At 44.6% G+C, this 144,179-nt stretch overlaps 5 protein-coding genes across 8 annotated transcripts; 2 read left to right on the forward strand and 3 right to left on the reverse strand.

Moving 5' to 3' along the window:
* Positions 1–388: 388 nt before the first annotated feature.
* LOC102791340 (fibroblast growth factor 12-like) lies at positions 389–54,215 on the reverse strand. 3 transcript variants are annotated; one of them, XM_006801226.2, is made up of 5 exons: positions 53,735–54,215; positions 13,084–13,194; positions 10,584–10,687; positions 7,630–7,828; positions 389–3,994 (listed from the first exon to the last, which is right to left on the reverse strand). In XM_006801226.2, exons 1-5 carry the CDS (start codon positions 53,763–53,765, stop codon positions 3,843–3,845), a joined length of 597 nt encoding a protein of 198 aa, XP_006801289.1. In that variant the 5' UTR covers positions 53,766–54,215; the 3' UTR covers positions 389–3,842. The 3 variants fall into 3 exon arrangements, with proteins under 3 accessions (XP_006801289.1, XP_006801288.1, XP_006801290.1); XM_006801225.3 differs by lacking the exon at positions 53,735–54,215 and adding an exon at positions 37,552–37,914; XM_006801227.3 differs by lacking the exon at positions 53,735–54,215 and adding an exon at positions 18,252–19,452.
* A 4,467-nt stretch (positions 54,216–58,682) lies between these two features.
* Positions 58,683–70,431, reverse strand: unm_sa32065 (un-named sa32065). Its single transcript, XM_006801228.3, has 2 exons — positions 70,085–70,431; positions 58,683–65,811 (listed from the first exon to the last, which is right to left on the reverse strand). Exons 1-2 carry the CDS (start codon positions 70,323–70,325, stop codon positions 64,547–64,549), a joined length of 1,506 nt encoding a protein of 501 aa, XP_006801291.1. The 5' UTR covers positions 70,326–70,431; the 3' UTR covers positions 58,683–64,546.
* An 887-nt stretch (positions 70,432–71,318) lies between these two features.
* parlb (presenilin associated, rhomboid-like b) lies at positions 71,319–76,037 on the forward strand. The gene is made up of 10 exons (XM_006801229.2): positions 71,319–71,495; positions 73,323–73,539; positions 73,610–73,750; positions 73,831–73,879; positions 73,961–74,056; positions 74,135–74,284; positions 74,364–74,434; positions 74,528–74,629; positions 74,817–74,914; positions 75,306–76,037. Exons 1-10 carry the CDS (start codon positions 71,419–71,421, stop codon positions 75,439–75,441), a joined length of 1,137 nt encoding a protein of 378 aa, XP_006801292.2. The 5' UTR covers positions 71,319–71,418; the 3' UTR covers positions 75,442–76,037.
* A 771-nt stretch (positions 76,038–76,808) lies between these two features.
* cldn15lb (claudin 15-like b) lies at positions 76,809–82,737 on the forward strand. 2 transcript variants are annotated; one of them, XM_087851290.1, is made up of 6 exons: positions 76,809–77,108; positions 79,311–79,686; positions 80,079–80,243; positions 80,683–80,764; positions 80,842–80,955; positions 81,825–82,737. In XM_087851290.1, the coding sequence occupies exons 2-6, from the start codon at positions 79,470–79,472 to the stop codon at positions 81,916–81,918; spliced, it is 672 nt and encodes a 223-aa protein (XP_087707416.1). In that variant the 5' UTR covers positions 76,809–77,108; positions 79,311–79,469; the 3' UTR covers positions 81,919–82,737. The 2 variants fall into 2 exon arrangements, with proteins under 2 accessions (XP_087707416.1, XP_087707418.1); XM_087851292.1 differs by having other exon boundaries at positions 79,320–79,686.
* chp2 (calcineurin-like EF-hand protein 2) lies at positions 82,433–89,704 on the reverse strand. Its single transcript, XM_087851293.1, has 7 exons — positions 89,547–89,704; positions 87,408–87,480; positions 85,258–85,338; positions 84,973–85,097; positions 84,834–84,895; positions 82,929–83,051; positions 82,433–82,683 (listed from the first exon to the last, which is right to left on the reverse strand). The coding sequence occupies exons 1-7, from the start codon at positions 89,611–89,613 to the stop codon at positions 82,630–82,632; spliced, it is 585 nt and encodes a 194-aa protein (XP_087707419.1). The 5' UTR covers positions 89,614–89,704; the 3' UTR covers positions 82,433–82,629.
* Positions 89,705–144,179: the final 54,475 nt, after the last annotated feature.

The following is a 144,179-nucleotide window of genomic DNA, read 5'->3' on the forward strand; positions in this document are numbered from 1 at the left end:
GCCTGACCCCGCCTCCTTTTACCCTCCACTTCCACCGATCTGAATTTAGCCTCAGAGTGTTTTTAAGCGTAGCGGCTTGGTGTCGGCCGACGGGAGGTGACGAGTTTCCCAAAAACAAACACATCAAAGTTCAAACTGTCGTTCATCTGCAGGCCGAGCTCCTCGTTTGGTGTCCAACTGCAGCCCTCCAGAGCTACCTGCAGCTTTTAGACGCATCCTTGTTCCGACACACCTGAATCAAATGAATGGTTCGTTATCAGGCCTGAAGAGGGAATCCAACCTTTTGTTTCAGCTGTGTTGGAGTAGGGATGCATGTAAAAGCTGCAGATAGCAGCTCTGGAGGACTACGGTTGGACACCCCTGGGTTAAAGGGACTTTTTTGTAACAAACGTGCAGAACTTCATCAGCAGTTGTTGTTTTAACTGTTTTAAAACGTTAAACTTTTGCTCTGTTTTTATCCCTACGCTCTTCGCCAACAGACGTTACTCTCTTACTTGGCATATAAGGTGTTTTAGTAACTTACTTAAATACGGCCACACTGACTTGCTGCTCCTTCTTATGGTACAAACTGGTGTAAAAATGAGCAGCTGCTTCTTCAGGTTCTGAGAGCTTCTTGTTAATCAGGATCAGAAGAACAGCCGGGACTGTTTTGGGGACTTGGTCCAATCATTTCAGCCTGAGCAGAGGTTTTCCATCTTTGATCTTTATGACTCAAAAATATCTTTACAAATGATTTTATGATGACAGAAGTTTCTCAGGATTGTTCTGAGCCAGCGTGACGACAGAGGCTGAACTTGTGGAACCACAGTATGAGCTGCAGAGACAGGATCGCAGCACTAATGGCACTAACGACTTTCCATACATGCTGCAGTCCTGGTGATTTTCTCCCGCTGAGAACGGTGAAGGCAGTGATAGAAGGACGCGTTTGATGGAGACTCGTTTCTTTTTCCCGGTTTTCTTTTTGGGAAACTCGTCTGGTAACATCGGAGAGAAGTAAAGGGTCTGAGTGAGAGAAGAAGGAAAGTCTGAGAGGTTGGAGAGGGCAGTGCAGCGACTCAGGCTGAACGTCTAAACTTTACTCTCTGGAAAGGAAAAGATGTCGCCGTTACAGAGCAATGCAAGGAAGAAACGTAGTCGGGGTGGACACGATAAAGGGAACTTTCAATCCTGAGCATCCACCCAGAGCTGTACGTCTGCTCTTCCTTAAACTCTTGACTTTTATTTTGAAAGATGACAGGAAATCTTTTCCTTTCAGCTGCGTGAAGTTCAGACGAGGTTGGAGTAAAACAGTTTTCAGGGCAGTGCTCTTTGTCTAAACAAAGCGGGGCAGTGTCAGAAACGCTCCAAAGCCCCCCATTGGCCAACACCTGAATGCATCACGGTGGAGGGAGTGAAAGCGGGAGCGTCGGGCTTTTTATCCAAACACGTTCACATCCATGACCGAGCTCATAAAAACCTGTTCTGGGATCTTTTGATTCACTAATCAATAACTGACCACTTCATATTTTCCTTGAAGTTAAATTTAAAATTCAAATTTTCTTGAACCGCTGCACACATCGTGCCAAGTCAACATAAACAAATGGACCAATCAGAGCTCAGTGTGCCCGTCCTCCTCAAAACCAAACATACAGTCGTGTTAATAACAGACAAAGTGAGCGCATGCTGTGGCGTTTTAACCCGTTAAATCCTGATCACGCAGAGCTCCAACACGCCTGCACGGGGCAGGTCGCGGTCGGCTCGTCGTTCAGCTTCAGTCCTGTTCAGACCGGATCAGAGTTACACAACTCGGCTGTTAGTGTCTCAATAAATCATTTAAATCTCCCCGTGTCTGCGGGGGCGTCGCACAGAAAGTACATCATGCAATATTTCTTGTAACGCCGCAAAACCCCAAATCTTGTGATCAGACCCTGAACGCAGCACAGAGAGACTGAGCTGCGATCAGTTTTTTATGAAGTTATTGGTGGACTTCACAGTCCTGCTGATCGCTTTTTAAAACCAGCAGCTTTCAGACCAACCTCATGTCTGAAACTCCCCACAGTCAGAGTTACACCCCCACCTGTGCTCACGGCTCTCTTTGACCTTTCCTGCCCCGGGTTGTGTCTCACAGGCTGCAGGCCTGGAGAGCAGACTGTATATAAAGGATAGCTGTAGCTACCAGGACGTCACTCGCTGTAAAATTCAAATAAAATTCCAGAGTTTCAGTCGCTCAGACTTCTTAGGCGGGGAAATGATCTCTAACAGGGTTTTTTACCAGGCTGTTTATTTCTACTGTACAGCTGTTCATGTTAACATACGAGTCTATGGGGACTGGCTCACAGCTCAAAGTTGCTGCTTGATTTTGGGCTCCTGCCGTCTGTCATTTATTACTTTCTGTGCAATGGAAAAGAATTAGCACTATGCTAAGCTGCACATTTCTGGCATGTTTACACAGTTCATGGTTACTACAGACCGATTACTACTACAGTCGATGTGCTCGCTATAATCTGACAGCACACTGACTGTACAGTTTATACAGAGAAGCATCCAGGGTTGTTTTTGCCCAACGTTTTCCCTGAAATGATTAATTGATTATGTTTTAGGATATTCAAAATCCCCCCATCGTCAACTATTTGTTCATGGAAAATATTTGGGAGTACACCATCTATACTACAGTCTGTTCCAACCGTAAACTGGGCTTGTATTTGACCTATAAACAGCTGCAGGTGCTTTTACAAGCCTCTTGGCAACCCACCTCCACCCCAGCTCTTCTGGGGTGGATCGTATCTGATGTCTCAGATGCATAGTGACAAATATAAACTCCTCTGCGGATGTAACAGCCGTTAACACAGCCTGAGACGAAGCCTGCAGACAACACTCGGGGCTGAAAGGTCAAAGCTTTTCTCTGAGCCTCGCACAAACTTTCTAGAACTCGATCCTTCACGTTTGGATGCGTTTAAAGAAGTTTAGTCGGTTTTCGTCAACGTGAAGCAAAAGCAGGAACTCGATCTACAAACTGCTGAGTGATTTTAAAAAGCAGGAATGTGGAGTTCACGTGGACACCACCTGCAGCGACCACACAAGCCGGCACGCTGTTCTGATCCTCTCAGGCGTACAGTCACCCGCTCGCCCGACTGACCTCCGTCACAGGAAGCGGTCCGATCGGCACAGAGCACAGAGACCCGGCCGTCTTCCTTCCTTCAGTCGCCAGTGTCTGCAACAAAAACCCACAAAGGCTCCCACCCCGAAAACACAACATAACGCACGCAAAGATGTGGCAGCTGAAGAAGACGAAACAGAAAAGGTCTTCCATCCAACCGGACAGGACATCACGCAGAAGAAGAAGAAGAAGCGCGGCGTGTCAAAAGTGCGAAAGTCTTTGCATTCATCAAGAAATGAAAGGAAGTGAAGTTTCTACATGGCTTAAAGCTTCGGAGTTCTCAGCGCTCGCTCGACTCGCAAAAACATTTTGTCATCGTCGTGACAGAAATGATGATGATGATTACAATGTGGCGATGAAGAGTAGGTGGGCTAGCCTCTCGGCGCCATTTCAGCAGGGCTCTTTGCATAAAATGTAAATCATCATCATCAACGTCTTGATTTTTTTTCCATTTCCAAACAGGCCCCTCCCCCTCGCCCTCCCCCATTTGATTTGAAATATTTCATAACGAGCACGAAGACCCCACCGCCCCCCCCTCCCCTTTTTTTAAGCTTCTTTTTTTCTTTGTTTTCGCCGTCGTTGTTATGGCGGTTGTCGTCGTCGGTGTGGTTGTAGTTGTTGTTGTTGCTGAACAGAGGGAGTGTTAAAATGGGAGTTCTCCTCCTCCACCTTCGCCTCGTCTTCCTCCTGCGGGTGGCGCTGCAGGCTACGACGCCTCTCGTTCTGTGGAGGACTCCGCTGCCCGCTGCTCCCTCTCCAGGCTCCTCGCCCGCTCCTCGCTGTTCATCGTCGGGCTCCTCGAGGACTTCAGCAGCTTCTCCTCGAGCTCGTGCAGCGACGGCTCCTTATACATGCAGACTACAGGGGGGAGGGCAGGGGAGGACGGGGGAGGATGGGGGAGAAAGACAGTGAGTCATTAAAGCATCACGCCACCACCAACTCTCGAATTTACACGTAAAATAAACTGAAAAGACGTAAATTCAGATGTCAGAGTTCAACCTGTGATGCTGCATTAATGACACAATCATAACTAACAGGTGTGCAGTGAACCTGAACCTTTATGCAAATTATAAAAACAAACCTATTAAAACTAGTAGCTACTTCATGTGCTGACGTTAAATAACAGAAAAGAAGAAGAACGAATCAGAAATGATAAAAGAAGACATCAGTGAGTTAACGAGGGGGGAGAAGGAAGAAGGGGAGGAAGGAGGCTGAAGGACATCGAGGAAGAGGAGAAGATTGACAGAAGGACGAGAGGAAGGTGATAGTTGACAGATGTATAGTTGATGGATATTTTTAAATGAAGATGAGGGATGAGAGGGGAGGGGCAGAGCAGCTGAAAGCAGAGACGGAGCTTCGTGTTTCCAGTTAAACCTCCATCTGTGATATTAGAGCTTCACCTTGTCCTCACACTCTCAGTTCTGGCTGGACGACCTCCTGGCTCACCTCTGAGCTCTCACCTTCCTCAAACTCTCTCGTTTGCTTCCAGGATCTAAGAGTGCAGCAGCTGAGCTACAACGGCTCCTACAAACCAACAGCATAACCTCCCAGTCTCACAGTCAGTTTTACTGGTTTTATCTTCAAACAGGACTAAAAATATCACATTAAAAGACTTCGCTATTCTTTCAATTTATGCCAGTAAATCTGGTTCAAGTTCACCAGGAAATACGAGTCTCGGCTGCTTTACTGTTAAGAGGGTCAGTGTTTACGTAGGCTTTACTGGCCAACGGTTCACCTGAAGTAGGTCAGAATGTGAGGCCGAGGGTTTTCAGATATGACGTCCAGAAACACTTTTTCCTGCCTCTGTGTTTTAATATCTACGGAGCCCCGCAGGGGACATGGGAGAAAAAAATTAAGACGGACTTTTGCGAGATCTCGCAAAACAAACTCGGGATCTCGCAAAACAAACTCGGGATCTCGCAAAACTAACTCGAGATCTTGCAAAACAAACTCGGGATCTCGCAAAACTAACTCGGGATCTCGCAAAACTAACTCGAGATCTTGCAAAACAAACTCGGGATCTCGCAAAACTAACTCGAGATCTTGCAAAACAAACTCGGGATCTCGCAAAACTAACTCGGGATCTCGCAAAACAAACTCGGGATCTCGCAACACTTTTGCGAGATCTCGCAAAACAAACTCGGGATCTCGCAAAACAAACTCGGGATCTCGCAAAACAAACTCGGGATCTCGCAAAACAAACTCGGGATCTCGCAAAACAAACTCGGGATCTCGCAAAACTAACTCGGGATCTTGCAAAACAAACTCGGGATCTCGCAAAACAAACTCGGGATCTTGCAAAACAAACTCGGGATCTCGCAAAACTAACTCGGGATCTCGCAAAACAAACTCGGGATCTCGCAACACTTTTGCGAGATCTCGCAAAACAAACTCGGGATCTCGCAAAACAAACTCGGGATCTCGCAAAACAAACTCGGGATCTCGCAAAACAAACTCGGGATCTCGCAAAACTAACTCGGGATCTCGCAAAACAAACTCGGGATCTCGCAACACTTTTGCGAGATCTCGCAAAACAAACTCGGGATCTCGCAAAACAAACTCGGGATCTCGCAAAACAAACTCGGGATCTCGCAAAACAAACTCGGGATCTCGCAAAACTAACTCGGGATCTCGCAAAACAAACTCAGGATCTCGCAAAACAAACTCGGGATCTTGCAAAACTTTTGCGAGATCTCGCAAAACAAACTCGGGATCTCGCAAAACAAACTCGAGATCTCGCAAAACAAACTCGGGATCTCGCAACACTTTTGCGAGATCTCGCAAAACAAACTCGGGATCTCGCAAAACAAACTCGGGATCTCGCAAAACAAACTCGGGATCTCGCAAAACTTTTGCGAGATCTCGCAAAACAAACTCGGGATCTCGCAAAACAAACTCGAGATCTCGCAAAACTAACTCGGCATCTCGCAAAACAAACTCGGGATCTCGCAACACTTTTGCGAGATCTCGCAAAACAAACTCGGGATCTCGCAAAACAAACTCGGGATCTCGCAAAACTTTTGCGAGATCTCGCAAAACAAACTCGGGATCTCGCAAAACAAACTCGGGATCTCGCAAAACAAACTCGAGATCTCGCAAAACAAACTCGGGATTTCGCAAAACAAACTTGGGATCTCGCAAAACAAACTCGGGATCTCGCAAAACTTTTGCGAGATCTCGCAAAACAAACTCGGGATCTCGCAAAACAAACTTGGGATCTCGCAAAACAAACTCGGGATCTCGCAAAACTTTTGGAAGATCTCGCAAAAGTTGAATTCCAACAATGGCGGCAGCTACTTAGTTGTAATATTACTCTTTCTGGGTCACAAAATAAACTTTTAAGATATTTTGAGGCGTGAATGTAGTTGTGTAAACGTCAGATACCTGCTCGGTTTACAAGACATCACATATTTGCAAAAGTGCTCCGATGTTTTCGGAGATCTGACACCCACTAGCTCGAAGCTAACGGGAGGTCGAGACCTACTACAGCCGGGAGGAACACCGCTTTCCCGGCACATCGTGCCTCGACCTCCCGGTTGCTTCGAGCTGGCGGCCTCCGAAGAATGTGGCTAAAACTTTTGCGAGATCCTGAGTTTGTTTTGCGAGATCTCGCAAAAGTCCGTCTTAATTTTTTTTTCTCCCATGTCCCCTGCGGGGCTCCGTAAATATCAGGACATTTCCAGCACAGTTTTGCTTAGGAAGGCAGGATGTAGATGTCAGTGTTTCAGTGTTAAGCGCCTACATTTACAAAATCACCTCTAAATGCAAAATCTCAAAGCCCATTTCGCTTATTGAACTCATCTTCTACGACGATAAACTACAGACATGTGGAGAACGGTCGATTTCAAAGTACAAAAATCCCAAACTGGGAGAAAAAGCTTCTCCTTCTCTCATGTTTGCATTTAAAAAACATTTTTTGTAAAAACACAGTGTGGAGTTTAGCTCAGAGTGGGAGGTGAGGTAACACTTTCCTCTAAACACAACTTGTGTGTCTTTCACTGACGTGGAGCAGAGAGCTGAAGATTTGTGTAGTTCCTGATTTATGAAACAGCAGCATGTGCACACAGAAGAACAATGTGAAATAGTTTCAACATTAGCTTTGAAATATGACGACGTGTTGGTTAAATGAAATTGAACTGAAACATTTGCTTTTTTCCTCAAATGTTTAAATATTTCTGAAAATTTGAAACATCTGAAGGAACGATGATCTTTGACTTTTCTCTTTATGATACATTCTGTATCCAAACTGAATCGTGAGCTCCTGTCGTGTAAACATGAACCAGAAATTTAACTGTTGGACTAACGTCCTCACAGACCTGCAAAATCAGTCATGAACTGTGAGGATAAATATTCACTCTGGGACAACAGAAAACAAGCGTTCCTTGAACTGCAGGATGGTTCCCCGAGGACCTCAACAACACTGCAGACCCACAAACCTTCTTTACATATAAAGAAAATCGACGGTGGCAACATCTGTCCACAGCTGGTCTCACCTTCGATGGGTCTGGGGACAAAGTGTGAGCACGGTTTGGTTTTCTTCACTCGGTTTCCCTTCATGATGACTCCTTCCTTATTGAGGCCCAGGAACCAAGCCCGGCCCGACTCGTGCTGCCGATACATGGTGGACGAGTAGATGACGTAGTAGTTTTCAAAGACCGACTCCTTGAACTTGCACTCTGGTGTGAACACATCCTGATACACAAACATACAGAAAACATGTGAAGTATAATCAGCAGAGAGATCATTTTGTAGTTTTTCTCACACGACCGCCTGCTCCACATCTCTGTGCGTCTACGTGTTTGATTGCACAACTCAGCTGAGTTTTATTTTGAAGTTTAAACTCGGGGCTTTTATTTTAAAATGAAGCAGCAGCCTTTTAGCGTCACGGTTCAGTTTGTGCTCAAAGCTTTCGTCATCATTTTACTTCCATATAAATCTGCCTGCCTCGTGTGACAGGACAGGAAACGGTCACTACATGCTGATACTTCCTGTTACAGAAACACGGCAAGATGTGATAGGACACAACACACGAAGCAGCCAATGAGCCGTGACCAATACGAAACACCTTGAAGGTGATCGATCACATTACACGCACACAATAGCGTCAGCAGCACTGCAGCGCAGCGTCACATGTAACAGGACAAGAGTCTTACAAAAGCTGGGTCTTAATTCTCAGCCTGAGGTTCACACTGAGCACAGGTTCACTGCTGCAGTCTTTACAACATGTTAATTCAACAAAAGGAATCTTAACTGTAAGAACTTCAATAATCCATGAAACATAAATGGGAAAGGAAGCTCAGTACAAAGCAGCTGAAGAAATAAAACTCTACATTATTTTAAAAGCTTTAAAAGGCTTTTAAGTTGAAATATTAATGTCTTGTTCGTGCACTTTATCCTTCACGGAGCAGGAAGCTGTGGTGGACATTTAGACACCAAACGTGACTGCTGGGCCGTTTAAAGTCCCAGTTTAGCACCTCCCTCCAGGTATAACAGGTGTGTGTGTGTGTGTGTGTGTGTGTGCACCCTCTGGATATAACAGGTGGTCAGGCGAGCCAATCAGAGCAGAACAACTCCCCTAGCAGACAAAAACCTGTCCCAACATTTGAAACTTGGAGTTTCTAAACACAGTTGTTGAAATGTGTCTCTCAGAAATCCAGAGTTCAGTTTCCTCAATTCTGTGATCACTTAATAAAGAAAAAGCAGTTTTTGTTCTCGTCTGGTCTGGACTGCAGACTCCTGGAAAAACTTAGAGGCTGTTTTTATTTGTAATCTGTTGCCGATTATGTTTATGTGTCGCTGTGCTTCCTCTTCAGCCTTTTGCTGCCCTGCTCCAACCTTTGAGACGCGTTCCTGTCAGAAAATTTGTCTTTGATGTAAAAACTTCACCGTGAGATGTCACAGATGCTCATTACAAATCTGTCTGAGTGTTTAACATGATTCACGAGTAACTGAGAATCTGATAAGAATCAAGCTGCAGTCACTACTACACTTAATAAAACCAACACAAACACAGCAGCAGATAAAAAGGAAAAAGACGGGACTTCAAATGGAGCGTGACGATGATGTAGAGGAGGAAGAGGAAACAGAATAAATGATGAAAAGCGTATTTTTTCCTCCCAGCACGCGGCCTGCCTCTCGTATCAAGACGTGATGGTTTCAGTAAACAGCGTTGAGACGCTCGGGCCTCCCAGCACAACTTTACTTGCAGCTGCCTCGCCGCTCGTGCTGTAATGCTCTTACGTAACTGCAGAGCAAGAGGAGAAGCTGCTCTTCATCTGAAGCTACACCTGAGAGAACAGGAGTTTATATTTTATGGAGCCGAACCAAATCCTCACCTTACCTCCTAAAAAAACAGGGCTGCCTCTTCCATCCTGGATTCATCTGGAAGGGCTGAGAGACGGGATGAAGTCATGTGATCTCCCCGTTCTCGATGGGAAGCATTTACATTTCAAAGCATCGAGCAGTCAGGACTGACTGGTGAGATGGGATCAGGCCAATTTGTGATTAATTAATAATTAATTAATGATTCATGAAGAGGAGCATCGAGCTAACAAGTGCAGAAACATTTACTAACAGCTGCGCGTCCATGTTTGCCATCAAACCACAAAGCAGAACTAAAGCACAGCTGCAAAGTGGCAGCAAGGTTGCATCACGTACTCGCCACGAAGGCACGCTCGTGTAGACTGACTCAAACTACCACACAGTCAGCGTCCGCGGCTTCAAATCGCAGTGGCCAATAGGAGCGCTGCAGAATTACATCTTCCCCACAGCGCTCACCAACAATCGCAGCTAACAGCTAGCTTCTTCGAGCGCGCTGCGAGCTCATATTTAGTTTTTGCGTCCAACACGCCTGAGAAAGCTTCCTCACATCGTCGCTGTTATCCTCCTCTTCCTCCACCACTCTGCCTCCATCCTGACGCTGCGCACAGAGAGGCTCAGGCATTGCATTTTAAAGTTTTATGCACGTGTTGTGAATTATGGATGTGAGATGGACTCACTGAGGCAGAGCAGCAGTCCTCGGTCTGATCAGGGCTGTCCTCCTAACTACTTCCATTGTTCATCATCAATTAATTATTACACACGCTGTCTAAAAGTGGAACTTTTGTACTGTAATGTCACCGAGTTTGCATCTGAACACGAGCTGGAACAGAAAAATAAACCCAGCATCTCTTTGCAGGGGAAGAACTGGATCGGTCAGATAATGAAATCAGATCTTGTGAGAAACTTTATCTCAGTGTCACCCTTTAAATCCTGCCCGAGTCCTTGAGCAAAGCAGTAGCACCTTATTACCTCACAAACAGTCGTTTTTCAGATGTGTTAATAGTTAAAATGATTGTCGGGGACTCGTCAGGAGCTCCTGCAGCTGTTTGTGTCACCTCGGGAGGAAGTGACGCTCCAAACCTTTAACGCAACAAGCTCAAGAAGGACATGAGGCAGATGTTCTTACAGATGTGTAGAGGAATCCCTCGGCGTTCATGGCCACGTACAGCGCGGCCTTCACTCCCTGGATGGCCACGACCCTCAAACCTACTGGGATCAGGTTAAACAGAGCTGGAGGGCGAGAGACATAGAAACAGACAGAGAGAGAGAGAGTTAGGTAGTGAGAGGCAGAAAGTAGATTAATACAAAACGTCACAGAGAGCACAGGAGACGGACGGAGCTACCAGGAAGTCTGCCGCAGTTACCGAGCTCTTATTGTGAAACCTCGAGTTGAGTCATTTGGCGTTTTGAAAGCAGACGTGACGACCGAGCGGCGGAGACGAACGAGGAACTCCTGGATAAAACTCCCTTCTTAACGACCATGATTTCAAACGTTGATGATCTGGCTCTCTTCCTCTCCCTGCAGGTTTCTTCCTGTTAAAAGGGAGTTTTTCCTTCCCACTGTTGCCAAAGTGCTGCTCACAGGGGGTCACATGATTGTTGGGTTTTTCTCTGTATGTATTATTGTAGGGTCGACCTTACAGTATGAAGCATCTTGAGGAGACTGTTGTGTAAATAAAACTGAATTCGAGAGCTCCCAGAATATTTTTGTTCTATGAATATATGCACGTATGTATCAGACGGAGCAGAAACTTTTAACACTGCAGGATGATGTGAAAATGGTGGGTTAGCCACGAGGTCCCAGCGTCTCAGCCAGGCGGAGGTTGAGACCCAGACTCTGGACCGTTGCAGCAGCTGTTACATGCTAGCATGCTAACAGAGGCCTGTAGAGTCTCCTGGGGGGGATTTGCTGGGATATCCACTCCTGAGATGATGTCTTGAGTGTTTTCCACGTGTGGATACCGTCCTCCGCTGTGGAATAATGGACTTCTTTGGCGATGGCCTTATCCCTGCATGATGATGGACATCAGCTGATGCTTCTTAAAGCTCGTTGCTGATGCCTTTCCTCCTCTGCATCGTGTTAACACACAAACCTGAAACTACAGAAACGTCTGCTTCTGTCTGTTCACACATTTGCAGTAAAAAGTCACACAGAGCAGGTTTAAATTAATAAACCAGCAGTGATTCTTCCATCTCTGCTTTAAATCTTCTGCACCTGTGTAAATCAGACCCACTCAGCATTAAAAAATCCCATTACACCTCTTCAAACTGTGAATTTTTGTGCTTTTAGTCGATCTGTAACGGTGGTTAAAACCCGGCTCAGCCTGCTGATGTGCTTCCAGCTGATAAAGCGAGAGAAAAAGACTGAATAAAAGCAGAGAGAGAGCGAGAGGGGGGGTGATAGCGGGACGCAGTGATGAGAGGTGATTTAATCCTCGGGGACAGAGAGCTGCAGTGTGGGTGAGGATGAGGAGTAGGAGGAGATGGAGGAGGAAGAGGCCTGTGGCAATGGCTGCGGTTAATCCTCCTTTATTTAACTCAGAGATGATCAGAGAGAACGCGAGAGGGGGAGAGAGGGGAATCCAAAACATCTCCTCCTCCTCCTCCTCTTCTTGTCCTGTTTTTGCTTCTTCTTTTCCAAACCAAAAGGATTTACAGGAAGCAGCAGAGGCTGTAATCCTGAGCTCATCCAGCCGCGAACAAAGACCTGCAGCGGGAACGTGACCGAGTATCGGCGATCAGTCTTCAGACCTCGGATCGCTCTGTTACAGACGGCAGATGCAGCTTCAGTTTTCTGATGCAACCCCAAACAGGATTTGTGGAATCGAACCAACGACCTTTAACGTGTTAAACATGACAGCGTTGTAGGGGAGGTGTCTTTAGTGAGGGGAGGGTGGAGCGTGAGAGCGACAGATGGCTTGGGGCGGAGTCTGCAGCGGTGCAGACATCCCTACCCTCACCTGTGGGGAGTGACTGAAAGAGCTGCAGGTGTAAGCTGTGGAAACATTTCCTTTGAAGCGCACTTAGTGACGGGGCTTTCAGACTTCAGATCTGCTGGTCCTCCACATCGAATAGTTCAGGCAAGTCCGACCGGGAGGAGGCCCCGGCAGACCCAGGACTCACTGGAGAGATTATATCTCAGCTGGCTGGGATCAAATCCCCCCGGATGAGCTGGAGGAGCTGGCTGGGGCGAAGGAAGTCCGGACTTCTCTGGTTAGACTTCATGAGCCAAACCCGGGAAGCAGCAGAAGATTGTTGGATTATGTTTCTGATTTAATGAGCTGTTGTATTTGAGATCCTTCTTCTGTGTAATGTTTCACCTTTCTGAGCTCTTCTCTTGTTTGACATCGGATGATTTGATCCACAGTGTTTTTACACTTTGGCTGTGGCTCTTTCCATAAAAGTTGGAGGTAGCGACCACGACATCACACAGTAGTGAGTGAAACAACATGCTCACTGAACCCTTCATAAGACCGACTCCTGACACCAAACTTTACAAAATGACCTCATCTTTTTATTTAGCTTGACCCAAAACGAGCCCATGAACCCTCAGGATCGCCCCCTGGAGGCCATTAAAAAGAGTACAGGTGTGAGGGAGACAAATACAGTGTTAATGTGGGACTCACTGTAGTCGCTGTTCTCGTCCTTGGTGCCGCTGATGGCGCCATCGGGCTGCATCTGCAGGAAGAAGCCCTGCTCGCTGAAGAGGCGCGTCACGATGCCCTTCAGCTGCGGCTCTGAAACACAAAGACCGATGTGAGGTTCAGCCCGCACACACACACACACACACAAACACACACACGCACACAGTCTGTACCTGACAGCAGGTCGTCAGGTAGCATTGTAGCAAGGTAGCAAGAAGAAGAAGTGTTTCTCCTTCTCTACTTTCACATTTGAGAAGAAGAAGAAGAAACAAGCGTACATCCCAACATTTCCCGTCCAGCTATGCTCACACAGACACAACTGTCACACCTGTGTAGTCAGCTTGCAAATCACGCTAGCTAGCATTAGCTGATAAATCAGCAGTTCACCCTTTGCTTGCATAAGACATATAACACTAACAGTGTGTTAGCCACTAGTTTAAGGACATGTTCAAACATGAAGGCCCGGCAGACCATCGGAAACCCTCCAATCTGTGTGGAGAGAGTCAGGAAGTTCCCGAAGCCCGAAATCAGTGACCTTTGCCCTCAGAGTTAGCAGATGGCTGCTGATGGGTTTCCAGCCTGGGCCACGTGAAGCTTAAGGGCACACAAACACACATGGTTCAAACCCCAGGATGTCACATGTGCCCCAGAGACAAACCCCGAGGCCACGGCTCAGCGTGAGTCCCTCCTGCTTGACTTTAACACCGAGCTGAAGGTCTGAGGACGTAAACACGGTAGAAGCTGAGCAGACGAAGTGATGCTCCAGATGACAATGTGGGCCAGAAGGACTCATCTCTGGCAGAAATAGACCAAAAAGACAGCGAGGCTAATGTGGAGCAGGCCGCTGTGCTACTTAACATCTGAAAGGACCGAAGACACACATACGTGTCCGGAAACGACAACAAGGTAAATCTTCACCTTTTAACAGAGCAGACATGTGAGTGTGGAGGAGCTGACACACAGAAGGACCAACCGTCCCTACAAAACACAAAGACCTTTATTGGCTGCTGCTCATTAAAGTCGTTTGGTTTTACTCTGATTACCCGTCAAACAGCTCACATGTATAAATCAACAACAGAGTGATGTTTGATATCATCAACAAATCCTCTACACTTCCTACATTTCATGCAGTCACAGTATTACAGGCCATGTTTCACAGAGAGGAAGTGGATTCAAACAGCTTCCTGCTTTAACCCTTTAAGACCTACCATAGAACCAAGTCTGCCAGAGCTTATATTATATGTTTACAGGCTGTGGAGCCATTTTTGGGAGCATTTCAAGTTGCTATACATCAATACAACCATTATAGCCCAAATTTTAATAATATGTCTGCATTAAGTGCATAGTAATTACATAAATTGCAAAAAAGTGCAATAAACTACAAAAGAATTGAAAATCGTTTTTGTTTTTTAACATATATTTCTAGTTAGAGAAATTTAAGAGGCTTATCCCTCAAAACTGTAAATACAAAAAAGTTGCACAAAATAGTTTCCCACCACAGGAAATTTATTTTGAGTGTCTTCATAGTTTTATTTTTGAAATACACCAATTTTTATATACTGCAGGAAAAACGAAAGTAAATATTATAATGCAAATTTGCAAAAAAAAGCAGCATATGCATCAAAATAAACTATTTCCAGCAGTGCAATATGAGTCCTAAGCATCCCAGAAACGACACAGAAAGTCATAAAGTCAAACATAACTTTTAAAAACACCAGTATAGGCTCATGAGGCCTTGATGGTAAAAAACTACATTTCCGCAAAATGACGTCACTTCCGGTTTCGGGCAGGTAATGGCGGAAATGCAATAGTTCGAGCTGACGTCTATTCCAACGTAGGAAGTGTTACAAACAGCTGATCGGATCGGCAAAGCGTGTTTCTGGAATATTATGTTTTTGTTGCTGCAAGTGCTTTTTATGCAGTTTTTGCAAAACTATATGTGGAAGGAAACTGTGACCGAGGACAAGCTGATGGCAGAAGATGTAAGTACAACTCCTCCGGTTTCATATGCAAAAAAAAAATATTGCGCTAGCTCACGTGGTTGCAGAGCTACCGGGATTTAAAAATAGTTACGCAAAACGGAGCGTGCCCTCACTCCCAGCCAGTCGCAGCAGATGGCCCCGCCCCTCCTTGAGCCTGGCTCTGCTGGAGGTTTCTTCCTGTTAAAAGTGGGTTTTTCTTTCCCACTATCGCCTTGCTCAAGTGCTTGCTCACAGGTTTACTTTCTGATAAAAGCAATCTTGGTTATGAATTCAGAGAATAATAATAGCCTCCAACATGAAATTAATATTAACTAAATACCGATAAGGACCTAAAGTTTATATTCAAGCTAACTTATTTATTTTTGGTCATTTTTACGTCCATAAATACATTCAGTTGTTTTCCCACATATTTATGTCATCAGTGCATTTTAAAGACCATAGAAGTCAGCTGGTTTATTTTAGAGGGCAGTGGCGTACCTCACGCTGTGTTTTGATGTTCAGAAGTTGAATCCAAAGTCAGCGTGCTGACGATTCAAACACCGACAGTCACGAAACATCAGGTGTAATCTCTAATTATAAGCACGGATCCAGGAGCTGTATCTGTGAGTGTGCGTCACGCTGTGTGAAGACAAGCTGTGAGTTTTAACATCTGTGAGGCTGCGGGCGACAAAACACCTCGTCACATGCTGCTCCCCGAGCTCAGGCGTGATCGGACTGACAGCGCCTTTAAAACCCAACCTCGTCTTCCCGAGTCGCAGCGAAACGATAAGCGCTGAAGTAAGAACGCCGTCTGCTGCTGTGGGAGCACGAAGAAACCGTGATATCGATGAAAGAAAACCACCTGCTCATCTCTTACATTATCGATGACCCGAGATGGTACAAAAGCCAACGTTTTCTAAATGTGCATTCCTTTTAAAGGCCACCAGGGGGCGACACCTGAAAGAAAGACTTCCTGTCCTTTAGAGGTCTACGAGGAAATAGCTCATGGACCTCATTACTGGTTTCCACACACCAACACAGTGATGGTGTAAATCAGGAGTGTCAAACATGAGGCCCGTGGGCCAGAATCTGCCCGATGATGACTCCAATCCGGCCCACTTTAAGTTTTCTAGTCTTCCCTCCACGCCACACCAAACTACAGGATATGCTCTGTGAATTAATGAAAACTTTACATTGTAAATGTGTAATTACAGGACAGTCTGAGCGATGAGCTACCAGAACCTTCTCTGCAACTTTCCTACATGTTGAAGCCCACTACACATCACATTTTTCCTTTTAGGACACTGCAGACTCTTGATTCTGGCCCTCAGGCCGCATTTTGCTCCTGTGTGTGGTCAATTCTGCACAAAAAGGTGGCGAAAAAGCCGAAGGAAAACCTGGAAGTGCTGCTGAAGGATACTGGAGGCACGCGGTCGTGTTTTGATTTGAACTTGAGCAAAGTTGGGGGTGAAATCTTTACGGCTTCAAAAAGGCTTCATGCAGTAACAGATCTCATTAGCAGAGGACTCACTGAGGGCGAAACATCAAAGCAGGGCAAAGTGCTGACGTCGAGCTGAACGCCGACTTCACCAGCTGCAGAACAACTCATGAATAACTCGGCCTCTTCCTACCAGCTCCTTACTGGAGAACTTGAAGTCCGCAGACTCTGAAGGAGCTGATCAAGCACAAGTGCTGCGTAATAGTTTCTTTAAGAAGCTGTTTGTTGTATTGCCAAGAAAGCAGGAGGCGGAGGCGACGGCGGGGAGTCGGCTAATGAGAGACGAGAGCTGCAGCTAGCTCATAAATGTGTAAACGCAGACAGCCGTCCAGTTCTCCGACGCTCTGCTGCTGCTCTCCGAGAAGCTTTCTCTGGAGGGAACGCCGCTCGAGTTCAGGTCGACTTTTATCTCGTTATTCTGCAGGAGGACTAAAAAAAATAAAGGTTTGCAGTTACTTCAAGAAAAGAAAAATGCCGTCTGGAATCACACCGTGGGGATCTGATGATGCAACGCTCATTACAAATAAAACAGAGAACACGGAAGAACCCACAGCAAACAGGGAGGTGAGTTTTCTTTATGCAATCCAGTATAAACCCACAGAACATAAAACACCACGGGAACCTCAAATTAAAGCTGAGCTTCAACTTTATGAGCTTTAAAAAGCTGAAACCGTCCTCGCCAACCAATGAACTTCTTCAGTGTTGACGGACCCTCAACAGACACAGGTAAGGAAAGCCCTGAATCTGAATCTGAATCTATCAAAGTGAACATAAGGATAAGCTTTATTTGTCAGTTGCAGACAATATACAAACTTACACTGGGGAGACGCTAGAAAAAGGGATAGAGAGTGAAATATGTAACATATGGGGGCAAAGTCAGGAGAAAAAAAGGGTTTCTGGCCATGATGACTTCCAACAAGTGAGTCATCATGAGGAGGAAACACAAGAAACTCCATAGCACACAAAGAAGCACAGATATCATCACACTATACGCCATGACAGACAAGCAGCATAAAGGCGGGGGTACGCCGATGTACGCAGTGGTCGCGGACGCTGCAATTCCTCGCGCCTCCAGCTGAGCCGCTGTCTCCATCAGGGGAGGGTGGGGGGTAATCACAGTTACTGTAACAGCAACTGTGCAGCAACCAAGGTGTCTGTTTAGTGTTCGAGTGGGAGGAGCCAGACGTCTGAAAGTGACGTTAATAACTATAACCTGTTACGTTCAGTTTTTTAATGTCGTGATGAGTTCAGACCTCTTTAGAGGGGGAGGGGCTTCAAAGTAACTGCCCGGATTTGTTAAAGTTGCCAAGTTGGGAGATTTCCTTCCTCAAAGATTCCTGCGTCATAGACAGGAAATGTTCTTATATGGCGATGTCAGGTGCACAGAAGGCCTGCTGTTAAAACCTTCTGTTTGCAAGAGACAGACAATCAGAGGAAAGCTGAGTTAAAGCTGCACATTAAATTGGACCTGTGTTATTTCCTGTCATATATCTGCTACTTTACGAGCGACAGCCAATCAGAAGGACAAAGGATGCCCTGTGTAAGATAAAGAAGGATTATTTTGAATGGTGATTCGTGCTAAGCTGCTCTGTCAGTGTGATCATGAACCTGTCTGAGAGCTCGCCGCAGCAGCAGTGTTCCCGTCCCGCCGTAATACGGCAAACCTTTGCTCTCCGAATCGTTCCACCCACCTGGTTTCCGGCGTACTGGTCTTTTCTTTCCGCTGCAGAAGCGAACTTTGCTAAAGACGCTGAAGATGTGTCGCTCACACAGAGACCGCGGGTCTTTACTGGGACTTGAGCGTCGCTTGTTAGTGGCGACTTTGTCGCTGTTGGACTCACGGGCCTGGCGCTTCTGTCTAATCAGGGAGCTGGCGATAGCCGCCGCCATATCTCTGAGAGGAGGACGAAGCCACAGAGGAACAAAATATCTGCTCCTGCTGTCCGAGTCTGAGGCTGACGACCCCTCAGTCCAAAACAGGTGACATGTCGCCTGACGGGCCTCGGAGGGACCGAGTCTGGATGAAAAATCTGCTCCCTTATGGCAGATCGTTGATTAGGAACCAAAACGTTAGAGATCCGCTGTGAGGAACAGCTGATGCACAATGGTCACACGTACAGGCTTCAAAAGAAAAACACCAGCAGGATCCTGAAAATCCACAAAAGTGAAGAACCCGGAAGTCGTTTCACGTTCGTGCGATTCACCGCACAAAACCTGTGTGAACTCCGAGTATATGTTTACATGTTGAGGCTTCCTTTCTGATGACTAATCCAAAGAACGGTGATGAAGTCCCTCTCAAACGCACTCTTCAGCTGAGGGTTTGGAAATAGATCACCAATCCTGATGGAGCTCTGAAAGACGGAAACTTTAAATATCCAGAGAAGAACGGATACCTGTTCCCTGAATAACCCTACAGGTTCCTACACAAGTTAAGATGCAGCACTGGCCTGGAGACGATTAATAAAGGAATAAAGAAAAACTCTGAATTAACATCTGTTGAGTGATTACGCCTCGATCGAAGAGCTCATCGTGTCTGCTGGGTAATTTATCACTTTAGGTCGCCTCCATCTTCCAGACGCTCCGATGGAAGCGCACATGGCAGCAGGGATTTTCTCGATTTACGCGCCACAAACAGAAGAATCAAAGAGCTTCACCGTGACGTTTCCTCACATCTCTGTGGAGCGAGAGGAAAGCATCTTCATCCTCCCGCCTACATCAGCTCGTCAACAACTTCCCGACATGCAGAAAAAGAGGAACAAACCCGAGAAGTTCAGAATTATCCCAGAGAAGAGCCGATAAAGCCGCCGATTCCACATGCACTCCGCTCTGCTCTATTTTACTCTACTCTGTTCTCCTGCCTCATCCTCTCCTCCTCCTCCTCCTCTTCCTCGCAGGCTGAGAGCTGCTGAATGTGAAGAGAGAGGAGCGAGGAGAAAAGAGAGCAGCCGTCAGCGAGAGATCGAGGAGAGAGAGAGATGGAGAGAGGAGAGGTGGAGGTGTGGAAGAAGCTCCTAAAAATATTCCGCCTGATGTTTCATGTTGCTCCCACATCAGACCACTCCATCTTCACTGCAGCATCCCGACGCACACGAGCGCGTTACAGGACTGGTTACTACAGAACAACATCAGCATCGAGGCGCCCCGCTGTCGGAGTCGTGCATGTTAGAGAAAAAAACCTTTCGTTTCACTTTAATCTTCAAACCAGATCATCACAAATTACAGCCAACCGCTGGCTTCTGCACTGAGCGCAAACATTTTGTTTGTTTGGACCCAAAAGTGACCAGATCTGGACACGAGCGTGGTTAGAAGACCTCATTTAGGCTCTGATCCATTTTAAAATGAGGATTTTCTGCTTTTGTTTTGAAAATATATCTACAGGAAAGGCAAAAGCAGCTGGCGATAAAAAATCTCTTGCAAACAACACGGCGCTGTCTGATATCATCTTTTCTGCACATTTGAGATTGCAGCACAAAATCAGCGTTTGCCTCGTCTGCGCACAAACATGTTCTGGAGAGCATCAGCATGAAAACAACTTCAAAAGCTACGTTTTCACTGACCTGATTGAAAAATAAAACGACTGAATTTTAGGATTTTGGGGTTGTTTTTGTAGCAGGACACAGTTTGAGAAAATTCAAAAACAGTAATTATTACAGAATTATTAGCAACAAGCACACTTCTCTAGAAAATTACCACATAGTTCAGACATAGTCCTCATCATTTTGAACATTAATAAAAAATAAACTTTTATTGATCCCTGTGGGGAAATTCCTCTCTGCATTTGACCCATTCACTCAGCAAAGCAGTGGGCAGCCACCAATCTAGCACCCAGGGAGCAGTGTGTGCTCAGGGGTACCTCAGGGTAGCCGTTCAATGGATTCGAACCCCCAACCTTCCGATTATAGGGCCACCAATCTACCTACTGAGCTCTCCCTGCCCCTACGAAGCAGCTTAGTGTCACTTTGAGAAGGAAAGTCTGTTGTAAGAGGCGGATCTCCCACAGGGCTGCTCCGTTATGGCAAAAATCCAGATCACTTAAGGAAACTGAGGCATACTGAGTGTCTTGATGCTCAATCATCCAGGTAAGGAGATCCCAAAAGGTTGAGTCTGTTCATCTGGAGGTTTCAGTGGGAGAAACGTTTCATCATCATCATCAGGTGACGTCTTCAGTCTCAGCTGACTGCAGGTTTCCAAACGGGACATTTGGACAATGACTGAAACCAGCCAATGGGCTGTGAGTAGGGATGCACCGATACCGATACTGGTATCGGGTATTGGGGTCGATACTGTAAAATGTGTGTGTACTCATACTCGTAAAAGTTAACCGATACCATGAACCAATACTAACTTATTTCATTAATCAGAGGGTGGCTTGTCATTTCTGTTGTAGTTTTTTAGATTGGCCACTAGGGGGACATCCCGCGCTAAACAGGCACAGGGTTAGGCGAGTGAGACTGGCGGCTCCAGATAAAAAAGAGAAACTGGAGGCTGCTGTAGCTAGGCTAAACAAAATGTCAGCAGTGTGGAACAGCCAACTTTAACTCAGGTTTTGGAAAAGCGAAGAAAAATGTCAAGAGAAAATCCACGGACAGTGTGTGTGTGTGTGTGTGTGGTAGAAGTATAGTTTTTGTACTCTGTATCGGCAAGTACTCAGATCCAAGTATCGGTATCGTATCGGTTTGAAAAAATTGGTATCGTTGCATCCCTAGCTGTGAGGTCACTTTCTTTATCATTAATATGCAAATTCACATCAATGGCCATGAGTCCCATTGACAGAGAGTTGGGGAATGGCTGCAATCACAGCATGTAAGATGGTGACAGATGGACCCTTAGGCCCCTCCTCCATTCAGAGATGGTCTCTCCCTTTTCACGTAAATCTCCTCCTTGACTCCGCCCTCAAACCAGCGTTCCTCCCTGTCCAGGATGTTACATCTTCATCACTGAGTGTCCACTGGCTGGTAGGTGTGACTACACTGCAGAGTAGCTCTTGTGTTGGTCCATCCACTTTGAGGTTGTTTGGTTTTGTATGGAGGAGGTTGGGGTGGATGGATGGGTGCAGGAAACTGAAATGTTCAGATCTTTTCCTCATCTAATCATATTCCTGATGAAACCAGATATTTACATTTATATTACTACATAGCAGACGGCTTATTTAACAGTGATTTGTGGCCCATCTCTTGCTGCTGTGGGTTTTATTGTGGCGCAGAAGCCCTGAGGAGATTCTGATTTATTCACGGAGGGAGCAGATAAACGTGGTGCAGTAAAAGTCTTCACTTTTTCCATGAAGCATGTAGTCAGTTTAAAACAACGGAAACAAGGCGCATGTTAAATTGTCGAGCTCTGCAACCTCTCAGTTTCTGCTCTGAAGCCTCTCTGCTGTGCCGCGCTCACATTTCCTGTCAGGGCTGTGAAGTCAACTGCAGGGTTACATAAAGGCATCTTTATTCCCGCTGCATCTCTACAGCGGCAGCACACACGGCTCACGAACACGTCGCCGGGGCTGAATAACCGTGAGATCTGCTCCAAGTCAGGAAAAGCTCTCTGAGCCCGCAGGCAGCGGCGTGATCTGACACTCAGCCCGCCGTCCTGTCGTTCTGCGCTCAGAGCAGAAATGATTCACTCATCGCTTCACATCTGATCACGCTGCGAATGCTGGAAAGCTGCAGCCTCAGGTGGGGAGACAAACCCAGAGAAAACTGATCCCAGCTCTGTGCACACGGCTGAGTCTGAGCTTCATTATGAAAGAGATAAACCTACAACAAGTGTTTCAAATATGGATTAAAATACAGCTTTTTTCTATATTCGTTAAATGATTCTTTGGCATAAGATTTCCACTGAAGCCTCTTTATTTCTGACCTCTTACTACTACTGCTTCTACAACTGTTTGTTAATACAGTTAACCTCTCAGGAGTCGTGCTATTGGTCAGATAATGTCATTAAAACGGCTCCAACAGCACAAACACAGTCCAGAGGTGCAGTTCAGGTGAAGCTAGCAGCTACAGCCGCCTGTGTCACCAGTGGATCTATTAATGCAAACTTTAAACCTTAATACAATTTAAACAGGTGAGTTATTAATAAATTGTCCTACGAAGGACGAAATGATTTATAGAGACCAAAATAGTTTTTCTGTCAGGCTGTAAACGCGCTTATTTCTGCTGTTGGACATTTTATCGTGGGAGTCTTTTTGGACTGACTCTGGAGCCCCCTGTGGACATTAGAGGGACTGCACCTGTGTGTTGGCTTCATTTTTCTTTTTTAGAGGTTGCTGTCGTATTTCTGGCATCCAGTAGCTGTTAATATCTGCATGTTTGTGTTTTAATTACCGTGTTTATATTCTTTCCTTGTTATTTCTGCATTGATGTGTAAATGGAAAATAATACGGATCCATATTTGAAAAACTAGTTCATGCATTTATTACTTCCAGGCTGGACGACTGTAATTCATTATTATCAGGATGTCCAAAAAACTCCCTGAAAAGCCTTCAGCTAATCCAAAATGCTGCAGCAAGAGTCCTGACAGGGACTAGAAAGAGAGCAGATTTCTCCTGTTTTGGCTTCCTGTTAAATCCAGAATTCAAAATCCTGCTCCTCACATACAAGGTCTTAAATAATCAGGCCCCATCTTATCTTAATGACCTTGTAGTACCATATCACCCTATTAGAGCACTTCGCTCTCGCTCTGCAGGCCTACTTGTTGTTCCTAGAGTATTTAAAAGTAGAATGGGAGGCAGAGCCTTCAGTTTTCAGGCCCCTCTTCTGTGGAACCAGCTTCCAGTTTGTCAAGTCAAGTCAAGTCAATTTTATTTATATAGCGCCAAATCACAACAAATGTCGCCTCAAGGCGCTTCATAGATACAGAGAAAAGCCCAACAATCATATGACCCCCTATGAGCAAGCACTTTGGCGACAGTGGGAAGGAAAAACTCCCTTTTAACAGGAAGAAACCTCCGGCAGAACCAGGCTCAGGGAGGGGCGGGGCCATCTGCTGCGACTGGTTGGGGTGAGAGAAGGAAGACAGGATAAAGACATGCTGTGGAAGAGAGACAGAGATTAATAACAGACATGATTCAATACAGAGGTCTGTTAACACATAGTGAGTGAGAAAGGTGACTGGAAAGGAAAAACTCAATGCATCATGGGAATCCCCCGGCAGCCTACATCTATTGCAGCATAACTAAGGGAGGATTCAGGGTCACCTGGTCCAGCCCTAACTATATGCTTTAGCAAAAAGGAAAGTTTTAAGCCTAATCTTGAAAGTAGAGATAGTGTCTGTCTCCCGAATCCAAACTGGAATCTGGTTCCACAGAAGAGGGGCCTGAAAACTGAAGGCTCTCCCTCCCATTCTACTTTTAAATACTCTAGGAACAACAAGTAGGCCTGCAGAGCGAGAGTGAAGTGCAGTTTGGATTCAGGAGACAGACACTATCTCTACTTTCAAGATTAGGCTTCAAACTTTCCTTTTTGCTAAAGCATATAGTTAGGGCTGGACCAGGTGACCCTGAATCCTCCCTTAGTTATGCTGCAATAGATGTAGGCTGCCGGGGATTCCCATGATGCATTGAGTTTTTCCTTTCCAGTCACCTTTCTCACTCACTATGTATTAACAGACCTCTCTGTATTGAATCATATCTGTTATTAACCTCTGTCTCTCTTCCACAGCATGTCTTTATCCTGTCTTCCTTCTCTCACCCCAACCAATCACAGCAGATGGCCCCGCCCCTCCCTGAGCCTGGTTCTGCTGGAGGTTTCTTCCTGTTAAAAGGGAGTTTTTCCTTTCCACTGTCGCCAAAGTGCAGCTCATAGGGGGTCATATGATTGTTGGGTTTTTCTCTGTATCTATGAAGCGCCTTGAGGCGACTTCTGTTGTGATTTGGCGCTTTATATATAAATAAAAATGAATTGAATTGAATTGAATCATATTTTTATTCTGGTACTCCAAGGCATAGCTTTACATTACATTACAGTTTCTTTAAGCCCTCCTGATAAGTGAGCTTTCATCTTTTTGACCAGCTCTGTAAGCCTACCGAGGGGCATGTATAGGCCCAGTGTTACCAGTAATCAGTACAAACCGAACCCAACTCAAACAACTCACCTAACAGGTGGTGAGGTACCTGAAACCCCACAAATGGCTTCTTAGTCAGACGTCCACACCTACTGTGCTGAAGACAGGTGACCACAAGATCTTATTATTATGGGGGTGGGCACTTATGCTAAAACGCTGGTAAACTTTGCTTCCTATGCGGCGTACTGAGCTGCTGCAGCTATTCTCCTGTTAAATCTGCTGATTAAAGCAAATTTTGGGGGTTTTAGGATCTGGTTCTGATCCAGATCATCTCATTTTTCTTTCTGAAGAGTGAAATCCTGCAGTTTGACCCGGTGACAAGTGTGAAACACTTTCAGCAAACAGGTCATTTCAGCGCCATTAAAGACGAACTCCACCTCTCTTTGGTTTGTCTCTGGACCTGAGGCCGAGGCGTCCAGCAGGATCCATACCTCACACACCGAAGTGAAACTGAATGGGATTAACTTCGTCACTAACCGGGTGCGCACGTGTCAGTGAACGCACCATCATGCTGAATGTAGGCCTACACTCTCGCAGAAAAAAAAACAGGTCAGCGTCTTTAATTACTGTCGTGTATTTGCGTCCTCGTACCTGCTCAGTGGGACTGAGGGAGGACAAACGTCTCCGTCGCTCACTCTGATTATCAGATCCTGACGCTGCCAGTTATCCTTCCAGATCAGGTCAACAATGTCTGACTCACTTGACGTTAAAAAGATCGTGTCATTATTAACTTACTGCTTTCTGATATCTGTAGAAACAAATGAAAATGCTTATTTGAGAGATGTGCAAGGCTCATGTCTGCCTCTAAATCTCTTAACCCAGTTCTCTGAGGTCTGTGGGCTAAATCCAGCTCTTCACAAGTTTTAGTCTAGCACATCGCACATCTCCTTGTAGCTCCTCCATTCCTTAAAAGCCCACTTTCTATTGATTGGTGAACACGTGGACGCCTGCCAAGAGTACGGAAAAATCATAGTAAAGAAAACGCTGGAGGCCAACTCCAAGGCAACCACGCAAGCGTGGAAGATAAAGATACGAAGCACCGTCCCCGCCAGTGTTCTCCACAGACCTGAAGCTCGTCGTCAAAAGCAGAGACGCACATAGATTCAGGAGTGGAGTGACCATCAGTCACATCCTGTACGTGCACGACTTAAGGCCGTACGCCACAATAGAGCGAGGCATCGACTCGGCGATCCACATAATCAGGATCTGCAGCGAGGACATCAGGATGTCATCCGGACTGTAAGAGCGACACGTGGTGAGAAGCTGAACGGCAGGAAGAAGATCCAAGCTGTCCCCCAGACACCCAGCTGGGAGAAGAAGGTGTCACAGGAGGAAGTTACCGATTTCTATGTATGTGGCCATTGGAGCAACTGCAGCTTTAAGCTTAAACGAACCCTTTTCTTCTTCTTTTTATACACTTTTAGCACTTTGTGTCATTTCTATAATTGATGTCTGGACAGATGAGTTTAATTCAGGTTTTGTTTGGTCTACATCGACTCTGCAGCCTGCATCAGGGACAAGACGACTGTCAAACTATTAGCTTGCTAATGTTGATATTTATCCTCCAACTGTTCACTGTAGACAAACACCTGTACGACATCACTGACCTGTCCTGATGGTCGCAGGTTCGATATCTGCTGAATAATGTAAGTTTGATAGGTTCATACCTGGGAGAGTCCAGGACCGAAGGACAGGAAATCCACTGTGGCAGCAACACAATCGATCCCACGGCTCATTAACACCCAGCAGGTGTGTGTGTGTGTGTGTGTGTGTGTGCGGGTACAGTTCAGGTATGTTTCCTGATCAATAGACAGACTGCCTCATCAGAGGGCAGCAGAATGTCAGCAGGGCAACAACAGCAACACCATTAAACTGCCAGAGAACACAGTACACACAGTACTCCCAGTACACACTGCAAACTCAGTACACAGGTTGCTCATGGTATGAGAGAACCTCTCAAACTGAATATATGTGTTTAATACTGCATTTGTCTTCTGCCCAACACAGTGAGTTAACCACAGTCTGGCTGAGCGGTGACTCACAGCAAAGGTGGTTTAAACCCACTAAGCTGCAAAGCTCTGCTCTCACTGCTATCCTGTAATAAAGACCAAACATAAATAACTGAAATAGGGACCAATAACAAACCAACAACGATTAAACACTGTGGTATGAATGTGTTGTTCTAAACAGAAAGGTGAGAATGTGGAGCAGGTGAACTCAATAAGGAAAACAACCACAGCAGGAAAAGAAGAAGGAGAGCGATATAAGCTGTGTCCCAAAACGTTGGCTGCATCCTCTCGAGGCTGCATTTGAAGGCCGATTGTCACAGCCAGGCGACGAAGGCTGTCCCAATTCGTCGACTCCTTAAAATGCGTCCTTCATTTCCCCGAATTTGAAGGATGGGTCGGGTGTGTCCGTCGCGGCCCACCATATCCCAGAATTCATAGCGCGGCCCAGCCAATTCCAGTTTCCAACAATGGCGGCCGCTACTAAGTTTTAAAATTACTCTTATTAATCTTTCTGTGTCACAAAATAAACTTTTAACATATTTTAAGGCGAGTAGCTGTGTAAACATCAAATATCTGCTCGGTTTATCAAGACATCGCATATTTGCAAAAGTGTGCCGACGTTTTCAGAGACGTCTGTTACCCACCAGCTCGATAGCAAGCCGGGGGGTTCAATGGTCACTGGAGCCGGCGAGAACAGCGGATTCGCTTCATCGTTTTCAGATCCCCGCTCTTTCACTACTCAGGTTAAACATGATATATTAGTCACTCGGATAACTTAAAAATGTAATTGTTTGTCTTTTTTCTGTGTTTTATTTGTTCTGGAGTAAATCGGTTTGGCTGAGATCAAAGTTATTAGATTAAATACAACTTTATTAATCCATCGGGTGGGTTCCTCCGGGATTTTCACACAGCTGAATAAACATCAAACAGAAAACTGATTAAACAGAAGTGTGAGACGGTCGAGAGTTTACGCCAGTGTCCTGTTATATTTTAGATAGCAAGGAGCAGACGGCCGAGTTAATTAAACTCCACCGAGACAGCGGTGACGCAAATCTGAAGGCTAGACCATCCCATTTCACAGCCTCGCACTTCCCGCCTTCTCGGTCTTTGAAGGACCCGGCCCATGTAGACCGCGAAGGCCGGGTCCTCCGAGTGAGGCACAGGTGAACTTAATCAAGGATCGAACCTGTAAACTGAGGAAGGAAGGGACCAAGAAAGTCCATGAGGTAAATTATTAGGTTCTAAAAGAAACAAAAGATGAGGGAAAGTGAGGCACAGGTGAACATAATCAAAACAATAAGCACTGTGAGAGCTACAGAGAGAGTGAACACAGGAAACACGAGAAAACAGGAACAAGGAAGATGTGCAAAACGAGATCAAAAGACCGCGACGATGAACCAGGACAGCTCGGGGATTTACTTGCAGGAAGACAGTAAGTATGAGACGGGAGGTGTTTTCAAAAATAACCTGGAAAAAATCTATTCCAGGTCCATCAGAGACACATTCAGCCCAAAACTGAGGAAAGACTCCAACAAACAGCGGCGTGGGCGGCACAGAGGACGGCCGCTGGATGTTCAAAATGTTAACAGCAGCACGTATTGTTCCTCCGTCTATTGTTTCACGCCGAGCGTGCACACAGCGATATATTTTTAAAAATCTGCCGTTTCTCCTGCCGATGACTCACCGCTCATAACAAACACAAGCTCAGAAAGCCGGCCCGCCATCACAGAGATGATCCGAGAAGCGGGATTCAGACGACTTTATAGGACGGCGTGAACGACACGTCCAGAACGGTGCAGTCAGACTGGACTCTGCTGCATCTACAACATGAATCTGATTTATTAAAAACAGCAGCACTTCATATGTGATGTGCTTTACATAACAGTGAGGGCATCAGGTGGAGAGCTTTTATGTAACACGTGTAATTTATTGATTTTGACTTGATTTAATGGATAATAGAAATGATGTGTGAAGAACTGTAAAAGTCTTTATTTGGTCATTCCCAGGAACGCAGAAAGAAAGGAATTTTTTCCTCTGTGAAAAGCAAGGAAAGGTTTTTTTTTATATGGACACTCAGATTCGTTTTAAGTGTTATGTAATATAAATTTGATAACGTTTGAATATTTCTGTCTCAGTAAACGGGCTCTGTTCACTGGAGAGATGCTGCCATCTGCTGGATGTCAGGTGAACTACAGGTTTGAGTCTGTGGGGAGGAATCAGTTCATAAAGTTTTTTAATCTGTTTTCTTCTTGTTTTGGATTTTAATGTTTGGATATAAAGTTGATGTTTGTATTTTTTCCACTTTTACCTTAAACCTACAAAGAAACATTAAAGTAACTTTTTCCTGATCTGGAAAAAGGCTGTAAACACTTGGATTGTGTAAGAGATTATGTGTTTTACATATACATATATAAATATAAAATATTTTAATGAGGTGGAGTTAGTGTGACGCCGTATCGAGGCTTAAATGATCACGTGCATGGCTAAATGCCCGGTGGGCCGATGATACATATTGTCCAGGTGCTGGTCGATGTGTAACAATAACTCAGTTTGGTGGTGGCTCTGGTGGAGCTTCCACAGAGGCCAGCAGGTGGATGAGAGAAGGGGAGGCAGGAGACCCGAGGCGGCCCCTGGTCCGAGTGTCAGGTGAACTGAACTTCAGGTAAGAAGTTATGACCTGCAGTCTATCTGGGTCAGATATAAACCAAGTTTAGGTGGAGTTTATTTCCGTTACCGTCAGTTACAATACTGCGTACTAGCTAGCATGACAGAGTTCCTATACAGCTGTGTGGATGCTATGATGTTACTGATAGTGAACTTTATTTTACTCATAAGGTTAGTTAGTAGAATCGTCTCATATTCAGAGAAAATGTTACGCGTTTCATGTTGAGCTGAGAAGGAACACAGTTTGTCCCGGACTTCAGCTACAATGGAAAAGACACAAAGCTGGAGTTATTCTGTGTCTTTGCTGCACAGCTGCCTCTTCTCCTCTCATTCTCTCCCCTCTCTCTCCTGTTGCTACTTCAGTCATGAAACTGATCAATGATCAGCTGATTGGCTTTTCTCTCTTGTTTATTCATCGCCCGCTTTGCCCCAGAAAGAAGAAACCAGCGGATGTCGCGCTAAACAACAGCAGCACGTTTAAGCTTGATCAGCTGTTAGAATTTATTTGATATTAATTTCTAGTATCAGCTGATGTTTGCTGGAGCCACAGCTGTAAAGCTGCTGGTCATGATGTGGGTTTGGATATGTGGTGAGAGGGAAACATGAAGATGAAACCAGGAGATGTCCTTACTGAGTCATCAGAGCTGTGATGGAGAAACAGGTTTACCTTTTAGGTGACATGAATGAGTTGAAGTTATGAACTGTTTCTGAGAGACAAATAACACCAGGATCCTTTTTTAGCTGACAGCTGGTAACTGTGCAGGGGCGGGTCTAGGAAAGTGTTGCCAGGGGGCCAGGTAGGGCATTAACAGGGAGAGGTGGGCACAAAGAAATACTTTTCTTTCTTATTCTCATTTAAAATGTCTCGCTTTTAATAAATAATTATCTGAATCTTACAACCAAAGTTTTTATCTGACGTAAAATGTATAGAAATCATACATATACCAACAAGACTGTACATCACTGTCACAACAGCGTTTGTTTTGATTCAAAGGCTTTATGGCTTTAATACCTGGGGGGCCGGTCTCTAGTCAAAATGCCCGGGCTGTTTTTTTGTCCCAGTCCAGCCCTGATCACATGACCACAGTCTGAACACAAAGCTGCACAGTTAAATGTTTCATGCTGAATCACTAACTCAGGAGATTCAGCTGAACTATTTATCGTCTTGAACATGGACACAAAGCAGCTTCTCTACATCCTGCGGCCTGGTGGATCTGAAGAGGTTCACATCCACCCGTGACATTCCTCCTGAATAAACACCACAGAAGAAGAACTGAACAGCCAAAGCTCAAGCTGACACGGCTGCTTCTTATTCGCTGTCAGCGAGGTGTCGTCACATGCTGCCAAACTGAATTCTGGACACGTTGCTTGCAGCCAACGTTGAGATTTAACTTTTGAAGCACTGGCCAATCAAATCACATTATGTAAATACTGAGAGAGAGCACGGTGGCTGCCTGCACAGGTGGGAAAGATTCACCCTGTTATACGTCAACAGTACCTGTAGTTCCAGCTAGCTTGTCTGATGCTAACTGCTGACTCATCTAGCTGACTACTCATCTAATTGTTGCTATGACAACCATACTTGTAATAGATAGATAGATACCCACCTAAAAGGAGCACCCGCTATCAAGCTCGAGTGATCCTTCCTGCCTGAAACTTTAAAGGTAATTTCTAGAATCTGAGACTGTGTATTTAGCATGTGGCTAGCAGCAGCGTTTAAGCTAACGTGATCGCAGTGAAGCAGGAAGGGTTAACCTCGCCTCAGCTTTGAGGCGATTGGAATATAAAACCCCTTTCTAGTTTTTTTCAGCCAATCAAAGTGCTTTACACGGCGTTCACTGTCTACTAGAAAGAACTCCTAATCCTAAACAGGTCAACTGGTGGATTTAGCATCAGACGGGTCTCTGCTGAACCTGCTAACGTTAGAGTGAAAAAAAACAAATCTTCAAAAACAAGATGTTGCTTTTCAGGTGACATTTCTTAAATTCATTTTGCGGTTCCAAATTATTCCAAGTGGGTGAAAATTCAGTAGAAAGGGGGTTATGCAGACCTAACTCCACCCTCAGTCACTCACTCTTAAAGCCGAACCCCAACTAGCCTGGAGCGTTTCTGTTCGTCTTGAAGTTTTCCTGTTTCCTCTTTCTCCACATACTGAGTCCTGAAGTGGGGTGTGGCGTTCACTGTCTACTAGAAAGAACTCCTAACCCTAAACAGGTCAACTGGTGGATGTTACAGAGCTTCCCCTCTCCAAGGGTCAGGTGCAGACCTCGCAGTTAAAAAGACAAAAAAACTCAACAGATCAAACACAATCACAAAGACAAAGAAACCAAAAAGATTCAGATTCACATAAATCTGAAGCATTCGTCACAATAAACACTACACCTACAAAAATCACTGAAATCAGGATTAAAACCTTTTTTCTGACCTGGAACATGAACTTTTACCACCACGTCTGCTGAATCATCCGGAGGGATGTCTCTGCAGACGCCCACCTCCACCTGAGCTCCTTTCTCAGACCTCTGCTGGTCACATCTCACCTCATTTCTGTGGTTCATATCCACAGTTATTTTCATAGTGACAAATGTAGTTTGCAGCTGTCCTCTGTATTTGTTGCTGTGCGTTTCCTCTCAGTCTCATGGAGGAGGAGGAGATGCCGGCTGTGCCCAGCAGAGGGAGACAGAGACCCTTCTACAGCTCCTCTTCTGTCTGTTTTCAGACGATGTTTCGGTCGTTGTGAATCATTCATGTCGTCATGTCAGCCACTTTGAAGGATTAAAAAGAGACGCTGAAAACACTCCATGTTCTCATTTTAAACCACACGTTCACACAGCAGCAGCTCGAGGTCAGCTTTCTCTTCCTCCATCAGCTAAAGAGTCATTTTCAGTAACGTCCAACGTCAGTCGAGTAATTTAGTTATAGAGATGCCAGCACTGCACACACACACACACACACACACACACACACACACACACGTTTGTTTGGTATCAGCACCGAGCGTCTGCACAATTAAAAATCATCTGAACTGAATTTATAACCTAGTTTCAGATGTTGGAGTTTATGATGCAGGACACCTGCTGAAGTTTAACCTGCAGGCGTTCTGCGACTGTCACACTGATGGTTTCTATAACTGTGAATCTTGGACTTGTGATTGACGAGCCTTAAGCCAATCAGCATGCAGGGGACGACTCAACTGTGACTGAAAGTGGATGAGTCCACAAGAAGTGTTCAAGTCAGAAAAGCTGCTTTCCCGCCGACCGCAACCACAGCTATCACCATCTGGTGGCCTCAAGATAGAATGCAGGTTTATGGCACTGATGGAGGATTCTCGCTGCTCAGCAGTCCTGGCTCTGCTTTGTCCTGAAACGTTATTATTTACTGCAGATGATCAGATATCCAAAGTCCTACGACGTGTTCCTGCCATCAAATTCAAAATGAGCTCACAGTGTTTCCTCTACTGTAGTAAAATGTGGGTTTATGAGATTAAACTGAGGATGTAAAAACGGTAAAACAATAAAAACAGCTGAAAAAAAGAAACCAACTCTGGAAACTTTCAGAAACCAAACTGAATTAGAAACAGGAAGTCAACATGAAAGATAAATCTGTGACGAGCTGCCGACCAAGCAGTGACGTGTTCCCTCCACATGATGCTGAAGGTGCATAGATTTATGTTGAAAGAGCCTTTCTGCTTCTCCGTCAGTTTGACCCACGTGAGTCTGAAAAACGAAAGATCTACAGCAGACCTGGAGGACCTGACACAGGAGCTGAGAGACGGTGATCGACTGTTTCACTGAAGCTTCATCAGAGATGCTCTCAGTGGAAGGACGGCTGTCAGGAAGTCGCTTCACTGAGCAGAGGAACAGGTCTGATGAAGGAGGTCCATCAAAGAGGCTCAGACATCAGAGAAACACGGTGGAGACTCTGTCATGGTTCGGGCTGCGTGTCGGTCAGCGGTGTTGGACATCTTTGATAAAACTGATGAAGTCAGAGTTTGAGCCATCATGCAGTAACATCTGGAAACATCTGCGTGGCAGCAGCTTCATTTTTCAGCATCACAATGATCCCAATCACACTGTTAATGCAGTGAAAGCACACCTGGATAGAAACGCACACGTCGGTCACGGGTCGGCCTCCCAGAGCCCGAACCTCACATCACTGAAGCAGTGTGAGATCATCCTGAGAGCAAAGGGCAGAAACATCCACAGAAGCCTGGAGAACTGAGACGGCTTAACGGCACAACAGAGAGCTGAAGAATAAAGGTGCTCATACTGAATATTGTGCGTCTGCATTTATTTTAATAACTGACATTTTCCTACAAAATATAAAGAAGTGTGTGCGCGTGATTTCTACTCGAGTCCGTCCGGAGTCACTTGATATGGACGGGTCTCCGGGTCGGAGCAGCAGAAATGCAAAGTGCTGACTGAGCCGAGCAGACGAACAGCTGCTCAGACAGAAATACACCGAGCTGTAAATATAACGGAGACAACACACACACACACACACACACACACACACACACACACACACACACACACACACAGTGTGTGGGCTAATTTTAGTTAGCATGTTCTGTTTCTGTCACAGGCCTTTAAATGTTGCTCTCGCTGCTTTTTGTTTGACACAGAAACTAAAACGAGAAACTCGAAGAAAACTGACCCAGAATCTCCCCCCGCACTGCCAGTTTATTAGGCACACTTATCCAAAGTAATTCAGCAGTTTTTCAGTTTAGAGACGAGCTTATTGTCACTGTGGATCATCATGCCTTCAGCTCTGGGCTGTTGGAATAAACTGTGTTTTATCAGCCTGTCGCTTCAGCTCGACTCCCAGCTGTCAGAGGATGAGCTTGGAAAACTTTCAAATAAAGTCACAGAAGCTTCTGCAAACTGCTGGAAACCTCGAGTCAAACAGGCCACGCCCCTAAAAATGGTAAATGATCTCTAGAGATGAAACCAGTTTGTTTTATCAGGTTGTAAACATGTTTAGTTCTGCTGGAACCGTTTAATACAGGAGTCTGGGGAGACTGACACCCCCAGTGGACGTTAGAGGAACTGCAGCTTATTCCTGGGAACCAAAAACATCAGGACTGGTTATTGGAGGGGGGGGACACCTGGAGTCCAGATGTGAGGTTTAACTGAGACTTCCTGCTGTCTCTAAACGAAGGACGACAGGTTTCTGTCCTGCTGCCGAGCAGCTGATGGGTTTGTGTGTTTATATATAAGCAGATATTTTGGTGATGTGAGAATCTGTCAGTCATCAGCTGATGAAGGTGTGAGACACCGAGACCTTGACGCTGATATTTATAATCTTCCACGAACACGGGACATGTTAGGACACGGTGAGGACACGGCGAGGACGCACAGTAACATTTGCAGAAGCTGTTTTTGATACTTCACAGGCACTCCTCTACACGCTAAACATCATTATAAAAACACACCTGCTCATGAAGCGCAGAAAAATAGTTTTCTGTGAGCTTTCTGTCATTTATACAAATCGCAGGTGTTTTACTGAAGTGTGTGTGCACAGGTTGTGTCCCTGCAGTCACACACTCAGGTGTTTGCATCTCATTTGCCTTTCTTTTGCAGCACAGAGACCTCGACCTGCAACAACTCCAACACAACGTGGGATCCAAGCAAGCGCAAAAACACAACAACACACCAATCAGACACACAATAAATCCATGCAGCAGGTGTGCCGTGTTCTTCACATGTGTAGTCCTCACCTACAGATCAGCTGATGACGTGTCGACGTATTCGACATGTATCGATTTTCAGTTTTCAGATCAGGTCACAGCTTTTGTTTCACTTTGACCAAACTTAAGAACACTCTTATCTTTTATCCAGACTTATCGTCTTCTTGGTTTGCAACAGATCAGCTGTCTCTGCTTCGCTGTCCTCTGCAGGCTGTTACAGTCTGTGCTGACCTGTCATGATACATGTGGGATCGGTGCTGTGTGCTGGTGGCTCTGCAGACAGGGACTGTGGGAATTGAACCAAAGCGATGACTACAGAGATGCACGTCAGCGCAGTCCTCCAACGAGGCAACAAGCTCCAAGAAGTGATCCCTCTCTGTGAGAGGATCGCTGCCAGCTGAGCCAGTGTGTTTTTACAGAAGCTGCTGTTTGATTGTTATTTATCCTTCATTTGGTTTTTTTATTACTGTATTCTTATTTTTCACAGATTTTGTTTCAGCCTGTGGATTTTGATAAATACCTTACAAAATGGCAACAAACCTTCTAGAATCTTGAAGTATTTACATAAATGCAAAATACAAAATGTGAGACGAAACAGAATATTGCAGATGGTTTTAGAAACAACGATGATGCAGGACAAGAAGCAGGCAGGAAGTGAGACACAGGTGAAGATAATGTGACAGACAGGAAGTAAAAACTGAAATATGACGAGAAAACCAACAAAAGACAAACACTTAACAGGGGGGAGCCAAGTGCAATATAACAAATGGACACGCCCACTGCGACGCTACCTGGTTAGCAAAGTTGTGCTATGACACCTCAAGCACAGCATTTCCCCCATGATGGTGACTGTGAAACTGCGTGCTCATTGGCTAACTAGTTTAGGGCAGAGGGCCGTTTCCCCTTCTTCACACATTGGCTGTATCCCAATTCAGGGTCTGCAGCCTCAAAGGCCGCATTTTAAGGCCGATTACGTCACAGCGACGCGACGAAGGCTGTCCCAATTCAAAGGCTGCTCGAAATGCAGCCCTCAAATGCGTCCTTCATTTCCCTGAATTTTAAGGACGTGGCGGTGTAGACTTCGTGGCCCAACATATCCCAGAATGCATAGCGCGGCGGTGGGTGTGGATAATTTTGCCGAAAAAAACGGCGGATGAGGGGCACCTGAAGAGTAAACTTTAAGTAAGTACTGAATATTATGTCACTTATTTATGTGCAAATGTTTAATAACGAAGAACATTAAAACATTACTGTTGGCCACATGTCGGCAAAGTCATGTGACATTAGTGACGTTTGTACTAACTTGGTTTTAAAGCCTTTACTTCAAAATATACGCCGTTCAATAGCTGAGCTTAATCAGAGAATGATCAAAGCTCATGTAGAAACAAACAAACAAATGAACAAAAGATGTTCTCCTTCATTTCTGTCAAACAAAGCTGTATGAAACGTTTCCAGCTGTTAGTATCATGGTTGCTAGGCAACCTGGGCAGCGTGACGGAGGCTAGACCGTCCCATTTCACAAGCCTCGCACTTCCGGCCTTAGCGGTCTTTAAGTACGCGGCCCTTGAGGATCGTTGAGGCTGCAGACCCTGAATTGGGATACAGCCATACAGTACCAGAAGTCTTTCTGCAACCACAGATATCGCCGCCCTGGTGGCCATTTGAATGAATGTCGACAGTAAAACTTCACATTTACATCCAGCTTTACTACTGTGTTTGGGAAGAACAGACATGGAAACACTGGGCAGACAAACAAATACAAAATGACTAAAACTCAATAACAACACAAAAACCATGTAAGGTAGACTCTTGATTGGTTAACTTGAACAAGAAATCAGTTTCTATGTAAAAGAAGAAGTTACAGAGAAACATCATCTCTCTTCTCTGGTTCGCTGCGTGCTTTACGATGGTCACAGTCAGAATGTAGGTTCATGATTATTGTGACGTCTCTGGTTTTGGACAGATTTTACACTTAAATGATGGTGGTACCACAAAGCTCGGGACCTCTGCTTATCTCATGTATTTGAGATATTCATGCTAACAACATCCTCCATGAACTAAACGTCAGTTTATCTGCAGATGACACTCTGATGCCCGTCCTGTTAGCAAACCTCCATCAAGCACTTCCCTCAGCTGCTCCACCCTGCTGCTGCAAACACACCAGGAATTTTCCAGGAACACAGAAGACGATCTCAAACTCTTCTGGAAAGTTTCAGGGGACGAACAAGGGGCCAAAACTTCCCAAAGCTAATGTGGCCTCTAAAACTCTTTAGTCTATTCTGAATCAGAAACACCTTCACACATAAACTCCCTCCAAAAAAGACGTTTCTGCAGCTTCATGCAACAACAGACAGAAGCAGTCAGCGCGACCGGACTCAGGGACAGATGTTTGTGCATATTTCTGTTATTTAAAGTAAACGATAAGATTATAGAGGCGGACATGGTAACTGTGAGCTTAAATCACATCATGATTCTGAGTTGTGAGTCTTCCTCTGCTTTCACCAGCTCTGATCACTACAAAACAAAGTGAGTATTAAAGGACTCAGGTGGGCGCCGTGTCTCCTGAGGACTCACCCTGCTGGCTGCTGTTTTTGTGAACGCTGCCCTCCTCCTCATCGGCCTCCTCTCCTTTACTCTCTCTGGACAGCAGACGCCGAAACAGGCTGTAATAACGGGTCATGGCAGCAGAAAGCTGACTGAGGCTGAAGCTCCAGTCAGTTAATTAGTCAGTCAATCAGTACGCTAATCGATGAGGCAGCTACTGGATCTGTCGCCGAGAGCCAGTCGCTGTTAAACACAGTCGGAGGCTCAGTGCTGCACACGCCTCCACGTGACCACGCGCAGCTGCTGGTACATTAATACCGAGAGAAACGCTGACAGCAGCCAACAGTCGTAGTAAACACCGAGCGCTCGCGTGTCGCCTCCTCAAAGGTTTTCAGACGTCAGAAGGTTCGTGTTCCCGCCCAGCTGCGCGTTCGACTCACTCGGTCCGTGAGTGAGTTTCAAGTATGATTTCCTGTCCTGAGCACGAGTTGTGTCACTGTTTGCTGCAGGCCTGATAAATCACAGAGGGGGGGTCAGGTTACACAGCTGGTTTCTGCAGCAGCTCCTGGTTATGCAAAGCAGCGTAAACCAAACCTCAGCAAGTTTATGAAGCGGCTCGTTTATCAGGTCTAAAAACATCATCTGTTACTTATTTTAGCTGCTAAACCCAACTTTTAAAAATAGGTGCGAGTCCCCAGATAACGAGGAGTGAGAGAAGATCTCAGGTGAACCAAATACAGCAATAACACAGGTTACATTATTAGGGGCGTGGCCTCTTTGACTGACAGGTGGATGGTGACACAGGTGGGTGTCAGGCTTCACCTGAACTGGACCTTTGGACTGATTTTGTGCTGTTGGAGCCTTTTTAATGACATCATACTACCAATGATGTGGCTGCTGTGAGGTCACCGTGGTAACAGACCACCTATGAAGTCTGAGCTGCAGTTTTTTTGAGTAAAATTCCAGGATTTTAATTGGATGTAACAGATTAGCAGGTACCTGTGTCCGTGTGAAGCACCTGTACAGTCTGTGGAGGCAGACTTAATCATTTCTGGCTCAAAGAAGTCACAGGTGTCAGTGCCAGGAGCCTCTCAGTACGTTTGTGTGTGGATCTGTCACGGCTCCAGTCAAAGGCTCGTGTGGGTTGTCTCCAAACACCAACTAGGACCGGGTTTATTTACTATTTATTTTGAAATCTACATTATTTGCTATATTTGATGATCTTTGTCATTCTCTCGATACTATCCTGTTAATTGGTTCTTTGATATCTAAGCTGGCCTGTAATCAGGAAGGCTACGCCCTCCTATCTACCTGCGTGATCACCTGTGATTTGTCAAGAGAACTCAAACATGAACTTCAGAGAGAAACTGGAAATCCTCTGGTATCCAGTCTGTGTTTGAGGTCATCTGGCTCCCAGTAAGCCAAAAACAAAGACTACCATCTGGAACCTGTAACTCCTCACAGTCCTGTTTCTAAATCTAAGTCCATGTGATGTCACAGTATTGATTTAGGAAAGCAGAGATATTGGATGCAGATCCCAGCGGGTTTTTCTGGAGCAGCTCTGACGAAGGAGACCGGCTGCTTGTTAAAGGAGAAAACGTTCGGCTGAAGTCTGAATTCTGGAGCTGATCGGAGAGCGTGTTAGTGATGAGGGAGGGCGAGGACGCAGCTCTAATGACAGCAAAGTGATGATAAATATTTTAAACATCCAAATCAATACCAGAGATTTTCCTGAAAGTACTTTACATAAAATCTTTATGTGAACTTTATGTATATAAATAAATAATATTAAGGTGCCGGTAGATGTTCCAGCTCTGCACCTTTACCTAACAGCAGCTGTTTCCCATCTTTCCCTCATTTTGATCATTTCCAGCTCCGTCTTTCCGTTCTGGCCTCCACCACAGCAGCTTTGCATGATTTAAAGTTCGAAATAATCTTTATTTATCTCACACCGAGCCTCGGTGCAGCCTCGGTCTGAAACAAGCTGTTTTAGTCACAAACTCAAAGACTAAACAGAAGGTGGGAGGGGCTTCTGCGTGGAGCACGCCTGAAGATGATGACCATGTAAGGATGTCCCATCTCTGTGACATCACTTCTTATTACTGATTAGAGTTTTAAACTGTGTTTAAAGTGAACTCATGTCACAGTTTAAAGTGGGAAGACGAGGTTAACAGCAGTAATAAACACTCAGTGAGCTTCCACATCTCTACATTTGCTTCTGATGATGAAGGTTCCTATAAAAACAATCTCCACTGGAGCTGAGAGCCTCTGTGAGCTCAGTCTGTTCACACGTACATCGTCATGTTTGAAGCTTCACATCCTCTGATTATTGGAGAGCGTTGGCTGAGAGCAAACAGCTGACCAGCAGCGGGGCTCGCCCCGTCGAGCCTCCTTTTGTCTCCGATGGTGAGGATGTGTGTTTGTTTTTCAGCTGCAGCCTCGAGCTGCTGCAGTCTGTTCCCCGTGTGACCAGCAGGGGGCGCAGAGCAGGCGTCAGGGCGTGACGATGGGGGGGTGCTGCACTGAAGGACAGATGGTCCATCCCACTGCATCCACGTTTCCCTCTGTGATCAATGAACCAATCAGCTGTCAGCAGGCTCGGCTCTCTCTGGAGATCTTCTTTTTGTGTTTATATTAAAGATAAGAACCTTTAAGTGCACGGCAGAGAAGAAGAAGAATGAAACACAGCACAACACAGCGAGAAACATGGAGGAAGGAAAACAGAGCTCAGAGCTGCAGCTGAACCCAGAGGAGAAGAAGCTGAGGCTGAATCTGTGCCTGCAGTCAGCTGATCACTTATCTCCTCATCATAAATGTAAAGCATCTTATAATCAGCTCAGTGTTTGTACGGTAATCTGTCTAAACATAGTTTCACAGTTTTTTTCTATCCCTGGATCTCTATGATGTCACAAAGAGAGGGCATCTTTAACATGGCCATATGCGAGGAGCAGCCAATCAGAGAAAAGCTGGCTCAGTGGGCGGGGAGCTGGTTTCAGACAGAGGATCAAACTCTGGGTTTATTCTGAACTGTGAATCATGCAAAGCCAGCCAATGACAGTGTCAGGTGCTGAACAATCATAACAATAAAGTCATCAGACGTTCATTTATCAGATGCTGTGATTGGCTCCTCTGTACGGTTCTCCGTTACAGAGCGCGCTCAGCTCACGTCCAGACCTGGTCATGCCCCAGCACCTTAAATTAATGAGGTATTAACCCTTTAAGACCTACCATAGAACCAAGTCCGCCAGAGCTTATATTATCTGCGTACATGCTGTGGAGCCATTTTTGGGAGCATTTCAAGTTGCTATACATCAATACAACCATTACAGCCTAAATTTTAATAATATGTCTGCATTAAGTGCATAGTGATTACATAAATTGCAAGAAAGTGCAATAAACTACAAAAAAAATTAAAATCGTTTTTGTTTTTTAACATATATTTCTAGTTAGAGAAATTTAAGAGGCTTATCCCTCAAAACTGTAAATACAAAAAAGTTGCACAAAATAGTTTCCCACCACAGGAAATTTATTTTGAGTGTCTTCATAGTTTTATTTGTGAAATACACCAATTTTTATACACTGCAGGAAAAACAAAAATAAATATTATGATGCAAATTTGCAAAAAAAGCAGCATATGCATCAAAATAAACTATTTCCAGCAGTGCAATATGAGTCCTAAGCATCCCAGAAACGACACAGAAAGTCATAAAGTCAAAGATAACTTTTAAAAACACCAGTATAGGCTCATGAGGCCCTGATGGTAAAAAACTACATTTCCGCAAAAATGACGTCACTTCCGGTTTCGGGCAGGTCATGGCGGACATGCGATAGTTCACGCTGATGGACGTAGGAAGTGTTATGAACAGCTGATCGGATCGGCAAAGTGTGTTTCTGGAATATTATGTTTTTGTTGCTGCAAGTGCTTTTTATGCAGTTTTTGCAAAGCTATATGTGGAAGGAAACTGTGACCCAGGACAAACTGATGGCATAAGATGTAAGTACAACTCCTCCGGTTTCATATGCAAAAAAAATTATTGCGCTAGCTCACGTGGTTGCAGAGCTACCGGGATTTAAAAATAGTTACGCAAAACAGAGTGTGCCCGCTCCGACCGGCTTTAAAGGGTTAAAAGCTTTTTAAGTTCACTTTATGTGCTGATGCTCTTCCCAGTCACAAGTTCATGCAGACAGACGTCAGTAAAGATGAGAGAGGGTAAACTGAGACCGATTTGGGCAGAAAACAGCATCAAACCTGCAAACTGTCTCCGTCTGCCTCTGAGCGAAAAGCAGAAATAAACGATGAATCTGTCAGAATGAATAAAGGAGCTCCACAGGGTTCTGTGCTCGGGCCTTTTTCATCTTACCAAATATCTCCTGCAGTCATCTCTCCTACAGCGTGTACATTAAACAAATATCTGCTTTTTTTTTCATGTGATCAATATCGCTAAAATTAGAAACGCCCTGTCTCACACTACTGCTGAAAAAAGAAACTATGTGTGTGCTACTTATACAGATTAGTTACATTTCATGCAAAGCCGGTGTAACTCACTATCCTCACACTCAGAGGTCATTTCTGTGTGGCTGTGACTCCCTCGTAGGTCACAGACTCTTTACAAAGTTGTGATTTATTAAAGTCAGCTCTGGATTTACTTTCTCGACTGAAAACATCACGACACCATACTTTATCAACACACCTGCACAGGCGAAGCAGGGACGGACTGGTCCTTTACAAACAGGTGGGGACTCTTATTTTGACGGGGTAAGCGTCGTGGATGCAGGAAGCTGCTGGAGCTGCAGAGGGTTAATGCAGCAGAGACATCCATCCTGCTCGGCTGCTGCAGCCACACCACCGCATTACATTAGACTGTTCATCAACCCAGTGTGTGTGTGTGTGTGTGTGTGTGTGTGTGTGTGTGTGTGTGTGTGTGTGTGTGTTGCAGAGACCATTTCCAGAGGAGCCTCATAAATAATTGAAAGGTCTGCTGACTCTCTCTCTCTCTCTCTGTCTACATGACGATACACTTTTAGGTTAAGCTCGCTCGCTCCTCTCTCTCTATGACACATGCCGTCTCTCGCCCCTTCACACCGTCTCCATGGCGATACTCTTAAAGGACCATGCCACGTTTTCTTTGCACGCTGTCCCGTTTGCCGACGCAGAGGTGACATCAGGCTCCGTGGTAATAAAACAGCAGGTCTGCTGATTACTTTCAGTCGTCAGCGAGCGTTTCTGTCTTTTTTCTGAAAAAAAGGGTTTTTCCAGCTCAAGGTCACAGCTGCAGACAAACAGAAGCATCAAGTCCTCTCCTTAAAGGCTGCAAACAATCAGTGTTTGTATGTATGCTTAACAAAAATCAGTTACTGATCAAAAAACAAGCAATCATGCCAACATCACAGCACTGTAGCTAAACTAACCATTTATCTTCATCACTGCTGCTGAATAAAATATTATGAATCCAGCTCAGAACGTGCTGCATGTCCAACGCACTGCTGGTCCTATATCTGCTCCAGTGAAGCTGGATGTTCATATTAAACATGGGCAAAGTTTTTAACAACGAGGTCAGAGTATAATCTCCGCAAAACAGCTCTGAACACTCAGTTTCACGCAGGTTTTTCTATCTTTGATGTGTATGATGTCATAGAGAGTCAATATCCCTAATATGGTTGTCTCAGGTACAGAAGCTCCACCCACTTTCCTTTCTCGGCAGCCGATCAAAAGTGAGTTGGTTAAAGGGCCAGGGGGACTAAACCAGCTTGTTTCAGGCAGTGGGTGAAGTGAGAGGCCCAGAATCAGACAAAGAAGGATCATTTTGAAATGTGACCCAAGTGCAGCCAAAGAATGAAAACAAGGAGCTGCAAACGAGCAGCAGATGAACTTTAACTAAGATCCTGAATGAATAGTGAGTGTTAGCAGACTGTGGTCCTAAGGTGCTCATCTCCAGTCTGGTGTGATCACCATCATCCAGTCCTCCGCCTAAAAAAGCAGCTTCTTGCATATTTATGAGTTTGGAGGTTCTTTGATTATTTCTCTGAGCTATATATATATATATATATATATATATATATATATATATATATATATATATATATATATGTATATATATGTGTGTGTGTGTGTGTGTGTGTGTGTGTGTGTGTGTGTTTTTAAGAATATTTTTAGATAAAAATATAGTTTTTATGTTCTATTTGGGTAAAAGAAAGGACAAGTGATATAAAAATGGCTGGACATTAATCAAACCAACCCTAATCACAGACAGGTTGTCATGGGTGGATATTAGGAGGTTAAATTCAGCCTGCTGGCGGTGAAACGACAGGTTTAAAGTGAGTCACACATGAGCTCGTCTGTCTTTGGGAGCAACTGGCCAAAAAGGCCGTGACACCAGGAGGATGCTGAACCATCAATCTGCTCTGAAATCTAAACCAACATCCTCCTCCCGACGCCTTTACTACAGAAATGTGAGAGAGAACATCTGTGACACAGCCGAGAATCACAGCTGTCACACACGAAGAGCTGATGAAAACGGACTGGAAAATGATTCAGATCTCTGCGAGCCTGTCAGGACAGAGTGAGACGCACTAATGTGGGTTTGACATGTTCCCATATTTCATGGGACACTCTTCTCCTCAGATGACGGACCTCCTGTTTCCTGTCGTCCAAACTGGATATTACAGATCATTTTATAGTGACAGGCTTTCTGCTTCTAATAACCTCCTAACATGCACCAAGTCTCCGGCTGTTTAGAGTCCAGGTTGGGTTTGGTCACTCAGAGGAGTGCAGGCCAGTCTCAGGTGAAGGTCACTTGGTCCATCGTCAGGAACGTTCTGGTCTCAGCCTCGTGTTTTTATCCAGCAAACAGGACACAGAAGATCTGACCTGCTTCTGGAAGGACATGCTTTGTGGTGACAATGAACTCCAGGCCTCGAGGGCCGGTGTCCTGCAGGTTTTAGATCTCACCCTGGGTCAACACACCTGAATCACATGATTAGTTCATTGCCAGGAATCTGGAGAACTTCAAGACATGTTGAGGAGGTCATTTAGCCATTTAGATAAACCGTGTTGGATCAAGGACACATCTAAAACCTGCAGGACACCGGCCCTCGACACCTGGAGTTCGACACCTGTGCCTTACACCAAGACTGGAAGTTACCAGATGGCCTCCATTCGAAGGTCTGAGTCTTCGTGCATGATGACAGATCAGCTTAAGCCAAAGGCTAAAGATTCAGATTGACAAACATCCAATAATACATCGTTTTCCCTTAAGTGCTTTTACTTTTCACCTAAACATAAAGCCCAAGGTTTGGCCCGTCACGGAGAGCGTAACCGAAGCCCTGGATGTTTCTGTAAATGACTTTAAGCTGTTCATATCCACCACGTCACTACGGTCCTAATCAAGACTAGGGTTAGGTTTCACTTTATTGACAAGCTGGAAGGTATTAAAAATCCTCATGGTTTCCTGTTATAGATGTCCAAGAAGTGAAAACTCTGTCCAGAGTGGTAAGGAGCTGGAGGTCACTGCTTCATCAGTCATGGCCCGGATGGGACTGAGTGTCAGGCCTGAGCGTACCCCTCTCCTACCTCGATTGAGGGTTTTGTTGCCTCTGCTAAACTGCTTAAATAAAATATCCTGCACTCAAAAAGGGAATTTTGCAACTTCTAAGTGTAACAGTGAAGGTTAGAGCTTGTGTAAGTATGATGTCTTCCATCTTCTTCCTGGCCTATTCTTTTCCTGGCACTAAAGTAATAACCAAGCCAAACCATACTTGGTTTTTAGGCAGTTTCGGCTTTACCTATTGGAAACACCCATTTCACTCAGAAACCTGGAGCCTTTAAACAGAGAGCCACTCCAGACTTCCTGAACAGGAGAAACTGGGATAAAAACACCTTAAATAATAATAACACAAACTGCCCAAAGACTCTAACTAACTCAATACCAAGAGCTGACAGATTCATCCAATCACCCAACCTTAGGAGGCGTAAAGGGTTTCCAACTGTTTCTGAGCCGAGTCTGAACATGGTGTAGGAAAAGAGGCCTTTAGTGTGATGTGCAGAAGTTCCTGCACCAGTCTGATGTCATCATTTAACAGTGTGTGAAGTCATAACAACACACCAGCAGCAAGTCTGTCGAACTGAACAATGTGGTCCCAACTCTTCCCATTTAGAATACAAAATTTTCAAAATAAAATATCAATAAAGAATCACAGACAGCCAAGGTGAATATGTTTGCTTTGTCAGACAGAAAATCCTCACAGAGGTAAAGACCTCTAAACACAAATGTTTTTACATTTCAGCTGCAGCTGTTTCAAAATGAGGTTTAAGTGACTTCCTGTTTGTGATTTTGCTTTTCCTCCCGATGCCCTCGGACTTCTGCCTCCATGTCCTGGCCTCTGCTCCTCGGGAGCTGCTTAAAGAGCGTGCATGATGCAGCGAGCGTGCAGTAACTTTCCACGCTGAATGTGAAGCTTTGGAAAAAGCTTTTGTAAAACGATCATAAACTCAGATGCTGTTGCTGTTCCACTTCCAGCTTCCTGTTTAAAACGGAGAGCCGAGCACTGCTGGGAATGATGGAGACGCACTGGCCATAAAACATCAGACAGGGAGGGGCTGGCGCACGCTGAGCTCAGCATCTCCTGCCTTTTATGTTCATCTCCCACACAGTGGAGGAGGGTGGCTTGTTTGTGAGAGGACTCAGCTGTACTTCAGGCCATCCAGGGCCGATCGTTCATCAATTTATTCAAAAAGATCCTTCTGCTTTCGTTTGTGTACGCGCTTTCTAAGTTTCCTGGAACAGTTTAATCAACAGTCCATCAAAATCAAACCACATTTCAGAGAAATAAAAAGACCTGCAGCCAAAGCTCGAATATATTTCTGGTTATTTCATGGAGACTTAAACCCGCAGTTCCTCTATCATCCACTAGAGGCCTGACTCCAACTGAGTCAGTCTCCATAGACTTCCATGTTAAAATGTAAAATGTCAGATTTCGTAGACGTTGTCCTGGACACGATGTTTCACGTGTCATTTCCTGCAGCAGCTGACCCATCGACAGCCTGCAAACTGACCAGCGAATGAATGATTGCTGAGTGGGCTAGCATCTCCTGAACATTCACATTAGCTAATTTAAAAAGAACTCGTTTCCATCTCCCTGTTTCTACTCTCTGACTCTGCTAGAGTAGCTTTGCATGACTCATAGTCCAAAATAATCCTTCTTTATCTTATAATAGGGCTTGGTGGCAAATTTCTCCTGACTGGGTGCCCCTCGTAAACACGACATCTGACGTCAGTGTTTGAAACTCTGTCAATGTTTCAGCAGCAGGGAAACGACAGGAAGTAAGGAACAGGTCCACATCCTGCTGCTGCAACCTGAGAAGGAGCCGAGCACTCGATTACGGACTGAAACTGAGTGAAACAGCAGCTGGAAGCCACTGACTTTTGCAGCTTGATCCAGATAATGAGCTTAATGTCCTGCAGGAATCGACCCGCTGCAGGAAAGTGTCAGTGGGACTCGCTGGAGCTACAGAAGCAGCGAGATGATGCAGCGTGATGCCTCTTCACTCACACACGATCTTACCCAGCAGACTAATTACCATGAAAACGCTGCAGCTGACAGATTCTGTCATCGCTGTTGACGCTGCTCGTTTTAACCGTGAACTGTCGGCGCCGGCCGGCTGTAGAGGAGCAGCTGCCGACACTACCTGCAGGTATTTTTTCATCATAACAACCAGCAGACACGAAAGCTACGCCTGTTAGCACAGGAGCTCGATGGATGTGAGAAACTGGATCCAAAATGGAGGCAGCTGTGAAGCTGTGACAGGTGACGCTCACACTGAGCTCAAACTAGCCTGGAGGCAGGCATTCGGCTCCGCCCCGCTTTTAAACACGCCCCCGCCCACAGGTGTCACTGTGAGACAGGTGCAAGGGGACAGCTGATGTGATGACTTCTGACTGCATTCACAGCGACTCGTGAACTTTTACGTATCATTTAAAGGACAGAAAGAAATGACAAAGACTGTTTTTGACTGTAAGCACCGTCTGTGGGAGGCGGGAGGTGCAGGGGGGGTGAAAAGGGGCAACATCCACATCAAAGGGCTGCTGGAAAGGTTAACGCCCCTCCCACAGGGTCACCTGCAGAAACCTTAATGACTTTTACCTCCTATACACAGCTGTGTTCCTCTCAACCCTCGATCCAGGAGTCGAAGCTTTCGTGCATATTTTAGGATGTCGGCAGTTTGAGCTCTGCAGCGTGCGGTCTGATTAATACGCGTTGAGATATTTTAACACATGAAACATCTGCACGGATCTTATGTGTCCGGTGTGTAAATGCTCTGTGACATGAACACGACGAAGGTTCCTCGTGGATCGTTCCGCTCTGCAGTGACGTGCCGGCTTGCCGTGGCTCTCCTCGGCTGAAGGAGGACTTGGAGTCTGAGCGACCAGGAAGACCGAGAGGACGCGCAGCTGAACGATACTGAAGACCGTCGCAGCGGCGAGCTGAGCAGCCTGCCCGAAGGGAAACGAGCGAAGCGGCGGTCACAAAGTATACCTGGAAACACAAGTCTGTGTGTGAGAAACACCTGTCTGGAAGCACAGCAGTGATACCTGCAGGTGTGTAAAGGTGGGAACAGCGGACTACCAAACGCCATCACACCTGCTTAGTATGACGCTGAGGGGAAATCACTGCAAAGGCTGTTACACCAACATATGAGAGCTGGGTCAATATTCAAGAATCTAATAAGTGAACAAAGTCATCAGTGATGTGCTCATCACTGAAAACTGCACTCAGAGCTGCTCTGAGTGTTTTAAAGGTGAGGCTGTGCATCTGCGTCCCCGGTGGTTTGACTGCAGCTCTCACCGGCTGGTAAATCATCACTTCCTGACACTCTAATTTCATTTTTCAGTAACGGGAGGGGAAGCTCGCGCCGAGCAGCCGCAACCTTTTCGATCGCTCTGACATGCCGAGTGTTTTTCCACAGGACTGCACATGAAGGTAAAGGGCAGAGTAATTCTACCCCCGCAGAGCGAGGACAGGAAGATGCACCTCATCTCACTCGTGAAGCAGGAACTCTAAAATCAAGCCTGTTAGTGCAGAGACAGCAACTAGGACACTGATTATTGTTTTATATGAACACATCTTAACGTCTTTGTGAGGCATTCGTTTTTAGAAAACATAAAATTCTGTTCTGACACAGGAAGTGAGAATCGTCTGCTTCAAACATGGCGAGCCTGCAACAGCACTCCAGCCAGCAACAACACAAAGATGTACAGGTACACAGAGACACTGATACCAGCAGTGTTTGTGTGAAAACACGACCTGAAATCGACAAGAAACACTCCCCTGTGTGTGTGTGTGTGTGTGTGTGTGTGTGTGTGTGTGTGTGCGTGTGTCCACAGAGTCTCTCAGGTTTCTGTTCTGGGCAGCAGGTCTGAATCATCCTGAATCGTGTGGATCTGATCCCAGAATCAATACAACACACTGATCTATGTGTTCTGTAAACAAACACGCCCTTTAGGCCACGCCCCTTTAGGCCACGCCACCTGACAGTCCTAAAACAGCAGGCCCAAAGCAAATCATCGCACCCTGAAGCTTCTCTACAGAAACTAACCTCGCCAAAATAAAAGTCTCTGGTCTACATGTTTGCATTTTCTACAGAGCACTGGGTGAAAACGTGCTCTTTCTTTGATGTGGGCTTGCAGTAGGCCACGCCCCCACACTGGACGGCTTTATATTTGACACATTTACAGAATCAGTATGAGGTTTCTGTGGACGTTTATTTTTAGAGCACTTCCACTGCTTCATGACGAGGAAGTGACACGACACCAGACTCCTCCATTAGGCTTACAACCCTGAAGCCTCAGTCCTGCTACCTGTTCAATTCAATTCAATTCAGTTTTATTTATATAGCGCCAAATCACAACAAAAGTCGCCTCAAGGCGCTTCATAGATACAGAGAAAAACCCAACAATCATATGACCCCCTATGAGCAGCACTTTGGCGACAGTGGGAAGGAAAAACTCCCTTTTAACAGGAAGAAACCTCCAGCAGAACCAGGCTCAGGGAGGGGCGGGGCCATCTGCTGTGATTGGTTGGGGTGAGAGAAGGAAGACAGGATAAAAGACATGCTGTGGAAGAGAGCTGTTTCCCTCACAAACACTCCCAGCAGACGGCTGTCGGGTGTCTTCCTGTTAAAAGGGAGTTCTTCCTTCCCACTGTCGCCAACTGCTGCTCATAGCGGACTTTCTGCTTGCTGCAGTTACATCTATAGCATCACAGGCTCTCTATGATATAAACCAGCTGTTTTGTGTTTGACGTCAGCTTTGTGTCATGTGACCGTGACTGTTGCTTGTTGGAGCAGCTCTGACTGCTTCGGCATGCAGAGCTTTGAGAGTGAGATTTTTAAAAAGCACACTAAGGAGAATAAATGCATTTCTGCTTTTTAAAGGATAATCATGGTTCATTCTACCAGCACGGCCTCGCTGGCACAAAGAGGATTTCTCAGGATAATTCCCCGTCGTTCAGGTGGGCTGAGAGCTGCACTGGCCTGCAGTTCTGCTGATAACACAGCGCGCTGATGCTGTGAGCTCTCCTGAACAGCAGAGAGCTGACTCACGGCAGCTTTTAACTCTTTTCGGCTGACGGACGTTTCACTGACTTCAGCACAGCTTTCACGTGTCTCTGAACCAGCTCGGACCACATCTGGAGGAGCTTTGACACTCGCTCCGGCCAGATGTTACAGAGGCTGCACTGCAGCAATACACTGCAGATTAGAGCTCTCTGTTCCCCATCAAAGAGAAAGACTGCCGGGCTCCAAATGTTAACATAAAGGAGTCTGACTCATAAAGCAGTTAGCTCAAAGTTCAGCCTCGTTTATCTTTGGCGAGTACGACGACGGAGCGCCTTCTGTTTTATGGCAGCAGGAAGCCGCCTGCGGTAAACCGAAGGCAGGATTGCTTTACACTTGTTTTATTGTGAATCTATTTTTATGAGCCGACATCTGTCACAGACACGCTTTAATAAAAACATCAACTCTGAATTGGCTGCTCCTGCTGCCTGGTGTCCTCATAGCACCGACCACAGGACTGAGCTTTCTCTCGTCCATGCTGGGAGACCCGGATGCTTCTGACTGCCGTGGCTTTCTCGTCCATTTTTAGGTGGTAGCTAGGCAACATGACGGCATAATAATATCTGATATGGATAAGAACCTTCAGGAGACGAAGATTGCAGATGCTAAATGTTGCTGACGGTGTTGGAGGCGTTCTCAAAAAGACTGATTTGGTGCATCAGTGTGAGAGATCAGCCTGGATGCTAAGACTCTTCCTGAGCTGCTTTAGCGCTTCGGCGTAACACGAGGCTCCTCTGTTAGACAGAGATGCTCGTCTGGTTTCCTCCTCAGATGTTGATCTTTCTGTTTTTTCCCTCTTGTTGGCTTTAGGGTTTGTGGCGGAGTTGTGGTCCCTGGCTCAGCTGCAGGAGAAGTGGAGATGATTGTACGGATGTAGTGAGGTCGGAGGTCAGAGGAGAGAGAAGTGTGTGCAGTCGGCTGGAAAGTTGGCCGCGAGAACATGTGAAATAGTGAAATCAATAAAAAATCCAAACTAAATGCAAAGACGGTGCGTTGGATCGCAGTCCTTTGCAGAGCTGCTTCTCTCTGCAGCATCATCGTTGCTTTCTGCTCTTCAAACCTGCTGCTGTGCCGTCTGCGTAGCTAGCATGAGCCCGCCGGTTTAAAACATGCTAACATGCTAACATTAGCCGCCGTGCACTCGTTTTGTCGGGCAGTGTAAGAACAACACTGCAGACACATTAATGAGCATCTGCTCAGCCTTTACATGAAAACATGACCAATAAATATTTCTAAGAATATTTTCATCCATCCGTTTATCTAACTCAGGGTCGCAGTGGGGGTGGAGCCTATTCCAGCTGTCTGGGAGAGGCGGGGTACGCCCGGGACAGGTCGCCAGTCTGTCACAGAGCTAACGCATAAAGACAGACAATCATTCACACCTATGGCCTATTAACCTTACCCCACTAACTGCACGTGTGTGGAGTGTGGGAGGAAGCCGGAGAAGCCAGCAAACACGAGGAGAACATGCAAACTCCACACAGACAGATCTGATGGTGGAGCCAAACTCAGGAGCCACCAACCATAAGAATACAAACTCTGGGAATTTGTATTTATTACTAAGATAAAGATTACCACATGCTGCTGTTATTCAGGCCACACGAGCTCCTCCTTCCTCCTCTCAGTCCGAGTGCACGTCATGTTACTGCTCCTCACAGTGTGGAGCTCACAGAGACCAAATAACACTATCACCACCAACCCCTCCAACCTCAAAATGTGGACTTAGCAGAAAATATGACGGCACAGGTGAACAACATTTTAATTATGTCAAATATGATAAACATGTATGATCAGCTTTTTTGACAGAGTGGGTGCAGGAAACCAGCTGGACTTATAACTGCAGGAAGTGCATTAACCCTGCTGATGCTGCAGCCTCTCCATGTGTGCAGAGACAGCATGAAAATCTGTGCGAAACTTCTGGCGCTTAAAGTCGTGGACCCGTGCTCCCTCTGGTGTAACGGCTGAATTTTGGTGTTGATGGTCAGCTGTCACGTCTGCAGTCTGGAGACCTCAGCAATCATTCGTTTACCAGGATAAAGGAATGATGCAATCGAAGCGTTACCAGCTTCCTCGTGTGCTCGGCTCACAGCAGCGACCTGATTTTACTGCAGCTGCCATGAATTGATTTTCATCAACAAGTTGGAGCAGGACACTTAAAATGAACCAGGCTCATTAAGAAGCTTCATACATGCAGCAGCTTACAGCTGAGTTAGCATTGCTAATGTAACCGTGGTTACCGGAGGAAGCATTTCCACCACAAAAATGAGACGACACAAGGAGAAACGAGACAGCTGGACTTGTTTGCTAAAGCAGAGAAAAGTTTAAACTATGAGCAGAACCACCTTCAGCCACATCTGGATCTCAGCATCTTCACTGCCAGGATAAAAATGGCTTCTCTCAGATTCAGAGAGTTTTTCTCTACATGCAGTTTTCATTTCTCCAAAACTTTAAATTACAGGTAATCTGTAAATACAAACAAACAAAACGCCTGGAGGATTTCAAGATGGATGCCGAGTGGTGACACGTGTTTCGAGCCTCTTCAGCTCGTCTGCACGGATCCATAAACCATAAGGAGGGAGGCGCCGAGTCTCCTCCAGTTCTGTTTCGTGGAGTTAAAAGCGAGCAGGAAGTTTGTTTATGTTTGAAGGTTTTTGACTCAAACTTGTTTTCTCTGCTCCTCGCCTCCGGCTGCTCCGCTCCTCGCCTCCGGCTGCTCCACTCCGTGTGCGAGGAGGTGCACTCGCAGCGAGACCGAGCGCGAGGCCTTAATTAAGAGCAGTGAATTAGGAGGAAATGATTAAAATATCCCAAATGAATGTTCTTGTTTTCTTTTTGTTTTACCGTGGTCCTGTTCTTACTGCTTATTTTAATAATAAATTGAGTAGATGTATATTCTCAGATGAATTTAGTTTAAGTCTGACGTCGTCACACAAAGAACGAAGAGAGGAATTCAGCTTTGGGTTTAATAAAACTATCAGCTGACGCTGAGATCAGAGCTGGATCGCTGTAATGGTGACTTGGGATTCACGAGTATTCCTTTGATGTTTGGGGAGAACTTTTGGATCTGCGTCTCTGAGGCTTGTTTCTGGGCCGGTGTCCACGGCGATGTTGTGTGAATGGAATTAACCATATTTTAAGTTGTGTTGCCGTGGAGCCCGGGACGGCCAGCATCACTGCACCAACAGCAGCTCAGTCGCTCCGCGTCCGTCAGTCCTCCTGCCACCCGTCATCCATCTGTCTGCATCAGTCAGCATCACCACTCTCACCTGTCTGCCTGTCTCTGTGTGTTTGCTGCATCAGGCTTCTGTCACACACACACACACACACTGCACCCCATCCCATAATAACCACACCTAAAAAGCTCCAGTGCAGCTGCATTCAGCAGGATACCGCAGTACACTTTTACCCAACATGCATCAGTCCCCTCCACCCATCCACCCGTACATCCATCCATCCATTCGGGTCCCCTCCATCCTGTCTCCACCCTTCCATCCACCTCCCTCTGCGGGAAAAAGCACCAACTTCCTCTCATCCACCCTCACAGGATGAGGGAAACTTCCATCCATCCATGCACCGTTTCATCCACCCATCCCTCCGTCCTACCTGGGGGTGCCTTCTCTTTAACCAGCTCCATGTCCGAGGCGAGGTGCTCCCCTAGCCTGCGTCCCTTGCTTCCTTCCTTGCTTCCTTGCTTCTTTCCTTAATCAGCTGTTATCAACAAGCGTCGAGTCTCGGATGATGCGATCACCGATGAACCGCTGATGGGTGGGTGGTACCGGGAGAGCTGGAGGGAGGCACCGCGGGATCTGCTCTCAGATCCTCCGCAGCTGCTTCTTCGCCGTTTTTTTTTCCTTCCTGCGGGCGTCGAGGCTCGTGCGTTCACCTGAGCTGTGTCCGCGCGCCGCTCTCTCTCTCTCTCTCTGTGCTGCTGCAGCTCGAGGCAGGAGAGCACAGGAGTGACGTCACTGTTAAGGTGACACGATGGTGGTGCTGATGGTGTGAGGAGGAAACGTGATGAAGGAACTTTTAGGGCACGGGGTCTTGCCCATCCCGCCGCAGGGCATCATGGGAGGAGAAGGAGTCGAACCTCCGTGCACAAAAGAAAAAAAAAAACATGCAAAACTCGGGGCCCATCGCGCATGCGCACTGCTTGTCCCGTTAACTATAAGGTAGCCGTCAGTGTTGCACGGGGAGCTGTGTGAAGGGTCTCTTGCGCTGCTCGTTTTGATTTATTTAAACACTAAAACATCACAATACGTCATCATCTCGAGCCAAAAGCAGACCCAGTCATGTTCAGGTGGGACCCTCGCAGCCGCAGGTGCCTCCAGTCCACCTTAAATGCTTATACTCACGCCAACTCCTTAAGATTTAGCTAAATATGATCACATTTTCCCCCCAAACCAGTCAAAACCAGTCTCTCAGATTGTTGCTCCTCCCCCAGCCTGCTTCTATCAGACGTTTGTTCCTATTAAAAGGGAGTTTTGCTTCCCCACTGTCACTAAGTGCACGCTTATAGGGCGTGGTTTGATTGTGGAGTCTTTACCTTAGAACAGACCTTCACAAAGTGTGGGGCCCGCCCCCCAGGGGGGGCGCAGAGCCATGGCAAGGGGGGGCAGTATGAAAAGGGGGGAAAGAAAAAACACACAGGGCGCCCACAGAAACGCAAAGCAGGAGATGAAGCATCGCTGAATATGTTTCCAAACTAACTTCATTCTAAGACAAAGACTAGAAAATATGGTGAAGCAAATCTTCCTTTGGTTTCACCTGCACAGGTGCCGACGTAGGTCTCCCTGCAGAATTGGTTTTCCCTTCGTCGGGAGCAGCGCTGTGCTGTTTAAATCACAAACAGGATCCCACGTTCTTGATTTTTAGTTCACAAACACTTCCTGTAATGACTAACCACTCCTGACATTTTGGAGATGTTAGCTCTTTATACAGTAAAGTTACAGTGGGATACAAACAGCGCTGGGCTGTTTAAATCACGGACAAACAGCATCCTAGAGTTGTTTATGTTTTTAAATCCATTTTGCACAGAGAGGCATTTTTTGAAAAATGCATTGATAGCAATGTTGAATATTATTACACATACAGTAAAATAATCACACCGTGACGCCTCTGCCTTTGTAAATGGAGGGACAGTAACTGCTGTAAAACCTGCAGACAGTCAGATTAACAGTATTTCGTCTCTATCTGCCATTCTGCAATTCATGTAAACAATAACGTGGCGCACAGCGTGACATGAAAAAAGGCACATACCTTTGACGTTGCGTGACGAACTCTGTATTCCTCGTCCACACGCAAAAAAGGAGTTTTTGGTGATTCGAAGCGTCGTCAAAAATACCCGTGTAGGTGCGAACGCAGCGTAAAAGAGTTAGTAGTTTATTTTATTACTTCCTGTAATTTATTGCAGATTACTTGTATTTGCTTAATTGTTTACTAAATGTTTGAGGTGTGAAAGAAACCGCAATGGAGCAAAATATGGGTGCATGTGGTTGGAGGATGTGTTTGTGCGTGTGCGTGTGCACGCGCGAGAAAGGGGGGGCGAACATTTTTCTTGTAAAACAAAGGGTGGCCCAGCAAAAAAAGTTTGGGAACCGCTGCCTTAGAGTATGAAGAGGACTGTTGTTGTGATTTGGTGCTATAAGCTGCACTGAATCGGAAAGAGACGAGTCTGTGGACTGAAGGCCACAGTTCTGTGATTGATGAAGCTCGTATGAGTTCCTGAGTCTGTGGGTAGCTGAGGTTTGTGATGAATCTCAGTACTCTGTCATAGATGCTGTGTAAGCATCGTGCATATAAATAACATCACCATAACCCAGCAGTGACATGAAGCAGGAACATTATGCTAGCCCCAAAGGACCGACAGGACGGGACTCTGAGGTAGAAACCCAGTTTTAGGAAGCAGCTAAACACAAATAAAGCTTCACAAATCTGCTCATTAATCAGAGAAAGCCACAGTTCAGAACCTGCCTAAGAATCCATGCATACTGTTAAACTACATCCATGACACGCTGCAGAGAGGAGCTGCTGCTGGGTCAGTCTGCTGCTGTTAACAGTACTGCTGATTAAACAGGAATAAACTCAGCTCAAAGACGGCCTGGAGTCAACATCACAGCAGCATATAAAGGCTGCCCGACACCTTTATTGTCGTACGAGTTCCCAAACTATCCTTTAGTTCCCATCAGGAGGGAACATCCTCGGTTTTCACAAAGAAGATGGATTTACAGGTAGCAGCCAGTTCAGTGAGACACATCAGGTTGTTTCAGCTGCAATTACTGTTGAAGAGAAGGTGAAAGATGAGTCACATTAAAAGCAGCACTCCTCCCCTGCAGACAGAAATCCACTCAGAGTGGGCTTTTTTTGGACTTTCTTACCTAACGTTAACAACGCCGTGGTTCAGGCTCTGAGAGGCTCACCTACTGGGTCACTGGTGGTACTACAGTGGCAGTTTTGGCTGGAGGTTTGGAGTAAACATGTAAACATGTCTCCTCTAACAGCTGTTACTGTTAGCAGATAGACTGTATAAGAACGATGGCGTTAGCTACTACAGCTTGACTCACTGGTTTCTGAAGTACATGTGACCATGGTTGGACCGGAGGATGGAAGGCTATGTTATCAGCTAATGCCAGTTAGCTGTGTGTTAGCATCTCACAGTACCATACCTGCCAATCAGAGCTCCGTGACATCCAAATATAATCAGAGTACTTGGATACTCCTGTGTCACCATCCACCTGTCAGTCAAAGAGACCACACCCCTAATAATGCCATTTAACCCTTTAAAACCGGTCAGAGCAGCACGCTCCGTTTTGCGCAACTATTTTTAAATCCTTGTAGCTCTGCAACCACGTGAGCTAGCGCAATAATTTTTTTTGCATATGAAACCGGAGGAGTTGTACTTACATCTTATGCCATCAGCTTGTCCTCGGTCACAGTTTCCTTCCACATATAGTTTTGCAAAAACTGCATAAAAAGCACTTGCAGCAACAAAAACATAATATTCCAGAAACACGCTTTGCCGATCCGATCAGCTGTTCGTAACACTTCCTACGTCCATCAGCACGAACTATCGCATGTCCGCCATGACCTGCCCGAAACCGGAAGTGACGTCATTTTCGCGGAAATTTAGTTTTTTTTTACCATCAGGGCCTCATGAGCCTATACTGGTGTTTTTAAAAGTTATGTTTGACTTTATGACTTTCTGTGTCGTTTCTGGGATGCTTAGGACTCATATTGCACTGCTGGAAATAGTTTATTTTGATGCATATGCTGCTTTTTTGCAAATTTGCATTATAATATTTATTTTCGTTTTTCCTGCAGTATATAAAAATTGGTGTATTTCAAAAATAAAACTATGAAGACACTCAAAATAAATTTCCTGTGGTGGGAAATTATTTTGTGCAACTTTTTTGTATTTACAGTTTTGAGGGATAAGCCTCTTAAATTTCTCTAACTAGAAATATATGTTAAAATAACAAAAACGATTTTCAATTTTTTTGTAGTTTTTTGCACTTTCTTGCAATTTATATGCACTTAATGCATACATATTATTACATAATATTATAATTACATAAAATCTGGGCTATAATGGTTGTATTGATGTATATCAACTTGAAATGCTCCCAAAAATGGCTCCACAGCATGTAAAAATATAATATAAGCTCTGGTGGACTTGGTTCTATTGTAGGTCTTAAAGGGTTAAACAGGTGAGCTATGAAAACATTGTTGTTAAGAAGGGGTTATTTATAGACAAGCACCAACGCTCACCCACAGACTCAGCTGTGCGAGGTAAAGGAGCGCCGCTCAGGTGTAATGAGCTGTTTGGGTTATTTTTCCTTCTTATTATCAGGAGTATATTTAGCATTGCTGCATATATGGAGGCAGTTTAAATTGCCTAAAGCTTACCTGCACAGCTCAACAAATCTGTTGGACCAAAGTTGGAGTTAATGACATCAGCAGGTTAGGGCGGGGCCACCTGGAAGTAAATCACAGGTGATGTCAAGTCAAAGTAAGAGTGTGTAAAGTGACTGCAGTGCTGTAAGTGAACATCCTGGAATCATCATTGTTTCTCATCAGGTCCACAGAGGGTTAGCTCTCCACTGATAAACTGCAGGACAGTTTCTGGGCTTAAAACTGTTTTTAAATAAAGTTTTATTTTGTAGGCGTTTTGACACAGTCAGTCACATGACCCCACAGAGGTTTCAGGTCCCCCCGTCGCTGATCATCAGTAAATAACTCGTGTTTTCTGTAAATCGGGGATTTTAGCGAGGCTGAGCATCAGCAGTAAAGCCTGCAGCGTGTTTACACGCTGTGGTTATATTTGGACAGTGATGGATAGTTTCCTCTTGGAATGGCGAGCGCTCTGCCAGAAAGAGCTGAGTGCGATCCAAACCCAGCAGGAGGCGCGATGGAGAGAGGACAGCAGGTGGAGGAGACAGGTGCTGAGGCACCAGGAAGCAGGAGAGAAGAGAAAGGTTAGGAGGAAGCGAAATGAGGCGTTTGAGATGAGCTGTGTGGCGCCGGGCGGCTGAATGAAGCGGACGCAGACGAAGAGTCAGACAGGAGTTATTTTATCAAGTGCTATTTACAACAGTAGTTCCACATTACAGGAGATAAAGTCACTGTGTGCACAAACAGCCTCCGTTCACATGGCAGCTCCCTCCATCACACCCGCTCACACAGAGCGAGCTGCTTCCTCACTGCTCCCCCTGGTGGTCGAGCGAGGAAGCTGCTTAAAGGTCCCTGTCTGAGGGTTAATGAGACGAAGTGTTTGAGTGGCTGATTGAAACCTCGAGTCCGGATGATTTTTAAATATGTCTGAGGCCATGTGACTTATGATGTCATTTTTACATAAATACATTATTTTAACGGCCTGCAGCACCGACCACGTGCATGACGTCATATTCTCAGAAGACTGAGCATCTTTAATGTAGCACACACGTTACCTTATGTGTGCCATCATCTGCAAACAAGACTGCATCTCCTTATTCTGTATCCAGAAATTATCACCTTTATATGATTTTACTAAATCACCATTTCTACGCTCAACATTTTAAACTTTGGTCAGCAGGAAGGTTTTCGATCCATACGTGCGGAAAATTGGGCACATAATAGCAGATGTTCATGTTGTGACCTGACAGTACTGGAAACTGATCACACACACATGCCGTGTGTAATAAACGTGACATGATGTGCAGACCTGAGGCTTCTTTCTGAAGGTCTTACTCAGGGATGTTCCCCAGGCTTCGATTCAATTGTTCCTGAGCCCGATTCTGCAGCACGATGCGAGATCATGAACCTGCTCTCGTCTGTGCTCTCATATCTGAGAACTACGCAGATGATAAAGACATTTCCTTCTTCTTCTATGGTCCCTGTTTAACTTAAATGTCAACCACGAATCCAGTAGCAGGTTTGATGTTTGATTCTGGGGCCTCCCGTCTTTATTCTGGTCTCTAACTGTAGTATCATTAAGATAAATAAATCTGTGCAATGCAAATGTTGTAAAACAAATCACATGAGCTAATGAGTCAACTGAAGTGGCACAATCCAGGGATCAATCGTGAGGCCTTGTTGACCAAATCTTGAATTTTCTTGTTGTTCCCTAAAACTGCAGACAATCGTAATCTGAGTGGCGCCGCCAAAGATTCATTTCTGGAGTGTTTTTCTTCTCAGCCACTCTTCAGCAGAATCGATCAGCCTGATTTACTCTGTGGAGGCGAGACTTTCCAGGGTTTGATGCTCATATTCTGCAGTTTAATTTACTTTGCTGACGGCACCGAGACGTCAGTTAACTTATTAAGAACGGAAGTTGATACAGAACTTCATTAACTGTAAACTAAGGTTTAATTTCATTGAGAACTTTAGATGTAAATTTCAGACTCACTGAGGACGTAGAGGGAAATTGAGCTTAAAAGACTTTATAGTGACTCTACTGTACAGTGAAATCCAGCGAAGAACCTTCACAGATGGGGAGGAGCTGCCATCTGAAGGGACACACCCACCCACGTCTACGTTGCATAAAGAAATCCATCGTCATAACAAAGCAGAGCAGCGAGGTACAGAAAAATAAAAACTCACAGTCAAAAGGTTCTCAACAAATAGAGAAAGCGGTAAGGTCAAAAGTCACGGAGCTCAGAAGAACACACTGATTACATTTCCACCGAGCAGGAGAGCGTGGTGCGGCACTTTGATGGTGTGAAAAACCTCTGAGTGGGAGTGTCAGTGCGGGTCTGTGGGATCGGCAGAGCAGCGTACCGTTCAGCTTTAACTTACTTCAGTGTCTTAATGCTACATGACGTATATGTGCGTTTGTATAAGTGTGTACTTGTTCTGTGTTCACTAATTGCACTTGAGGATGAGGATATGGAGATCACATTGTCTGCAGACGTCTGCAGATTCTTTTTCTGTTTTTTTGCATTTTCCTGGAAATGTTTCAGACTTTGACAAAACAAACAAACCTGGGACGACTCGCCTTCAGCACAACCGGCTCAAACACGTCAGCGCAGTCGCATCCTGAAGGCGGCAGATGTCACCGATGCTCGTTTATGTCAGGAGATCAAAAATATCTGCTTTAGTGTTTTTAAGCTGATCGCATTAGTGCTGACTGCAGTAACTGCAGTCGCGCTTCAGCTGTCCAATCAGAGCTGAGCACAGGCTCTGACTCGGTAATCGATATTTAGGTTTCACTGAGGCTGAAGCTGAGATGAAGCACATTTTTCTTTTCCTTGTATATAAACATGACACCTAGGGATGGGTACCGGTATCCGGTGCCATGATGGCACCGGTTCTGACATAAACGGTAGTAACCAGACCGAAAAGCAGCGCACATTTCAGTGCTTTATTTTCCTGAGCTGTCATACACTTTGGATTCTAGCCAATCATTTTACGTTTCCGAGGATAGTAGGCGGGTCCAGGTACGTACGTTCTTTTAGAGCAGAGTTACAGATTAAAAATGCCCAAGGCGAAGCGGTCAAAAGTCTGGCTGTACTTCACAGCAAAAGATGCAAACTCAGCAGCTGCAACAAGTGCTTTAAGCTGATACTGTGATACTGTCAAAGGAGGTAACACCTCAAATCTGATGAAACACCTGGCGATGCATAGCGTTTTTTTAAAAGCCGAGAAATGCGCCGTATTTGATAGCTTGCTGCGAGACCTCACACCGAGCACATCTACTGCGGGTGTGGTGCCTGTTATCGGACCCGGAGTTTGCAACATCCCCCAAAAACCCGAAGAGGAGAGTCCTGGCCCCTAGCCCTGCCAGTGTAGCAGAAATGATGAGGATGATGATGCAGCAGCAGCCGTTCTTCTCTGTGTGAGTCGCTTAATGTTGTTCGTGTGTAATTTATGTTGAGTAGGCTAACCACGTTATTACATTAATGCATGTAAGGTGAACTAGCAAACATCATCATAGCTACATGCGGCTGTCTTCTTGTTTGATGGCAGATGCTCCCTTCACCCTGGCCAAAAAGGCTAAAATGACCAAAGAAAAAGTGGGAAACAGTTAAACATGAGAGGTTTTTGGACAAAGTTTGTGTTTTTTCCATTGATTAAGCACTGCTTCCAGCCAAGAGTGATACCATATATGCCCCATAGCTGCAGAAAAGGCTAACATTGTTATCTTTTTACAAAAAAACAGCTGAACATCAGAGGTTTTTGGACCAATTTTGTGTTCTCCATTCTTTAAGCACCGGTTTGAGCACCGTTTAAGCACCGGCACCGTTTCAAAAGTACCGGTTTGGCACCGGTATCGGATAAAACCTAAACGATACCCATCCCTAATGACACCACAGTGTCTGATGGTCATGTGGCTAAATCTGTGATGATTTGTGCCCCTCAAAAACACCCTTGATGACATCATAGCACCATCTCATTAGACACGTCCCACCGCCAAGCTGCCTGAGCTCCAAACTGAGGTTTGCCACATAATTGGTGGTTTCTGGAGCCAAACAGCGTTCGCTTACTGCACAGTAACTGTGCCAGAAACCAGCCTGGAGCTCCATCAGACCAAACCTCCACCTACAGTTGGAGTGTAAAAAGTCCCAATCGGGATTTGGTCCCAATGTTTTGCGAGCGATCTGAAAGGCTGACGATCACGTGGCGAGCCGGCGGCGCTGAAGGGGAGTCGAACCCTCGACATCCAAACACTAAGAAGCAGCTGCGGAGTAAACATCAGTCGGGTTAGAAATAATAAACTAAGTTACAGTGAAGCTTATTAAATAGTGATCAAAACAAACAAGATGGAGAAAGAGGAAGTGGCGAGCGAGGCCGGTGATATCGAGCCGGAAGTGACACGTTACTGACTGTGGTCGCCGTGCAGCAGATCAACCTGAGCAGTAAACGGAAACGCTGCTGCGAGCTTCATGTCAACCCACCACGCCCCCATCACGAGCTACGCCATCCGTCTGGACCTGGACCCTGGATGTCTGGAAGGATTCTGGACTACGCTCAAGCTCATCAAAACAAACTGAAATGAGGAAAACTCGGAAAACATTGCAAACTACACGGGATCCAGGGCGTCTGTTGGCGAACGAGAGGCAACACCAACCGGCAGCTCAGCCGTCAGACTCCATCAGGGGAAGCTGCGCCTTTGGACCAATCACAATCGCTGCAGCTCTGCCGGTTAATGAGAACATCTACAGCGTGCACCGCGACCACCAGTCGGTAAAGTGTCACCATCAACTGATATGATATATCGTCATTCGACAGTGAGGAGGACACGGCGTCCGCCATCGAGAGGAAACACGGCGGTTTTTTTTTTACATTCTGTGCAAAATCAGACGAAAAGTAGTCGACAAACCATCGTCAGTCTGTTCCTCCTTCTGCCCGTCAGAGTTCAGTCACTTTGTTCCTATTTACAGTTAGTCTCTAAGACGTTAGTACCATCATCGTCGTCCCGCGGTGGGACTAAGACATTCCTCAGAGGGACAAAATCCACCTTCGTCCGAGCTCTGCTGCTTTTACTCCTCGACGTGAGACTTCAGGCTGTCCGCAGCTCCTGAAAGCGTCCGCCGTCCGATCAGCGAGCTCTGAAATGCTTTTGGGATAAAATCACGCTCGACGCCGAGCTGCTGCAAAAACGAGTCATTAGATATTTTGAGTAACTTGCTCGTAATTATGAAAACCTCGTACTCGTGTCATAATAATGTATAATGTGTATGTGTCAGTCCCCATAGGGAAATTGCTCCTCTGCATTTAACCCATTCACCCAGTGAAGCAGTGGGCAGCCACCAATGCAGCGCCCGGGGAGCAGTGTGTAGGGACGTTACCTTGCTCAGGGTACCTCAGGGTAACCGTTCAGTGGAGTCGAACCCCCGACCTTCCGATCATGGGGCAACCACTCTACCTACTGAGCTATCCCTGCCCTCATCGCAAGGAACGAGCGCGTGGAGGTGAAGAGCAGCTGACGAGCCAAACGTTCGTTTCGTGCTCGCTTCAGTTTTTCTGCACTGATCAGCATTTAGACCGACCGTCAAGACTCCTGCAGTTCTCTGCTGGACAAATCCAGTCCTGCCTCATCAATGATCCATGCACGGATCCAAATATGAATGTGATCATCTCTGAGCCTTAGTTGAGGCGCGTAACTTGGAGCTTCATCGTGCTGGAAAACCAACAGATTGTCACCGAATTCTTCCTAAATCGTTGGGAGAAATTCGTCTTTGAGGAGTTTTAGTTTGTCTGGTCTTTAAGGAGCAGGTGGAACAGCTGGAGTCCACAAACTGAAAAGCTCAGGATCAGATCTCCATTGATCAGAATTCGGCTGGTGTCCAACATGAGAACTGCAGAAGGCCTGAAGAACACGGGTGGAAATGCTGAGTCTGTGCAGAAATAGGATTTATTTATTTATGACATGCTTTGATTGTTCTTCACTTTATCACAGAAAAGTAAAAATGAAATTAAAACTGAGGCTTCGGCCACGCCAGCACTGAAATTCCCACAATCAAAGCAGCTGATTTTAGCCCGGCTCCTCGCTTTCACATCGTTTCTGCCGTCAGTGCCAAATTTAAACGACGGCGAGTCCGGCGTGAGACACACGTCGCGATTTCAGGAGTTGGTGGACTCGTCTCATTTCCAGGATCCCTGATAATTATATTGAACTACAAACTACGAACACTGGAGCAGCAGAGCCGGCTGAAGGTGGACTTCCATCTCGTCCTTCATTTGTAAAACAACCTGCTGCTGTGCAGCTGTCTGTAAAAGGCATTCAGCAGGTAGAAACCACAGGGCACACAGTGAAAGAGGAGGAGGTGGGGACGGGAATAGAAAAATAAAAAATAAAAAACTGTGGCAGACACGACTAGACGATCACCTCACTTCACTCTGTGGCAGAGAAACATAAAAAATTAAAAAAACTAAGTTTCAGAGGAGGTGGGGGCAAGGCGAGGAGGAGAAAGGCTGAGAGGGAGGAGGAGGAGGTCAGTCTCAGAAGAACTTGTCATCGATGCGGAAGTGCGGCCGCGTGACGTCGTCCGGGTTGATGAAGACTGAGATGGATTTGCCCGGATTCTCCGTGACGAGCTGCTGAAGCTTCTTGGCCAGCCGGTCGTCGGGCTGGTTCTCTCCGCCGGCGTCGGACTGCGGCGATGGCAGGTTGTTGGTGCTGCCCCGCCACTGCAGTTCCACCGTCAGCCTGTTGGCGGCCTTGGCGTGCTCGATGGTGGTGCGCAGGTGCTCGGCCGGGTCGGAGCGCACGGAGGAGAGTTTGCGGGCGTGCAGCATGGCCGTCTCGTCCGACAGGTGCTCCAGCATGTTGCACTGAGGGATGAAATAGTTGGGGCACATCTTGTTGACGAGGCAGTGCTGCAGGTCGTCGATCAGGCCCAGGAGGAAGTGGGCGGAGAAGTCGTCTTGCGCCAGGTAGTTGGCGGGGAGGCGGTCGCAGGCCCACAGCATGATGCTGCGGAGGTGGTAGGGGCTGATGGCTTTGGGGCGGGACAAGAGCTTGATGATGATGGCTTTGCAGGCCTGGTACGCCTGCATCAGGCTGGACGAGATGCACTTCTTCAGCTGCACCTCGCTGCGGGCGAACGACAGACGCCACTCGTTCTCCTTGCGGCCTTTGTGGGAGCAGGCGGGGACGAGGTAGAAGCCGCTGATCACCTCCTCCTCGGTGATCTTCCCATCCCAGAAGTGATTCTCCATCAGCCAGCTCTGGGCGACAGCCGGCCACCCTTTAAACGACACCACGGGGACGATGTCGTAGAGCATCCGGCTGCTCCCGACGCCCAGGATGACGGAGATGATGGTGCCGTTCCGCTCCACCTTCTCCACCCTCGGCATTCCTCTCTGCGGCTTCTTCTGCACCTCCAGCAGCACCAGGGAGATGGACTGGTAGAACCAGTCAGCCACCAGTGTTGGGGAGAAGAAGTAGTTGGTGGTGCCGTTGATGTGGTCGACGATGGTGCAGCAGTCCTTCCACTTGTTGATGGTTCCTTCGTCGAAGAGGCGGAGGCTGAGCCAGGAGTGGCCCAGCGCCGAGTGTCTCATGTCCAGGGTCACCGGCTGGTTGCGGTCGTGGAGTTTGAGCGCAGGGACCAGCAGGGTGAAGTCCATGTCGTAGTCTGTGCCGCGGGCGTAGACGCTCAGCTCGTCCAGGTCCATGTCCACCACGCCCTCCCGAACGCCTCCTGACAGGAGGAGGTACTCGTTGGCCACCGGGAGCTTCTGGTCCAACTTCTGGACCATTCCTGAAATAGAGGACGACAAAAAGGATCAGATAAAGATTATGTGTAAAAACAAGCACCACCACGTTCCTAACCTATGGAGACGAGGTATAACATCGCGCACACAAGTGTAACCGGGGGTCAGGATTTAGACCTCGAGATACTCGTCTTACAGCCAGCTGAGCGGTTCAGTATCTGACCAGGACGGCTGTGGCTGACCTCAGGGACCTGGGAGGAGACCCCGAGGAACCCCCAGGATGCACTGCAGAGATCCAATCTCTTGACTGATTGGCGGAACGACTCAACGTTCCTCCAGATGAGCTGCAGGTCGTGGCCGAGGACAGGGAGGTCGGGGCACATCTGCTTACAAGATAGATGGACGTCAGAAGCAACTCATTATCGGAAGCTGAAAAATAAAACCAAGTTTTTCCTTCATGATTGTCCAGGTGATATCCTTTGTTCACTGCGATTTCCTGACGAGATTCTGTGAATTCAAAATCCTGCTCCTCACATACAAGGTCTTAAATAATCAGGCCCCATCTTATCTTAATGACCTTGTAGTACCATATCACCCTATTAGAGCACTTCACTCTCGCTCTGCAGGCCTACTTGTTGTTCCTAGAGTATTTAAAAGTAGAATGGGAGGCAGAGCCTTCAGTTTTCAGGCCCCTCTTCTGTGGAACCAGCTTCCAGTTTGGATTCAGGAGACAGACACTATCTCTACTTTCAAGATTAGGCTTCAAACTTTCCTTTTTGCTAAAGCATATAGTTAGGGCTGGACCAGGTGACCCTGAATCCTCCCTTAGTTATGCTGCAATAGACGTAGGCTGCCGGGGATTCCCATGATGCATTGAGTTTTTCCTTTCCAGTCACCTTTCTCACTCACTATGTATTAACAGACCTCTCTGCACTGAATCATATCTGTTATTAACCTCTGTCTCTCTTCCACAGCATGTCTTTATCCTGTCTTCCTTCTCTCACCCCAACCAATCACAGCAGATGGCCCCGCCCCTCCCTGAGCCTGGTTCTGCTGGAGGTTTCTTCCTGTTAAAAGGGAGTTTTTCCTTCCCACTGTCGCCAAAGTGCTGCTCATAGGGGGTCATATGATTGTTGGGCTTTTCTCTGTATCTATGAAGCGCCTTGAGGCGACTTTTGTTGTGATTTGGCGCTATATAAATAAAATTGAATTGAATTGAATGGAATAACAGAGTCATTGCTGCTCCTGTCAAGCCTTTTTCAGGGAACCTTTCAAAACAACACATTCGTATCTGGATAAAATTCGACTAACATCGATTTAAAAGCTTCTCCCTGCTGTAATTTAATTCTTTAACGTTGACTGGCGGCTCTGCTGATTCGTCCAGTCTGGTTTTTGCTGTCACAGATGAGGTAAGCTTTTAACGAAGTCTGCTTCGTTTGTGTCCAGCTCAGTCTGGATCGGCTCCAGTTTGGCCCGCCTGTTTTCCAGTTCCTTTCAGGTCTATTTTTGAAGCTCGCTGTGTTTGGAAGCGGACCGCGTGAGCCCCAACAGGTCACTGCGTTCAGCCCCATCGGTCGGGCCGGCCCGGACGAGTTTTCCGCTCTGCTGAGTTTAAAGAAGAGGCGCACACACTTCCTGGCTGTCGGCTACATTCCTGCGCTGCGGTTGTTTGGACGCACGCAGTCCGTCTCTCAGAAACAGTTTCAAATAAATCCGATGAACTCAGCTCGGGGGCTGCTCGTTACCTCGTTACAGAGACGATCCTGCAAATACACACTGTCTTTGAATGAACGTCTCACACTCACTTTATAATTCCTGATTGATTTTCCTTTTTTATTGATTGGATTGATTAAATCTGGAGCATAAAACCGCCTCCTCGCTTTTCTTTTGGTCTGTCTGTGAGCTGCAAACAGTGAGCGAGCTGTGAAGACAGGATGGAGCGCCGCTTCCTGTCGGGACATTTTGGAACGTTTGTTATTTCTGTGAGGAGGCGCCGTGTGCGAGCTGGCAGACTGTCAGTACATCTGAGAAAATGAACACTAATGTGAGTGTGCGGCTCTGTCAGATGGACGTTTCTGCAGTTTGTGTGTGTCTGTCTTTGTGTTTGTCTGTGTTTGGTGTGTGTGTGAGAGTCTTTTTACATCCAGATCTTGGAGGCGCTCCAGCGTCATTATCAAACTCACATTCCTGCACTCCATCCTCCGCACTTCCTCTCAGGTTCAGTTATGATGAGCTGAGTCCTCTCAGCAGATTTGTGGCCTTTTATTTTGAAAGGTTAGTGCCCCACCGCCTTCAAAATTTTAATTATAGCCTTGTAATTCCTGATTTATATCAGATATTAAAGCTGTGTGAGGTTCATTTTTTCTCCTAAGTGAAATGTGGAGACATATTTAACATTTATATCTTGGCATTTCTTCAAAACGCTAAACACAACAAATGTGCTGCAGAGCAATTCAAATAAATTCAAAGGTCAACGTAATAAACTGAAATGTTATTTCTGATCAAACGCTTCAAATGTTACAGAGAAACAAAGTCAAACATTAGATCATCATTTAATAAATGAAGTAAATGTTAATACAAACAGAGTTTACAGAAATATCTAATGAAAATAATTTCCTTTATTTTCAACTGTTTGTAAACAAACTCTTGAATAAATAAACAAAAACAAACACTGTGCAGAGCGATTCATTGGATTTTAATCTGGATTTTCGTTCCCATGTTCTAACGAACATCATCGAGCAACACAGAAAGTGCACGCTCCACCATCACAATCAAGAGCTCCTTAAATGAGCACTGAGCACGCACCTGCATGAGCCAATCACAGCTCCTCCCTGCACCTGACTGCAGTGCCCTCATACAGGCCATCGAGACAATATTCAGCACGGCAGAAGCTGAGGAGCTCCTCTAAGAGAGGAGTGATGCACGAGTGATGTGAACCAAACACGCAAACAGAGGAGTGTTGTGCGTCTGCACCACAAAGCAACACAACTAAATTATTCAGCCACCTGCAAACACACAGCAAATCAAAGCACGAAGGCCAGAAAAATGAGACGGAGGACGCTGACGCAAAACATCTGACATCAGCTCAGCGCGGCGCGCCAGCTTGTACACATGCACTGAAATCACCAACCAATCAAAGAGAGGGCTCAACACAAAGGTCAACAGATGTGTCGTCCCCTCACAAAGTTAATTTTTCCAAATCCTGCACCAATATTGGGAATAAAACAAAATAATTTTCACACATGTGCACAGAACGAATCAGTTTCCTGGTTGTGTCGCAGAAATCCTACATGCTGAATTCCCCTTAGCAGGACCGGAGCTCCGCCTTCGTGGATGAGCTGTTACTACAGTAACCTCACAGCAGCCACGTTATTGGTCACGTGACATCATTAAAAATGTTCCAAAAGGCTCCAACAGCACAAACACGGTCCGGAGGTCCAGTTCAGGTGAAGCTGAGCAGTCAGCTAGCAGCTACAGCCACCTGTGTCATCACCCACCCATCAGTCAAAGAGGCCACGCCCCAAATCATACAAACTTTAAGCATTATTACAGTTTAACCAGGTGAACCCTAAAAACATTCTTCTACTGTACAGGTGTTATGAAGGAGGACATTATCCACAGAGACAAACAGTTTGTGTATCAGGCTGCAATCATGTTTATTTCTGCTGTACAGTTTTAACATGGGAGTCTATGGGGACTGACTCACTGCTGCCTCTGCTGGACGTCAGAGGAACTGCAGTCTTTTCATTTGCCCCACGGGGTGATGTTTGGGGGAAAAAACCGATGATTTATTTCTCGCTGTAAAAAAATTCTGACCACTAATTTGGCAGAATTTAATCTGACAATTTTAAATATATTTGAGCACATTTGTTCCTCACTGATGCGCTATGTGCGGAAAAAACACCTGCTGGTCGGAGTCCTCACAGCTGGAAGTTTAATATTAGTGAAGATTTGTTTTTTTAATATATTTGAAGGTGTGGCTGTGGATGAGGCTGAGATTGTAGTGGGCTTCACCTTGCACTGAGGGTGGTGTTAGTGTCGTCTGTGTTTAGTATTTCCGTATTTGTGCCGCACCTGGAGAAGCTCAGCTACACCTTTATGTTCATTTTAAACCAAGAAACGAGAAGAAGAGAGGCTAAGAGGATGCGATCCCTAATGCGGTCCAGGTGGAGCAGATGTGCATCACCTGAGCCTCTGCAGCACATCTGGATCACCCCTGCAGCTCCGCGCTCACACCAGCTGAAATAATCAGGTGGAGTCCGAGGATGTTTACCGCAGACTGGTGTGTGCGTGTGTGTGCGCGTGCGTGCGTGTCCTCACCCAGCATGGAGAAGATGAAGTCCTTGGCCGTGTGGATCTCCAGAGCCCGCTGGTCGTCGTACTCCCGCTGGTCGTGCTTGCTGAACTCCTGGATGAGCCGGTTCAGGTCCTCCATGCGGGCCGCCGACCTGAAGTCCAGCTCGGGCCCGCCGCCGTGCGGCAGCCTCCCGGCGGCCATGGTGGGGCTGTTCCCGAGGCTGCCCGACGAGCCAGCCCGGCCGGAGAGAGCAGGGGCCGCCATGGTTCCTCCGCGGTCACACGCTGGTTCTGCACTGCCCACGCTGCAGCTGCGCCTCTGTCGCGGACCGAACCGAACCGAACCAAGGCGAGCCACTCCACAGTGAACACAAGCACCGGAAACCTGTCCCGCTTCCGCCACTCAGCGCTTTCAAAATAAATGCCCCCTAAATATATTATATTATATTATATTATATTATATTATATTATATTATATTATATTATTATCAGCGTTCACCATCTGCTTCCATCTCACCCACCCACCTATCCCAGCACCCTCCTCTGTATTCATGGATCACCTCAGAGGTTTTTCTGTTTTCCTTCTGGCAGCTCCACCTTCAACATCCATCTCCAAACCATGCATCACAGCAGGTCTCACTATCATCTTTTAAACCTTCTCTTTCACTCTTGGTGCTATTTTTCTGCCATAAGTATCGGTCATATCAGACACTTGTTTCCTTTCACTCCACCCTGCCTGCAACCTCTACTTCTACCACCTCTCCTGTGCACTGTCCCTTCCTTTGGGTGGTTGACTCCCGGGTATCTATCTTCAATACTTCTCTTCACATTTCCACCTTTCTCCTGCTCATTGCTTCTATTTACTTTCATTCTTCTTCTCTTCTACAGTCTCATCCACCTGCTCCATACTCTCATCATATACTTTCTGTAGATCCACAGTTCATCACCTTCTCTGTACTTCTCCATCAACACTCTTAAAGTACACTGCTCCTCGGTGATCGCCATTTCTCTTCTTCTCAACCACTCTTTCTCATATCTTCATCTTCATACCTTGTTCTTAAAATCAGTACCAGAACACTTTTTCATTATTCCTCTGACACTCATCTGCATTTTTTGTGTTTCACTCTGAAAATAAATATCAAATTTCGTTGTATTGACTTTGGCAGCGTTTTACTTTGAAGATCACAGGCGGATGTTGTGCTTCGTGTTGAGGATTTTATTTTGTTGATTCAATTGTGTGCAGTATCCGCCTCTGTCCTGCGGGCGTCGCTGACGGTGCCGGAGCTCCTTGGTGACCCGGAAATGAACAACTGCTAGGCGGCCCTTCGGCCGACCTGTCGGGGTCATCGGGCTCCAATATGGCGTGGAGGAGCTGCTCCGTCCTGCTCAGACTGACCGGAGATGAAGGCTTACGGAGCTCCGTGAGGGGTGGCAGGTCAGTCCCCACGGGCGGGGGCGAGCAGCCCGTCCCGGGTTACAAACAGACAGATCCTCGCTGCCGGAGTTAGCTCTGTTAGCATCAAGGACAGTTTAGAATTAACGGGCTGTTAGCAGGTTAACGTTAGCCGCTGCTAACAAGCGGGGAGCTGCCTGAGCGTGTGTGTATGTTTATCTAATTATCCGGTGATGTAAAGCTGTTTGTCCTATTTAAACACCCCCGTGTGCCCCCTTACATACATGCACATTACATGCAGTTCTTCCGAAACTCTTTCAGGTCCTCCCTCCGGCTCAGTGCAGAGGGACGCTGCTTCCGTCGGTGCCCTAAAACCCAGGGGTTAATCTCCTGTGGCCAGCTGACCTGTGCTGCTTTATGTGGCTTTATTTATAATCCACAAGCGGTCCACTCGGACCCTGCAATGACCAAAAGTTACTAAATGGATTCAGTGACATAAAACCAGAAGTTTGTGGTAAAAATGTTTTTGGGATTGTTGCTCAGTCTGAGGCCTGCTGGTAAAAAGAGACAGCAGCTAATCCTTAGATAATTAAAAGGTTGGCAGGATGTTTATACTCTGACACACTGGTGCATTTACAGTCATGATAAAAAGAAAGTGCACCCACTCTCAGCGGGAAGGTTTTATCTAATCACAGGAAGATGAATTGAGTCTGGTCCTTGGCAGAAGTCACCATGGTAACTTGTGCTGTGAACACAACCTGCTCACCACCTACTGACCAATCAAATCTCCAGAAATTACCATCGTCTTTCCTGTGTGTGGAGCGTCAGTAATAAATGTAGATTCTTCGATACAACTTTGTTCCTTTGGTTATTTATTAATGATTTTTTCATTTAATTATTTTTGCCTTTTGACAGGAAACAACATTTTTTGTTCAGTAAACATATTTATAAATCAGCTCAGTGCTTTGTACTGTATATCAGTCGCAGGTAGAATAAGCTTGCATTTGGATTTTATTTTCTGCTCTCAAACCATTAAAAACCATCAGTGCTGCATGGGCAAGAATACAAATGAAAACTTTCTTATGCAAATGTAAAGATAATTTTAATGAAATTAATTTTCCTGCATTCAAACAGCTAAACTTTATTATTCTCGCAGCTGTCTTACTGACGCAGCGCTCTACACATTAAACTAGCACACAGAGCGTTTCTTCTCACACCGCTGATTTATCTGCAGCAGCTGTCTTTCCTACATTCTGTATTATTATAGTTTTTATATTATTATAGTTCACACTTCCTCTGTAAAATCAGCTGCTGTGACGTCAGTGTGATTGGTCAAATGCTGCCAAATTGTAGGTTAACCTTGCGAGCTGATAACCAGCTTCACATGACCGCCGGTGTTGGGTTAGTGAAGCCTGATGGGTGAGTTGAACTGGCTTCGTATGTCTTAAATCGAGATGAATGCATTTAAAGGTGACACATTCCACCGTGTCGGCATCTTTTTACCAAAAATGAAGCCAAAATGAGGACGTCTGTGTGACACACGCCATTGGCATGCAGCGCCTCGTTTGGCAGCGATGGGTTCTGTGTGACTTTAGCCTCTCACGTCACTGTGGAGGAATTTGGATCCCCTCCGTTCGCAGCTTTGTTTCAGCTCATTGATGTTTACAGCGTTCAAACCGGAGTGTCCCGAGGAGTTCCTGACAGATATTTGGGCTTAAAGTATTTTCTGCTTTTCTCCAAAAGCGATTGGCCCTTGTGGCCTTTGAGGTTCAGGTTGTGTTTCCTGTCTGTGGTCATGGCAGGAGGAAGCTGGCGCTTCATTAAAGGGAACTTTTTTCTTACAGTTGTGATTCCTCGTCTGTCCACCAGGTGGCCTCATAGCTTCCAGCAGAGATGCGGCTTCAGGAAAGCTGCAAAGAAACCCGAGTCCAAGAAGGTGGAAGAGGAGTTAGGCCCCGCCCACAGCGAGTCCTCTGAAGCCGCGGCCCAGCGCCGGACCCCCGCTCCTCACTGGGACCATCAAGCGCCGCCCAGTCCCCCACGCGCCTTCGGTCGCCTCGTCAGGCCGCTCGTCTTTACCATCGGGGTAGGTGATGTTGTTTCGGTGGCGATGACGCCGCTGATGATGTCACGGACAGGTGTTGACTCCATGTCAGTTTACAGGCTGCTCCTTCGGCTCGGCGGCCATCTGGCAGTACGAGTCCCTCAAGTCTCGAGTGCAGGGCTACTTTGACGAGCTGCGAGCCGATTGGCTGGACAAGGTGCGACCTCAGAAACGAGGAGACATCCGCAAAGAGGTGAGGGTTCGACGTCGTCGCCTGTAACCGGGCTCCACCCACACTTTGATCTGAGTCTTAATTGGCTGTCTGTGTTTCAGATCAACCAATGGTGGAACAGCCTGAGCGAGGGCCAGAGGACGGTGACGGGTGAGTCGGTGCCGCAGTGCTCACGAGCAAAGCGCTGAACTTTCACATGGCGGTTGCTGGATTGAATTGCTTTTTTCCCAGGGATCATTGCTGCTAACGCCATCGTGTTCTGCTGCTGGAGAGTGCCGTCGCTGCAGCGCTTCATGATCAGATACTTCACCGCCAATCCGGCCTCCAGTGAGTCTCGCCACCGCCGCCACGATTCGTTCTCCGGTCGAGCCTCTGTAACTGTGGCTGTTTGTTGTTGCCCCGCAGGGACTCTGTGCTCTCCCATGATTCTCTCCACCTTCAGTCACTTCTCCTTCTTCCACATGGCGGCTAACATGTACGTCCTCTGGAGCTTCTCCACCAGCGCCGTCTCCATGCTGGGCCGGGAGCAGTTCATGGCCGTGTACCTGTCGGCAGGTGCTTTTCGCTCTGGTGTAATCTCTGAGATTATCTGTGTTTATGAGTGTGACGCTGATTTTATTTCTTCCGTTTTCAGGTGTTATTTCTACGTTTGTCAGTTATGTGTGCAAGATGGCCACGGGGAGGTTCGGCCCGTCTCTCGGGGCGGTGAGTGACGGCTTCACAGGTCAAACTGCACCTGTGACGTCTGTAAATGTTCTCAATAAATAAACAGCCTGAAGTTCCTGTTTCTGTTTTCAGTCCGGCGCCATCATGACCGTCCTCGCTGCTGTTTGTACCAAAATACCTGAAGCCAAACTGGCCATCATCTTCCTCCCCATGTTCACCTTCACCGCTGGCAACGTAAGACCCCGCCCACCCCTCTCCTCGCCCAGTCCACCTGGACAGAGATCTCTTTGTCATCTTCTGCATCAGCCCACCTGCAGCTGCTGCACATCTGCAAGCTGCTTTGCAACCCACCTGAGCTTCAGCTGCTCCTGCTGGCTTTGACCTGACTGAACTCGGGCTCTGTTTCCGTGTCTGTCTGCAGGCTCTCAAGGCCATTGTTGCCATGGATACCGCAGGCCTGGTGCTTGGATGGAGGTTTTTCGACCACGCTGCTCATTTAGGAGGAGCCATGTTTGGAATGTAAGTTAGCAAGTTAGTCGATTTTTTAACCTTTTTCTGTCACTTAATTGTTGAACTTTATTACTTAATCACGTTGGTTTAGTGTGAATGGCCGTGGGCGACGTCTGTATCCATAGGAACAGCTGTAAAACGTGAAAATACAGTTAAAAGTACAAAATTTATGGCTTCCTTGACATTTTCCAGAGCCATCCGGTGGGCCAGACTGCAGTCTTTTTCGGGCCGATTCTGGTCCCCGGGACTTATGTTTGACATCTCTGGATTAGATGGTTAATAAGTAGAAGTGTGAAGGCAAAGCTGTCGATTTCCTGTTTCCTGACGTTGAGATATTTGGAAAACGGATTTATTCTGTTTTGTGACGTGTTTTTAATCAGACTTGTTCTTCTCTCCTCAGCTGGTACGTTCTGTTCGGCCACGAGTTGATCTGGAAGAACCGAGAACCTTTCGTCAAACTTTGGCACGACTTCAGAACTCGAAGGGGACCAGGAGGAGGAGGCGGCGGCGGCGGGGACCGAGGAGGCGCCATTTAGGACGCTGAAACGCAGAGAATGAAGGAAATAAAATGCTAACGTAACATGTAAAGATGTATAAAATGTACAGAGAGAATCACGGAGCCCGGGCACACGCCGGAGTCGAAGTAAAGACTCGTATTTATAAAACATGAACGATTCCATTGTTGTCTCCTCGCCTGCTTTTGTTTACAGTTTGATCAGAGACAAAGACAAACAAAGGTTTACAGCAACGACCTGTCGGCTGATCGTGTGACAAACAGCCCAGAGAGAACCAGTCAGAGGGACTTTTTGTCTCAGTAATCTGTAAAAGACTTAAAAAGACAACTGAGGGATTCTTAAAGAGCTCCACCTGCCTCAGGTGAAAGGTCAAACCTCATCAGGACGCCGTGTCTGAAACTAGAGTCTGTCTGCTGCTGCAGAACGAACCGGACGGCTGAACAAACACCGTGTTTGCCAAACAGGCTGAAGTCCACCAACAGATCAGTGCGCGATCTGAAGGGTCGTCACGGAGAGCGTCGTACGCCTGCTGCAATTGGCTCACAGCTTTAATAAAGCTGGGTTTTCTTAAAATAGACTCGATGATATTTGTGTTGTGGAAAAATAAACTGATCAAAACCTGATTTTCTGAGATTTATTCAAAGTTTAAAACAAAGGGACCAAAAACAACACAGCACCAACATCAACAAGTAAACAAAATACTAACAGCTCCTTTATAGCCATTGTCTTGATACAGTCTTTGTTCAGCTGTAGGGACCTGTTCCCACAGTCGTGTAGGCAGCGGTCTGATAATGATGGCAGAGCTTCACACTCTTTGTTTGTGACAAACCAACAGCAGAGAGGAGAGCAGCTGAAGCGCAGCGCAGCACACCAGAGCTTGTGATCGATGAACGAGACTCTGGTATGAACACTGCACCCCTCAAACTAAAGAAAAGACCCTCGCTCAGAGACTCGCACTTTTTCTCTCTCTTTAATAAAACGCACTCATTCAAACCTTTAAACTGATTCACAACTGAGATCAGACATGAGCACATCTGTGAGACCTCGTGATGCTGAATGATCTGTGAGGGATTTAGAGCAGCACAGAGGTTCTGATTTCATACAAACAGCATATTCCCACATCCAGAGAATCGGAGTATTAAACTCCACATCTGTCAGCAGCTGAAAACATCTGGAGCTTTTCAAACCAAACACTTGACGAAGGAGGTGCGAGGTGTGCGAACCCTCTGGTTCCTCAGGGAACATTTGCCGTTAAAATCACTGCAGCTTGTTTGCAGTCGTCTTACTAAAATAAGGAAGGACTTCCCAGATAAAAGATCACAGAGAGGAAACCTGCTGTTTTCAGTTTAATAAAAAGGCTCTGAAGGACTTTTAAACACCAGATTTCCTTCCTTTGTATATTTCGTCCCACCTCTGCATGGAAGCAGGGCTTTATCTTTGACGGCTGAAACCAGCTCGTCACAAACGGTGGGAGGTGAAACTCTGGGATTCCTGAATGTCGATACTGATGTGTGTTTAGAGACGGTTTGGCCTTTCCCAGAGTTCATCGACCCTGAACAGCAGCAGCTCAGAAGATCAGACCCGCTTCAAACCGCCGCGCTTCACATCGCAGACACAACCTGAGCGACGCCTGCAGAGACACAAACCCTGGAGAAGGCCTCTCCACAACCTCCAAACCTGTGCCAACGGTAAGAACCGATCCATCGGACTCCAACCGTCAAACCTTTAGCTGCACTTTAGCCTTTAACGACTGGCTCAGGTGACGCGTTTCGACAGGTCTGTACGGGAGAAACTGAGCTTCACGTCTCCTCTGCTGCAGATAGTTTCTATTTTTAAATGAAAACACGATAGTGTGGATGCACACTCTGCTGGGACGGACACGTCCTCTTTGTTCATCTCCCTGAAATTTGTTTCTTTAACTCAAATGAGCTCTACAGTCACCACATCCCAATCCAGCAGAGCACCTTTGGGGTGTGGGGCAAAGGGAGATTCAAAATCCCCGATTCAAAAGCACCTCGTTGAATCTGAGACACGAAGAGCGAGAACAGAAGGAAGGAAAAATGTGTCCAACCCGTACTAGCAGGGTGTACATAATAAAGTGGCCAGCGAGTGTATATCACACAGTGTCCCAACAGCGATACTTTTATTATAATCACTGATGAAATCCTGTTACACGTGTTATGGAGTCACACCGAGATGGGAAAGTAGTTGACTTTGAGTCGACCGCCTGCATTTGAGTTTGTGTTTTACAAACTGGTTCGGATCTTTCCACAGTGAGCTCGTGCACCACGTCCATCAGCGGTGATTTACTCTCTGTGCTCAGAGTAAACTTTGTAAACACCGAAGTCAAAGCTGCTCTTTGGACTTTGGTCCACGTCACTGATCCAGTGCTGTTTTCCTGTGTTATGTTCTGTTAACGAAAATATATCTTTAGTATCAGCTCAGAATATTATCTGAGTTCTTGAAGAAGTAAAAAATAATATTAAACACAACATTTAATACTAGTTTGATTGGTAAGCTTCATTTCAGCTTAATTTCAGCTTAATTTCAGTCACTGATACTTCATGGAGGTGTCAGATGTCACACGAAGGCGTCATCCTTTTTGTTCATGTTAGAGATTGTGTGTGAGAGTACCAAGTAAACCAAAAACATAGTGGACCGAGAGCAGAGCCCTGAGGAACCCCACAGACAACACAGCTCGTGCCTCCTGCTTCAAAATCATCTGTTTCCAGGTGTTCCAGGTTAGGGCTGGGTATCGTCACTGGTTTCTAGAATCGATTCAATTCCGATTCACAAAGTCCAGAATCGATTCGATCCACGATTCGATTTAATTCGATTCGATTCACTTCGATTTGAATCTGGGAAATTTTGACAGTCAGAAATATTATAATCCCGATCAGCACATTTACATATTTTTGTATCTATAAAAAGGAAGCTGACACGCGCAAGACTTTAGCAAAGGTGTGAGCGTCACAGCAGAGGCCTTTGTGTCAAAGCAGCTGAAGATAAAACACAGAAACATGAAGGTGATTTTTCTGGCCTGGATTTTATAAAAATATTCTGCAGTAGATCAAAAACGAAAGAAAACCATTAATCAACACATGAACATTACCTCTGACGTTACAGCGGTTTTATTAGAGACACGGCTAAGCGTTTTGCATTTTGCATAATTTTAAAAAGTTTAAATTTGTTCAGCATTGAACGGCAGAAATTAGGTTTTCTTTTCGGAAGTAAGTAAAAGAAGAAAAAAAAACGTCGGCCGACAGCCTGTAAATAACGGTAGACTTGTGCGTAACAAGCAAGCGAATAATGCAGAAAACTGATTTTTAGACGAGAAACTGTTCTTGAAGTACAGAGAGAGAGAGAGAGAGAGAGAGAGAGAGAGAGAGAGAGCTGTGCATCGTGGTCGAAGCAAAACAGTAAAAGTCAGAGTGAATTCATGACGATGTTTATGTGAAGCGTAGTTTGGATCTTCTTTTGCTGCTGGTTCGGTCAATATTGTTTGGAGAGACATCAAACTAACAGCTTTAGAATCAGCGCATTAGGGGCGTGAACACAAAGCGCGGACCCGCCGACAGATCAGAATCAGCGAGCTGTCGGCTTTCAGCCCCGACTGTGAGAAAGGCGACATCTAACTGATTCTGATCCGCGGGTTGCGCTGTGTGTTTAAGTCTTTGTGCAGAATCCGTGTTCCTGCTCTCATTTACTGTCTTAGCTGTTTGGTGGTTGTTGAAATTTTGTGAGATTTCACCTGAGATTCTGGCATTTTGGGCAAAATAAATTTATATTAAAAAAAATCGATTCAGGGTTTTAATGAATCGATTTTACGTTATCCAAGCCAGAATCGATTTTAATGATAAATCGATTATAAAAACCCACCCCTATTCCAGGTGTTCCAGGTGTTCCAGGTGTTCCGGGTGTTCTGGGTGTTCCAGGTGTTCCAGGTGTTCCGGGTGTTCTGGGTGTTCCGGGTGTTCCAGGTGTTCCGGGTGTTCCAGGTGTTCCGGGTGTTCCAGGTGTTCCAGGTGTGTGCGGGGACGCTGAGCAGAATGGCGGTGGGCCTGCAGATTGTGGGTCTGTTTCTGGGCGTGGTGTCCTGGTGTCTGCAGTCCAGCTGTACCTCCAACCAGGTGTGGAAGATGAGGAGTCAGTCGGAGTCGGTTACCACCAGCCAGTGGCAGTTCGAGGGCCTGTGGATGAGCTGCGCTGCCACCTCGATGGGCTCCATCCAGTGTAGCAAGTTCAAGACGGTGCTGGGACTGTCGGGTGAGAACAGCTGCTTCGTAATCATCAGCAGCTTTTATGGAGTTATGATGACGGCTCAATCGGAGCACAGGGAAAGGTCCACAGCAAGGACAATTATTTTTCATTAATTTATGAGAGCATTCGTTTTGGAAAAAAACTCATTTCTGTTTCTGCCTGAGAGCCGAGACAGAACTAAGAGGTCAGATATCTTATTTATAGCGAGTTCATGAACTTATGCAAACAGGCCCTTTAATGAGTCCCATGAGGACAATGTTGCTTAATGTTGTGGGAACTAGATGGTGGCTTGTTCCCACAACATAAACTGGGTTTATAAAAAGGGAAAAGACATCTGCAAAAACTGTAAAGCTGTGCGATGATGAAGATGTTCATTTACCTGTAATGATGCTTTGCAGCTCACCTGCAGACCTGCAGGGCTCTGATGATCCTGTCCCTGCTCTTCGGTCTGACCTCCATCATCGTCTCCGTGCTGGGACTCAAATGCACCAAACTGGGCAGAACGCCCGAGCAGGTCAAAGCCAAGATCGTCCTGAGTGGAGGGATCCTCTTCATCCTGTCGGGTACGAGGCTTCGGGACTGGAGCAGAAACAAACCCAACGCCTGTAAAAAAGCAGCGTTTTCGTTTAATTTCTCCTTCCTGCAGTTAAACCTGCACAAAACTGGAAGCTGCAATTTCACTTTTTTTTTAAATGACGGCTGTCGTACAGGAAATGTTGAGTAGACAGAACATGTAAATGATGATGACATACAGTCTGTGTTTGTGTTATGATCAGAACTTCACTGGGAGTGTTTCTTTGTGGAGGAAGAAATGTTGATATTTAGAGAACAGATATCGCTGCATGTGCACATCAGGATGGAATAATCTTTATTCCTCATTTAACTGAAAACAAACATCTACAAAATATTCAGATTAAAACGAGGCTTTTGCAAAGTTCTGGGATGTGTAGAGACGCCGGAGCTCGAGCAGCTGGAAACTGAATCTTCTGTGTTTTTCTTCAGGTCTCTTCACTCTGATCGCCGTGTCCTGGTACGCTGCCAGAGTCATCAACGACTTCTACGACCCGCTCTACGGAGGAGTCCGGTGAGTCACACACACATTCATACAGCAGTGTGTGTGTGTGTGTTGCTGCTGCTGAATCTTTAGAGTTTGTGCTGCAGGTTCGAGCTGGGTACTGGTCTGTATCTGGGCTGGGCAGCCGCTGGTCTGGCCATACTGGGAGGATCTATGCTTTGCTGCTCCAGTAAGAGTACTCCCTCCAGCCCACCTGCTCGGTAAACATACACACCCATCATCGTCTCCTTATTTAATGCTCAGTAACGACTTCTAAGTTTGTATCAGGCTGTAAACGTGTTTATTTCTAAAGTAAAGTTGGTCATTTAAACACGGGAGTCTATGGGACGTCCTGCTGAAGCCTCCGGTGGACATTAGAGGAACTGCAGGATTCATTGTACAGACGTTGCCACTTGGTTCTGAATCTATATTATCATGAAGAAGAATGAAAAAAGAAAGAAAATGTAACTGACGTTTTTGCATATTAGTGAAGCTTTTGTGCAGCTGAGAGCACTTCAGGTAACAGACGAGCTGACGACCACAAATCTGATTATATAAAGTATGTATATAGTTTAAAAACGTTGGTGAGCGAATCTGTTTTATACGGAGCCCCGCAGGGGACATGGGAGAAAAAAAATGAAGACGGACTTTTGCGAGATCTCGCGAAACAAACTCGGGATCTCGCAAAAGTTGAATTCCAACAATGGCGGCAGCTACTTAGTTGTAATATTACTCTTTCTGGGTCACAAAATAAGCTTTTAAGATATTTTGAGGCGTGAATGTAGTTGTGTAAACGTCAGATACCTGCTCGGTTTACAAAACGTCACATATTTGCAAAAGTGCTCCGACATTTTCGGAGATCTGACACCCACTAGCTCGAAGCTAACGGGAGGTCGAGACCTACTACAGCCGGGAGGAACACCGCTCTCCCGGCACATCGTGCCTCGAGCTCCCGGTCGGCTTCGAGCTGGCGGCCTCCGAAGAATGCGGCTAAGTTAATTTTTTTTTCTCCCATGTCCCCTGCGGGGCTCCGTAGTTTTATGTACATCGCTGTTGCTCCGCCCTCTAAAATCCATCTGCTCCCCTGCAGGCAGTTTTCTTACTACTCCACCACCGGCCAAGGTCGGAGCATCTACAGAGCAGCTCCGGCCTCAGACGCCAGCGGCTCCAAGGCTTACGTCTGAACCGACCTCCACCGTCCTTTGTTAGGCTCGTGCTGTTTTCTGAAACATGGAATCACCTCAGAATCACACCGCAAATAAAAGGTCTCCTGAAGCTGTGTGGCCCAGCAGTACCAAGTGTGTCCACGAGAGGGAGCCACAGGGATTCGCTCTCAGAACTTTACAACAGATCAATTTATTTATTAGGTTTTGCTGTTTCAATCGAAAACACTTTGTGGTTCATTTACATTTTACTTTTATTAATCACATTTACCTGTATGTTTGAATTATTTTCACATGATAAATTTTCTATAGTTTACTTCAGTTTACCTTTTTTAGGATATTAAAGAGGGGAAAGGTCATCATCTAACTAATCATGCTGACAGATCTGTGTGCATTTTCTAAATGTGACGTTGCAGAGAAAGAAACACGTGTGGTGAAATGAAACTGAGAGAATAAAGATGTCTATTAATGCACACAAAGCTTCATGACATCACTGATGAACAAACATTAATTAAACATTAAATAAAACGATCCATTAAAAGGTTTGAATAAAACTTTATTATTTCCCTTTTTAAGACTGTTAACATGTTGCAGGTGTGTTCAGCCCAGCGTGCACAGGAGTAACATCAGTTCATCCACCAGATCTCCAGTTTGTTTGAGAGCTGATCTCAATCTGCAGATGTTTCCTGCTGGGATCTTTGTGCTGATGTAAATTCTTAGCAGGTTGTGTCTTTATTTCAGGAAGCTGACGCTCATCTTGGTATCAATGTCCGTTTTCTCCAGTGACTGAAAAACAAATGAACACAACAATAATTTTTTTAATAAATTTGATTTGAAGAAAGTCCCTCCTCCTCCTTCTTCTTCTTCTTCTGTTTCTCAGACAGAAATAAATTCTGGTCCTAAATCATGTGTGAGCTTTGAGAGGTGTTTGAACCAGTACACAGTATATTTTATACATTTATTATTGTATTTGTGTGAATTAGAGCCCAGATTTTTGATCAGATGCAGCATGAAGCAGGTAAGAGTCTCACCTTTTTGAACTCGTCAAAGGAGATGGCGTCATCTTTGTCAAGGTCGGCCTCCTGAATGGCTCGCTCAGCTATGCTCTGCAGCTGCTCCTCCGTCACCTGCAGCCCCAGCATCGCCCGCAGAACCTGAAGGACGCAGGACACAAGTATTAATGTACCAACGATGCTGATCGAAATCCTCTCTGAGACCCGTTTTTCTGCAGAATTAAAGAACGTGAGCGGTGGACCTATGTCATCCCTATGACATCCCTAGTGTCATCTATGCAGATGACACTAGGGATGCAACGATACCAATTTTTTCAAACCGATACGATACCGATACTTGGATCTGAGTACTTGCCGATACCGAGTACAAAAACCGATACTTCTACCATACATACACACACACACACACACACACACACACACACAAATACAATGAATTGGAAGACAGGTTTTATTTTATTCTCTGCCGATAAAAAATAAAATCTTAATAAAAATGACCACAAAAAAAATTTCAAGTGAAAAATAAGCACTTCTGTTAAACTATTGCAGAGTCTCCACATTTTAATTTTACAAAATATCACTGAACTATTGGCACTGTCTCGAGCTTTCAGAATAATAAATAAACACTTCTGTTTGGAATAAAATAAATACAAATTAGGTTTGAGAATAAAATAAACTTTTAAATTGTTGCAGAGTGTCCATATTGTAAACAAACAAACAAAATAACGAAAGTATTTGGCATTGACGAAGTCCTCATCTGCCCGTGGATCATCAGTCCACTGTGCTGTTAAACCAAGGACTGACATCGCGCACACACTGCTTGTCTTTACCTCTTCAGAAAGTTTTGGCACCATTATCTCCCTGATGTGTGGGCGGCTGGGAATTTCATATCGCAGCTCGAGTATGCTGAGAAGAATCCTATGTTTTCCACGACCGGCATTGGCTGGTCATCCAGAGCGATAAAATGAGTCGAGCCTCTGTTATTTAAACTGCCCGTGGATTTTCTCTTGACATTTTTCATCACTTTTCCAAAACCTGAGTTAAAGTTGGCTGTTCCACACTGCTGACATGCTGACACACTGCTGTTTAGCCTAGCTACAGCAGCCTCCAGTTTCTCTTTTTTATCTGGAGCCGCCAGTCGCACTTGCCTAACCCTGTGCCTGTTTAGCGCGGGATGTCCCCCTAGTGGACAATCTAAAAAACTACAACAGAAATGACAAGCCACCCTCTGACTAATGAAATAAGTTGGTATCGGTTCATGGTATCGGTTAACTTTTACGAGTATGAGTACACACACATTTTACAGTATCGGTATCGGTGCATCCCTAGATGACACACGATTATTTTTCTGATTCTAGAAAACTAAAACTAGCTTAACACCACAGATTTCTTTGAGGGCAAAAATGTTCACTGAGCACAAAAACACCACAAATTTTTCCATTTGTATTTAAACCATGGTGTAATGGTTAACGCATTCACCTCACATACAAAAGAAAACCAGCTCAAGTACAGGCGCAGGGCCAAGCAACTGTTTCCTCTAGTCCCAAAGCCACACGTGGCTCCATCTGCTGTGGGAAAAACTTTGGAAATAAGGGATCAGTCAAAGTACCTGCTACTTCTTCTTTTTTAAACAAGTTTTCTAAAATAATAACCACCCCAATGGGCTAGCTTTATACTGTAGGAGGGGCTCGGTAGTGTTTTCTTTCAGCTAAGTAAAAATGCTTCTCTCACTTCCCTCCATTCTGCAGCCATGCAAAAACCCCTGATCTTAGCCAAACATGAGTATGAGCTCCTGCGTCCTGGTTGCAGGTGTGACCCCCACACACCAAAGACTCTCTGTGCATGGGAATGAACTATGAACTTGTCAGCGATGAGGAGAAGAAATGAAAACTCTCAAAGTGCAACAACAAAGTGGATACAGACCTGAAGAAGCTCCTCTCTGGAAATCTTCCCATCTTGGTCCATATCGTACAGCTGAAAGGCAACTGAGCAGCTTCTACATTATTTTCTTTATTGGACGCAAAGATAAAATAAAAGACAGAACAAAGTGAGCTGGACTCACATTTGAGCTTCCTGGTCCTGCTGCTGGGGAGCTCCTGCTGTGTTCCTTCTTTGTTTCGGTTTCTGTCAGTTGGACGGAAATGAGCCAGAATCCGGACAAAGGAGGAAAAGTCCACGGTATCCTGTCTGGAGAGAAATACTTCCTGTTTACCCTTCACAGTGTCACCTGACCCGTGCCTGTCAATCAGTAGAGTCTAGACCTCTGCAACTCAAATGAGTTGATGTGACCGTCTTTGCTCTGTCATTGCAGAAACAAGATTCCTCTGATAACAGCAGGCTGTCGTACCCCGAGGAGAAAAAGGCTTCCATGATTCTGCCTCCGATGGGGTTCATGGCCAAACCTCCGAGCGCCTCGAAGTCGTCAGGGCTGCGACACAGAAGGAGACAGACAGTCAGAGGCTTTGGGACACTGACGCTTTGTTTGAAATCTTTAGATTTTTATAAAGAAACATGACCTGTTTGTTTTTCTGCAAACGTTTTACTTTCAGCCTGCGTGATGTTTAAGAGCGGTCATATTAAAGCAGGGTTATTATAGTTAACTCGAACTTAACTAAAGATCAAAACTAGATGTGAAAAAACATTTTTAACTAAACAAACTACCTGAAAGGATTTCACGAACGTAGAAACTAAACTACAGATAGAGAAGAAGTTTTAGACTTTGATTAATGTTAACACTGTTTGTCCTCAGGACTGTGAGTTGCCGCTTTCAAAAGGTTGTATAGTTTTATATTTTCTGGACTGATTTTCCTAAATCATACGTTTCACGTACGCCCTCATTATATTATTAATTAAAAAGACTAAAACTAACATTAATAACACTAAAAACTAAAAGTAAACATTTTGAAACAAAAACTGAAAGGAAAAAAACTTCTCTGGAAAAGCTGAAGCTCAACAAAAAGCCAAAATGAAATAAAAGTATAACTCTGTCTTCATCCCAAACGGGTTGGCGTTCGGGCTTTGGAGCCAGCAGACATTAAAGACCTGACACAGTCACAACAGCAGAGATGGGCAGTTAATGCGTTACTTGTAATGCGTTAGATTACCGTTACTTTCCCGTAGGAACGCTGCGTTACTGCGTTACTAAAACCGTGATTTTTTGCGAGAATGTCTCATGACAGTGACGTAAACGAGTGCGACGTTCGTGACAACAGCTGTGTGCAGATCAACAATGGATCATATATCGAGTGCAGAGAGAGTATGAGCGTGCAGCGTTTAAAGCGTGGAAGTACTGACCTTACTTTGAGTTTGATTCCATAAAAAGTGACAAAAACATTAGTGTCCGTTGTGCGTGGGAAGAAAACTTCTTTTTACAGAGAAAAAACTCCTAAACTTCCGAGCAAGCACCGAGTAGCTACGACGTAATGGGAAACTCACAGAGAAACTCGCGGATTCTTCCACTGACCGCTGCACACCTGCACCAGGGTAACCCTCCGCCTACCCCACTCCTGCTTTACAGGTGAAAATAGAGCAACAGGACCGCTAGTCTTTGACTTTATTTATTTTCTGCTGTGTTTTACTTGCATCTATTTGAAAGACTGAGTGTAAACACACAAAATATTTTATTTTATGTGCTGGAATGTGCAGAAAATAGGTTTAAATATTAAACAAATTTCTTCCAGTCAGAGAATGTTGCAGATAATTAAATTTTTACTTGATGCATAAAGTTAAAAGATTAAAACTAATAAAACAAGTTTTAAAAAGAGACTTTTCCATTTGATTACATTTTGTATGATGATTATGCAGAAAAAGTAGAATTGGGCTGAAAGATCTATCACTTTATCACCTATTCAGGTTGTAAATCGTGTTTTTAAAAAGTAACTAAGTAACTAAGTAATTAATTACTTTTGAAAGTAAGTAATCAGTAAAGTAACGGGATTACTTTTTGGGGGGAAGTAATCGGTAATTAGTAACTGATTACTTTTTTCAAGTAACTTGACCAACACTGCACAACAGTGACTCCAGGAAACCTGAATTCATCCTGTTGACACTTTGTGTGACGCTGATGTTTGGACACATCAGGGAACGAGATCCTGAAGATGAAGGTGTTGAACTGGTTTGGATCAGAGTCTAATCCTCCAACTTCCTGTTTCTCAGAGCGAGCTGATGAAGCTTAAGTCTGGTCTTTGACCAGGTCACACAGCGTTTCGACAGGTTGTCTGCAAACATCTTTGGGAACTTTGCAAAGTTGTTTTGTTTTGTGTTGTTTCGAGTTAAGTGTTTGAAGTATCTTGAATGACTGTTTCTTCATGTTTCCTGTGATTGTGAGATTGTGGGGAGCGCTGCTGCAGCAGTGTTACATATTTCTGACGCAGACGGATAAACTCATCTTCAGGCTTATTTCATTCTGAGATGTTTTTTGGGGAAACAAACAAACCCTATAAAAACATCATTATTGTCATTAAGATGATGATGACTGTGAGCAGTGCATCCACAGACCTGAGGCATCCTCTGTTGTCTCTGTCCAGACTCTCAAACCTGTCGTACAGACGGAGGAGATGAGCAGACGAGACTGAAACACAGAATAAACATTAACAGCTCAGTCTTTGCAAACACTTGCTGAGGGAAGAAGTGTGACTGTCTTCAACAGTAACTTGTATGTCGATACCTCAAATACACCAGAGGTTTGTTTGCAGTATCCAGGCTATGCATATGTTAAATATATTATGTAATTGCTCAAATGGGTCAAACAGGCTTGAGCAGAAATCCTGTGACATCAAAATTAATGGAGAAGAGATTCAAATAAAGGAAACCAAAAAGAAAGGATCAAAAACTAATAGCTTATGGCCCCAAAGTAAAAGAAATAATGATTATATATAATTATATTTCTTATTATGAAAAACTAATGTTTCATCTGGGCTTAATCAGCCATCGAGCACCGTCGTGTTTATCTGCCCACAGTGTCCTTATCAGCGAGGACAGTTCAGGGCGTTGCCACAGAAACGCCGACAAACAGCCGACGACGAGTTCACACGGGAAACAGCAACAACTCACACCGTCGCCTCTACAGTCTTAAAGAAAGCTGAAAGTGATGTTGAGTCCCTGAATGAGTCAAATGTGTCTCCACAATGTCAGAAATACAAGTAAATGCTCACACACACTTCCTATTGACAATAACTGTTTTGGGGTTTTCCCAATAAAGAAATCAAGACCCCACGATGGGAGAAATACGAGTACACGCACACACCCAGCATTGACATTTAATGACAGATTTTGTGGTTCAAACAAACAGACTGTGTGGAGACATTTAAGTGTGTAATATATGTATGAGGTGTACGGTACACATGCTCACACATTTAACAGTAAATATTGGTCTGAATTCAGCTTAAACTGGGCAGCTGAGTCGTAACCCCGCTAGGCTTTTAATGAAGCTGCAGATTTTACCATCAGCACCTTTAGAGCCTCTGAAACGACTGTCTTCTTAAATTTACGGTTAAAAGAAGAAAAATGTTCACATCCTGAAGTTTACATTCAGCTTGTTGTTAGGGGTACAACTCGCTGGTGTTCAAGTTTGAGATGATTTGAATTCATGACATGCTCAGAAGATGGTACACAAAGGGATGGACGAGGACAGCGACAGGACTCAGGTACGTGGGCGTCAGTGTCCATGGAACTGACAGCTGGCACATCTGGAAAGGCTCCATCAGCGCTAAAAGGTGTAAAGTGTTGTTAGAGCAACATCTGCTCCATGCAGATGGTAAATGGCCTGTATTTGTATAGCGCTTTTACTAGTCCCCCCTAAGGACCCCAAAGCGCTTTACACATCCAGTCATCCACCCATTCACACTGGTGGAGGCAGCTACTTGTATCCACAGCTGCCCTGGGGCAGACTGACAGAAGCGAGGCTGCCATATCACGCCATTGGCCCCTCTGACCAACACCAGTAGGCGGTAGGTGAAGCGTCTTGCCCAAGGACACAACGACTGAGACTGTCCGAGCCGGGGCTCGAGCCGGCAACCTTCCGATTACAAGGCGAACTCCCAACTCTTGAGCCACGATCGCCCAGATGTTTCTCAGGAAGGCCTTTGTGTTTGAGCCGGATGACGCTGAACTGCTGACTGCTTCTATAACAGCCTCACAGCTTCAGAGGAGCAGAGGAGCCTGCAGTCCAGACCTCTGACCAGCTGACAACATCTGGAGCTTCATGAAAGCAGCAAGAGGAGAAGCAGAGCCAGGACTGCTGAGCAGCTGGAATCCTCCATCAGACTGATGTTAGAGAGCAAACATGGACCTGTCCTACTTTTACAGACGTGTCGCTGCCATCATGTTCACAAGGAGCTCACATTTTTATCACCATGGTTCATTTTCACAGTTTTTTATGTTCAGTTATGAATAAATCTGAATCTCTAAGATTCTGAGCTTGTATTTACAGGCTGATCACAGCTGGAAACCTCCCTCGGTCAGCTGTGTCTAACATCTCCCAGCTGCCTGTCAATGTGTGCTGGTACACACATGCTGTAAAAACCTGAGATATTAAAGACTTTTCACTGCTGTAAACTTCATCCCAGGCTCGTCTGTTCTCTCCTCTCTACTTTTCCTCAAACTTGCTTCAGATGCTTCAAAGGAGGAAACACTCACATCCGGTTTGGTCCATGAGCTCCTGGGCGTTGGGGATTTTGTTCCTGCTGGAGCTGCTGGAGCCCATCCTGCTGCTGGTGTCGCTGCGTAACCCAGACTTTCAGCTGCTGCGGTTCAAGCTCGATGACTTTATCTCTGCCTGCGCTCTGCTCTGACCGAGGTGTACGCCTGCGCCCGCTGCTGACATACAGAGCAGCCAATCACCGCTTGCCAAGAACCACACTCTGATCAATGGGAGGTCCATAAACACGTCCACCGTACGTCTGCGCTCTGAGAGATAACTGCTGCAGGAGATAAAGAGCCAATTCAGTTTGAACGATTGAGGATTATTTCAAAGATATGTGACGGCTTGACCCACACCTCCCCTCCCCCCCCGAACTCTGTTTGAGTCAGCCAGTCGTCTCCCAGAGGAGATGTTTGGTTTACAAGTATTTCCTGAAGGGGGGTTGCATACAAAGCACTGATATGTACAGCAAGAAGAAACAGTTATCTCGTAGGCTTGTTTGGCTGTCACAAAAACATAATCTGGGAAACCACCTCCAGACAAAGACTTCTGTCCTAACCAGGACCCTGAAAACAATGAGTACAAATGGTGACGAGTAACAGCTGCTGCTCAGATGTGCTTAGAGAGGCGTAATAATAATGTTGGTGTCATTTTTGTGTCATGAAATCAAATAGAAGCAAGTCTGTAAAGTGTGACGGAGAGAAAGACTCTGTGAGGCTGAGTCGGTCTGGTCCGGCCCTACACATCGATCCAAACCAACTGTGAAAGCTGCTTCAGAGCTTTGAGGAAAATGGGCTGCTCTGATCTTCAAACCGAATAAACACGTCGGTCCATTAATGAACACTAGATGGAGCAGTTTCCACATATATGTGCACAGCAAGCGTGCTCACAGTGGACTTTCTGCTCATGAGTCTGCAGATTGAGATGTCTTTAGTTTGCACGCTGAGACTGTGTGAGGAGTATTACATACATTTTATGACACCCTGTAATGTAACTGTAATCAGATTAGATTTTCATGTAATATTTTTAAACTGTATTTAGAAGTTTAACTTTAGATATTTAATCTTTTTTTCACTCTTTATTTTCCAAAATGACACAAAACTCAAAGAAAAGTGTCTGAAAGTTGAAACAGAACAAAACGCTGCCACTGCAGACGCCCCGTCATGACCTCACCTGACCTCACCTGGCCTCACCTGGCCCTGTGCATCTGAGTGAAAACTCTAACTTGATTTTGAGCTTGTTGATTAGAGGATGTGAGGAGTGAAGATGGTGCTGATGCGTTACTGCTGCCACAGGTGATCTTTGAGTTTAAACTCTGAGCGAGTTCTGACTTTCAGACAGATTTTTTTCCTGTTTGTTGAGCGTTTAACTTTTAACATCTGAGTTCAAGTCGTGAAGGAGAAGTGAAAGGCTCATCAGAGAGACACGGGCAGCAATATTCTTAGAAGACCTCACGGAGCACTCACAGTGACCGAATCAGTCGCGTTCAGAATGAAAGAGAGCCGAGTTTCAACTGTCAGCTGAAGCGATTGCAGGGAAAGTACAGTAATCAGACGTGTGAAGGTGTGGGGTTTTCCTCGGAACAGCAGACAGACCTGAAGGAGTGCACACGAGCATCTGAGCACGTGGGTAAAAAGCTTATCAAAGATAAATCAATAACACTGCTGCCCCCAGTGGCCCCAAAGCAGCTTTAAGTGTGTTTGTTTGTGGCGCATTTAGATGCTATTACCAGCAGTGCAGCTCTGATGGTTTATCAGAAGTAATTCAGCTTCTCCCTCCGGACTTGGACACAGTTAAGCCTTTTTTGGCCGGTTATCAGAGAGTTTTCAGTCTTTCCTGCCAACACTTAAATTGACTTATCAGTTCTGTTTATCAGTTGTTGCTTTCTGTCTGTCAAAAGAAAAGCACTGCAGGATACGCACGAACCATAAATCCTGTCCCGTCACATGCCCGATGCGTCGGTTTGGTTAAACTTGTCCTGGCAAAGACGTTCTCACTAAAACCGCCCGGTGTCACTCAGAAGCACTGCAGCCAGGGAATAAAACCCCAACGTGATGATATTAATGATGAATCTCAAACACAGTCCAAGGCTTTATCCTTCAGTAAGGTAACCAGTGATGTACTCGCCCAACAGACTCAGTAATCACACTTCTGCTTCAGTGCTTCCTCCATCGTCGGAGCGATGTGTCAAAGCCTTCCTCGGCTCCCAGCAATTCAGAAAGCACATCGGTCCTGCACTGGTGCCCACTCAGCTCTACGGCTGGGTTTATTGCACCTGCGGCACAACTGCACTGTGTATTTAGCTCAGACCATTTCCTCCACTTGTAGAATAATGATGCAATTAAACGGCCAGCAGGGGGCGACTCGTCTGGGTGCAAAAACACTCCTGGTTGCACAGCCTCCTGAGACTCAGCCTGTTCATCCATGTCCTCTGTGATGATTGTTTTTGGTATATCTGTTGACTTATTTGAGCTGCCCTGCTAACATCCTGGGCTTTCAGCGATATCTCATGTGTTTGGGCTTCTGTTAGCTCCAAAGAGGAAGGAAACCACAACAACAGTTCACCTCTAATACATTTTTTTCCTCGGTTCTCGGGAGGATAGAAGTTTGTGGGAAACTCCAGCATTACCTTACAAGAACAAAAAGCCAGCAAATGTTCATTCTGTTATTTACAGGATGTGCTTTCTGAGACGTGTGCCAGTGAAATAAAAATGGTTTCATCGGGGCATCGAGCCAGCCAACGATCTCCATTTCCCATAATCCTCGCCCTTTCTTCGTCGGTTGCTCTCTGAGATTTGGTTTTTCCAAGCTGGGAAATGAAAGCACAGGTATGTTGGGTATGTGGTGACAAGCGACACGTGGGCGAGTACTTGGATGACAGACTAAACAATAGGCCGCATGCCGCAGCAGTCACAGGGAACTCGCAGGTGTCATTGCACCACTTTTTTACCTGCCAACACAGTTACAGGAAAAGCAACAAAACAACGACTAACAAAATCACAAAGAAGCAGAAAACGTCCACAAAATGACTCAAAATCACAAACAGTTACTAAAACCACACAAAACTAGACAAAATAGAGAAACATAACCAGGAGATGACTCAAGATGACATAAAAATCACTAACATGGATTCAAAACCACAAAAAGGGTTTAAAAAAGCCACAAATGAATATCTTAGGGACACAAAATGAACAAAAACAGACATGAAAACACTAAAAAGTGATGCACAAAGACCAAGAGGCACAAAAAAGCCTAAAACAACAAGTCAATAAACTCTGTCACGAGTCACACAGTCACACAAAGCTACAAAGACACAAAAGGAGACTAAATTCCCCAAAACAAAGCAAAACCAGCAGAAAATCACTCAAAACCACACAAACCTTTGTGCTTATGAAATCGAGGCGATAGTTTAGGTAAGTGTGAAAACTGCAGTTCCTCTGATGTCCAGCAGAGGCCCCGTAGACTCCCATGTTAAAGTTTTACATGTTTAACCCTTTAAGACCTACCATAGAACCAAGTCCGCCAGAGCTTATATTATATTTTTACATGCTGTGGAGCCATTTTTGGGAGCATTTCAAGTTGCTATACATCAATACAACCATTATAGCCCAGATTTTAATAATATGTCTGCATTAAGTGCATAGTAATTACATAAATTGCAAAAAAGTGCAATAAACTACAAACAAATTGAAAATCGTTTTTGTTTTTTTAACATATATTTCTAGTTAGAGAAATTTAAGAGGCTTATCCCTCAAAACTGTAAATACAAAAAAGTTGCACAAAATAGTTTCCCACCACAGGAAATTTATTTTGAGTGTCTTCATAGTTTTATTTTGGAAATACACCAATTTCTATACACTGCAGGAAAAACGAAAATAAATATTATAATGCAAATTTGCAAAAAAGCAGCATATGCAACAAAATAAACTATTTCCAGCAGTGCAATATGAGTCCTAAGCATCCCAGAAACGACACAGAAAGTCATAAAGTCAAACATAACTTTTAAAAACACCAGTATAGGCTCATGAGGCCCTGATGGTAAAAAACTACATTTCCGCAATAATGACGTTACTTCCGGTTTCGGGCAGGTCATGGCGGACATGTGATAGTTCGCGCTGATGTCTATTCCAACATAGGAAGTGTTATGAACAGCTGATCGGATCAGCAAAGCGTGTTTCTGGAATATTATGTTTTTGTTGCTGCAAGTGCTTTTTATGCAGTTTTTGCAAAGCTATATGTGGAAGGAAACTGTGACCGAGGACAAGCTGATGACATAAGATGTAAGTACAACTCCTCCGGTTTCATATGCAAAAAAAATTATTGTGCTAGCTTACGCGGTTGCAGAGCTACCGGGATTTAAAAATAGTTACGCAAAACAGAGCGTGCCCGCTCCGACCGGTTTTAAAGGGTTAATCCTTTGTGTCAGCTCTATCTGGATTTTAGTTAAGGGGCGTGGCTGCTTTGACAGGTGCATGTCGTTACCTGTAAAGTTCATGGATGCAGGAAGTTTGATCATCCTGCTGGTCAAATACGGTCACTTCAAAAAACCAACACGGCGGTCCAGCAGCGATGCTTTGAAACATCCTCATGCCAACAGGTGGCTACATCCATCTTTTACATACAGTCTATGTGGTTGCAACACAACCAACGGTGGAAAATATTTGACCCGACCTGGAAAACCTGCAGAGTGTGATTGATGATCCGTCTGACATAACGGTTGTTTGAGATGAAAGCTGCCGGGAGCTTTCAGAAACAGTAACTAAAGTTTGTCTTTGCAGGTGAAATTTGATTAGGATTTTTTTAACATTTGCGTCAACCGCCAATGCTGTCAGCATGCACCACCAGCACGACGCTGGCTTTTCCCCTCCTGTCGTGCAGGATGTGTGGTGTGAGAGGCTGCACGCTCTAGCTGCTCCTGATCAAACACGACGTCTGTGGCTCTTTGAGCAAAATCACAGCGAGGATTTGTGAGTGTACGACGGGCCAATCGGAGACCTCGACTTTTGATTATAACAGGAGCAGGGGTTCAAAGGTAGACAAACTACAGCTCATATGCAGTCTGACTCCGCCCACTCTGGCTGCCTGACAGGTGCACTGACTGACAGGTGTGGATGGATGTGAGAGGAACAGGCTGCTCTGCCTCGCTGGGCTTTTGTCCCGACTGTCACAAACAATGAAACCGAAAGCATGTCAGCGTGTTTGTGTGTGTTGGCAGAATTCCAGCAGGAAATGAATGAAGTTTTCCTGGTTGAGTGAACTTTGACCCTGTTTAACTCCCTCGACTGCCCACCGACAGTTAGTGCACAGAAGCTGCCGAGAAGCCAAAAGAGGTAAAAATCCAGTTAATATTAAAATAGAAGCAGATTTAATGACACTCTGCAGACGGCTGTTCCTCATCACCTCACACACCTGAGGTGTGCTTTAGCCTCAGGTGTTAAACAGGTGTAACCTCGCACAGCAGCAGGAGCCACACTGTTGGAGGCTCCAGCGAGTCAGTCCCCACAGACCTCCACGTTCAAGCTCCAAAGACCAGCACGGTAGGGTCAAAACACAAAGCCGAGGCCTAAAACCATCCATGTCCTCACCGAACAAATGAAACCGAGCATAAAAACTATTCGTGGAGTCTCACGGGGTCATTAAAGTGTAAATGTTCGATCCTCTGGGGAGCAGGAATGTGATTTCCTGCTTTACAAATGCATGAATATTTTGCACTGATGGTCTTCTTGTTCTCCGCGAGCTGTTTTCAGGAGCGCTGATGTGCTCGTGCAGGTTTGTAAAGGAATCAGTGCAACAGGCAGGATGTTGGGTCTCATTACAGGCCGGCGTGGGCTCAGTGGGATCTTCCTCCTCCTCCTCTCCGTCTGTCTGTCTCCTGGTAGAAGCTGGACCGCTGAGCGTATCCTCTCATTTGTCTGCAGAAACGAGGGCACAGTTATATAATTACATTCCTCGCATACTTTTCTCTGAGGAAAAGAAATGAACGTTTTAAGGAGAATATTTTCAGCTCCAGCAGTCACACTGGGAGCTGACCAGTACAACCAGTCCTGCAGTCTGATCCAATTACCTGTGTTTGCTCGTTTGGTGGGACTGAACAGTGATACAGCTGAAGCTGGTAGTCTCCGTGACGACGAGGTTTGGGATGAGACTCTGATCGTACATCAGCAGCAGGACACATGAGGGTTGGTGGGTGTGTGTGTGTGTGTGTGTGTGTGTGTGTGTGTGTGGTAACGGTGGTATCACAATCAGAGCGAGGCCCGAGTGAGAGTGCGGTATTTCCCCGCCGCCTGTTTCCGTCTCTGCACAGGAAGCCGCTGCACTGAACTGACTTCATGTTTACACAAGAAAACAATCAGATTTGTGACTCACATGGAGCTCCACCCATTCACTTCCTGTGCAGCGGCTGGCATCAGGCATTCCCCGTGTCACCTGTGTACTCATACACACCTGCCAGTTATGTAAGAGCTGTTTCTGGTAAAGCCCTTCGCTGTGTTAGACGTATCAGCAGTGATTTAACCTGATATTCAACTGATGAACGTTCAGTTTCACATTTGGAGCGTCTGATCTGAACTCACTGAAATCCTGTAAACGGCGTGACCTCAGCCTCGGTTTCTGGTCTGCGAGGCGGAGCTAAAGAAGAGACGCCAATCTGACTTCTGTCGAATTGAACATCTTAATATCTAAATACATTTTGGATTTGACACTTGCGTGTTATTTGCGATGCTGTGTAAAATTGTAAATGTAAAAAATAAGGGCAGGCGGTGATTTCTCATAAACTATCTTTTATTCCCAATAGCACATAAATGTATCCAATGAGAAAATGCGTCACTGAATTTGATGACAGCAACACATCTCATAAAAGGTGGGATTGAAACAACAAAACGCTGGAAAAATAAAGATCAGGAGGAACATTTAGTAACTGACGAGCAGAGATGTAATCCGATTACTTTTTCAAGTAATGAGTAAAGTAAGGGATTACTATTTCAAAAACAGTAATTAGATTACCGTTACTTTCCCGTAGGAACGCTGCGTTACTGCGTTACTAAAACCGTGATTTTTTGCGAGAATGTCTCATGACAGTGACGTAAACGAGTGCGACGTTCGTGACAACAGCTGTGTGCAGATCAACAATGGATCATATATCGAGTGCAGAGAGAGTATGAGCGTGCAGCGTTTAAAGCGTGGAAGTACTGACCTTACTTTGAGTTTGATTCCATAAAAAGTGACAAAAACATTAGTGTCCGTTGTGCGTGGGAACTTCTTTTTACAGCGAAAAAAACCCTAAACTTCCAAACAAGCACCGAGTAGCTACGACGTAATGGGAAACTCACAGAGAAACTCGCGGATTCTTCCACTGACCGCGGCACACCTGCACCAGGGTAAACCTCCGCCTACCCCACTCCTGCTTTACAGGTGAAAATAGAGCAACAGGACCGCTAGTCTTTGACTTTATTTATTTTCTGCTGTGTTTTACTTGCATCTATTTGAAAGACTGAGTGTAAACACACAAAAAATATTTTATTTTATGTGCTGGAATGTGCAGAAAATAGGCTTAAATATTAAACTAATTTCTTCCAGTCAGAGAATGTTGCAGATAATTAAATTTTTGCTTGATGCATAAAGTTAAAAGATTAAAACTAATAAAACAAGTTTTAAAAAGAGACTTTTCCATTTGATTACATTTTGTATGATGATTATGTAGAATCACCTATTCAGGTTGTAAATCGTGTTTTAAAAAAGTAACTAAGTAACTAAGTAATTAATTACTTTTGAAAATAAGTAATCAGTAAAGTAATGGGATTACTTTTTTGGGGAAGTAATCAGTAATTAGTTACTTTTTTCAAGTAACTTGACCAACATTGCTGACGAGTTTAATTAACAGCAGATCAGGGAGATGAGTTTCTCAGGAGGTTCAACCTGGAATAATGTTGCTCAACATAAAATTGTGAGGACTCTGAATATGTGATGAATCTGGAGAAATCTGTGGGCAACAGACGGTGTTGGAGTTGTGTGACCTTTGGCCCTGCAGGGCAAATGGAAATCAGGAACGCCGCCAGTGTCAGGTCGCTGATGGCGTACAGATCTCTGAAGTCATGCTTTTCTTTGCCCTGGTGTCTGCAGGCCGTGCTGTGGACATCTTTCAGGCTTCGCCAGTGATGCTGGAGGATCTCTGGCAGTTTATTCAAGCTTATGTGCAAGTTGAACAAGGAAGATCTGCAGTCTCACATCTGTCTGCTTTCAGGTGTTCGGTGGTTAATCTAAGATCTACATCACTTCCACTTTCCCGCGCTCTCATTGCAGCATCACTGCTCTACTTCAGGCCAATCAGCCTCCACTTTATTTGGTTTAAATCAGCGCTCTCCATCATTTTCCCTTTCAGATTTGTTTACACCACCTCCTCCCAGTCTCACTGAGGCTCCATCCAAGCGTCCATCTTCATCTCCGCCTCCACCACCAGGGGGTCCTGCCTAATCCCTCTCCCTGCCGGCATTCCGATCGCCAAACATCTTAACTGAGTTCTGTATATCAATAAGTCGTGTTCACTTCCTTCTAATAATCTCTCCTCATTGAACTGACATTTCTACCTGTGACTAACCGCCACGATCTTTAAGAAGCAGAAGAACCAACGAGGCAGTATCACGGGTTACTAATCCCAGGATTAAGGATTTCCCCGCTGTTTGGTGTTTCTGGAGTGAAAGGGCAGATTTTCACGAGGTGGTATGTGGCAGGTACAGCGGTTAGGTTTTGCAGGTATAACCTGCAGAGGGAACACAGTCCCGTGAAGTGAGGCAGGAAAGACGAGAGTCCCAAAACACCAGCAGAGCCAAAGCCTGTTCTCTGAGTGTCGTGCTTTCAGCTGTCAGGCTGGAGTGTGTCCGACGTTTGCTGTTTACCTGCAGCTCTGACGGCAGGTACCGCTGAGGGGGAAAGATCTCTGTGTCACCTTCATCCTCCTACAGGAACTATGGCACATTCCTACGTATGTACAGACGTTTTTTGGGGTGCTGCAGTTGGCACGAGTGTATGTTTTGCATACAGACTGATTTTTTTCACATTTTGGTGAATTCTTAGAGTCACCTGTTGCACATTCACAGGACTCTAAGAATAACCTATGCTCAGGAGGCCTGGACAGAATCAGACTGCAGACACGCGGTCTGACCTTACTAAGTTACTGACCTCTGCAGGATGTCTGGGCTCCAGCTGAGAGGTAGAGTGAGGAGCTCGACATCTGGAGGGAGTTGACGTGGTTCCTGTATCTGATCATCAGGACGGGGAGCATCCCAGAATAGCCCAAGAGGAACTGAGACCCTGGGGAAAAAGGAAGTCTGGAATACCCTGCTAATCCCAGCAGTGGTGCACTTGTGGTTGCTTTGTCGTTGTTAGGATGGCAAAGCAACCAAACTTAATAAAGTTTTATTTTATCTAATCTAATAACTTTAATCTCAGCCAAACCGATTTACTCACGAACAAACAAAACACTGAAAAAAGCCCAACAATAACATTTTTAGGTTGTCTAAGTGACTTATATATTACGTTTAACCCGAGTAGCGAAAGGCCGCGGTGATCTGAAAATGATGTGCCGGGAGTTGTGCCGTTCTCGGCCGCATCAGTGACCCTCGAGCTCCCGGCGAGCTATTGAGCTGGTGGGTAGCAGACGTCTCCGAAAACATCGAAGCACTTTTGCAAATATGCGATATCTTGATAAACCGAGCAGATATTTGATGTTTACACAGCTACTTTCTCGCCTGAAAATATGTTAAAAGTTTATTTTGTGACCCAGAAAGATTAGTATGAGTAATTTTAAAACTTAGTAGCGGCTGCCATTATTGGAAACTGGAGTTTGGCTGGACCGTGCTATGAATTCTGGGATATGGTGGGCCACGAAGGACACACCCGACCCATCCTTCAAATTCGGGGAAAAGGAGGACGCATTTGTCGGCCGCATTTGGAGGAGTCTATGAATTTGGACAGCCTTCGGCGCGTCGCTGTGACGTAATCGGTCTACAAATGCGGCCTCAGGAGGATGCAGCCCATGAATTTGGACACGACCTCTGTGTATTTAAGCCTTGTGTTTCAGTTTGTCAGTGTCATGATCTACCGTTTACTATGTTCTGTCTGCTTGCCCGAGTTTATTTGAGTCTCAGTTTTGTTACCTTTTTTGAGTTCAGCATTAAAGCTGTGTTTAAGTTCACCTTCTGTCTCCGACTGTCTGCACTTTGGGTCCTATTCCTGGCTGCACACAGTAGTTTCATAACAGCCGTACTTTACTCAAACAGCAAAGTTTATCTTTACTCAAAGGTTTGCCTCATCTCACCTTAATGTGGAGTATCTACCCTCAAACATCGCTTGAAAAGAAAAAACACAAGTTCCTAGTTCCTGCAGGGTGGACATGGCACTTCTTCCAGTAGTTCAAAGAATTATGAGAAAGTTCCTGGAGTCTGAAAGCACCTTGTGTTTTTGTTTAGCAACCCAACCTGCTGACTATCCTCTGGATGAAGTGCAGGATCAGGAAAAGCATGGTGAAGACAATGTGTAAAATGTGTCCGTTCTATTAGTTTGCAGGCCTGAGGTATAAACAAGAAAGCTGAACATCGTGTAATTAAAGTGTTTTTCTACTTCTTCTTGATTGTCGTCCATTAATCACAATTCATGTAAAACAACAAAGCGATGAAAGGATCGTGAACAAAGAGAAAGCGGATCATTCACCACGACATGACTGATTGCTGTGCATCGTTTCTGTTTCAGTTCAGACTGATCTGAGTCTAGATTCAGCTGGAGGTTTGTAGGTCAACAGCTCTCAGTGACTCACACCAGAAGGAAACAGTCCAAACAAGGTAAAGAGTCACCTCACGAACACTGAAGTTCAGAGAGTGAGAGGAAGCACCAGGTCAGAGCATCAGACGGACCTGGTTATACGCTGCCGCAGCCTCCTGTAGTCACCCTATCAGTCTTATTGATATTATATCCTGATAAGAGTTTTGATTGCTGCAGAAGCTGCTCATGATGGAGCATTTAGACAATAAGCTGCAGGTACAAAGTGGCTCACACGCTCTTTGAACTTTTGTGTTTTGCATTTTTAGTTTGTAGTTTGAATTTTGAACACGTTTTTGACTTAAATTTAGTTTTGCAGCCAATTGTGTCTTTCACCGCTTCTTCTGGCTGCTATCTTTGGAGGTTTTGTAGAGCAGATCATCTGCTCTCCCCATCACGCTCTCATCACACCAACCCTCTGCATAGACAGAATAGTTTGGAAAACTAGAACTAAAATCACAAGATGAAAGAAAAAGAGTGGTGCGTGTGTTTTTGACTTTTGCTGCCATGATGCCAGGTTGAAAATTCGATTTTTAATCTTGATAAATAAAGGATTAATAATAAAAACGTAAAAACATCAAGTTTTCATGAATATCTCTATGTCCACACAATGTTTATGGATCCATGAAAAAAGGATGCTAATATGCATCAGGATCAGGTCCATATTCAGCATCCTTTGACCTCTGCACGTCTCATCCTGACTCACTCCAAACTGAGCTGCTCACTCCCAATCAAAATCCTTAAATCTGTCTTTGTGTCAGCGCCACGTCTCCTAACCACACATCACAGCAGGTTTCACTACCATCTTTTAAACCCTTTTAATCCTGCTGCCATCCGCCTGCCGCCTCGTCTCCACCCACTCCACCCTGCCTGTCTGTTACTTTGGACATACACCTCCAATGCCTCCGCTCGTTGGCGCTTCACCGTTACACCAAATCACAAAAACATTTTTCTCAGTGTGTATTGTGAAGTAAACACTGCACCGTAACATGAGGCTGTGTTGCAATACGCTGTTAATTTAGAAAAAATCTGCATCTCTTGAGGACTGAAGCTCGGTAGAATAAATGCAGAAAGCTGCTGTTGACTGTAAATGATGTAACAACAAAGTAAAAACACTCCTTCAGAAACACGATGGTATCGTCTGCATACGTGAGACCAGCTGCTGCACGACGAGAAGAACGGTTATTAAACGGGACTGAAAAGACGTGGAGCCACTACAACACAACCACGTCGCACCACTGAACTGACACAAAGACGATAAAGAGATGTGTAACGCTGCAGAGAGAGAAATCTCGAGATACATCAGAGATACCTTTGACATAGCTGTGCTATTTTAGTCATGTTTCCTGCAACACAAGCCTTCTTCCTGCACGACTGTTTCCCAGTCTAGTGCACATACTGTCCATCCAAACCAGATAATCATCTCTTAGACTATCGTACTTGTGATCTACTTTCTTACCCGAAAACCCCAAAGACTCCGCCAACATCACGTATACCACTCCCTTAACCGGGAGTTTCCAGTGTCACCGATCCCTAAAACAGGTTTGTTTGATTTACTGTAAGAACATACAGAGTAAAAGCCCCGATAAAGAATTTGGGTTTCTTGCCAGCTAATCAGATTTCCTCCCTTTCTCTTAAAAACGCTGGGCTGGCAATGACTCACCGGCCTTTGAACCAGAGTGTTCATGAAGCTGGCCCACCGGAGGGGCGAGAAACCCAGACAATCACAAACAAATGAACTCGGCTGTTATATTTCTGTTTCGGTGAGAAAAGACAATCAGCACATTTCACTCTGGATTCTAAGTTTGATTCAACGTTCAGATTTTCTGATGACATTTTATTATAAATAAATTATAAATGTAAAAACTGATTTTTGGTTCTGTTTTCGAAATGAATGCAGGTGAAATTAGTTTTTAAAACTTGTAAAGAAGAAATACAAAGTGTCTCGAGGCTGAATTCACGCCCCCCCCCCCCTTCAAACCGGATCCTTAGGTGTGCTGACAGATTCCATCTACCCGTCTGAGAACAAAGGCGGATTGGGAATTTCAAACCTGTGGAAGAGCTTACCACCCTCTTTAAAAAGCAGCTTATTAGGGCCACATTAAGAAAAAAACAATTGTTTTATGAATGAAGTTGAAATTTTGAGATTAAAGTCATAAGTAGAAACAGTATTTTAAGAAATAAACAGGTTACAGTTTCAAGACAAACTGCTGGTTTTCCCAGTTAGTTTCACTCAGAGGGCAAAGCAAACGAGGCAGCTCGTCTCCAAACTCACTGAACTTATTTCTCAAAATACATTTTTTCTTCTTTATTCTCAAAATGATCAAAATGATATATTTAAATATTTAATGTGTCCCTAATACTCTGTCGTAGACTAACTACACTAATCCAATTACTTTTTTCAAGTAATGGGTGAAGTAAGGGATTACTATTGCAAAAAGTAATCCCTTACTTCACTGTTACTTTCCCATGAGCTGCATTACTGCGGACTCATGACAACAACGTACGAGCAGCAACAGACGTGTGCAGATCAACAATGGCTAACATGGAGTGATGGAGAGAGTACGACCATGCAGCGTTTAAAGCGTGGAAGTAATCACATTACTTTGAGTTTGATTCTGTAAAAAGTGACACAAACATTAGATTCTGCTGTTCACTCTGTGTGGGAAGAAAACTTCTTTCTACAGCGAAAAATTAAACTTCAAATCTGAGCGAGCACGCTGCCATGGGAACGTGACACTCACAGAGAAACCCCCGGATCCCCCCACTGACATGACCGCTGTGGACAAACCTCCACCCGCCCCACTCCTGCTAAACAGGTGACTAGGGATGGGTATCGAAACCCGGTTCCCACTGTTTCAATTCCTTGGAATTGTTTGTCATTTTTGCAAACGATTCCCTTATCGATTCCAGTCGCCCCGAATGACGTCACCACGTTGCGGAGCGTCATTTACCTGGCAGGAAACATGGCGCCTAAGCGGCTCAAACGTTTGGTCATACTTTACGAGAACGGATGACAACAGGGCAACTTGCAATACTTGAAAAGTAGATATTTCATTTAAGGGAGGAAACACTACGAATATGCAAAAGCATTTGCTCACAAAACACGCGATGACCTTAAATGAATGTCGTGTTTTTAATTCCGGACTCGTGAATCTCAACCCAGCAGCAGCGGTAACGTTTGCACGTCCTCTCCCGTTAATGCGGCAGGTAAATAATCAACTGACAGTGCAGATTATGTTAGCGCGATCTGCCTTATTACAAAACCTGCCATTACTGTGCATTTAGGTGACCATGATGAGAGAGACAGAGTCTGGCTCAGATGCTGGCAGTTCTCGCTGCAGTCTACCGTTAGCGTCTCCTTTCAGGCCAGTATAGACGAATGTCACCGAGCAGTGACTCAGTTTGTGGTCAAAGGCTTGCAGCCGTTTGCCACAGCAGATGATTTTTGGTAAGTGAACTATAGATTTAAGAGCGACAGGACTCAGAGCTGCTGAGTCTTTGATTCTATTTATTTCTGCTGTGTTTTACTTGCATCTATTTGAAACAGTGTAAACACAAAACATTATTTTATTTTATGTGCTGGAATGTGCAGGAAATAGGTTTACATGTTAAACAAATTTCTTCAAGTCAGAGTAGTTGCATATAATTAAATTTTTGCTTGATTCAATGAGCATAAAATGAAAAGATTAAAACTAAAAACAGAAGTTTTTCATTTGATCCAGTTTTATATGATGTTTCATGCAGAAAATAGAATTGGGCTGAAAGGTCTGTTGCTTTATTACGTATTCAGGTTCATGTTTTTAAAAAGTAACTAAGTAACGAATTACCTTTGAAAACAAGTAATCAGTAAAATAACGGGATTACTTTCAGTAATTAGTAACTAATTACTATTTTCAAGTAACTTGACCAACACAGGTTTTGTGTCGTTTCACTTGATTCCCGTGTTTTCATTTTGACTGCGTTATTTAAAACCGTATTCTCTGCGCACTTTAAACTTTCTCAAACATCGACAGTAACTCTGTAAAGCAGAATGTCACCCACGTCGACCTCGTCGTCGACAACCCTGCTTTCTGATCCACAACAACAGAATGTGTAGATTTGGGGTTTGGAAATTGTGTTTTCAAGGTTTTGGACAAAAATAACTAAAAGAATTTTAGCTTCCTGTTCATTTGAACTTCCTGTTCATCTCAGACAAGACAAAAGATGTCGGGGCATGAATTTGTGTGCCAGGAATTAGATCTATCCTGTCCCAGTCGGCAACATTGACTTTCCAGACAGGTAATGCGTGTGTTTCAATTCAGTCAGGCTATAAACCAACATCTGAAACATTTCATGAAATGTTTTTGTTGGAGTGATTTTTACGTACTCTACTGTTTCTGAAAATTTCCTGCTAGCCTTGAGCTGACAGCAAAAAAGCCCCTCTGGCATTAAATCAAGTGAATGTGCCGGAAGTTCAACAGCAGACACAATGATGCTTATTAGGAAACGTTCAGGAAGTCTCCCGTCCCCAGCTTTCTGTATATCTCTGCGTTTACACGAAAACGTGACGCACTTTCAAAGCACTCAGCCCCACTTCAGATAAAACTGTAAACCGCTCCCCGAGGAGCTGGAGATGGCAAAGATCGGCATCAAAATGAAAGTTTGTTTGCTTTCATGCTCGATCCATGTTTTGTTTGCAGTGAAGCGATCAGAGTTTCAAGATTTCACCCACAACAAAATGCTAAGAATGCATAAAAGCAGTTAGAGAGGAGGGCGAGTGCCAGCTCCTGTCATTCAGAAATGTTTCAGTTAAACACTCGCAGCTCGTTTGCTTTCTATTTTAAAACAGTTTTCAGTTTTTGTTGCTTACTGATCTTGAATTCAAAATAACCCTGACTAAATACGGCTTTTGAATCTCGTAGATGAAGAGCTGGAAAGGTGTTCTCCAGTAAAATCTTCATGTATCTGTAGTTTTCTGACCACTTTGTACTTTTGCTCCCTACATTTTCATTTGTCACATTTTCAAAACAGGTTCATTAGTTTACGTTTACGACATAAGAGTCGCTGCACGCCTTCAAACTGTTTTCAGAGCCTCACTTCAGATAAACTGGATTAAACCAGGAACAACATTCCTGTTCTGTCGGCACAGCCAACAGTTTTTGCAGTCAGATAAGAGGGGACCTTTTTTAAACACTGCATCGTTTATGCGGCTACACTCAGGAGCTGAAGGGGACCAGAACCACTGGGAATGATCCGGATCTTTCTGGTGCAGATATAAGTCAGTTGTAATTGTGTACAGAGCTGTAGAAGAGGAGCGAACACAAATGGAGTAACATTTCTGACGTGGCATGCAATTTCAAATGTCATGTTTCTATCAGCTCAACAAATGTCAGCTAGCTAAAGGTTCAGCTGTCGTAATTCACAGGAGAGAACTTCAGGGGGAAAAAGATTTAGGAATGAGGAAAAAGAGAAATCCAAAGCTTACATGTTCTCATGTAAACATATAAAATGTTCTACAGAGATGTGTTTTTAACATGTTTTAATGTTTTGTATCTTGTTCTATTGAATCTGAACAAGCCCATAAAAACAGGCAGTGATCACTGTCGGCCTCTCTGTTCATTTTAAAGCTCAGTTTTTAAACCTTACGATGTAGCTACAGCCCAGCAGCAGTATATTAATGACTAACCTCGTATTGTGGATGGATTATCTCAGTTGTTCTCCAGACTGAAGTTTGGTCCGTTTACAGCATCCTGTCTCTAACCATCGGGAACCCTCACGTTAACTTTTATCGAGGGGAAAAAAAGTTAGCCTTCATCCTCCAGCTTCAGTGAGTTTATGCTATGCTAACATAGCGGTGTAGCTAGTGATCACGTAGCACATCATTATATAGCAGCTAGCCCAACTTCAGTAACCCTACAAACATCACTGCTGTTTAGTTTTCTGTCTTCATTTATGTTGGAAGTGATAACAGAGCTGTACCTTTGAATTTGTTTCCGTAATCTCTCAGTCAGAACATGCTATATCATGTTTAGATGGAAGCTAGCGAGCTAACTTCCTGCTAACTTCTAACTCTGTTAAATGTAATAATTTCTGTTTTCATGGATGCCTGGATGTTAAACTTAATTGTTACACCTGGTAAAGCAGCAACGCTGATCATTTTATTACAGATGAAAGAATTTATACAGTTTTTCAACTCTCATTGATGCCACAGTGATCGCTTGACTGTGGCATCAATTGTCCAATTGGGCCCAGACACGGCTAATGACGTCAGACTTAAAGACCGGATAGAAGTGGATGAGAAATGAGACCCCCGCTGCTCCGTTGTAAGTGTGAGATGATCTGAACGGCAGGTGTGTGGAGGCCCTGAGAACACCATAAACAGATGACATCATACAGATCCAAAACTGAAAAAACCCTGTGATAAATGGCGTGTTTAGAGCAGTTTGGATCACTGGGATTACTGGAACTGTGGCAATGTTTACTATGAACATCCACCATAGAAACACAAGTCATGACAGGAAACACTGAAAAGCAGGAATAAAACACCAGAATCTGCACAAAACACGCACACATGTGCATTCAACGACTGGACCCGTTCAAGCATGAAGTACAGAGCTCTGATACCCTGCACAACCAAATATGTACATTCAAAGTAACAGAAACAATAGAGTTTAACAGGAAGTGATCTATGTTATTCTTTCAGAGTTAATCAGTTTCAATATAATGTCAGGGCTGAGGTCAGTCTCATTTTTTTGTCCTGTATTATGAATGATTCAATCAGAAATCCATGTGATGCATTCACTTTCACTTTGTTATTTAGAAAGGCGTGACCACAGCAGACCTGCAGTGACCCTGCTCAGTCAAACCAGTTTTCATTTGGACCTCCAGCAGCGCCTCTCAGACCCAAAACAGAAGATTTTGTTTTTAAATTGTTATAAGCTCAGTTTTCCCTGACTGATAGAATAGAATAGAATAGAATAGAATAGAATAGAATAGCTCTTTATTGGCACTGTTACAAGAACTGTGAAAGTCTGTTTGGCATCTCTCCATGTGTGTGAAATACACAATAGTGTAAGTATTTACACAATAACACAGACAAATTTACATTTACACAACAAAGATACAAGTTATACATACACCTGCATACATACACACACATATTTCCACGTAAACGCTTACATATATATACATACACATACATGCCATCTGAGGAGCAGGTGCATTGTGAGGTGCAGTGTGATCAGTGATATTGCACATTAAGCTTAAAGAGGTGGGACTGTTGGTTGCATTATAGTATAAATAAAAATACAGTTTATAAATAAAGTGTGATGTAGGGAGTGTTCGACAGCCTGTGGGTAGAAACTTCTATTGAGTCTGTTTGTCTTTGTAATGAAGAAAGTTATGAGAACATCAGTCTCAGCCTACACATTACAGAAAGCATGGAAAAGCAGATGACCTTTAACGAAGAGAAAATCCCTTCCAGCAGGACATGATGCTGAAGTTTAAGCTCCAGATCTTCTTCTGCAGGTTCAACTCGGTCCAGCTCTCAGAGACTGTGTCCTCGCAGCCTGGAACGCTGTATGATGGAGCAATGGTTAGCACTGCTGCCTCACCACACCAAGGTCCTGGGCTGGTGACTCTGTGGGTCTCACTGTGTTGGCCCAAGTGTAAATGCATAAATGAAATGTCCAAGAGTTAAAGCGGTTTGCACAGATCTGCACACGCACAGGCATCTCCGATCAAACATGTCAGCAATGTTCAGGGTCACTAACTAATGATACGTATAATATTTTACTAGGGATGGGTATCGTTTAAGTTTTATCCGATACCAGTACCAAACCAGTACTTTTGAAACGGTGCCGGTGCTTAAATGGTGCTCAAACCGGTGCTTAAAGAATGGAGAACACAAACTTGTCCAAAAACCTCTCATGTTCAGCTGTTTTTTTGTAAAAAGATAACAATGTTAGCCTTTTCTGCAGCTATGGGGCATATATGGTATCACTCTGGGCTGGAAGCAGCTTAAACAATGGAAAAAACACAAACTTTGTCCAAAAACCTCTCATGTTTAACCGTTTTCCACTTTTTCTTTGGTCATTTTAGCCTTTTTGGCCAGGGTGAAGGGAGTATCTGCCATCAAACAAGAAGACAGCCACATGTAGCTATGATGATGTTTGCTAGTTCACCTTACATGCATTAATGTAATAACGTGGTTAGCCTACTCAACGTAAATTACACATGAACAACATTAAGCTACTCACACAGAGAAAAACGGCTGCTGCTGCATCCTCATCCTCATCATTTCTGCTACACTGGCAGGGCTAGGGGCCAGGACTCTCCTCTTCGGGTTTTTGGGGGGTGTTGCTAACTCCGGGTCGATAACAGGCACCACACCCGCAGTAGATGTGCTCGGTGTGAGGTCTCGCAGCAAGCTATCAAATACGGCGCATTTCTCGGCTTTTAAAAAAACGCTATGCGTCGCCAGGTGTTTCATCAGATTTGAGGTGTTACCTCCTTTGACAGCATCACAGTATCAGCTTAAAGCACTTGTTGCAGCTGCTGAGTTTGCATCTTTTGCTGTGAAGTACAGCCAGACTTTTGACCGCTTCGCCTTGGGCATTTTTAATCTGTAGCTCTGCTCTAAAAGAACATATGTACCTGGACCCGCCTACTATCCTCGGAAATGTAAAATGATTGGCTAGAATCCAAAGTGTATCACAGCTCAGGAAAATAAAACACCGAAATGTGCGCTGCTTCTCGGTCTGGTTACTACCGTTTATGTCAGAATCGGTGCCATCATGGCACCGGATACCGGTACCCATCCCTACATTTTACATTGTTTCTTTGCTAGTTTCTCACCACACAGTGGCGCTACCCATATTAAATTAGGCTACGTGAATCAGTGGCTCAGCTGCACGCTGGCCTCTACAACAGCACCAGGTTGTTTCCCATCAGCAGAAGCAAAAAATTTCAGAGTTCCTTAAAACAAACACCAACCACTCCTTATCTGATGGCTAAATTTATGTGTGAACAGAACTTCAGGGAACTATCAAGGTTGCTGTCAGGAAGAAGGAAGTCAGTATCAGTGTAGTAATCTACTGCTGTGGACTCTTGGCTCCGTACAACCATTTCCTCTTTGGCTGTTAACAGAAAAGGTGCTTTTCACTGTTTTTCTGATGAAGTTTTCATCGACTAGAAAACGGTTCCTTCTAAATAAACACTGCTGCTTCGATTCAGCAGCTACCTGCAACTTCCTGGTTGTTTCTTCTTCCTTCCTCTGGGCTGTAAACGGTCTCTGCTGAGGTTTGACGGTGCTTGGTGAGCCATGTGCCAGCTGGACATCGGTGTAATCAGTGTTTGAAAAAACAGTGAATTGAGGGAATCCCCTCGAGCCCACGGGAACCGAGTGCAGCGGCGCTGTTTGAAGTCGACTGCAGAGGGTCTCTGGAGTTTTCCTGTGGGTTTCGGCTCTCACAGCAAACATGAACACGGGGAGAATAACTCGTCTGTTGTGGCGAGCTCTGACATCTGCTGATGAGAAAGAAAAAATCTATTAGACAAGAGAAATCGGTGACACGTGCATGAAAGACGGCTCTGAGAATAATGACAGAAATAAACGGAGTCGTCGGCTGAAGGTCAGTCTCTGTAGAAGTGATGAGTTTGTAGAGCTGGATCCTCTTTTGCGGTTTTCTACAGAGAAGTGGTCAATATTCAATACCATGTGTTAATACTTTAATACTAACAATAATACCACCAACAATACTAATATTTAGTAGCAGTCCTTTGTGTTTTTAGCTTGCACATGTCTAAAATATGTCTATTTTTTACTATGATCAGCTACTCTGGAGCTCTGCAACAAAACGTTTTTACCCACTTCTCACTTTAAAGCTAAATCTGAGCAGCATTAATGTAACTAAGTAGTGTTATAATCATAAGAGCACTCAACAAGCAGCTTGCTCTCTGGGCTTGATTCACTTTTAATTGCGTAGTATTGCATTTCGGATAAATTCATTTTGTACCTTCAGTTTTTAGTGCAATAAAAATCAGATAAAGGCAAATACTGTCACCCCACACCCCCACCCACCTCACCAGTCTGAGCCATGGTTTGAGTAAACGCCATCACCCTCACCGCGGACTCTATACTCAGTCTCTGTTCTATTCGATTCTGGTCTATCACTTTGATCACGCACACATGATGTAATGTCTATGATAACAGGACCTACAGGTGCCTTGGTGTTCATCTGAACAACAAACTGGACTCATAATTCAGACGCCCTCGACAGGAAAGGGCAGAGCAGGCTGTACCTGCTGCAGAGACTCAGGTCTTTTGGAGTGAAGGGCCGACTCCAGAAGACCTTCTATGGCTCTGTGGTGGCCTCTGCCATCTTCTATGGTGTATCCTGTCCCCATCTCTGCTGGGGACAGGAAGAGACTGAACAGGCTGATCCACAGGGCCAGCTCTGTTCTGCCCTCTGGACCCTGTGGAGGTGGTGAGTGACAGGAGAATGGCGGCTAAGCTGTCATCCCTGTTGGACAACATCTCCCACCCCATGAAGGAGACTCTGACAGCACTGAGCAGCTCCTTCAGTGGCTGCAGCACCCACGGTGTGGGACAGAGAGATTTTGCAGGTCTTTCCTCCCCACTGCTGTCAGACTCTTTACAGACGACCACACATACATCTAATACACCACGGTAGCCTTCGCCTATTCTCCCTTATGTGCAATACAAGTGTAATTTTATGATGCATAGTATTTTATTTTACTGTATACAGTTTGTTATTCTAGTTTATCTTATTCTATTCCAGTGTTTTTCTTAATTTTTGCTGCTCTTAACTTTGTACTGTCCACTTTCTGCTGTGACCCAACAAATTTACCACGTGTGGGACTAATGAAGGTGATCTTCTCTTATTGATTTGTAAATAACTGGACACAAATAACTTGAGCTTATGAAATAATACAGAATATTTCTAACTAACCAAGCAGCTCATTCTATTTCTTTTGATGATACTTAAAAAAGAGAGATTTTAAAATATTTCTTTTGCCTTACACAGTTTTATGATATTAACAGACGTCGTCATCAGAAAAAATGTTCCAGTTACAAGAAAACCGCTGAAAGTTGAAGCAAAACGTCTTAAACGGGAACAGTTTGAAATTCAGTGTAACACAGTTTTGTAGTTAAATGTTTGAAGGTTGAAGCGTTCGTGGATTTGTGGTTACAGTCTAAGACTGGGGCGTACTACTCCAGCACACATTGACTCTCCAGCTTCACCCATAAAAACACTGAAGTCCCTGTGGATGTAGGTGATGTGGATGAAGCTGTGATTGGTTTAGAGCAGAGGTTCCCAAAGTGTTGGGCCCGCCCCTTAGGTGGGGCGCAGAGCCGTTGCAGGGGCGCGGTATGAAAGAAAAAAAGGAGTGCTTGGACACTGCTAGCATCATGGACAGGTTTTTGACAGGGCTCCAAACGCAAAGCAGGAGATGAAGCATCGCTGAATATGTTTCCAAACCAACTTCATTCTAAGCCAAAGACTAGAAAATATGGTGAAGCAAATCTTCCCTTTGGCTTCACCTGCACAGGTGCCGAGGTAGGTCTCCCTGCAGGATTGGTTTTCCCTGCGTCGGGAGCAGTGCTGGACGGTTCAAATCACGGACAAACAGGATCCCACAGCTGTTTATGTGTTTGAACCCATTTTGCACAGAAAAGCATTTTTTGAAAAATGTATTGAGATCAATGTTGAATATTATTACACAGGAAAAAACAAGTACATGTAAAATAATCACATCATAACGCCTCTGCCTTTCTAAACAGAGGGACAGTAACTGCATGTAAAACCTGCAGACAGTCAGATTAACAGTATTTTGTCTCTGCCATTCTGCAATTCATCTCATGTAAACAATAACGTGCACACAGCGTGATGTGAATAAAGGCACATACCTTTGACGTTGTGTGATGAACTCTGTATTCCTCGTCCACACGTAAACGCAAAAAAGGAGTTTTAAAAATCTCAGTTTTCGGTGATTTGAAACGCCGTTTAGTGGACGAAACAGCTGCGTTTTCACAAATACCCGTGTAGGTGAGGACGCAGCGTAAAAGAGTTAGTAGTTTATTTTACTACCTGTAATTTATTGCAGATTACTTGTATTTTGCTCAATTGTTTACTAAATGTTTGAGGTGTGAAATAAACCGCAATGGAGTTTGAAAACAAAATATGGGCGTGTGTGTTTAGGTGGTGGGGGAGATTTTTTTTATAAAACAGGGGGCCTAACAAAAAAAGTTTGGGAACCGCTGGTTTACAGGAACATGAATGAATATAAACCAATAAAACAAAAGAGTCCAATGTTGACTTCATTTTAAAAGGTTACTTGTCAAAAGTCCAAGTACAGCTTAGAGCAGTATATTTACACACTTTCTGTCCAACACACACACACACACACACAAAGGCATTTATAATTTTCGGTAAAGCCTGTTTTCCCTGTCAAACACAGTCATCACCCGTCAACAGTCATTTTAAGGCCGTAAAAGGCAAAAATGTGCCGACGCAAAGTGCGCCTGTAGCGTCCCGCTGCCTTTATCCAACATCACATTGTACTGACTACGCTTTTCCCCTCGGCTCGACTGGTTGGGTCGTGGGTGAACCAATCGGGGGATAAACCGACCGTTGACTTCCTGTCAGGCATGCTGCACGCTCCTCTGGGATTCAGGGTGTTTATCCGATCATGGATTACACCCTGATAAGTTGAGTAACAGGGAGTATGTGTGTTTAGATTCGAGTGCAGTCACTTCCTGAGGTTGTATCACTCTGCGAGCTGGGGAAATCCAACAAGAAGGACAGACGTGTGACCTCAAACCTGCGACCAAAGAACACAAAGGCCCTGTTTGAGGCCGCCAGGTGAATGCCACCGATGTGAAACAGCAGAGTCATCCTTCACTGTGTAACGTGTGACAGAAAGTTTGGTAAAACCCAAACACGTCTCTGATGCTTTACTAGATCAGCTGCCAAAGTAAACAGAGAGCTGAGCGAGACTGAATCACAAGCACAAATCGTAAACGATGACGTACCATGAGTCAGAATTCAAATTAAACAATTATTCTCATGTTTGCCTGTAAATAATTACAAACACCACCGGGTTTGTTGTTTTGAAGGGAGTTTCTTTCAAAAGAGCAACAAAATGAAGGTACAAATTCAAATGTACTGATGTCACAAGTCAAAACATCACTCAGATATCAGATAAACTGTCCGTCATCAAAGCAACAAATAAATCTCAGCTGCCTTTTAAAGTTACAAATACTGAGAACTGTACTGATGTGTTCGTTATTAACTGTGGAAACGTTTCATTTAATCAAAGTGTTTTAAGATGAAAGTGTTCATGAACAAGACAAAGAAAGAAAGAAAAAGTTTGTGTACCCTCGGGATTTAACATGATTTCTGCACTGATTACGCCAAGAAGCGAGCTCAGGAAGCAGGTGGTTGGCAGCACGTAGACCGCGAATGTTTTCTTTTTCGCTCTGAGGAGGAAACAACCTGAATGAAAAAGCCGTGGGAGGGAAAGTTAGGACATGGCGAGGTAAAGCGTACGAGATGAAAAGTGATGAAAAAACTTCCTTTAACACTTCTGACAAGCATTGAAGTGACAGAGTCGGTGACGTAAAACTTACAGAGACAGCAGGAAATGATCTGGAGTACCATCTGACAAACGGAGAGGCGGGACACTGCTGAGGGCAGAAACCAGGACCATATCTCTGCGTTACCTGGATTCACTCACAACAATGTCAGCGAGCAGGATATGATGTCACACAAAGCTTGTTAATGATTCATTAACTCAGGGTTTCTCCTGGGGAGCATCTGACCAATCAGAGTGGTGGATACTGATGCTGAGATGAATGACTGAATCAAGGATAAAAGTGTTATTGCTGTTGAGTGTGAGTGCTTGAAATGATTTGGTCAGTGAGACTGGAAGAGAGCGTCGCACTGATAACGTTTAGCCTGTTTGAAAGAAAGCTGGTGAACCCACAGACTCTGAGTTAAGACGGATCATCAGGATAATGTGATGGGTTTGGTTTTTATAGTTTCAGCTGCAGGTTCGGTGGAGTGAAACAACCTGACAGGAAAGAATAAGAATAGATTCAAACGCAGGCTCAGTCCAATTCAATTCAGTTTTATTTATACAGCACCAAATCACAACAGCAGTCGCCTCAAGGTGCTTTATATTGTAATGTAGACCCAACAATCATATGACCCCCTATGAGCAGCACTTTGGCGACAGTGGGAAGGAAAAACTCCCTTTTAACAGGAAAAAACCTCCAGCAGAACCAGGCTCAGGGAGGGGCGGGGCCATCTGCTGTGATTGGTTGGGGTGAGAGAAGGAAGACAGGATAAAAACATGCTGTGGAAGAGAGACAGATTAATAGAAGGAAACAGGAGAGTTAACAGAGGACAGAGAGAGAAATCAACACCTGCTGAAAGAAACAAGCAACAAGAAAACAACAGCAGAGAAACCATAGCAACAACAACATGCGCATAACAGTAAATCATAAATATTAAATGTTACTGAGCAGATAACAGCCAACCCAGACTGTGTTTCTGTGCGTACACCTGTCACCCATAGATGTGACATCTGAACGTCCTTAACCTCGAGTAGACAAACCGTGAAAAGCTGCACTCGTTTCCTCATTTCATTCTCAAGTTCACACAGACTCGTGCTTACAGAGTCTCAGCCAGGCGGCTTTGTTTTATGTGCACGTGTTCTGAAACACACAAACAGGACCCAGCACATTAAGTTCTTTAAAAAACACCCATGGCACTGGGAATATCAAAAAATGTTCCACATTAGTGCTTTGTTCCCAGACGTGAGGACAACAGAGAAATAAACAGAGTCGTTTGATCAGAGCCGGCGAGTTTTTTCTTCCATCTGCGTGTCGACCTGCAGACCGGCAGGTGCGGCGGCATAAGCTGGAAACATGAACATAAACAACTAAAGAAGAGGAGGAGGTGTGCGCGTTCCCAGCACATGTTAGCCTGTCAGCAGCAGTCGCAGCGTGAAAGGAAAACTGGCTCAGAGCGTGTGGCGAGAGGGCATTACACACCTGCGAGAGAACAAGGTGACGAGGGAGGAGCAGGTGCACCAGCAGCATCGCTCACCTCTGCAGGGCGAACGGTTTAAACGCAACAGCCGTGCAGCCACAACCCCTCATTTCCCTACCTTTTGTTGTGCTTCTCTCTGTGGTCACTTATTTATAACGCCTGTAATACTTCTCAGATGTCACAGATTTGTGACTGCGTGTGTTTTCTCGTGTGATTGTTTAAAGGAAACTGCAGGCCTTCTGGCTCAGTTTGAATTTTCTGAAGCCTGCTCAGAAAAGCTTTAATCACAGCTCTGATCATCACGCAAGAAGATGGTTCAGTTTTTGCTTCGTGCTTTCAGCCCTCCACTAACATCCTCTGATGATTCACTGATAGAAAGCAAATCTCCATCAACAGCTTGCTTCCCAGATTACATCTAACGAGGCGATAGGAAACAATTAGTTCAACTTATTTTTATAATATAGTTCATGAGACTAAATTACAAAACCTGAAAGTTCTTCCTGTAGAGCTTCTTTTTTCCTTTCAGGATTATCATATCAGTTTCAGTCTACGGGTGCCTCTCGTCCTGGAAGTTTATCCTGTAGGATTAAAAAAGTTCAGAATGCACCACTCTAAAAATGATGTATTTAAATATATTATAATAAATATTAAAAAGTTTCTATTGTAATACCCACCTGCAGCATCTTTGTGTCCCACTGTGAGGCCACAATCTGATGATATTTGAAGTCAGCGTGCACATCAAACAAAATAAAATGTTCAGGTCAAGTCAAGTTGTCATTTCAACCAGGTGCAGTGGTACAGTACACTGTGAAACGAGACAACGTTCCTCCAAGACCATGGTGCTACAGATGACAGACAAACTCAGGACTACAGTGCAAGTGTGCAAAAACTACAGAAATTGCAAAAAAACAAAACAAAGACAGAACAAAACGATATGACAGCGCAAAAGACTGAGCATTGTGCAAAAAGTAACTTGGTGTATAAAGATTGAGGGTTGTGTGGGGTCCTCCACGATGCTGGCGGCTGGTGTGAGGGTTGTGTGGGGTCCTCCACGATGCTGGTGGCTGGTGTGAGGGTTGTGTGTGGTCCTCCACGATGCTGGTGGCTGGTGTGAGGGTTGTGTGTGGTCCTCCACGTTGCTGGTGGCTGCTGCGAGGGTTGTGTGGGGTCCTCCACGTTGCTGGTGGCTGGTGTGAGGGTTGTGTCGGGTCCTCCACGTTGCTGGTGGCTGCTGCGAGGGTTGTGTGGGGTCCTCCACGTTGCTGGTGGCTGCTGCGAGGGTTGTGTCGGGTCCTCCACGTTGCTGGTGGCTGCTGCGAGGGTTGTGTCGGGTCCTCCACGTTGCTGGTGGCTGTTGCGAGGGTTGTGTCGGGTCCTCCACGTTGCTGGTGGCTGGTGTGAGGGTTGTGTGGGGTCCTCCACGTTGCTGGTGGCTGGTGTGAGGGTTGTGTGGGGTCCTCCACGTTGCTGGTGGCTGGTGTGAGGGTTGTGTCGGGTCCTCCACGTTGCTGGTGGCTGTTGTGAGGGTTGTGTCGGGTCCTCCATGTTGCTGGTGGCTGGTGTGAGGGTTGTGTGGGGTCCTCCACGATGCTGGTGGCTGCTGTGAGGGTTGTGTGGGGTCCTCCATGATGCTGGTGGCTTTCCGGATGCAGCAGGTGCGATGGGTGTCTGTGATGGAGGGAAGAGAGGCTCCAATGATCTTCTCAGGTGGTTTTGTGGACACTAGTTTCAGTTTCAGACAATTGAAGTGATCATATTTTATGACCTTTCATTTATAATTGTATTATTTATTTTCTTGTCTTTACTAAATAAGTCAGTGAAGAAGGGAAGGGAACATCTGAAGCAGAGCGGGAGAAGACACACAGCAAAGGGGCGGAGTCAAATCAACCCAGGCTGCTGTCTGTGGTGCTGAGTCATTTGTGTTTGCCTGCTGAGCTAAATCAGCACCTATAGAAGAACTCCTGTTACCTCCACATCAGATGGTTGTTTCAGAGGTAAGACTTCGTTTTAGGGTTACAGGGCGGTGACATGACTGTGACAGTTCTCAGTCATCCAGGTCATCGTAGTCTAAGGAGCTTGGAAAGGAAACCATTTGGAAGCTTCTTCAGTTCTAAGAGTAACTGGTGGAGATTTTAAATCCAACTGGGAGTGTCCCCAAGAGGGTCATGGACCCACTATTGATCCTCAACCTAATCACACGAGCGTGAAACCGGTGTGAAAACGGGTGTAGGTCACAATCAGCCAAGGTCTTGATGCATGCTCAATCATCCAGGTGATGAGGATATGACATCCTGGACGGGGAGGAACGCTGGTTTGAGGGCGGAGTCCAGGAGGCCATTTACGTGAAAAGGGAAAGCTACGTCCAGATGAACAGAATCAACTTTTGGAGACAATCAGCCAGGGTTTCAGGTGAGCTCATTGTGAAACCTGGCCCCACCCTATCATGTGACTTCCTGAGGTCAGATGGCCCAGGATGTGAGTGGGCGTTAAGGCGTCTGGGAAAGGTTCTGAAAACTGGATTATAGATGGCAGACAGTTGGTGTCACAAGCCCCGCCCTCTGATCGAAGATGGCCATTCACAGTGGACATAGATGCTTCTTTCACTCTTTCAATCCACCTGTCTTCTCTGTCCAAAATGTGAACATCCTTGAAAGAGTGACCTTTGTCCCTTAGATGCAGATGGACAGCCGAGTCTTGCCCTGTTCAGGACCCTAATGGGGACACTCCCAATAGGGCTTAAAGAAATCTGGGACTCTTCACCTGTTACTCTTAGAACTGAAGCTTCTGAGATGAGAGCTGAAACTCAAGAAACTTAAAGAAGAAGCAGCTTTTCTTTCCAAGCTTCTTAGACAAGGGTGATGATGGTTTAACCATGAGCAAAGAGGCAGTCAGTGACATTTTCGTGATCATCTTGATCATTTTTTAAAGTAAGTAGGGGCTTTTATTTTCTAAGTCTCACAGAATGAACAGAGTGTAATAACATCCATTAAATAACTGGAGTCTTCAATTTGAAAAAGGTGAGACTGTGAAATTTCTGTCAGCCTACTTGACACTCCCAAAAAATCTTGGCTACAGTGCTGAATACCAAAACCATCTGGAGTGTTCCTGAAAAACAGCCAGACTCAGTTTATCTGAGGCAATTATGACCCAAACTGAGAACCAAGACTAAAGTACGTCACGGTGGAGTGGAAGGAAGTTCATCTGGGCTCGCTTTTACAGCCTGATGGCCCAGCTGACCTTCATTGTAAGCTGTCAGTGAGGGAAAGTGAAGATGGGGCAACATTAATCTCTGCGAGCCAAAGATCAGGACTGTTGTAATCTCCATCCAGCATATGGAGCAGCTCACAAGCACAAGGCTGCTTCTTAGCATGCTTCCAGAAACGGGCCAATCAGAAGAAACTGGGAATAAAGAGTGGGGGGTGGTTGGTTGGTTTCCCTGCTCCTGTCATTTACAGGGGATCTAATATGGTTATCTCAGGTGCCGAAGCACCGCCCATCTTCTGCCGAAACCATCTGTTTATTCAGTTCAATTCAGTTTTTCTTTCCTTATAGCACCAAATCACAACAAAGGTCAGCTAAAGGTGCTTTACACTGTCAGGTGAAGACCCTGCAGTCGTCCGGGGAAAAGCCCAACAACCCGTTAACAACCTATGAGCAGCACTTGGCAATGGTAGGAAAGAAAAACTCCCTTTTAACAGGAAGAAACCTCCAACAAGAGAAGTTTCTTCCTGTTAAGAGACCAAAAGGAAAGCTGTTAGTGAGGGACAGCCAATCAGAAAACAGTTGGTTTAAACCTCTTAAACCAGTTACAGTCACAGGTTTAAGAGGAAGTTTTATATTTGGTTTTATGGGCGCTTTTTTGTGGACTTGTATGTTTCATGTTTTCATTTCCCAAAAGGCTTTGGTATTCAGATCAGGTTGTTTCCAGTCATGCTCAGTGTGGTAAACAAACCCAAGAAATAAACTGTCATTATGTCACTGTCATTTGTCATTGTTTAATCACTCTGCTTCCTGAGTGGATGTGCTCCTCTGTAGGAACGCCGGGTAATTCCAGGTTTTATATCAGAGAGTTTAATGACACGGCGTGATTGACAGGCTAGAAAATAACAAGCTGAGGTTTTTATTTACGTAAGGCAGAGTTCAAGGAGAGTTGAGCGCTCCCGGCCGGTCCCTCCGATTTGCGTAATTTGCACAATTACATGAAAGTCCGATGTGTTTTTTCCCCTTCCTGCTTACACCTGTAAGTGTAAGCTTCACCATCTGATCTCAGCGATATCAGCATCCGAACTGGGACTCAAACCGACAACCTTCATCACTCCTGAAGACCGTATAAGCAGCAAATTAACCGAGATAAAGCTTTAAAATGGTGAAACTTGCTGCTATGTAGAAAGGTGTTGGTTAAGTGAGAAGCAGCTCATTGACAGACAACAGGAAGTGATAGAAAACGCCTCAGGGCTCATGTCAGAGCGCCAACAGACACGCTGAACCCAATCTGATCAACTGTTGTGGAAAAAACCCAGAGTTTCCCAACTCAGAGTGAACCAACTAGGATATCAGGACCAGACTCTGGGGATGCGAATGGTGAAGAGCTGTTGGAGGATGAAGAGGATGAATCAGTTTGTTGCTGTGCATTCAGTGCTGTTTGTGTTTGGGTTTGGGTATCTGATAACATGACAAATGACGCCAGTCTGGTGTAAACGCTGAGTTTAGTGTAAAATAACACAGCTGGAAAAAAGCTATCTGTGATGTTTTAATAGGAACACTTCTCAAGCCTGCAGAGAACAGCTGACCTCAGCCTGAGTGTTGTAATCACAGCTCCTCTGTTTATGCAAGTAACACAAACTGGTTAGTCAGCAGCTCCCTCCCCTCTCACCTGGCTGGCGTCGTGCCTGACATGCTGCGGTTATCACTCCGTGCCAGCGTTATACCAGCGGCGCATCATCCACGAGTCGCAACTGAATCAACAACTGCTACTTTCACTATTCGAGTAAACCTCAGCTCGAACGGTGGCCCTCGAAGTCCTTTATAAGCCACTTGGTGAGCACATTTAACCAGAAAGAATGCAGGAGCTCAAAATGAAAGTGAAAGCATTTTATCTGCACATATATCTGATCTTAATTAGTCACAACAGAGAACTATAAATGTTATCAAAACTCTCAGGCCCCCGCTTCACATTCCTCACTGTTCAGAAAGACTGACTGTACATAATAAGTAGCAATAGCAACGTCATCCAGTGTTTTTCTCGACCGCACATTTTTGAACCTTTGGAGCCAGAAGTGACAATATTTGGATGAGAGCTAATGGTGGCGAGCCTGGAGGTCGAGCTGCATCCACAGACTGTGTGGGAGCCTCTGGTGGACGTTAGAGGTACAGCGGTGCAGTTTTGGCACGTCACTGGTGGTTGCCGCTTGATTTATTTTAGTTTCTGATCATCGTTACTCCGATGTAACACAACAGTCTGATCCCAGAGGGAAATCTGAGGAGACAGAAGCATTCACCTCCCTGCTGCCCCTCTGCTTAAGTCCGGAGAAGTTGTCCTCTGGGCTCAGCGTTCGGAGAAAATCATCGACAGTGATGGCGTTGTCACTTTGGATCACAGCGTGACAATAAAGACACTGACTAACACGGAGGAATGTGCGCTCAGAGCTGCACGGTCGCCCCAGCAGGAGGTGAGCAGACGGAGGTCAAACACATGCCAGAGTGGATGAACTCCTCACTGCAGCTCCACAACAACCCAATGTTTCTGCACATGCTGCTTTCAGATCAAAATACAAACCTGCTTCTTAGATTTTCACAAATCACATTTTTGAATAAACGTAAGTGAGCAGCCTGGTAAACAGCCAGCAGTGGGACATAAACATGCCTGGTGCACACCACGCATCCAGATAAACAGATGAGGAGTGGATTGTTCTCCAGAGGAGGCTGGAACGAAGCGAGGGGGAACCAGCTGAGTGTTTCCATTTCAAACTCACCTGAACATCAACTGCACGTGCAGCAATTCCAGCGTTTAGTACGGCTACATGCAGAAGGAAAAAAGGGACGAGGGTTTTGCAGAGTAGGCACCGTTACCGTGCATCTTAAACTCTTTGAGCTCCTTCGGGCACAGATTGAAAGCTGCAGGCCTACAGCGATCCCTGCGCGTTTGATACGCAGGACTGTGACTGCAGCGGAGCTCAGGTGGAGGCCGGTAGTGCTGCATAGCTGAGAGGAGCTGAGGCGTGATGAGACATGCAGCACCAGAACACTCTGCACGCTTTTCTGGGTCACGGCCAGCCTCAGAGACACAGAAGCAGCAGCGCTGACGTGCCGACGCACAGCAGCTGCCGAACGCAAAGTTTATAAGCCATGATACGCAACGCGTTCTGTTTTTACCCTCGTGAGGACAGAAATCTTAAAGCGAGTTTTGGCAGCATGAATCCAGGGTTGCAGGTATCACCCAAGGATCTAAAATGAGGCCAATCAGACAGAAGCTGTGCAAATACTCCCTGAGATACAGCAGCAGTGGTGCAGCTACAGATCGGCTGCCCTCTGAGTCAACAGGACGTGACCTTTCACCAACAGGAAAACGGATATAAGCTGAAAGGAAAAGGTTTTTTCGTAGAAACATTAAGAGCCTTCGTAAAGGCACTGACTAGACGAAAGGAGACAGAACAACAGGAAGGCAGACAGAGGGGGTGAAGAAATACAGAAATACTGTATTTATCTTTGTTTTGTCAGCTCATTAAGCTCCCCTCATTTCCCTCCACTCTCTGCGCCTTTGTTTACCGACCTGTGATTGGTCAGTCGGCCTTGATTAGACGCACAGAGGAAATGTATATGTGCTTTCGGTCTTCCTCTTCATCCCTGTACGCATTTTTAGGCCGGCTCTTCCTGCCTGAGTGAAAGGCACAAACAAACATTTTCAGAGCGGGCTCAGAGGTGGGAGCTGTTCTATAACCCAACCACAGCAAAGCTTTGACTATTTTAATACAGGATTTACATATTTGTTAATAATCAGACTTCAGCGTTTCTTTCTTTCCCGCAGTGTTAAAGTTCCTGCATCAGGTTGTTTATATGAAGCCAAAATTTCCTGCATGTGTTTCACATTAAAAGCCATACATCACTTCAGTAGACAGCAACAGTTTCTCATTGCTTATTGAGGCTTTTATTTTGAAATATTTGTAACACTAAATTGTGAAGAAATACACGTGATTATCTGTGGATATCACAGTAAACTGGTTAGTAATTTGTGGGTTATATCATGACAGACAGGGAGACAGACAGGTGTCAGAGGCCACGCCCCCAAGGAAACATCTTTATTTCTGCTGACGTTTAACATGGAGTCTATGGAGACTGACTCACTGTTAGAGCCTCGGATGGACGATAGACCCTGTGCACGAGAAAATGCTAACTTCCTGGTTTGAGACCGGATGTGGGGTTGTACATTTCCGGTAGCTTTACTTTGCGGTCAATCGCTACTGCGAAGATATCCTCCAAAATCATGTCCAAAACTCGTTACAAAGTTACAAAGAGCAGAAGGTGGGAACACTCACCACTGTTGTGTCATAAAAATCTAATGATCAATTTTGACGTTTAAAGAGTTTAGATCGATCAGTTGTTTACATCACTCAACACAAGCAGAACTGCAGCAGAAGACACATCGTCCACATTCAGAAGCTCATCTCTGTATAGTGACTGGTCTTATGATTTAAACAGGCAAATGTTCAGCATTCAAACTACAGGTGAACAATAGTCAAACCAGATGTTTCCCCATTATGTCGAGATCAGCTAGTCAAGTACACACCCACACAGCATGTTAACAAACCGTGAACAAAGCCACACAAAAAATGAATGATTGCTGGGTTTCTATACATTAGTATTTACAAAGGGTATGTTGTGACTTACCTTCAAAATTACAGCGGTCCCTCGCTATAACACAGTTCACCTTTCACCTTGCTGTTTCGCAGATTTTTTAGTGCAAGTTTGCATCCTTATTTTTACATCACATTGTGTCCTGCGTCCTGATCGCTGCAGACGATCTCCTCCGTGACGTCTCTCCTGTACAGTACAGAATCGCTGCATCGATGCTAGCAGTGTGACTCTGAATTGCAGTGCTGTATGTCCACGAAACGTTTTGCATCGTCAAAAAATAAAATCGGCTACTTGATTTCACCTATCGCTGGTTATTTTTAGAACATAACACCCGCGATAAACGAGGAACAGCTGAGAAATATAACATTTGAATCCATTTTCTCTTTTGCTCTGAGGCGCGGGGAAAAATATCGACAAGTCGATGAACATCATTTACAGATATATTGGGTAAATGCCCAAGACATCTATAGAAATGTAAATCGCCGCTTGATTTATTCATTTGCTTAACTTGTTTTGGACTGTAAACAAGGCGCGAATAGGACACCGGAAACAAAGCTCCCCACAGGAGTTTCCGCACCGGAAGTAGCATATGCTAACGTGCACATAGTCTATAGAGGAACTGCACGTTTGGCTCGACAGTCACATGTGCAGGAGCTGCAGGAGTTTATCAAACAACCATACCTGGCGTCAGTCAGTAGGACTCCCAGCATCATCTCCAACTCTGTCTCTGACTTCTGCAGACGGGTTTCAGGGGCAGTTACAGGTGACAGGTGTCATTTTTTGTGTGAGGTTCAGCTTTTCCTGAGCACAGCAACAACTTGAGTTAACTGTGACCTCTGACCTCACTGCAGAGACAGACAGCGTGTGGCAGAGGATCGCAGAGATTCCTCATGCTTGTTACAGTACTGTTCTCAGCAACGGTTTATGATGGACATGTGAAGCAGGTGGGACACAACGCGTCACTCTTCCTCTAAAGGAGGGTCGGGGAACTCCAGGCCTCGAGGGCCGGTGTCCTGCAGGTTTTAGATCTCACCCTGGGTCAGCACACCTGAATCACATGACTAGTTCATTAGCAGGCCTCTGGAGAACTTCAGGACATGTTGAGGAGGTCGTTTAGCCATTTAAATCAGCTGTGTTGGATCAAGGACACATCTAAAACCATCCAGGAAATCACAAAAGAACCCAGGACAACACCTGCACAAAACCACTGAAGAACACAAAGGCATGTCTCATATTTGCCAGAAAACATCTGGATGATCGCCAGAATTCCCAGAAGTTACTTGTTCAAACTTTTGGGAAAAGTATGACGAGACAAAAGCCAGAGCTTCATCTGGCATCAAACTAACACAGCATTTCATAAAAAGGAGATCACAGCAACAGTCAGACCTCGTGGTGTCAGGGTGATGATCACACATCGTGAGGGAAGAAGAAACACCCAGTGCATCATGGGAATCCCCCAGCATCTGAGGCCTGCTGGGAGACTTCTGCTCTCTTTGTCTGAGCGCCAGTTTGTGAAACTGAAGCAGACAATTCGAAACACACCAGCAAGTTTATATCATGAAAGGATCTCACGACGTTCATCGTAGGCTTCGATTTAGCTACACGTACGTTTGATCCAGGTTGTGTGTGTGGCGTGCTTCAGAGTCAGAACTGAGTGGAAATGTAAGAGTGTGTGTGTGTGTGTGTGTGTGTGTATAGACATAACAGGAAGAACACATGGTAAAGTCATCAGCAGTCCATAAACTTGCGAGGTGCCCATCTACATGAAACAGACCTGAGTCACAACATCCTTCGTTATCTCTGCCCTCATCTGCTCCCAACTTATCACTGCGAGCTTTTTGCCATGTCAGCCGGGACTTTCTCTTCCTATTGTCCTCCCTGCACCGACCTGGATGTTAACAGATATCAATTTAACAAAACCTGCAGAAAATGAGTAGATTTCTTCTGTCCACTATAAAAAAACAACATTTAGACATTTTTATTTTTAGGCAGAGCATATGAAGTTTAAAGGTGAATCTTTTCACAGCGTCACTGCTTGATTATTGTTGTACGGACGTTTCTGCAGCTAAAAATGGAAATAAAGTCCAAATTAAAATGGCTTTGGACTCATTCATAATGACTTTTTATTCTCTGTGTTTAAATGAACTGAAAACTGTTCACAGGTGGACACGTGCACCATCATTTACTCTTTAAGGTGAGTTTTTTGATAAAACACTTCAAGATAAATGAATGGAAATGGATTCTGCTTCGAATCAGATGTGTCTTTTTATAAGAGGTCACATGCAACCATGAAGACGTGTGCTGCATTACATGCACATAAATGAATAACCTGCTAACAGCAGTGGAGTAAGTGATACTCTTTGTCTCAGCACCTTTCCTGGTTGGAGCCCTCACACTCCTCACTGATTATCTCACCTTTATTCCCAAAAACAGAATAACTAGCTGACCTTCCAACCTGATGATTGGCTAACGTAACAAACAGCAGGGCAGCAGAGGAGTTTGAACATTAGTGGCTGCAACTTACATTTTACTTACATTTGTACTCTGGCCAAGTTTTCAACAACAAGCCATTTTATTTCTACGCCTTTAAGCAGTTTTCCCTAATATGCATACACATCAGCACTCAAATGCATCACAGTTTAGTATCTTCTACATGCTGGGCTGCAGACTGATGATAGGAGGACGACCCGCGCTACCTTCAGAGCCACAGCTCCCCAAATACAGTCCTAATTAAATGGAAAAATGGAAAGAAAACATATTTTGGTTGGATATAAACACATCCTGTGTGTTCCAGGGATCTAAATCCAATTGAGAACTTGGACAAATGTTCCCCCTCACCTCATGGAAACGCTTGCGTCAAGTTTGGTCCTAAACTTCTGACGAGCTGTAAACAGCCTGTTTCAGTTTAAGCGTTGTTTGTCTCAAAAGTCCACATATGTTGGTGCTTGTCCACGCAGAGCCCTGAATGTCAAAGTCAAAACCTTAAAGTGGATTCTGAATTTAATAGGTGCAGCTGAATCAGCACTTGGAGGACTTGGTCAGAAGCTTTGCAGCAGCTCTCTCTGTTAGCCTGTTAAAATAAGGATGATAGGGTGATACAGCATGAGAGAGCCATGGGTAAAGGAGTCCTTGTGCATCAAATACATGATTTCATTGAAGTGCACAGTAATAAATCAGCACTGGATTCACTGAACATAATTCAGTGGTTCATTCTAAAGTGAAACCGCTGTTTTGTGACATGGAAGTGAGCTCGGAGATCTGTTAGGTCTTGTTTTTAATTAAACAGCACTTCTCTGGATGAATTTTGTGCTCTAAGCTGTCAGATCTGTTCAACACTAACCTCAAAGATCCCCAGCACCCAGCAGCATCTGTTGGAGGGCTCTGCTCTTCTGTCGGCTGCCTCTCCTCAATCTGAGCTGCTTTGCCGTTTCAGATCGGCCCATTTTCTGTATTTTACATTTGCGAACTGACCTGGGTTCATCTGTGCGTCGTTTGGTCGCCCACTGTTAGACTGAGTCCGTGACAGTGAGATTATGGTTCTAGTTATGTCCCACTGTTTCTTATGTAATCCCAGACTGTGTGACATCACGGCACATCGGGGCACTGCATGTTTCTGGATGTTGTTCAGCTCCTTTTTGAAATTAGTTCTGGAGCAGATTGAAGGTTTCTGTGGGTTTAGGCCTCTCATTCTGTTCTCTACGAGTCTGGCTGGGTGACTGTCTTTGTTGTGCTCCCATCAGATAAATTTGGGACAAACATCCAAAGTGAACACAAATGTTCCATGCCTTCAGCCTTTTGTGAATCAAAAACCTTCTTGCACAGAGGAAAACCAGGATTCCATAAACCCCTATTACAGGACATGGTTTTAGGTCACATCCGAGTAAAACTAAGGTATGTGAGAGATGAAATAACTGACTGAAAGCAGAGATTGCACACTTCTCTCTCCTGTATCTTTGTCATAAACTTGCTGTCGGGCTAATTTTGTCCAGGAGTTTTCTGATTTTCCACAGCTGTGTTTCCGCTCTCACCTCGCTCTCCAATTGGCAGCAAAGCAACCGATTGCAAACATTAATGTGCCGTAAACTCGAACTGAAAATCAGAGGGGGGCCTTAAAGGTTTCCGTGATGTGCAGATTACTACATCAATACTTAGGTAATAATCTAGTTGCACCACATCTCCAACTCTGCATTGGTTAACCACAATTAGTGTGTTATCAATTACTCACACCCACACAGCAGATGTTAGCTGATATGCTCTTCACAGTCTTGCCAAAGAAACAGATTTAGATTGTTTGTGTTACAGTCAGCGGAGGAGGGAAGTGCACTATAAAAATCACAACTTTCTGGGCAGTTAAAAAATGGTTACGCCTTTGAGCAGCTAAATGTGCGAACTTTACAGATACCTGATGATATTGATCATTCAACCCTTCATGGACCTTCTGCAGCTGGTTGCTCTCAAGCTCAGCATCTGAAAAATGAAGCTGTGCAGCCTGGACTCCGTTTTAATGGGCAGCAGGGAGCGAATAAAAATAAGTGTATCAGAGTCTCCTCAGTAACCACAGAGAGAGCGATTATTGTTCACACATGGAGGAAAATGCCTCACGGCTCCCGTGCTGTCTAAAACTGTGCAAACACACGACAGGTGTGCTGCTCGCCACAAATGATGCCAGCCTCAGGCATCCTGCCCCACAAACAACAGCCCCCCATCACCAAGAAAGCACAGACGAATTCAATAAAGTCTGTTTAGCAAAAAACAGCAACGAGAAAGTTTGTTGTGTTCACAAAGTGTCAGTTTTGTCGAGACGCTGAGTCGCACATATGTTATCCAGATGATCGCTGGATTTTTTTTGCCTTTTTAAAGTGACGCCGTTGTTTTTACAGTGCATCTGTGTTTGGCTCTCAAAATGAAAGGTCTTCAGTTAAATCGCCTCGGCCTTCCTTTCATTCCTCCTGTCAGATGTTCTGCTGCTGTTTCAAAATAAATGGACACGCAAACAGGATGTAAGGGTCAGCAGTCGCTGAATTAAAGAGGGGGTGAGGATATGTAATAATTCTTTTCAGTAACACTCACAGTCAACGTGAGAGACCTTGAAGAGATAAACAGAGGAGACAACAGCACGGAGAGGAAAGTGCAGACATCCTAAAACGATCAGGACATGTAGCGGTTTTATAGATAAGCGTTTCTTCCATCAGCCTCAAGCATTTCCCCAGAGTTTTAAAAAAAATTCATATTTTTAGGAGCAGCGGACAGACTGGTAAACACCACACCAGCTTTTAACCTTGTAGCAACAATTTAATCCAATTAAAAAGCAAACTGAGATAAATGTCCCGTTATTAAAAACATATCAACTTCTCAAAAGCAGAACAGCGGTGAGCACAGCATCAAGTAAACTAAACTACTGATCAGGTCCGTGGAGCAGCAGAGGGGCTGCTAATCAGGTTCAGCTGCTTTGGTGTTCATGAAATTAACAACAGGTGCACTATAGGGCAACAATGGGGCAACAATGGGGCAACATCCTCATCAAACTACACAGCACCACTTTGAATTTGCAATTCAAATTACAGCAAAACAGACTCCCCAACAGCATCACTTTTTCACTTTGGTTTTTGGTAATTAATGATTTGCATTCCCATCAAATGACGTGTCATCCTTTCATTCTAACACCAGTCCATATCCGTACAGATATCCTGCAGGATTCTTTTTTCCATTGAGACTTGATGTGTTTCCAAAGTGTTGCTTTATATTTTTAAACACTGTGTATATATTTATTCCATTTAAAAAATAATGACAGAGCACATGAAACCAACCCAGAAGAAAACCAGTGGAACAAAAAACAAAAGGTCCACCAGTAAACCATTAAAGCGCCTTCGTGTTTTACACATCCCAGTAAAACTCAAAGGCTCCACAAACCTTCAGTTTACACAAATATATTCCTACTATGCAAAGTTTGACATCAGTTTGTCTAATAGATGGTTTTAGACTAAATGATACTGGTAGCTTTTTGGTGAGGGAAGCTCATTAATTTTGTCCTTCTGGATATAAACCAAGGAGAAACAGCTTCGGTTGAGCGGAACTACTTTTGACACAGTTTTCTCAAATCACTCTCGGAGGTTTCCAGAATATCTGAATCCTTCTGTCAAACACAGCGAAGCCGCACTCCTTTGGCCCGGCCTGAGTATATTTATATGCACACGTGAGAACACTATGTGCCAGTATGATGTGTATGAGGAACTACAAATAAAATACAGAGGATCCTAATCCTCTGTTCCAAGGAAGTTGACTTTAGCCCTCTTAGCCTCCCACTCTGCAGCCTGTACACCTGCTCACGATCACCTCATCACCTGTCATTTTATCAACTGGCTCCACATTCAGTTTTCACCAGATTGTCATCGAACCCAGAGTTGTAATCTGGCTCCTCAATGACTGTCTTATTTCTTTGTGTGGTCCCTAATATGACTTCCTTGTAGGGCTGTGCGATATGACCAAAATCTCATATCCCGAAATAAGAATTCTATCGTCCGATAACGATATAGATTACAAAAATGTAACATTTTTTGTAAAATTTTTGTAAAATTGTAACATTTTCTGTAAATTCTGTGAATCTCGAGCAGCTCACCTTGCGTGAAGTGTTTCCAGCTGGGCGTCATGTAGCTGGAGTCGAGTGTTTTAACCGATGCATGAAACAATACATTTTTAGACATAAGTTGTAACAGCCGCCGTTTTCTTTGTGAGTATTTATACACGGCGTGCTGCGGGGAAAAGCCTGTTCTAACGTTTGAGTCTAAGGTTTATTTTTTAGCACCTGGCGGCTCTTTTTTGCTCCTCATCAGTAAATAATCTGCTCTTTCACGTGATTCAGTTTATTTTGAAAAGTCTCAACAGGATCTTGAGCTTTATTGTGAAAGGTTTATGTGGAACATAAACAAGCGGACACGCGATGGTTTTACCGTCGTTGTTGCTAACGACAACGCATAAAAACAGTCGCTTGTCCGTCCGTAGTGTGGTTATATTAAATATAAGAGAAAGAGAGAACTTTAATAAATTAATATAGCCACTACAGTGACCATCAAAACCATGAAAAAATATCGTTGTAAACAGTTTATTTTACACCACGAAACAAACGATAGCGTAAAATGAAACGATAGATGTTTTTATATCGTCATCTGATATATATCGTTATTTCGAACAGCCCTACTTCCTTGTGTTATTTCTCCTTCCTGAAATAAACCCAGATTCACTTGAGCTGCTCTACTTTGCCCAAAGAAACCCATCTAAATACTCTCCAGATCCACCTGCCTGCTCCTTTTCCAGCAGAGTGGATTCATGCCCAAGACCTCAACAGTGCCTTTCACCTGCAGTTTGTTCCTCCTCAGGTCCAACTACTCAACATTAAGCGATTGAGTATATTTACTCTCACTGATACTGTGGACTGGGCACAGCACCCATCTCCTGTTGTTCCCAGAGACACCACACTCTTCCCAGTGCCCAGCTAAGTAAAAACTCCCTGTGTAAAAATAAACTCAGTGAAAAACAGTGCGCTATTGTATCCCAGGTCCAGAGTCTGTTCTCTGACAACACCTTTCATGGTCATGATACCTGCCAACTTTGGTTTCTGCAGGACTCCAAATCTGCTGTCAGAGATCGGACACCCAAACATTTTCCATTATTCTGTGTTAACCTGAGCTCCAATCCTGAGAGTTCATATTCACAGAGGCACAGCACCAGATACTGAAGGTTGTGGGGGTCGATTCCTCCAACACCAGATATCTATGTTCCACAACAGATTCTCATTAAAATATTGATATTTTAGCAGTTTGGGGAAAACAGGTTTCCATAATTTACAGGAATACAGTGGAAAGTAACTAATAATTGGGAGTGTCTACAGGATCTGCAGGAATTACTTCTTCCACTTGTCACGGCTGTTTGTGGAGCTATTTCAGCTTCACAAACAGCTACGACGTGGTTTGTGACAAACTTTGTCGAACACAACCATGACGATGACTTCATGATGAGGTGAGAGGGGCAGGTGCTGCTAAGCCCTTTGCTGCAGGCAGGTACTATCCAGGTACAGCAGGAGAAAATATGGAGCTGCTGACTTTTCAGGTTTTTTATTTCTTGTATGATTTTTTTCATAGTTAAACAATATGAACACAGTTTGATGCCTTGTATTCATTCTGAAGATATCATTTGAAATACCTCCGATGTTCCAAACACGTTTTTCTACCAAGTATCGGATCAGCTCCGTTGATAGATCGGATTGATGAGATCAGACAGGAAATCCATGGTATCACACGTCACTAAACGACACGTCTACTTCTATCTCTGTGGACAGCAGGGATCCGAAATTTTGCACAGTTTCTATTTACGTGTTTAAATGAAACGAGTTTATGCAAAACCTCTCAGCTGCAAATATTGTTTAAATTTATGCCTCAGTTCTTCAAGGGTCACGATCAATTCAGAGCTTTGAAGATAAAGATCTTGACTTCTTTTCAAACCCAGTTTTAATGCATCATGTGTTCTCCAGTCCTCGTAGCAAATTTGTTTATTTTATGCATTTTCTCACATTATTCCAAATTTTAATCATATGAAGGCCGTGAGATTAGCCTGAGTTTTTGTTGTTGTTCAAAGATTTCATGTGTGCGCAAGAGAAATATTATCTGCTGAAAAATAAATATAATGGACCTCAGCTGTGCAGCCCAGCAACGATAAACTGGCACATTTAAATCCCCCGTCATTAGAAGACAAGTATAAAAGAGACAAATGAAGTGGGGCTCTTCCATCTCCCTTTATCTGACAGATCATTTTTTAGATGTTAAGAAAAACAGTTTATATTCAAACAATCAGTTCAACAGTGGTTCAACTTAACCAACGACTTCACACCGAGACAGAGCAGGCCAGCGAGCTGACACTGTCCCAGGCTGTGTGTTCATGCAGACTCCAGCAAAGATTATTTCAATGCCAGATTCTGTCTGCACAATTATCACAACCATTAACCTTATTAATATTATTTCTGTATCTGTAGATAATTCACTTTTAAAAATAAACAACAGAGCTATTAGTCAGATTAAAGGTGCACACCTTACTCAGGAGTGTCGAACTCCAGGCCTCGAGTGCCGGTGTTCTGCACCTTTGCTTTTCTTTGAAGGACTCGCCTTGAAGGAGAACTGGTCCAACATTACCGATGAAGGAAAAAACAGGTTCACGTTGTCGTGAACGACAGAGACATGCAGGTTTACGCGTGTCGTTGAGAAGCGAGGTCAGGCTGTGGCTGGATTTATTCCAGTTTGCTACGACATCGCCCGCTGTGTCCCACGGCTCTGAAGATGCTGCAAGTTCTCCACCTTAAATCTTTTAGCTCCTCCCATTCAGGAGCCTCACACAGTGTTGCCAACTTAGCGACTTTGTCGCTATATTTAGCGAGTTTTCAGACCCCCTAGCGACTTTTTTTCTAAAAAAAAGTCGCTAAAAAAAGACGTGAAAGCGCATATCGCTTTTACTCTCAACAAGCAGCGGGTGCTGTAACGCAGTCAGTTCTTCTTTTACTCTTTTACTCTTATGCTGTTTTGTGGATCACAAGGTTTAAAACTACTTATAAACACACACACACACACACACACACACAGTAACTCCACCAGAGTCCCTATTTCGGGTCACTTTTGCCGGTCCAAGCCTGGGTAAAGGAGCAGGGTTGGAATTGTGACATTAAAAAAACAATAATTCCTAAAATAAATTTAATTTGTAGTTCTAAATAAATTCTAACTGCATTTAGGACGTTTTTTACTCACTTTATGTCTCTTCCACGATGTTATTTCTCTCTCCAACAACATAGATTACAATTACATTAGCATGACCAATTATGCAAATTAGGTGATGACGTCATTTAGCGACATCTAGCGACTTTTAGGACAGCCAATAGCGATTTTCCTTACTGAGGAGTTGGCAACACTGGCCTCACAGCTTTTCCTCCAGATGCCCTCCCGGTCTCAATCCTCCCCATTTATTGGGCTCAAGGACCAATGTGGAGTACGGGGGGGGAATCAGCAATCCCACATTCTTGATTTTTAGTTCACAAACACTTGTTGTAATGACTAACTACTCCTGACATGTTGGAGATGTTAGCTCTTTATACAGTAAAGTTACAGTGGGATACAAATAATATCAGGCTGATCCTGCCACGATTTGTTCCCTCGGTTCAAATCACAAACAGGATCCCACAGCTGTTTATGCTTTTAAACCCATTTTGCACAGAGAGACATTTTTGAAAACTGCATTGATAGCAATGTTGAATATTATTACACATACAGTAAATAAATTACACCGTGACGCCTCTGCCTTTGTAAATGGAGGGACAGTAACTGTGTGTGTATGTAAGCGTATAAAACCTGCAGATAGACAAAATACTGTTAATCTGACTATCTGCCATTCTGCAATTCATGTAAACAATAACGTGGCGCACAGCGTGACGTGAAACAAGGCACATACCTTTGACGTTGTGTGATGAACTCTGTATTCCTCGTCCACACGTAAACGCAAAAAATGAGTTTTAAAAAAATCTCAGTTTTCGGTGATTTGAAACGTCGTTTACGTGGACGAAACAGCTGCATTTTCAAAAATACGTGTGTGTACGTGCGTGTACGTGTGTGCGTACAGGACCAGGTCAGTGTAGCTGAGCACACTTGACATTAACTTTGGTTCAGTTCTGTTTATTTGTGCCGAGTTAACTTTGGAGTTATTGAATTTTTTTATTTATGTAAATATTTTTGGTCACAGTGATTCTAAATAAATCACCTATTGCACGGGACAGCATCGTCTCCTTCCTGCTTCACCCACCTTGGCCAAGCTATCTCGTGTGTATTTAAAGCTATATGATAAGGTTTAGGTAGCTATTTTGTTTGGTTATTAAAATAAAGCATTATTTAATACCAGACATTTCAAATGTTCCTCACATGTGAGAAGCACCTCCACCAGTTTCCAGTGTGATGAATTTACAGAGTGTACTGTTTTAACTCGAGCATCAAAATCAAGCAGCGTGAAATGAATTTAGGCAACAATGTATCAATAAAAATCTAAAATGTGATTCTTTTGCCTACAAAAGAATAAACAAAAAGTTGCTGTTTGCGTCCATCTGCAGACACAGATCCCTTTGTGGTTGCATCAGAAACACAAAGAAATGAACACACGCGGAGCTGAAAGCAGAACAAAGGCAGGAACAGTGGGGCGTCTAATTTAGACCAAAACAAAAAGTTTACACAGAGGTAAGGAACGTTTTTCAAGTTCATGACTTTGCAAAGTAATTTCTCATGAAAGCCACACAGCAGCAGTTCCCAGTTTGAGACAGGCGGGCTGAATCTGGAACGATTCAGCCCAGCAGCCACATTAGAGTGAAGATGACCTTTCATACAAAGAGCTGCATGTTCTCAAAATCGTATCAACAATCACCACAATCTTTCCGCCGATGCACAAACACATCCGTTTTTATTCTGAGAAAATTATAAACAGGTTTGTTTCTCTGGAAGATGTCCGTGCTTATGATTAAGAGAAACACTGAAGTGTAATTCGGGAAAAGATTTCCACATTTGGGAAATTTCTAAAGGCCTTTAGACACAGATCCTGAAGGAGTTAAGAGAACAATGTGGTGCCTATAAATAAAAGTCTGGCCATAATCAAGTTTGATTTCCTTGCAATAAAATCTCAGCATGTGGAGAAACAATGTGCTGTGTGGATCTCAGAGCCTGATATACTCGATTCCCGTGAGCCTTAGAGCTCCACTGGTGTCCAAAAACCATCACAAACCCATCTGTGGGACATGTTCCATTATAACCCACACACTGTGTATCTGACACAGATCCACACACACCATCCGACTGCAACAATCAGATCACATGTGGATTAATTCACAGGTTACAAAAGTTAGCGCAGACATTTCAGATGGGCTGGACACAACATAAGGAACGCTGTGATCTGGGCTCGTGTCTACATCACTGTGAACATGAAGGACCACTGTTGAAAAATGTTTGGTTTCTATTATTTTTTAGCCTTTATTAATTATTATTGTATGGAAAGGAGATGTCAGAAGCAAGATTTAGGAAAATCAGTGCAGGTACTGAACGTGCAGTTGACTCACAGTCTCGTAGACATCCAAGAGCTCAATGAGTCCATCGTAAACCAACTTATGGTCATGGTGGCCCCATGACCATAAGGTTGAGGGTTCGAATATGCTGAATATTCTGCTTCACTGAGTGAATGGGTTAAATGCAGAGATGAATTTCCCCACGGGGATCAACAAAGTTATTAATGTTAATTATTATGTTAACAATTTTTTTCTAGTTCCTCTAGTGCAAGTTGTTAGTTTAGTTCTTTGCAATCAGGCTTGCAGCGCTGTAGCCTCCATTTCTGCTTTTTTCTGCAGGAGAATCACCGTGACGACCACTTTAAATTGTCTTTGGGCTGCTTTTCAAATTTGCTTTGCGTTCATATGTAAACACATATGTTTGTCCTCATTAGAATACGGATTGGTACGGAGCCCCGCGGGGGACATGGGAGAAAAAAAAAATTAAGACGGACTTTTGCGAGATCCCGCAAAAGTTGAATTCCAACAATGACGGCAGCTACTTAGTTGTAATTTTACTCTTTCTGGGTCACAAAATACACTTAAGATATTTTGAGGCGTGAATGTAGTTGTGTAAACGTCAGATATCTGCTCGGTTTACAAGACATCACATATTTGCAAAAGTGCTCCGACGTTTTCAGAGATCTGACACCCACTAGCTCGAAGCTAACGGGAGGTCGAGACCTACTACAGCCGGGAGGAACACCGCTTTCCCGGCACATCGTGCCTCGACCTCCCAGTCGGCTTCGAGCTGGCGGCTAAAACTTTTGCAAGATCTCGCAAAAGTCCTTCTTAATTTTTTTTCTCCCATGTCCCCTGCGGGGCTCCGTAGATTGGTGTTGGTGTGCAGGATGCTAGCCTCAGATTCATATTGTTAAATGGCAATTATGTGACAATGTGTTTCAGAAATGTTACAAGTAGAATAACTAATTACTTCCTCTGATGAGTAATTAAGTAATGAACTGGAATATTTTAAAGAAAAGTAACAAGTAATGCGTAATAGATTACTTGGCCCCAACACTGGTTGTAGATAAGCTAAGCCAGTGGTTCCCAAACTTTTTTTGCTGGGCCCCCCTTGTTTTACAAGAAAAATGTTTGCGCACGCACACGCACTAACACATCCTCCAACCACACACACCCATATTTTGCTCCATTGCGGTTTATTTCACACCTCAAACATTTAGTAAACAATTAAGCAAATACAAGTAATCTGCAATAAATTACAGGTAGTACTAAAATAAACTACGAACTCTTTTACGCTAGGTCCACACCTACACAGGTATTTTTGAAAACACAGCCGTTTTGTCCACACGTAAATGGCGTTTCGAATCGCCGAAAACTCAGATTTTTTAAACTCCTTTTTTGCGTTTAAGGCAACGTCAAAGGTATGTGCCTTTTTCACGTCACGCTGTGCGCACGTTATTTTTTACATGAGATGAATTGCAGAATGGCAGATAGAGAGAAAATACTGTTAATCTGACTATCTGCAGGTTTTACACGCTTACACACGCAGTTACTGTCGCTCCATTTACAAAGGCAGGGGCGTCACAGTGTGATTATTTTACGTGTATTTTTTTTTTTCATGTGTAATAATATTCAACATTGCTATCAATACATTTTTCAAAAAAATGCCTCTTTGTGCAAAATGGGTTTAAAAACATAAACAACTGTGGGATACTGTTTGCCAGTGATTTAAACAGCCCAGCAATTGCTCCTGACGAAGGGAAAACCAATCCTGCAGGGAGACCTACCTCGGCACTTGTGTAGGTGAAGCCAAAGGGAAGATTTGCTTCACCATATTTTCTAGTCTTTGGCTTACAATGAAGTTGGTTTGGAAACATATTCAGCGATGCTTCATCTCCTGCTTTGCGTTTCTGTGGGTGCCCCATGCTAGCAGTGTCCAAGCGTTTTGTCCCCCCCCCCCCCTTTCATTCCGCGCCCCCCCTGCAATGGCTCTGCGCCCCCCCTAGGGGGCGGGCCCCACACTTTGGGAAGGTCTGAGCTAAGCTAACCTTTATTAGTCCCACATGTAGAAAATTGGTTTTGTTACACCAAAACGTGGACAGTACAAAGTTACAGATCAAAAATGATATAACACTGGAATAGGATATAGAATAAGATGCTGTACACATCTGTACACAGCAGAACAGGAGGGCTGTCGACCAGGCCTGTGTAACTGAAACCGTAACCAAACATTTTTCAGTGCTTGGGTCACCGTGAGCACTTGGATGTAGTCACGCTGTGGGTTTAAAAAAACAATCTTGAAGACGTGCTGCCATTAACTTTCTAATAAAGAACTGAAGGATCACCTGTGTCCAATAAACACAGAGAAAAAGCACTGCGGCGGTGTCGTCCAGTCAGGATGTGCTTGGACCACCAACAGAGTTTGTGCATCTCCTCACAGGTGAACCAGCTTGTTCAAAAATCCTGGGAAAAACAAAAAAAACATTTCTTTGAATGGCTGCACAGCCTGCTGTGATGCATCATTCGCTGGAACTACTGAGTCCTCAGAATGAAACGAAATTCATGGGGAAACAACTGTTGGACGGGAATTCTGCAGGTCTTTTCCATGACATTTCTCTGAGAATTACTGACTTCATCCCAGCAGCACAGGTTCAAACAGAACCTGCAGCTGTTTTTTTAGGACGATAATCGGTGATATAATAGTTTCATAAATAATACCAAGGAATACATTTCTTCTCCTTCCAGCAGTGCTGGATGTGATTTCATGTTTAGTTTGTGACATGCAGCTGTGCTTGATTCATGATCGTCAAAACTCAAAGACTCGAGGCTAAATTTATTACACTAATAAAAGTGTTCGATAAACAGTGAACAGCACGGTTTCTCTTCATTTTGCACTTTGACAGGACCATGTGTCCGTCTGTCAGCATAGCAATGGAGAAATAATCAAACTGCACTGAAAATTAAACCCAATTTTTCTAGATTATTATTTTATTTAAATGCGTTTCCAATTAATGTGTGCATTCACAGACTTCACAGACTGTTCCTCCCCTATGCAAGGCCACCTGGGTTGGCTGGAAGAGTGTTTACTGTCTCAGCTGAACTCTGGACACACACACACACACACACACACACACACACACACACACACTGATACTGATAAGAATCAAAGTGCTGCCAAGCTCCAAAGTCCAGACCTCAGCCCGACTGGGATGCTGTGGTGGAACCTGTGCACCTAAACAGCTTCGCGGTGATGTGAGACTGAATGATCCCTGCAGGTTACTGCTGAGGATCCTGTAGAAAACTCAATATGTTCTATATTCATTACATGCATTTTAATCCTGATGATCACGGCTCATAATTGATGAAAATTAAAATCAAATACCTAAAATTATTAGTCTACTTTCATTAAATGACTATTCTAACAGTACAGAGACACCATATATCTCTCAGTCTACTTCAGTACACACTCAGTACTCGTCCTGCAGCTACGTGTGGACTTTCTGTTAAAAGGGAAAAATAGTAACACACAAGAACACAAATCAATACATAGATGAAAAATCCCATCCAGAGGTATTAGAGCATTTGACAAACTGCTGTGAGATGTTGCTGCCTGACACGAGCCTGCACGCTTGCTGGGAGACGGTGGTGCTGACTCACTGGCTGTGGGTAATCTGTTAGTGGGTGTAACATCAGTAGTCGTGTGTTTGTGGGCTAGCTTGCATTGAAGTGGCTCTAATCCTGAAATCTGTATCTGATCCCTGATAATCCCGTCTGCACTCGTGACATGTTACTGGCTGTGATGCTTCATCACTGGAAGCAGAAAAGAAGGCTGCTCGTTTCCCTGAAACGACTCTTTTTGTAAACTTTTTTTAAACATATTTGTTTGCAGAAAAAAATCCTGTGACCCTGCAGAAGCTGTGTGGGCCAGTTGTGTTCTCTAAAAAATGTGTGAATGAGGAAGCATCAGAGATGTGGTAGGTAATTTACATAAATAGTTTTAACTGTACTTTTATGTCCAGTCACCACGCACACCACTCATTTCAGCTGCCACAGTTAGTTTAACCTGCTCAGTGTAATATTCATCTGACAGAAAGAGAATTTCCAACATAGTCATTTTTCTATTTGTCTGCACAGTACAAGGTCAAGTTTTATTTATATAGCACCAAATCATAAGAGCAGTCACCTCAAGGTGCTTTATACTGTGAGGTAAACACCCGACAATAATACATCAAACTCCTAACGATGAGACAAACTCTATGAGCAGCACTTTGGTGACAGTGGGAAGGAAAAACTCCCTTTTAACAGGAAGAAACCTCTGACAGAACCAGGCTCAGGGAGGGGCGGGGCCATCTGCTGTGATTGGTTCAGGATGATGGGAGGAAGACAGGACAAAGACATGCTGTGGAAGAGATCCAGAGATGAATAATAACTAATAATTAAATGCAGAGAGGTCTGTTAACACACAGTGAGTGAAGAAGAAACACCCAGTGCATCATGGGAATCCCCCGGCAGCCTACATCTATTGCAGCATAACTAAGGGAGGATTCAGGGTCACCTGATCCAGCTCGAACTATATGCTTTAGCAAAAAGTAAAGTTTGAAGCCTAATCTTGATTTCCTACTTTTAAAGTAATAGATATAGAAGCTTACAGTAAATTTTAAAACACATGATTGAATATAAAGTTAGAATGTTCACAAGTCAATGTTTCCCCCTCAAGACGGGCAGTGTGTTTCCATATGACGGGGAAACTCCTCCCATATTTGCAGACATTTCTGTAACCACTGCTGTGGTTATGCTATCCACCGGCCAACAGGTGAAACTCACAAATCCACTCTTTCCACCAGTACGTAGCTGATGAACAGCTGCAGAGTTAAAGGACTTTGACATTGGATGACTCTTTGATACAAAGAAGTGCAGCTTTTTACGCATGAAGCATGTCGAAGTTGGTCGGTTTGAACAGTAAGACCTGCAGGATTTCGATGGTAACCCTGATATCCAGAACAAAGACGTATCACTGCTGTCACAATGTGAGGTCCACACCCAAATTAGCAAAGGCCAAAGACAAACATGAGCCTAAAATCCAGAATTGGGTGTAAACACAAATCCCAGCAGTAGCATACAAAGACACACAGTGCACAACACATGACAAACAGCTGGTTACAGGAATCAGGTTCCAGGGCTGGACAGGGTTTTCTCCCTGTTCGCTCTCACACACCTTCTCCTATCTTGAGCCTACTGTTCCTGCTCCTCAGCTGACACACCTGTACCTCATCAGTCCACACCTGTACCTCATCAGTCCACTGCCTACAACCAGCTGAAGATCCCGTTCTTCAGCGGACAGCTGTTATATACCGAGAGCCTCAGTGAACTTCCTGTGCTAATGTCTTTTCTCTCTTTCTGTTAAAGAAAGGAATTGTTTTTATTTATCGGGAAGCTCGCCTGCCTGTCCACCCAGGAAAAAGAAAAAGTAAGAAGACAGAAGTAATTATTATATAAAAATCTTCAGTGTTTAACTGCCAACAAGGCAAAAACACAAGTCTGCTCTCGTGTGATCAAACCTGAGGACCAAGATAAACCTGAGTGCATGTAAAGAAATAAACCCTTTAAACTGTATTTGGATCCTGCTTCAGGAACGCTGCATTAATCGCATCAGTCAGGACAACAGGGAACGAGACAGAAGAGGAAGTGAAACTAAATGCAAGCATAAGACAAACACCTATTAAAATAAAAGAGGAAATGAATAACAGCATAGCTGAGGCACAGAAACATGAATGGAGGGGAGCCCAGAGACAGCCGGAAACATCGACACATACTAGGGCTGTTCGATATAACGATATATATCGGATGACGATATAAAAACATCTATTGTTTCATTTTACGCTATCGTTTGTTTCGTGGTGTCGCAAAATAAACTGTTTACGGCAATATTTTTTCATGGTTTTGATGGTCACTGTAGTGGTTATATTAATTTATTAAAGTTCTCTTATATTTAATATAACCACACTACGGACGGACAAGCGCCTGTTTTTATGCGTTGTCGTTAGCAACAACGATGGTAGCACCACCGCGTGTCCGCTTGTTTATGTTCCACATAAACCTTTCACAATAAAGCTCAAGATCCTGTTGAGACTTTTCAAAATAAACTGAATCACGTGAAAGAGCAGATTATTGACGGATGGGAATTAAAAAAGAGCCGCCAGCCAGGTGCTAAAAAATAAACCTTAGACTCAAACGTTAGAACAGGCTTTTCCCCGCAGCACGCCATGTAATAAACACTCACAAAGAAAACGGCGGCCGTTACAACTTATGTCTAAAAATGTATCGTTTCATGCATCGGTTAAAACACTCGACTCCAGCTACATGACGCACAGCTGGAAACACTTCCTGCAAGTCGAGCTGCCCGAGATTCACAGAATTTACAGAAAATGTTAAACTTTTGGGATTTATATCGTTATCGGACGATAGATGTCTTATATGAGATTTTGGTCATATCGCACAGCCCTAACAAATACTGGACAAACTTAAAATACAGTAACACAATCCAGACACCTGAACTACATCCAGGAGACAAAGTTGTGCCAGTTTAGCTGAAATGGAAAATGAGTGCAGGGAACTGGCACAGAACGCACAGTTTTCTGGCTCAGCCGTTTGTCCTGTTACAGATTTATTTTGTGAAAATTGGAGGTTTACGAGACTTTAAATAGAATTTGTGGTGGATGTGCATGTGTGGGGCTTAAAAAAGCTTAACAAAGCTAAGAAAGCTGTGATTTCAAGGCTTGATGCAACATTTTCTGTACATTTTTGTCCTTGACAGGTTAAAACACAATAAATAGAGATAGCGTACACGTAGTGTGTGTGGTTGTCTGCCTCGTATAACTCCAGTGATTTTCCTACAGTTTGAAATCTCGTGTGATCTTGTGAATTTCATGAGTTCAGCAGCTAACTGCTCTTGTATCATCTCAACAAGAACAAATTAAGTTGTTGAGTTTCTGACAGCTGTTACATGATTTATTTAAGTTCACCTTAGAAACATGAAATTATTTTGTTCAAACTATAAGTTAGACTTTTGTAAATGTAACAACCATCCAATTTCCTTTTGTTGGTATACTGAAAAAAGTAGAGGTGGCTGCCCTAACCCTAACCCTTCCTCAAACCACGATCCAAAGTGCGTGACATGAAATGCTGTGCGGTGTCGCGAGGTTTAACTTTACTGATTTACTTTACACAAACATGATGTGTTTAATATTTAACAATTTAACATCCCCTCTCTGCATATCCTGTACTTTCTACACTATATAGTTACACTTAACTTTAAAGCATGAAGCAACTGTGTTGAATGCACACAAGATGCTTACATAAATCCAAGAGATGGCCTTCTTTCAGTGTACACTGGGAGCCGTTCGGTTTAATAATTGATTTGACGATTTTCAATACTTTCCACAGTATTTTCCGCACTTCTGTGATCTTTGAACAAACTTCCATCTGTTGAGCAGATGGCCTGGATTACAAACATAGAGGAGATCACGCCTTTGCAGTAACTGCTTCTAAACTATGGAACAAACTGCCTCTTAGCATCAGGAATGTTTTAAACCTGTTTTTCTCCTTTGGCCTTTAAACCAGCCTGCGCTCGGACTTTTTCTACTTTTTACTTATTTTGTTTTTATCCCTGATTTTTCTTTAAATTTCATGTTCTGTTGTTTTATATTGCTGCTGACTTAATTTTTATAGTTATAGTTCGTCTACTTTTGTTTATTTTACCTTTTATGTTCTTTTCAGTTTTATTTTCCCAACATCTAAGATTTGACTTTTTGCACACGGCTGAGTGAAGAATCTATAAAACATTTGAATCCAGTGTTTAATAAAAGTTAGATGTCAGTCGACTGCAGATTACAGTCAACTGAATTCTGTTTTCCTTCTCCTCCTAATTCAGGACATCCTGAATCTAATGGTATCGCTGCTGCTAGCCTGTGTTAGCTCTCGTTAGCCTCTGTTAGCTCTCGTTAGCCTCTGTTAGCTCTCGTTAGCCTCTGTTAGCTCTCGTTAGCTCTCGTTAGCCTCTGTTAGCTGCCGTTAGCAAGAGTTGGGGAAACTGAAACTTTGAAGTGGTTCTTGCATTGCTGGACGTGAGAATGCAATGCAACTGTTTATCAGAGAGAAAGTATGATTTTTGAGCCAAATATTAGTTGGTATAGTGTTAGCTAATAACCAGCTGTTGTTGTTGTTTCGCCACTATTGCTAGCTGCCCAGAGATGGGAGTGTCACATGTCTAACCTCCTTGAATTCAGGAGATGAGGCTCCAGGTGAGGAGGAAGAGGAGAACATTTTATTAGGAAGCTACTGCACCTTAAAACCAGAGTTTTGCTGACATGTGACCCAATTTTAATATTAGACAAAGCAACATACCAAGTAAACACAAAACATGTTTTTTAATTTAATTGGGTAAAAAAATCCCAGTGAAACTGGGTTTTGTGAAACTGGAAAAGCAATTAAATCCTGCACTGACTGTGATTAACATTTATTTAGGAGAGCACAGTTCAGTTTCAGTGCAACATCAGGTTACTGCCAGAGCTCCTGAATAAAAGAAATCACTTAAATTGAAGCTGTCTGACAAAGTAAAGCAGGCTTAAAGATCTCAAAAAGCAACATGTCATTTTGCAATCTAAAGACACAGCTTAGACTCAAAGTCACTGACATCTATCTGCCTACAAAAGGTTACAGAGCCATTTCTAAGGCTTTGGACTCAAGTGAACTACGGTGAGAGCCATTATTTGTGTAACACCCGTCCCACGGTCTATTGAGAGGGGTCCTGGGTTCCTGTTGTTACTTTCCTACTG

The sequence above is a fragment of the Neolamprologus brichardi genome, chromosome 14 (assembly GCF_056152115.1).
Source record: "Neolamprologus brichardi isolate AB-2024 chromosome 14, ASM5615211v1, whole genome shotgun sequence".
Lineage (NCBI taxonomy): Eukaryota > Metazoa > Chordata > Actinopteri > Cichliformes > Cichlidae > Neolamprologus > Neolamprologus brichardi.

Coding starts and splice junctions, on each gene's coding strand:
- cldn15lb (XM_087851290.1), top strand. CDS start 79,470: ATGGCGGTGGGCCTGCAGATTGTGGGTCTGTTTCTGGGCGTGGTGTCC. Junction 79,687..80,078: donor GACGGTGCTGGGACTGTCGG/GTGAGAACAGCT, acceptor GATGCTTTGCAG/CTCACCTGCAGACCTGCAGG. Junction 80,244..80,682: donor GATCCTCTTCATCCTGTCGG/GTACGAGGCTTC, acceptor GTTTTTCTTCAG/GTCTCTTCACTCTGATCGCC.
- unm_sa32065 (XM_006801228.3), bottom strand. CDS start 70,325: ATGGCGGCCCCTGCTCTCTCCGGCCGGGCTGGCTCGTCGGGCAGCCTC. Junction 65,812..70,084: donor CTTCATCTTCTCCATGCTGG/GTGAGGACACGC, acceptor CCTCTATTTCAG/GAATGGTCCAGAAGTTGGAC.
- parlb (XM_006801229.2), top strand. CDS start 71,419: ATGGCGTGGAGGAGCTGCTCCGTCCTGCTCAGACTGACCGGAGATGAA. Junction 73,540..73,609: donor CGCTCGTCTTTACCATCGGG/GTAGGTGATGTT, acceptor ACTCCATGTCAG/TTTACAGGCTGCTCCTTCGG. Junction 74,285..74,363: donor GGCCGTGTACCTGTCGGCAG/GTGCTTTTCGCT, acceptor TTCCGTTTTCAG/GTGTTATTTCTACGTTTGTC.
- LOC102791340 (XM_006801227.3), bottom strand. CDS start 18,450: ATGGCGGCGGCTATCGCCAGCTCCCTGATTAGACAGAAGCGCCAGGCC. Junction 13,195..18,251: donor ACCAGTACGCCGGAAACCAG/GTGGGTGGAACG, acceptor TTTGTGTTTCAG/AGCCGCAGCTGAAGGGCATC. Junction 7,829..10,583: donor AGGGATTCCTCTACACATCT/GTAAGAACATCT, acceptor TTTGTGTATCAG/GATGTGTTCACACCAGAGTG.
- chp2 (XM_087851293.1), bottom strand. CDS start 89,613: ATGGGCTCCAGCAGCTCCAGCAGGAACAAAATCCCCAACGCCCAGGAG. Junction 87,481..89,546: donor GCTCATGGACCAAACCGGAT/GTGAGTGTTTCC, acceptor TCTGTGTTTCAG/TCTCGTCTGCTCATCTCCTC. Junction 83,052..84,833: donor CCAGAGAGGAGCTTCTTCAG/GTCTGTATCCAC, acceptor TGCGTCCTTCAG/GTTCTGCGGGCGATGCTGGG.